Below are 144,179 nucleotides of genomic sequence, written 5' to 3' on the forward strand. Positions count from 1 at the left end.
TGTGTGAGCCTTAGAAAGAAATCTAACAAATCAAAATCCTTCTGAATGTTGTTTTCTTTCCTGCTGTTTTTCTCCGTGCATCTCAAATCAGTATATATTCTTCTCTTCAGTGCAAATAAACCATTTGCTGTTAATTCATCCGAATCCTTCACACAAGACTGATTACAGAAAAACAGATGCTATAGCCAGAACAAGAGAAAGGATAATGGGAGGATTTATAAATCCTTTAAGACTTCTTTCTACCTACCTGAGAGTATCACTTTAAAAGTAAATACACTCACAGTTTAAGTGGTTTAAGTTGATGTATGGATGTTTTTCACATCTCACGGTGATCCAGATTAAGAACAGTGTTGTTGCTTTCAGGACCCCGTGCAGTGTTGTATGTGTCATTCATCCTTTGAGCCTGTAAAATAGGGGAAAGCAACATTTCTATTTGGCATTTTTACATCATATAACACCTAAAACCTACTGTGACATGACAGGTCGCAGTTTGCTCTGGGTGCAAGGAACGTTCATACATTGTCCATTGGCACACATTGGCTGGCTGGTTCTAAAGATGTAGAAATTTCCCACAGAGCTGAGAGGATGTTGGACTTACGTTCGCCAGGTGGACAGAAACACAACTCGAGATGAATGATAATGTTGCCCCTTAATTACAGGATCTGTTGCAACTATTCACCAACAAATTTGCCATGTCAGTGTGAAGGAGATGTTACCGTCAACTTTGTGTTCTCAACTTGTTTCCGCCGCCAGAAAAAAATTAACTTGCATATTTTGAAATTTTGCAAACATGAGAATCTATTCCTTCCATTCATAATGTGGCCACAGCATAACACATAAACACATTTTCTCTCACACTCACACCTGCAGGCAATTCAAAACAAAATTCCAATTCTGCTCTAAACCTGCTTTTCAAAAGCCTCTGGACTAACTGGACTTTAATTCAAACCTCAAGTTATTACTCAACTGTGCTTCACTCTAATCAAACGTTTCAGGGCAAAAGCCTTGAAGAGCTGAAAAATTAGTCAGTCGACAGAAAATTAATTGTCAAAATTGTTCCATTATTTCAGTAATTTTTTCAAGCAAAAATGCAAAAAAAAAGTCAATAGTTCCAGCTTCTCGAATCTCTGCTTTTTTGTCATAAATGACAGTAAACTGAATATATGAGTTTTTGACAGTTGTTTGGACAAAACAGACACTGTCATGTCGGGCTCTGGGAAATTTTTCACTATTTTCTGACATTTTATAGATAAGGCAATTGATTGATTAATCGAGAAAATAATCTGCAGGATCATCAATAATAAAAATGATCCTTAGGTGGAGCCCTAAAGCCATGTAAGCAAAAACAGTGAATATGTTTTGACATTATTGCCCTGGTTGCAAAAAAAGTGTGTGTGTGTGTGTGTGTGTGTGTGTGTGTGTGTGTGTGTGTGTGTGTGTGTGTGTGTGTGTGTGTGTGTGTGTGTGTGTGTGTGTGTGTGTGTGTGTGTGTGTGTGTGTGTGTGTGTGTGTGTGTGTGTGTGTGTGTGTGTGTGTGTGTGTGTGTGTGTGTGTGTGTGTGTGTGTGTGTGTGTGTGTGTGTGTGTGTGTGTGTGTGTGTGTGTGTGTGTGTGTGTGTGTTGTGTGTGTGTGTGTGTGTGTGTGTGTGTGTGTGTGTGTGTGGGGTGGGTACAGAGGTGGGGGAAGGAGGGAGAATAGGATGGGTCCTTAGAAGTTATCCAAATGATCAAAGAGTGTTTGCCATGGTAGATATAAATTACGTGGAGCACGGGTCCTCTGCAGCCGTGTTTGTCACTCATCGTCTGCCTTTAATGAACAGCTCATTAGACGGCATCTATCTGACGACAGGGAGCAAATGATCCAAGGATGAGGAGCGGAATTTGTTGCATCTATTTCACTGAGGGTAGAGAGGCGGGGAGCATTCAAAGATGTGCCTTTAGTTTCGGCTGCATGATTGGAGTAAATATCATCATCTTCATTACAGCAGCCTTATAATCCTTTGCAGGAAAATGCTCCTAACCTAAATAAGACCCTGAAAAACCAAATGTAGTTGGCGAAGTAATATATTCTATAAGGCTGTCCTAATTTTGTGTTTGTACAAACCAGCGATATTTTCTTGTTTAAAAACATAATAAGCGGTCACATAGCAGAAAGTGCTGTATAATAATATGATAACTGTTCTCTCCCCTTCGCAGATCTGTGACAAGGAATGGCACTATTATGTGATCAACGTAGAATTTCCTGCAGTGACACTCTTTGTGGATGGTGTGACCTATGAACCCTACCTGGTGACGGATGACTGGCCGATCCACACCTCAAAGATTGATACGCAGCTGACTGTGGGTGCCTGCTGGCAAGGTCAGTGCATGCATGTTCATTGTCTAAAAAACATACAGTAGCTTTAATGTAATGCATGAGGCTGAAATAGGATGCAAGTGCAATTAACATGGTGTTGTTGGGATTGTTTACAGCTGTGATATCATCTGTTTCATATGCCGCAGCCTTTTCAGCCCCAGATTAGGGCATTTATTTATTAGCTGCACATAAAATTAGAAAATCAGTTCCTATGGGCAAAGTTACATCAGTACAGGAGAAAATCTTTATCACTTCATTATCTAAATGGTTTATGACTGCATATTGACAGTTACAACTCTTGTAGTATTGTAAATGCTTGTTGTAAAACCAAATAAATAACGAGGAAAAAAAACACAAAATAAGGGAATACAGGAAGATGAGGTTGTTATCTGTTCTTTACCAAGACACTTTTTTTCTTCTCCTTTCATTTGTCACCTGTATGTGCATGTGTTTCCTTTATCTGTTTTTAAATGTGTTCTCAGGAGAGGTTTTGTTTAAATATGAAAAAGTAGATTTCATTTATTTTTACAGAATAAAGTACATTTGTACCACTGAAACAGAGGCTGCAAAGCTTTTCAAGCAAAGCCTACTCAAGTATTTTGCTCAGAAACTGTGCGGTTCTCAAAAGGAAAAGATTACTTATACACACTTCAGAACATGTCTAGCATTTAGTGCACTGACTAAAGTGTGATGTAATTTTTGCAAAGTTGGACAATTAATGGAGTTTCAAGAGGCGAAATAATCAGTCCACAGTCTGCAGGTGCAGTGGTCAAAAAGCTGCAGTTCTTTTTATATGCCCGGAGGAGCAGCCTGAAAAGATGATGACATGTGGTAAACACAGAGAAAATGCATTAACTAAGAGGTACAACAAAAATAAAATTCAAATTACATTTGAAGCACAAAAAGAGAGAGCGAGGAAGCAGGAGACTGACTGTTAAGATAAATAAAGAGATTAAGATTTATACCCCAGGGCTGCTAGTTTTTCCTCTTTGAAATGGAAAAGCATGAGCGGAGTGGATATCAAACAGGAAATTCTGCGTGTCACCTCCAGAGGCAGGGAATGAGAGCGAGTGGTGATCACATTGGAATGACTAAGAGCTACCCCTGCTGCCATGTTTATGAGTTGAATAATTATACAAAAGTGCTTTACAGGAGAGCAGAAAGAGACGTAGTGATCCGTTCTGCAGCTTTCCTAAAAAACACTCATTACACTCGCCAGCATCATCCAAAGCTTCAATCCTGATGGTATTTCTGTTGCTGTTTAAATTTCTTTTCATCCCGTGCCTGATTGCATTTTTTTTTTTTCCTTTTTTGTCGTCATCATTTTCTTCCTTGGTTCATCCAGCCCTCTCTTCTCTTTCTGCCTCTTTCCATGAATCTCTGATTGTGAGAGAAAGCCCTGAAGGAAGGATTAGCTAGAGTGAATGGAGGACAACTTTGCCAGCTATTACATCCCAATGAAGCTCCTTTAAGCTTCACTAAGCCGCAACTGATAACTTTGCAGGCCATTAGTGAGCAAGATTGCCTTTCAGAGTCTCTCATTTCTCCATCCCCTTTTCCCCACAATCAACAACATAATGATGAGACATGTGAAACGAAAGGCGTTCACACTGTACTTTCACTGCCCTGAAAGAAAAACCAAGCCCTGTGTTGTCGCCATACAAGGTTAACAAGAAAATGGTTTGGTTGTTTGTTTGTTTTTTAAGCAGTCTTCTCTAGCAGCGAGGTGTTCTTGAGTTTGAATGGGAAATGTTGTGTTTGCCATCACATTTCATTTGCAGCAGAAAGGTGGGTGAGAACTTTCAAAGCAACCCCACTGTGTACAAATACTTAATCAAAGAAGAGGAAGCACGGGGAAGACATCAAAAAGAGCGTGGGGTGATTTTATGTCGGAAATGAATGCATCAATCAACATATGCCATCACATATTTTTAAGCCATTTGCAGCTGTTGTAGAAACACAATGTGCTACTTTTTTAGCATGCGTTTGGCAAACAGTGATCACATTTGAAATATTAGTACACTGCTGCAAGAATAAACAGTATTTTTTGTTATATTAATTCCCAGTCCCAGTAATGCCACTAAACCAGCCATGTACATTACAAGAGCCAAGAAACTGGGACACCTAAATGAAATGCAGCCATGTCTGCCATGAAGAAGTTTAAACAGGATCCAGTTGTGGGAGCACACAAGTCCTTGGGCCATTTTCTGAAAGATTCAATCCTTAAAATGTTTAAATAAAAACTTAAACACACTGATTTCATTAAAAAAGAAAAAAAGATCAGGACCTCACAATTGATGATATGCGTGTGTAAATGTATTTATGAGTAAGAAAATATTAAGGTGAAGGTCCAGCACTCTGTTGTGTGGATGTCTCAATGCTAACTTCTCCTTTTTTTTAATGCGCTAGATTCATTTAATGGATCTATAAAAACACGACACAGGGAAATCAAATATACAAGTTTGCATTTATTCCCTGATTCGCTCAATCAGAGACCTTGTCATGATTAAAACCTTTCAACAATGCATTTCTCAGAGAGATGATGGAGAGTAAATGTCAGAATCAATGATGTGTGGTTCTACATTTTCAGGGAGAAAGGGAGATGACGGCCATACAGTGCAGTGTGCCCTTGTGCACACCTACCATCATCTGAAAAACACAGAGCTAATGTCTGCTGCTGATGCATGGCCAAAAATAATGCAGAATAAGAATATAATATAATCGGCTTATAATATGGTTGACAGTCTTAGTTTGCGGTTTGTGATTCTGCCACGTACAAGTACACAATGTCACAGTGGACATAGAGGGAGACGTGTCTACAAAATGTAAATGCATCTCTGATGAATCCACTTCAAATATTTTTTTTTTGTTATCGTAATTAAAACCAAAAGTCTTTCTCATTCCATGTTAGTACGTATTTTAGTATGAGTCAGACATCAGACAGGAGGTGGGGGGAGCCCAAAAGAGAAATTGCCAGAGCCTCCCAACCACATGTATCTTTTTTTATCTGCAAAAAAAACACATTGCAGCAAATATCCTTGAAAGAAATGTAGACATTAAATTGTTCCTCATGGTTGCTACCAGAGGAGGCCACATCTCGTTATATGTATGTGATGTAGTGCTATATTGAAGTGCTATACTAAAATGCTACTTCAGCATTTTAACACTTGGTTACTGACAAAGCGACTGACTCGACGGTATGCTACCACATACTGCAATGTGATAATATCCTCCGGTTGTGATCTAGATGTCAAATATTCTCCATGAAGTAAAAGTCTGACCTTTTTGAACTCTTGTAGCAGATAAAAAGTTTTTCCTTGTCAGTGTGACGCAGCCTTGATTTGATGAGAGTCCTCTGTTAGTCACTTACTAACATTTGACCAGCTGTAAGTATGAATAACAAGTCAACACTATTTACAGTGGCAACTCTGCTGTCTTGCACTTCAACGACATAATAACACTATAATGTTGTTTAGATTTCTGCACAGCACCGGTATGCCAGCTTCATACATTTTAAAGGTTACAGCATAACATGCTGTATGTCCAGGTGGTTTTAGGACATGGACTACATCCTAACACTGTGCTCTCATTCATCACCATCATCATCATCAGCCTCAGTCTTTCCTGTATCTCACAGCTCAGGGAGATGAACACGGTGACAAAGTGGATTGATGCTCTGATAAAAAGAAGGTGACAGAAATATCTGTATATCTTTTTATAACACACATTTTAGGTCTCCTGCTGCACAGCTTGGTGAACTCGGTTGGTCAGAGTCTCTGTGACAGGACCTTGTATGATTCACACTGACAGAGCTGAGAGAGTAGATGCCTCCAGGCCCGTGCAGACAGACTGGTAGCTGCTGTTCACAATAACATCTGCCGTTGCTGTTTACAATTCCCAGAGCTTCACTGCACAGAATGGCTGTGCACCAGGCGAACCTCAAGTCTGCGTTCAGTGAGTCAGTAAACTCAAGTAGCAACATTACTGAGTTCACATTGAAGACATTATATTCAGTAGACAATGAAAGGGAAGACATAGAAGGGAATCAAAGATACAATATATATTATTATATATAGTATTTTTTAGTATTCCTCAAAGAATTGTACTGCATGGATTGTCTTTAGTGTAGTTTACTGTAGAATTTAGTTTCAACAGAAAAGGTTGAGTTATGTTGTAAAAGCACAAATAAAGTCTATCTAAAGAACCTGTGCATGTGTAATATCAAACACCAGACTGTTTGGCAGCAGCTCACTGTCACATATTTGTACTTGTATATGAATACAGTACGGAATATAACTATAGACTGAGATACATTCAGCTCTGGTGTTATTTGCATTGCTTTAAAAAGACTTGACCTGAATGTCACCTTGTGCTAGAATTTGTCAAAGTGTATAAGCCACAGCTGACCCACCCTTGAAAGACTCACATTGGGAGTAATTTGTGTTAAGTGGATTGGACCTTTATGATTTTTGCGGGAATGACACACTTCATCAGAAGTGGTGAAACTGCACCACGGGGCCGAGCTGACCTGTCCTGCAGGAAAATCTGGTGCTTTGTGTGAAAGAAGTGGCCTCTTAAGAAGATGTCAGGGCTTGAGTGAATTTGTGATGGAGCTGACGCCGCAGTCTGCAGTGCTGTGGATACTCGCACAAATGTAGAGGCTGTGCCAATGTGTTGGCCTGCACTACAGCTTCCATTTATATCGTATGAAAGGATGTATTACCCACTTGCTGTGGCAGTTGCAGAGCATGTCAGGTCAAGTACCATTACACCTGTCAAACTCATGTATCAAATTCAAATCCTGACAAGAAGAGTCAGAATATCTGCTGTTGTGGTCGGTGTTAGAAATAGAAATGTACATACGATATTTGCTATAATATTGCGCCTATTCTTAGGTAGCTTTTTGTCTTTATTCAACAAAATTACACAGTTGTTGCCACCTGCTCACACAGCATATTAATGTGGGGGTACAGCAGGCACACAGACAGCTAAATCCACAGATGTGACTATAAGCTATATAGCATAATGGTAAACTATAAGTGACATTTTTTTCTGCTTTTAGTTAAAAGTCACATGTATTTCAAAAAAGCGCTTTTTATTATCTGTACGAATCAGTTTAACATTCACACCCTAAAATATGTTCAATGAAAACTCTGAGTTTATCCATCTGTATATGAACCGTCTGTAGACAACTGTGAAAACACATGGTCATTATCAAGGCAATTAAATCACATTTATTTCATGTCAGACATAGTGTCACAATTGTTTCACACGCTTCTTTTCTTACCTCAGATCTAAACGTGGTGAAAAATAAATAGTAAATTCTTCATAGCTTGCTGGCCACTGGGTCTCGTAAGCCTTTCCTGAAGCAAATTCACGGGCTTTACTCATGGAACTATTCATAATACATGTTGTTGTCTCCTTATGCAATCTGTTTCTAACCCATTGTCTTTTTTCACCCCACTTATCTCCTCTTTTCTCTTCTCTTCTCCTCTTCTTGCCTTCCCTGTTAGGTGGTGAGGTAGCGACCCCGAGGTTCACCCAGTATTTCCATGGCAGCCTGTCAGGTCTGACAATCCGACCAGGCCGCATTGAAACCCAGAAGGTTATCTCCTGTTTGCAGGCCTGTAAAGAAGGCCTTGATATTAACTCCCTTGAAAGCCTAGCTAAGGACATCAAGGTGAGTGGAAAAAATGGAGCCAATACATACACGGACACACACACACACACACATACACACACACATACACACACACACTAAACACTTAGCCACTTACACACACAGCCTTAGTTTGGTAGTATTGTAACTGCTAACAACCTTAGTGATTCTGTAGAAGAAGAAATAAGACAGCATGTTTTATTCAGCGTTCATCTTTTAAGCCGTACAGGCTGATGGTTACATTGGTATATTTATTTCCTCATCAAGGCAAGTTAGAACATAAACAACATGAATCCAGATCTCTTTGTTTCCTTGAGGACAAATAGTGTTTGTGTGTGTGTCCAGTTCCATTTTAACCCTGCCCAGTCTGTGCTGGTGGTTGAAGGAGAGGATGTGGACAGCATCAACACAGCCATAACCAAGGTCTCCTACATCAACTCTCGCCAGTTCCCCACACCAGGCCTCCGACGGCTACACATCACCACCACAGTGCAGTGAGTACACATACTGTACATTTGGACGACACATTTTTAACTGTTATCCAGGGGAAAAATGCAATGTTGCATATTGCTTGTTTGTGCTTGTGGCTTGATTTGTAAATTTACTTTGACTTGGTGCAAGTTGTGTCTCTGTGGTTTTTCATTACACAGGCTGTACAGTGGTTAAGTAAATAGGATATTTGTGTTTGTGCAGACAATTCATCGCCTTTGTTTCATGCATTCATTGGGCAGTTGGGAAGTACAGGGATCTGTTTAATGTACAGAAGGATTGTACAATTAACGTGTCATGAGGGTCTGTGTTGTTTGATTTCTACCTCTGTGGTGTTTGTAACAGATGCTGTGAGCTATTTATGACTCACATCTTGGTAAAGGACTAAGGCGACACCTGTAGCAAGTATTAAAGTCTGAGGGGAGCTGTCTGCTTGTTGAATAAAGTGTGAGGTCTCTAAACTATCAGTAGAGCACGAATGGGAATTGTTGCATACATAATACATGAAACAAGTTGGTCAACTTACTGTAAGTCTATTTGACAGTCACATATGGTATAGAAACAGCCAGAGGAGTGGTGGTGAAAGCATGAAAGGAAAAGCTCTGTTAGATGTGTGGTGTCTGTCTTTTCTTTAAACCACAGGACACCCAGTGAGATAGCAGAGGATGGATCATTAGTGTAAAAACTATTAAACCACTAAACAGACCAACTGGCCATTAAGGACATTATACTTTCTGGTGATTGGAAAGAACATATTGCTAGTCTTCTTTCATTTGTTTTCTGTCTTTTTTTCTGTGTGTGTGTGTCTGTACATTCATCTCTGGATTTAATTTGATTTGCTTTGACTTGATTGAATTGACTTTGCCCACTTTGCCCAATAGCCGCAGGGTCCCAGGGACATTGATGTCAGTCGGTCTGTTTGTCCATCTTTTTCCCAGATATGTCTTTACAACTGCCTGTCTAAACTCTCACATAAATCTACACTATGCTCCACAAAAACATGTCTTGAAAATAACTATATTTCCTTGATGTTTGCTGTGGATTTTCATGGATTAATCCTAATCTTTTTGTCGCCCCGCTGACATTTTCTCTAATGCCACCATCAAGCCAACATTTCCATCTACACACAGGAAATCTAATAGATATGCAATAATAATCTAACTGACCAGATAAAATGCTTTTGCTGGTATAATTGGATTATTTATTTTCCTCTTGATGATGATATAACCAGATGTGAATTTGTATAATCAAACAACACCCACAGCCCCTTTAACATGGGAGTGAGAGAGAAATTAAATATTAAGATTAGTCTGTCCGAGCCATTATATTTGAATACTGCTGTATCTTGTTATGCAACAGTGTCTTTGATTGATTGCTAACTGCTGATTGATTTATGATTGAAAAATATACTAACTAATGAATTCTTTAATTTCTTACCTGCATAGTAAATGGCTAGTTTGTAAAAAACAAGCACTTTGATTTTTTAATTACAGTTACAGCTCAGTCTTTATCCGAATTTTCTCCTCGAAGCAATAAGCTGCTGCACACTTATTGTAAAGTGCTCGATTACTGTGACTGAGTGCGTGTGTGTGCGCGCGCACCTCTCTCTGCTTCTCCTCACACTTAAAGTAGCTTATTTACTCTTCCTCACTCTCCTCAAGTTTGCATGTGCTTAGTTGTATGCCTCACGCGAGCGCGCGCGCGTGTGTGTGTGTAGTGTACATGAGTGCTTGTTCTCATGTCTCGCAGCGTACACTTTAGTGTGTCCGCTCCCGTCTCCGCACGTATCCACCGCCTGTTCATCTTGTTGAGCAGCAAACACAGGCAGGTCAAATCAGCTTGGATTTGTGCTGGTCGATAAAGTGAAACGAGCTCAAGGAGCAGCGGCAGAAGCTGTCTAACTCTGAACACTTCACAGCTCCCCGCGAGATAAACACAGATAGATCCGCCTTTACTCTCCGTAGATATGTTCAATCCCCGGCCTGTGACTGAGAAAGAAACAATAATATGTAATCCTGTTGCAAACTTGATATTTTTTCATCTCAGTTATGTGATATTTAGCTTGTGAAAGAGTGTGTGATATTTAGATTAACCACAATATTAACTAAAGACTTTGAATTAGCATGTATGTGTGGAGTTTTGAACTGATCTATTGATGTCTCAGTTAGAGAAGGGTGATACACCAATCAGGATCAACATTTGAATAAGAGTCTGATGACATTTGGAGGGTCATTTGATCAATCAAATCCGCTGAAACCACACATACTGTGTCTAGCTGAGTTTCTGAGAGTTAAACTCTTAATGAATAAACCTAAAGATGTTGATTTAAGTTTGATTGTTATTTAGCCCTGGATATATTAAAGACCATGAATACCTATTTTCTCAATCAGCCCCTTAATATGATCGATGAGGTCCTACATGACAACATTTACCACCAAAGGTTTTGGTTATTTTACATGACATAAATGACTTTGTGTTTTTATCCTTGCTCTTCTTACTGCTCTTTAGTGGTCAGGTTCAGTTAGAAAAAGGTTATGTCACATATTTCCATGCACCAATCAGGATGGTCGGCGTTTGTTTCTAATGTTGCCAAGCAATTGTCAATCAAATCGGATCAAAGCACATCTGCACTGATGCAGCGGCTCAGCTCAGTTTTGTGTTAAACTCCAAACAAAAATTACCTAAGGATGTTAACAAACCTTAACCTGCTGCTGCTCATTTAGTCTTGAATATTTAATCCTGTAGAGGAAAATTCTGAGGGGCTTTAACACATGTTGTTATTAGATCTTATAATCTGTGGTTATAACCAAATTTATTCATCTAGAATATTAAAAATCTGTATTTCTCACAAACAAAAACTGTACTTTTTACATTTTATGCTCATTATTTGTGACAAGAAATTATACAAAAACATGAATACACCACTGCAACACTGATGCAATTAAATTAAAACAAATAAGCAATGAAGCAGTAACACTGGTACTGTCCCATCCTGTAACCTCTCTTCTTCTGTGTGTGTCAGGTGTTTCGGGGAGGACACGTGTCTTTCCATCCCAGACATCAAGGCAGTCGTTATGGTGCTGCCGCCCAGTGAACCGAGAATCACAATTACAGGATCTAATCGACTCGTCAGGCCTGCCAGTGACCTGCAGGGCCCGCTGGGTGTGGCACCCTTCAAAGAGCTTCACATCACCAGCACCGTAATGAAGGGGGACAGCTTCAGTGGATGTGAGTGGAGAGGCTGCACTGGGCTGTTAGGATGCTCTTATGTCATACCGGCTTTGTAGTAATGTTTCAATTAACATTACAGTAAATGTGTTACAGCTTTGTGTACTGCATATTTAGTTTTTTATCATTTTGAATTTATCTTGCACGTTTCCATGCACACAGTCCACAGGCCAGGTGTGATGGAGGTGATGCATAACCTGGACTACTGTGACATCCTGGTAATTGGAGAGGAACTGAATCCTGAGAGAGAGAGTCTGGAGATTCATCACAACGCTTTGTTGGGAAAACACCTGGATGCCACCAACTCCACCTCTGGAATTTCAATATATGGTAGGCAGAGCTGTCACATAATTGTAGGCTACATGTGGTGTGTGGCACTAATGCTCTGTGGTCGGCAGACATCATGATTTCCCACCTTAAATTCACTCAGTGGACTGCTGTCATGACATATGACACCAACATGCAGTTTGTATAACATTTTCTCTGTGTGTTACAAGGTGTGGACTCCATGGCCCACTATGAGCAGGCACTGAGACAGGTGCGCTACAAGAACTGGCGACCCGCCACCCTGAGTGATAGAAGGTTCAGACTCACCTGCTCTGAGCTTAACGGACGTTACACAAGCAACGAGTTCAATTTGGAGGTCAGTTTGTCATCTTTCATCCCTCATATTTCATCTTCCCACCCTCTCTTCTGGTCATGCACTGTTTAATCCTCTCCCTTGAATCCGCCATCCTTTTTTTTCTTACTTCTTCTTTAGCTTTTATTTCTAAAACTAGTGATCAATAACGATCGAGCGTTTTAATTCTCACCTAGATCATTGTTAATATCACCTTGGCTTTTTATTTTATTTAATCATTTTTGTGGTTGCACAAATGATCATCTACCTTCTTTTCTCTGAGGATAATGGCTCGTTGTCCCGCCCCTGCAGGTCAGTGTTCTTCACCACTCAGCGCCTGTGGAGCATGTCAATCATATGGCAGCCCAGTCCCAGTACATGAGACCTGTCCATCACCCACTCATGATACACACTTTCAACTCGCACATGTCAGGTACGCTACAAATGTGACTGAAATGCCAAAAATGTCTAAAACCAGGTGCAACTGTCTTTTCTGTTACATGCTGCTTCACACACATCATAAGTCCACATATGTAAACATGTAAACATATGCTCAGACCTGCTGTTCTTACTTTACGGACTTGGATCCACTTTCACTTGCAGTCTATGATTATAACAGAAATTTAGATTCATTCGCCTTCATTTTCTGGTTAAAATAAGCAGTTTGAACAAGATGATTAAATTGCAGATTTGTTTGCAACCTGTCAGATCAGAGATCACTCATGATGGTTCCTCTAATGGGCTCGCTGTTGATCTTAGCAATGAAATTTGAGAGTAAAATTGTATCATTACTGAAGAGAAAGATCACCAAGACAACAATATGTAAAACCACGGCTGTAAAATAAAACTTTATTCAAGGCTTAAACCTTTAAGTAAATGAAATTGAAAATAAGGCACAAGTAAAATTATTTTTTTTTAGCTTTTTCAGTTTCACTAGAAATGTTTTGCTTCTCTCCTTCTCCTCCAGGCACAGCACCTCCAGCAGCCACAGTAGTTATCGTGGTTTGTATTGCCGCCCTGGTTGTGATTGTGGTGATCGGCGTGTACAGGATCCACACCACACATCAGGAGGGGTCCAGAGAGGATGAGGACGAGGTGAAGGACCCTGAGGACTGGGACAACTCTGCTCTCACCATTACCGTCAACCCCATGGAGGTAACTCGTAACATGCTTAGATTTTTGGATGTTTTAGTCTTTTCTTGTGTTTTCTCCTGATTTATCTTAACTTACTTGAATTTGTTGAAAGAATGTAAAGTGGATTTTGGACTTTCACTAAAACACACTGTTCTGTAGAACATAAAAGGAGCTCAGGCGCTGGATGGAGGGGTAAAAGAAGAGAACCGGGAGGAGGAGGAAGACGAAGAGGATGAAGAACAGGTGGGAGGAATGACAAGTGCTGAGTCAGACAACAGTGATGAAGATGAGGAAGAAGAAGAGGAGAGAGAAGAGGTGAAGAAGAGGAAGCAGAGGGGAAAACTTGAGTGGGACAGTTCCTCCTTAACATACTGACCACACACATATAAACATATACATACATATACACAACACTCTGCAAGTTTGTCTCTCTCACTCCCTCTCACTCTCTATCAACCACACACACACACACACACACACACACACACACACACACACACACACACACACAAAACACACACATCGTGCAGACATTCCTTTATGCTCGCTACAGGTACATACACACACTCGAACAAAATCTCAGATAAAATTATTTGCAATCCGCTGCAGGAAGCAACACTTTAAATCAGCCCACGTTGTCATTGTTAATGAAACATCTCCCTCTGCTGGACAAAGTCAGAACTACAGAATCAGCCGCAGTCCCACAGTGCTGGAACAGTGTCTGTACTCACATTATTATTCACATCACAGTCAGTGAGGCAGAGCAAAATATATCAAACAAACACAGCTTTCTCATTATGTGTGCAGAATTAACCAGAGTTTTGCGGCTAATATTGAATCTCAAGAATGAAATCTTAAATATGGCGACACAAATATAAACACAAGGATGGTGTGAGCTTTTATTATTTAATATGTGCAATTATATGTGTCCTCAGATTACTTTTTTATTGTTTACTTTTTAAACAGGTTATCTGAAAGATGGTGAATTAATAACAAAATTAAAAGCGAGATGTATCCATATACATATCCATTAATAAATGTATCCATAAACCTTTTTAATATAATTCCTTCAGCCTATATAGTAGGTATAACATAGCTGTGTTGTCACTGAGTGTAAATCCTCTGTTCTCATCTTTAACTCAAACCAGACACCTTTCTGTCCTTAAAATCTGTGTGATCCGTTCTGAGTGTCTCTAAACACATCGCAGTGCTGTGGTTCTGTGGCCTGGAAAGAGAAACACATTCTCTCTCTCTGTTGCTCTCTCACATAAACGCTCCACATTTGTCCTGTTTAACGTACAATACAAAGCAGAATTATTAACTGTTAATATCTTTCACTTTCGGTTTCTTAGGAGGATTTTAAACTAAAATAATCTCTTATCTGTCATCTTAAAGCCAAGTGAAAAAGTTGATCGGGGTTAAACTGCTCATAGAAACAAAAAGGTTGATGGCGTTCAAAGCGTTTGCATCTTTGTCCTCTAACATATCTATCCAAACTGTGGCCTAATATAGCCTTTGCTGTTTAGGGTTAGATAACTTATCTTTCTTTTTTCAGCATATGAAATGATACAGAGATGTTACTATATGTTATTGAAATCCTGTTAGCCCTCTATGCAATATGGGCCCAGTAAAAAGTCCAGTACTCAGAAACTGGGATACTCCAGCAATTTAGTGTTGCAGAGGCTGAGATATCCTGACCTGACTTTTAGTGCCTAGTATGGTTCAATCTCCAAAAATGCCTGATCTTGCTCTACCCGTAATGCAACTCAATTGCATCTCTTCTTATAGAACCTGCTGAACATTTAAATTCATCTGTGGCACAAACCTGTAGTTCTTAAGTAGGACTAAGTGTAACATAGCAGCAATAGCTTACAATCTCTGTGCAGTGCAGACCTGCAGCAGAGCTGAGATGCTGTGGCTTCTTAATGTGACATGGCTCAGCACCTCTGCTAGTGCGTCCATCAGACTCAGGACAGTTTCCTGGGCACACCAAAACCACTGACGATGCCCTCACTATTTCCAACACATTACTGCGGTCTCTAAAAACTCTTCCCCCTCTCATTTCTCTCCACAGCATTCTTAGAAAACCACAGATCATGAGCCACGTTTCTGTCCTTTTGTCACTTGGTGTCGCTGATTTGCAGGTGTCACCCATTGTTACCATGGAAACATGGCTCTTAGTGGTGTTTAACATTTTGGGCTTTAAATAAGTCTTTATTTCTGTCTTTAATCAGTCTTTATTTTTGTGAAACATCTAAATTGCATTAATGTAATTTAATTTAAGGAAATTTTAGACTGACCTAACACTACAGATCAGTCTCAACACCTCCGGATTGTAACACAGGCTTTATGTTTAAAATAAAAAGTCTTATGTTGAAGCAACGATAACCCTGATTACATTATCTGGGTTATATTCTCTGACTTGACAAACCCCCTCCAGAGCCACAGAGGACATTATACCACTGTTTTCACTGAGTCGTACAGATCTTCATGTGTTAAAAATCCCACACAGAAACTTTGATAAACTTTGCTGGAGAAAATAAGCAAAGCAGAATAATTGTTTATTTTACTTCAAAACATGGAAACTTCACTAATATCAACTCCATCTTGTACCATCATTAAAACAGATGAAGAAAATCAGCTCAGACAAAATCCCAGTTCGATCTCACAAGTTTATCTTTATTCAAACAATCTAAAAGAAACTCCATATCCCTTTGACATTCGCTGCTCCACTCAGAGAAATCACCTCTCACCTGGTCCAGTATGGGTGACTATTCCTCCCTCTGAGCTCTCTAAATGATACGTCTCCTGTTCACCTTTCCCTCCCTCTGTTGGCCTTGAAGCACCTGTGATTGTGATGTCATCATTGTGAAACAACTGCCTTGTTTCCCTTGTCCCCCCTTTGTCATATTGTGCTTCTGAAAGATTAAAGAGAAAAAAGATTCTTTTACATATAAAAACAAACCCTGTAAAAATGTTCAAGACAGTTATTTTATACTGTATATCCGTTTCTTTTTCTTTTTGTAAACAAAATGGTTGGGATCTCTCTCTCTTTAGTGGTCATCCCACTGCTTTCTGTATATTGACCAATAAAGACTTGTTTTAGACTCTACACAGCTCTCTTTCTTGTTTCAACAGTAGACATCTGAAATGGCTGTGTGTTTACAAAAGGATTTATGGATTACATAATTAATAAGCTGTCATTGTAGATGTTGGCGAGCTGCCTGAATTCATTATATGTTGGAGCTGCCTGACTGACTTTTCATTTGTTTACATAATAACCTTAAGATAGACAGAGAGGGCTATGATTTCCATGTCATCTCTGCATTTGTTCACTGTGTTTGTATTTCTGGGTCAAAAAGCTGATATGTAATTGGTTTTCTTCTACAGGATATTAGAAATTCATAATTGAAGCCCCATTGTTTCGATACTTAATGTCACAGCAAAAGAGCAGATATAGAACAGCTGATATTTTCAGAGATTTTATTTGTCAATTCTAAACCATTTTACAAAAAAGGCCTCTGAAGAAAAACATTGTTGCAAAGGTCTATTAAGTCTAAGCTATTGGGGTTTTTTCTGACTTTTCTCAAGGTTTTGCTATTTTCTTGTGAAATTGGGAACGATGTCTGTCTCTTCATGCAGGCCTCTAAAAATCCCTCGAAGGTTCATAGCAAAGGGTTAATCGCTCACAACTTATAAATTATAGTATTACAATTAAATTTAAGAATTGAGGGGGATAATAGATCCTTTCTCACTAAATACTGATTTGTTTTAAAGCATCACAAGCAAAAAAGGTCTGAATCCACCATGTTAGGAAATCCATTCATTCACAGAACAGATAATGAATCATTTTAAGAGAAAAGAATAAAGAGTAGGTTAATATCAACTCATGCAATATTTATATTTCTTCATTGGCTTAGAGACATTGAATCTCAGGGGGTAAAATACACACTGACATGTTGCATTTAATGATGTAACATTTTGAAATTCCAGTCATAAAGAAAATAATTCATAACTGCTGCTTTGAGGGAAACAACAAAAGTGGTGATGTTACACAGAGAGAAAAATAATATTTATTCAAGATTCCTTGAAGGTAAGCTGTGACATTTGGGGAAACACTTATTTTTTGAATTGATATTAATGTCAGTTGCAGTTGATATGGGTCCATATCAACTGCAGCTGCTGCAGAGCATCACTGACCTCTGCTGGAGGAAGGATTAACATGAGCTTGATTGACAGTTCATTGAGAAATCAGTACAGCAAATGAAAAATAAATAAATGTAGAGAAAATAAGAAAAATATTATTTTTCCATCAAACCTTTGTAAACTGTCTGTGTTATAAAGAAATTATCTCCTTATAATATTTGATATTAATTTTTAGTAAGTAAGGTAGTAAGTGTTCACTAATGGTTACATTTTAAATTACTATATTTAATTCATTCAAACATGCTGCAGTAAACAATATTTTTCTACTAGAACTGGCACTTTATTATCTGGCCAGCAGCACATTACTGACATCACAAGTCCTGGATCTTTGGTCAATCCCACAAACCTTTTAACTGACTAGCCTTCATTTCAGTCTATTTGTTAAATGCCCAGAGTTTGTGCAGATGAAGTTCTGCTCACCATAGTGCTGACTATTCATTTCTACACTCAGCAGCTCCCTGAGGATGAAGAAACACAGTCGGCTAATTAGTGGCTCTAATGGACCTGATGCTACTAACTGCTATTGACTTTCTTTAGCTTTTCAGTCGACAATGTTGTTGTTCTTTTGTTTTAGAATCTCTTAATCGCCTATTATTATTTTCTTTCTTCTTGACTTCCTCCTTTTATCTAATAAACTTGAACTAAATCTGGAATTAAATATGAACACTCAGCACCTAAAATATATCTCTTACAGGTTGCCGTGAATTGAAAAACGAAATCAACTTTCAACTTTCAAATTTGAACCTCTTGCTAAAATGGTCTGAACTATGAACCCCACCATGATAAGACCAGACACCTCAAAGCCAGTGTAGAATTGCAAAAATCCAAATCCAAGCTCATCATCAAGTTCCCTGATATATCTTTTCAGGTGCTGGACCACCTCTACTTCCTTCCATGTCATCCCTGCAGGAAAATTTAATATAGCTGCCACTTTCTTTGGCATTGGTGTGAGGTCACTGTACATGTTGGTCAGTTTCCCAGAGTTGATATGCATCTGTGACTGTGTTCTCTCCCTCCAGCATTCAATGACAAACACTAGTTCCTCGTGAGATACTTTATCAGACTTCGGGCAGAGGGACAGCAATGAACTTCTCCCCACACTCATAGCTTTACTCATAGTAAAGTGAGGCAAAAAAGGCATGGTATAGTAGGGAATTGAAAGGTCATGGTATAGTGAGACATGAACATGTCATAGTATGGAAAGGCATAAAAAGTCATAAAAAGTGATTAAAACATTATTGTATAGTAAGGCATGAAAAGTTATAAAAATGTCATAGTAAAGTAATGCATAAAAAGGTCATAAAATCATCATAGTATAGTGAGGCATAGTATAGTAAGTAATGAAAAATCAAAAAAATGTCGCAGTATATTTAGGAATAAAAACGTCATAGTATAGTAAAGTAAAAAAAACTCATAACAATGTTATAATAAAGTGAGGCATAAAAATGTCATACTTAAGTAAGGCATATAAAGTCATAAAAACATCATAGTATAGTGAGGCATAAAAGGTCATAAAAATGTCATAGTATAATAAGGAATGAAAAGTCATAAAAACGTCATGGTACAGTAATGGATAAAAAGTCATAAAAACTTAGTAATATAGTATGAAATGTGTAACATTGTATGTGTCATATATATCAATTATAGCATGGAAAGGCATAAAACATCAAAAAAACATTATAGTATAAGGCATACAACGTGAAACACACGTCACAGTATAGTAAGGCATGAAAATTCACAGTATATTAAGGTATAAAACGTAAAGAAAAGTCATTATAAAGGAAGGCATGAAATTTTGTAGAATAGTGAGGCTTGAAACCTCAAAAATACTTTATAGTATAGTAAGGCATAGTTGTGGTATTGTAAGGTATAAAACGTCAAAAAACCATCATACTCTACGAAGGCATGAAAGGTCAAATTATAATGATGCATAAAACATAAAAAACATCATAGTATAGTAAGGCTTAATTTGTGAAAAGAACTGTCATAGTAAGGCAAAAAAGGTGAAAAAATGTCATAATATAGTAAGGCATGACATGTCATAGCATGGTAAGTCATAAAACGTCAAAAAAACATCATAGTTTATTAAGGCTTAAAATGTCAAATAAATGTCACAGTATATTAAGGCATGAAACGTCATAGCAGGGTAAGTCATAAAACATCAAAAAAAATCATAAAATAATGAGGCATAAAATGTGAAAAAACGTCATAGTATAGTAAGGCATAAAACGTCAAAAAAACATCATAGTTTATCAAGGCTTAAAATGTCGAAAAAACGTCATAGTATATTAAGGCATGAAACGTCATAGCATGGTAAGTCATAAAACATCAAAAAAACATCATAAAAATTATGAGGCATAAAATGTGAAAAAACGTCATAGTATAGTAAGGCATGAAGCGTCATAGCATGGTAATACATAAAACATCAAAAAACAACATAAAATAATGAGGCATAAAACGTCAAAAAAACATCATAGTTTATTAAGGCTTAAAATGTCAAATAAATGTCGTAGTATATTAAGGCATGAAACATCATAGCATGGTAAGTCATAAAACATCATAAAATAATGAGGCATAAAATGTGAAAAAACGTCATGAAATAATGAGGCATAAAATGTGAAAAAACGTCATAGTATAGTAAGGCATAAAACGTCAAAAAAACATCAAAGTTTATTAAGGCTTAAAATGTCGAATAAATGTCACAGTGTATTAAGGCATTAAACTTCATAGCATGGTAAGTCATAAAACATCAAAAAAACATCATAAAATAATGAGGCATAAAATGTGAAAAAACGTCATAGTATAGTGAGGCATAAAACGTCAAAAAAACATCATAATTTATTGAGGCTTAAAATGTCGAAAAAATGTCATAGTATATTAAGGAATGAAACGTAATAGTATGGTAAGTCATAAAACATAAAAAAAACATCATAAAATAATGAGGCATAAAATGTGAAAAAACGTCATAGTATAGTAAGGCATGAAGCGTCATAGCATGTTAATACATAAAACATCAAAAAACATCATGAAATCATGAGGCATAAAATGTGAAAGACGTCATAGTATAGTAAGGCATAAAACCTCAAAAAAACATCATAGTTTATTAAGGCTTAAAATGTCAAATAAATGTCACAGTATATAAAGACATGAAACGTCATAGAATATTAAGTCATAAAACGTCAAAAAAACATCATAGTTTATTAAGGCTTAAAATGTCGAATAAATGTCACAGTATATTAAGGCATGAAACGTCATAGCAGGGTAAGTCATAAAACATCAAAAAAACATCATAAAATAATGAGGCATAAAATGTGAAAAAACGTCATAGTATAGAAAGGCATAAAACGTCAAAAAAACATCATAGTTTATCCAGGCTTAAAATGTCGAAAAAACGTCATAGTATATTAAGGCATGAAACATCATAGCATGGAAAGTCATAAAACATCAAAAAACATCATGAAATAATGAGGCATAAAATATGAAAAAACGTCATAGTATAGTAAGGCATAAAACGTCAAAAAAACATCATAGTTTATTAACGCGTAAAATGTTGAATAAATGTCACAGTATATAAAGGCATGAAACGTCATAGAATATTAAGTCATAAAACATCAAAAAAACATCATAAAATAATGAGGCATAAAATATGAAAAAACGTCATAGTATAGTAAGGCATAAAACGTCAAAAAAACATCATAGTTTATTAACGCGTAAAATGTCAAATAAATGTCATAGTATAGTAAGGCATGAAACGTAATATCATGGTAAGTCATAAAACATCATAAAATAATGAGGCATAAAATGTGAAAAAACGTCATAGTATAGTAAGGCATAAAACGTCAAAAAAACATCATAGTTTATTAACGCGTAAAATGTCGAATAAATGTCACAGTATATAAAGGCATGAAACGTCATAGAATATTAAGTCATAAAACATCAAAAAAACATCATAAAATAATGAGGCATAAAATATGAAAAAACGTCATAGTATAGTAAGGGATAAAACGTCAAAAAAACATCATAATTTATTGAGGCTTAAAATGTTGAATAAATGTCACAGTATATAAAGGCATGAAACGTCATAGAATATTAAGTCATAAAACATCAAAAAACCTCATAAAATAATGAGGCATAAAATATGAAAAAACATCATAGTATAGTAAGGCATAAAACATCAAAAAAACATCATAATTTATTAAGGCTTAAAATGTCGAATAAATGTCACAGTATATAAAGGCATGAAACGTCATAGAATATTAAGTCATAAAACATCAAAAAAACATCATAAAGTAATGAGGCATAAAATATGAAAAAACGTCATAGTATAGTAAGGGATAAAATGTCAAAAAAACATCATAGTTTATTGAGGCTAAAAATGTCGAATAAATGTCACAGTATATTAAGGCATGAAACATCATAGCATGGTAAGTCATAAAACATCAAAAAACATCATAAAATAATGAGGCATATAATATGAAAAAACGTCATAGTATAGTAAGGGATAAAACGTCAAAAAAACATCATAGTATAGTAAGGCATAAAACGTCAAAAAAACATCATAGTTTATTAAGGCTTAAAATGTCGAAAAAATGTCACAGTATATTAAGGCATGAAACGTCAAAAAAACATCATAAAATAATGAGGCATAAAATATGAAAAAACGTCATAGTATAGTAAGGGATAAAACAGCAAAAAAACATCATAGTTTATTAAGGCTTAAAATGTCAAATAAATGTCAGTATATTAAGGCATGAAACGTCATAGCATGGTAAGTCATAAAACATCATAAAATAATGAGGCATAAAACGTCAAAAAAACATCATAGTTTATTAAGGCTTAAAATGTCAAATAAATGTCATAGTATATTAAGGCATGAAACGTCATAGCATGGTAAGTCATAAAACATCATAAAATAATGAGGCATAAAACGTCAAAAAAACATCATAGTATAGTAAGGCATAAAACGTCAAAAAAACATCATAGTTTATTAAGGCTTAAAATGTCAAATAAATGTCATAGTATATTAAGGCATGAAACGTCATAGCATGGTAAGTCATAAAACATCATAAAATAATGAGGCATAAAATGTGAAAACATGTCATAGTATAGTAAATCATAAAACGTCAAAAAAACATCATAGTATAGTAAGGCATAAAACGTCAAAAAAAACATCATAGTATAGTAAGGCATAAAATGTCAAAAAAACATCATAGTTTATTAAGGCTTAAAATATCGAATAAATGTCACAGTATATTAAGGCATGAAACGTCGTAGAATATTAAGTCATAAAACATCAAAAAAACATCATAAAATAATGAGGCATAAAATGTGAAAAAACGTCATAGTATAGTAAGGGATAAAACGTCAAAAAAACATCATAGTTTATTAAGGCTTAAAATGTCAAATAAATGTCATAGTATATTAAGGCATGAAACGTCATAGCATGGTAAGTCATAAAACATCATAAAATAATGAGGCATAAAATGTGAAAACACGTCATAGTATAGCAAGTCATAAAACGTCAAAAAAACATCATAGTATAGTAAGGCATAAAATGTCAAAAAAACATCATAGTTTATTAAGGCTTAAAATATCGAATAAATGTCACAGTATATTAAGGCATGAAACGTCATAGAATATTAAGTCATAAAACATCAAAAAAACATCATAAAATAATGAGGCATAAAATATGAAAAAACGTCATAATATAGTAAGGCATAAAACATCAAAAAAACATCATAATTTATTGAGGCTTAAAATGTGGAAAAAATGTCATAGTATATTAAGGCATGAAACGTAATAGCATGGTAAGTCATAAAACATCATAAAATAATGAGGCATAAAATGTGAAAAAACGTCATAGTATAGTAAGGTATAAAACGTCAAAAAAACATCATAGTATAGTAAGGCATAAAACGTCAAAAAACATCATAGTTTATTAAGGCTTAAAATGTCAAATAAATGTCATAGTATATTAAGGCATGAAACGTCATAGCATGGTAAGTCATAAAACATCATAAAATAATGAGGCATAAAATGTGAAAAAACGTCATAGTATAGTAAGGCATAAAACGTCAAAAAATCATCATAGTATAGTAAGGCATAAAACGTCAAAAAAACATCATAGTATAGTAAGGCATAAAACGTCAAAAAAACATCATAGTATAGTAAGGCATAAAACGTCAAAAAACATCATTGTTTATTAAGGCTTAAAATGTCGAATAAATGTCACAGTATTTTAATGCATGAAACGTCATAGAATAGTAAGTCATAGAACATCAAAAAGACATCATAAAATAATGAGGCTCAAAAAGTGAAAAAAACATCATAGTTTACTAAGGCATCAAACGTCATAGTATAGTAAGGCATATGACATCAAAAAAATATCATATTATATTAAGGCATATTACATCAAAAAAACGTCATAGTATAGTAAGGCAAAAAACGTGAAAAAAAAAACATCATAGTTTATTAAGGCATAAAATGTCTAAATAATATCATAGTATAGTAAGGCATGAAACGTCATAGCATGGTAAGTCATAAAACTTCATAAAATAATGAGGCATAAAATGTGAAAAAACGTCATAGTATAGTAAGGCATAAAACGTCAAAAAAACATCAAAATTTATTGAGGCTTAAAATGTCGAAAAAATGTCATAGTATAGTAAGGCATGAAACATAATAGTATGGTAAGTCATGAAACATAAAAAAAACATCTTAAAATAATGAGGCATAAAATGTGAAAAAACGTCATAGTATAGTAAGGCATGAAGCGTCATAGCATGTTAATACATAAAACATCAAAAAACATCATGAAATCATGAGGCATAAAATGTGAAAGACGTCATAGTATAGTAAGGCATACAACCTCAAAAAAACATCATAGTTTATTAAGGCTTAAAATGTCAAATAAATGTCATATTGTATTAAGGCATGAAACGTCATAGCATGGTAAGTCATAAAACATCATAAAATAATGAGGCATAAAATGTGAAAAAACGTCATAGTATAGTAAGGCATAAAACGTCAAAAAAACATCATAGTATAGTAAGGCATAAAACGTCAAAAAAACATCATAGTTTATTAAGGCTTAAAATGTCGAATAAATGTCACAGTATATAAAGGCATGAAACGTCATAGAATATTAAGTCATAAAACATCAAAAAAACATCATAAAGTAATGAGGCATAAAATATGAAAAAACGTCATAGTATAGTAAGGGATAAAACGTCAAAAAAACATCATAGTTTATTAAGGCTTAAAATGTCGAATAAATGTCACAGTATATTAAGGCATGAAACATCATAGCATGGTAAGTCATAAAACATCAAAAAACATCATAAAATAAAATGTCACAGTATATTAAGGCATGAAACGTCATAGCATGGTAAGTCATAAAACATCAAAAAAACATCATAAAATAATGAGGCATAAAATGTGAAAAAACGTCATAGTATAGTAAGGCATAAAACGTCAAAAAAACATAATAATTTATTGAGGCTTAAAATGTCGAAAAAATGTCATAGTATAGTAAGGCATGAAACGTAATATCATGGTAAGTCATAAAACATCATAAAATAATGAGGCATAAAATGTGAAAAAACGTCATAGTATAGTAAGGCATAAAACGTCAAAAAAACATCATAGTTTATTAAGGCTTAAAATGTTGAATAAATGTCACAGTATATAAAGGCATGAAACGTCATAGAATATTAAGTCATAAAACATCAAAAAAACATCATAAAGTAATGAGGCATAAAATATGAAAAAACGTCATAGTATAGTAAGGCATAAAACGTCAAAAAAACATCATAGTTTATTAAGGCTCAAAATGTCGAAAAAATGTCACAGTATATTAAGGCATGAAACGTCATAGAATAGTAAGTCATAAAACATAAAAAAAACATCATAAAATAATGAGGCATAAAATATGAAAAAAGGTCATAGTATAGTAAGGCATAAAATGTCAAAAAAACATCATAGTTTATTAAGGATTAAAATGTCGAATAAATGTCACAGTATATTAAGGCATGAAATGTCATAGCATGGTAAGTCATAAAACATCAAAAAAACATCATAAAATAATGAGGCATAAAATTTGAAAAAAACGTCATAGTATAGTAAGGGATAAAACATCAAAAAAACATCATAGTTTATTAAGGCTAAAAATGTCAAATAAATGTCATAGTATATTAAGGCATAAAACGTCATAGCATGGTAAGTCATAAAACATCATAAAATAATGAGGCATCAAACGTCAAAAAAACATCATAGTATAGTAAGGCATAAAACGTCAAAAAAAACATCATAGTATAGTAAGGCATAAAATGTCAAAAAAACATCATAGTTTATTAAGGCTTAAAATATCGAATAAATGTCACAGTATATAAAGGCATGAAACGTCATAGAATATTAAGTCATAAAACATCAAAAAAACATCATAAAGTAATGAGGCATAAAATATGAAAAAACGTCATAGTATAGTAAGGGATAAAACGTCAAAAAAACATCATAGTTTATTAAGGCTTAAAATGTCGAATAAATGTCACAGTATATTAAGGCATGAAACATCATAGCATGGTAAGTCATAAAACATCAAAAAACATCATAAAATAAAATGTCACAGTATATTAAGGCATGAAACGTCATAGCATGGTAAGTCATAAAACATCAAAAAAACATCATAAAATAATGAGGCATAAAATGTGAAAAAACGTCATAGTATAGTAAGGCATAAAACGTCAAAAAAACATAATAATTTATTGAGGCTTAAAATGTCGAAAAAATGTCATAGTATAGTAAGGCATGAAACGTAATATCATGGTAAGTCATAAAACATCATAAAATAATGAGGCATAAAATGTGAAAAAACGTCATAGTATAGTAAGGCATAAAACGTCAAAAAAACATCATAGTTTATTAAGGCTTAAAATGTTGAATAAATGTCACAGTATATAAAGGCATGAAACGTCATAGAATATTAAGTCATAAAACATCAAAAAAACATCATAAAGTAATGAGGCATAAAATATGAAAAAACGTCATAGTATAGTAAGGCATAAAACGTCAAAAAAACATCATAGTTTATTAAGGCTCAAAATGTCGAAAAAATGTCACAGTATATTAAGGCATGAAACGTCATAGAATAGTAAGTCATAAAACATAAAAAAAACATCATAAAATAATGAGGCATAAAATATGAAAAAAGGTCATAGTATAGTAAGGCATAAAATGTCAAAAAAACATCATAGTTTAATAAGGATTAAAATGTCGAATAAATGTCACAGTATATTAAGGCATGAAATGTCATAGCATGGTAAGTCATAAAACATCAAAAAAACATCATAAAATAATGAGGCATAAAATTTGAAAAAACGTCATAGTATAGTAAGGGATAAAACATCAAAAAAACATCATAGTTTATTAAGGCTAAAAATGTCAAATAAATGTCATAGTATATTAAGGCATAAAACGTCATAGCATGGTAAGTCATAAAACATCATAAAATAATGAGGCATCAAACGTCAAAAAAACATCAAAGTATAGTAAGGCATAAAACGTCAAAAAAACGTCATAGTTTATTAAGGCTTAAAATGTCAAATAAATGTCATAGTATATTAAGGCATGAAACGTCATAGCATGGTAAGTCATAAAACATCATAAAATAATGAGGCATAAAATGTGAAAACACGTCATAGTATAGTAAGTCATAAAACGTCAAAAAAACATCATAGTATAGTAAGGCATAAAACGTCAAAAAAAACATCATAGTATAGTAAGGCATAAAATGTCAAAAAAACATCATAGTTTATTAAGGCTTAAAATATCGAATAAATGTCACAGTATATTAAGGCATGAAACGTCATAGAATATTAAGTCATAAAACATCAAAAAAACATCATAAAGTAATGAGGCACAAAATATGAAAAAACGTCATAGTATAGTAAGGCATAAAACGTCAAAAAAACATCATAGTTTATTAAGGCTTAAAATGTCGAAAAAATGTCACAGTATATTAAGGCATGAAACGTCATAGAATAGTAAGTCATAAAACATAAAAAAAACATCATAAAATAATGAGGCATAAAATATGAAAAAACGTCATAGTATAGTAAGGCATAAAACATCAAAAAAACATCATAGTTTATTAAGGATTAAAATGTCGAATAAATGTCACAGTATATTAAGGCATGAAATGTCATAGCATGGTAAGTCATAAAACATCATAAAATAATGAGGCATCAAACGTCAAAAAAACATCATAGTATAGTAAGGCATAAAACGTCAAAAAAACATCATAGTTTATTAAGGCCTAAAATGTCAAATAAATGTCATAGTATATTAAGGCATGAAACGTCATAGAATAGTAAGTCATAAAACATCATAAAATAATGAGGCATAAAATGTGAAAACACGTCATAGTATAGTAAGTCATAAAACGTCAAAAAAACATCGTAGTATAGTAAGGCATAAAACGTCAAAAAAAACATCATAGTATAGTAAGGCATAAAATGTCAAAAAAACATCATAGTTTATTAAGGCTTAAAATATCGAATAAATGTCACAGTATATTAAGGCATGAAACGTCATAGAATATTAAGTCATAAAACATCAAAAAAACATCATAAAATAATGAGGCATAAAATATGAAAAAACGTCATAATATAGTAAGGCATAAAACATCAAAAAAACATCATAATTTATTAAGGCTTAAAATGTCGAAAAAATGTCACAGTATATTAAGGCATGAAACGTCATAGAATAGTAAGTCATAAAACATAAAAAAAACATCATAAAATAATGAGGCATAAAATATGAAAAAACGTCATAGTATAGTAAGGCATAAAACATCAAAAAAACATCATAGTTTATTAAGGATTAAAATGTCGAGTAAATGTCACAGTATATTAAGGCATGAAATGTCATAGCATGGTAAGTCATAAAACATCAAAAAAACATCATAAAATAATGAGGCATAAAATATGAAAAAACGTCATAGTATAGTAAGGCATAAAACATCAAAAAAACATCATAGTTTATTAAGGCTTAAAATGTCGAAAAAATGTCATAGTATAGTAAGGCATGAAATGTAATATCATGGTAAGTCATAAAACATCATAAAATAATGAGGCATCAAACGTCAAAAAAACATCATAGTTTATTAAGGCCTAAAATGTCAAATAAATGTCATAGTATATTAAGGCATGAAACGTCATAGCATGGTAAGTCATAAAACATCATAAAATAATGAGGCATAAAATGTGAAAACACGTCATAGTATAGTAAGTCATAAAACGTCAAAAAAACATCGTAGTATAGTAAGGCATAAAACGTCAAAAAAAACATCATAGTATAGTAAGGCATAAAATGTCAAAAAAACATCATAGTTTATTAAGGCTTAAAATATCGAATAAATGTCACAGTATATTAAGGCATGAAACGTCATAGAATATTAAGTCATAAAACATCAAAAAAACATCATAAAATAATGAGGCATAAAATATGAAAAAACGTCATAATATAGTAAGGCATAAAACATCAAAAAAACATCATAATTTATTAAGGCTTAAAATGTCAAATAAATGTCATAGTATATTAAGGCATGAAACGTCATAGCATGGTAAGTCATAAAACATCATAAAATAATGAGGCATAAAATGTGAAAAAACGTCATAGTATAGTAAGGCATAAAACGTCAAAAAATCATCATAGTATAGTAAGGCATAAAACGTCAAAAAAACATCATAGTATAGTAAGGCATAAAACATCAAAAAACATCATTGTTTATTAAGGCTTAAAATGTCGAATAAATGTCACAGTATTTTAAGGCATGAAACGTCATAGAATAGTAAGTCATAAAACATCAAAAAAACATCATAAAATAATGAGGCTCAAAAAGTGAAAAAAACATCATAGTTTACTAAGGCATCAAACGTCATAGTATAGTAAGGCATATGACATCAAAAAAATATCATATTATATTAAGGCATATTACATCAAAAAAACGTCATAGTATAGTAAGGCAAAAAATGTGAAAAAAAAACATCATAGTTTATTAAGGCATAAAATGTCTAAATAATATCATAGTATAGTAAGGCATGAAACGTCATAGCATGGTAAGTCATAAAACTTCATAAAATAATGAGGCATAAAATGTGAAAAAACGTCATAGTATAGCAAGGCATAAAACGTCAAAAAAACATCAAAATTTATTGAGGCTTAAAATGTCGAAAAAATGTCATAGTATATTAAGGCATGAAACGTCATAGCATAATGAGACATAAAATGTGAAAAAACGTCATAGTATAGTGAGGCAAAAGAAATGTGAAAAACGTCATATTATAGAAAGGCATAAAACATCATAGTATAATTAGACATAAACCGTGAAAAAAACATCATAGTATAGCATGGCATGAAATGTTACAGTACAGTAGGGCATGGAAGCTAAAAAAAAAATGCCATAGTATAGTAAGGCATAAAATTTCAAAAAAATGTCATCGTATAGTAAGGCATGAAAAGTTATAGTATGGTAAGGCATAAGACGTCATATTATAGAAAGGCCTAAAATGTCCATAAAATGTCGTAGTATAGTTTGACATAAAACTTGACGGAAACATCATTGTATAGTAAGGCATGAAACGTTATAGTATGGTAAGGCATAAGACGTCATATTATAGAAAGGCCTCAACCGTGAAAAAATCGTCATAGTATAGCAAGGCATAAAATGTCAAAAGGTTATAGTATAGTTAGTTATAAAACGTGAAAAAAAATGTCATAGTATAGTATAAGTATAGTAAGATTAAAAAAAAGTCATTATATTAACGCATAAAATAGTCATACTAGTATGGCATAAGAATTTCATAGTACAGCAAGGCAGAAAAACCTCATAGTATAGTAACACATAAAAAGTCATAGTATTGTAAAGCATAAAAATATTATCATTTAATAATTGTTTGTTTTTTAATTGATTAACACTGTCAGCTAAATGAGGAGTAAAATGTACAATATTTCCCTCTGAAATGTAAGAGAGATCAAAGATATTTACATTAACAGTGACATGAACTTTGCTATTAAGACCTTGTTTCCTTGTCATCCCTGTTTATTTTGTTGTTTCAACTCATCTCTTTCTGTGTTGGAACCACCTACACCCCTCCTCATGATTGTATTTGAGGGAGCTCTTTGTTGATTAATTATAGGAGTTCAGACGTTGTAGTGTGTGTGTGTGTGTGTAGGCTACAAATGACTAATTCTCAGAATAAGAATTCTGTGCCTCATTTTACATCATCACATCCACAACAACGTGACATTTTTCAGGATCTTAAGGCAAAGTGGGATTTTCTTCTTCCCTCAATGTATTTATTTATTCAACATTTCTATTGGTCTGGTACTGAAGAAGTGACAGCAGCTCAAGCCAGACCAGCCTCTGCAGTCCCAGATGGTCACAGTTATTACAGTTTTATCTGACAAGTGCATTGGCTCAAACGACCACATTGGCAGCTCATAATGTTTATTTCTCTCAGCACATTAGTTCAGTGAGTCACTTTTTATTTCAAAACTGATGACTGAGAGGTAAAATATTGAAGAACATCTCCCATGTTTATTTTGACATTTCTGTAAATCATTGGTTAATCAGAAAAACTTGGAAAATTATCATGTTTTTCATTGTCTTTATTCCCACTCTGAAGGCAAACTCACCTCCCTGTGTTATGTTGTGTTGTGGACCCTTTTCACACCTCAGCTTCCTGTCAAAGTTCCAGAATAGAAAGTGCAGCTTTGCTTCCTTCTGCGAGCATCAGAGTTAAATGTTTATAATGAAACAAATTGAGCAACAGTGTCTCTCTCTGTGTGTGTGTGTGTGTGTGTGTGTGTGTGTGTGTGTGTGTGTGTGTGCAGCATTTGGGCAGACACAGATACGCTACATGGTGTATTTTCCTTCACTGTTATGTTCAGATATTTTATTGTGTTTTGAAGTATTTTATACACGTGTCCTCACAGTGTAAATATTGTCTAAATATGCACATTGTATATAAAACACTGGTTCTTGTTAGTGGTGGAAACATAACTGACTACATTCTTCAACTACTGTAGACTTACCTGTACTTAACTTGAGTATTTCCATTTACTGCCACTTCAAATTTTTACTCCACTACATTTATCCGACACCTGTACTGCTGTTACTGTTTATTTACAGATTTTTCATATGAAACACCATATATTCTGAAAATGTAAAATGCATTCTTGTAGTGTATACCAGAAATGAAAAAAGTAGTTAATATTAGCTTTACCTCAATATTAAAGTTGTGTGTGTAAATGCGCCTTTGATAATAATCCAATAATACTATAATATATAATATTACAACAGTCTAAAATGGCTCATACATACTCAAAGTATAGAAGTAAAAAAAAATCTAATCATTTAGCAAATAATATAAACTGGACAAACCTGGAGCTTTTGCATAAGGGAACTTTTGAATACAGAACTTTAAGTACTTTGATTAAAGTGCTATTTTATGTTACGGTACTAGTAATTTACTAACTGAGGGATTTTCCACTAGTGCACCTGAAATTGAATAAGTTAAGAGAAAAAGCTGTGTGCTGCAGTTTTCCCTTGACAGGCTGTGTTGCAATACATGTTTGGCCGGGTTATAGAAAAAAAAAAAAAATCTGAGAAGTTGGGTATCTTCAAGCAGACATATTGTTTAAATATGACTTTAGACTGCACCGTCAGTAAGCTGGTGTTGGTTTATTGCCCACTGTTGTCACACTTAAAAACTCTGTCATAAATCACTTGGTGCTCTGTTGTGCAGCCTCATCAAAGTTTAGCTCCTGTGTTCTGCAACACACTTTCCTCTCGAGTATTCATGTCAGTGAGTGACTCGCTGTTTGTGACCAGACTGTGTTTCTTGTCCTGTTAAATTGTGAATGATTGATCTATGGTGTCATGATAGTGATGCAGGAGCATCATTACACCGTCTGTCGGCTATTGATTTTCCAAACACCCATCCCCTGTTTGTTTAGATATTGTGAGCCAGACCTGATGATGCCTTAGTGCAAGTCTGATCCCACATTGTGCAGCAGAAATATGAAGCCTGTAGCCACACCAGCTATCACTAATGCCTGCGCTCTCACTCTGTGGTGCCCTGCAGCTGCAGATCTTACTTTTAGACTCAGAGTTGAGCTGCATTCACAGCTGCAGGAGCTGATGAGCCGAGCATTAGCTGTTTACCTTCTGAAGTGGAAACTGCACACTTGACAATTGGGAGAACTTACGGCCAAATAGTTTATGGCCCAATTTTCCTTGCCAAGGCCTCCCTCGGCAGATTAAACGCTCCCTCAGACACAATTAAAGATGCTGAAAGTGTGTCAGCCCCAGTTGAACCATCAGGCTCTTTTGCATCTTACTGCAGCTCTCTCAGTTTTTTACGTTTCAGATGTATTTTTGGATGAATTTAATATGCTAATTTTAGTAAACATTCCTAGAAATCATCAGCTGTGATTTTTTGGGACACAGAATTACCCTAGAAAAGGTGAAGGGAAAGAAACACAAAGAATATTTTGGAGAGATTTTTCAAATTCACTTGGCTTTTATTCACATTTCATTTCTGTTGACATCTCAACTGCACTGCCAGTCCATACATTCTACTACTTCTCTGAAATGGTCCTTTTCTCCCCATCCTAACTGATGGAAACAGAGGTAAGACCACCACCATCACAAATAATAACAATAATAATTATAATAGTAATAATAATAATAATAATAATAATAATAATAATAATAATAATAAAAGCAGCATTGAAGAAACTAGTTTTGACTCTCTCCCTTTGTCACCAGCATCTTTGTATTACATTTACCTGAAAGTAACCATCACTGATCAGTCAAAAAAAAAACATAGAACCAGCTTGTGATAAATAAATATCATCACCATCACCACCACCATCATCATCATCATCATCATCATCATCATCATCATCCTACCATCATCAGAATCAGACTCCACACTCACAATTATATTAACAATAATAATAATAATAATAATAATGTTGGATACAAACTCAGAAGTAAAAAAAAAAGTGACTCAAGCCTTTTTTAGGAAAGAAAACATGGTAGGTGTGTGAATATGTGTGTGTGTGTGTGTGTGTGTGTGTGTGTGTGTGTGTGTGTGTGTGTGGTGTGTGTGTGTGTGTGTGTGGTTGGGCGTTGGTCATCTGCATCCTGTTCTGAGCCACTGCAGTAGCAGTAATGTTCCTTCGTCCTGCTCCAGCCTTTACAATAGATCCAGAGAGTCTAGATCTGCCCTGGTCCTGTTTCCTTGTTTGTGGTCATTAAGACAGTTGTGCAGAGAGCAGACAGATACTGTCTGGTACCAGTGAGCTACAGCAGGGTGCTACAAACAACAGCAGGTGAGGCTCCTCTTAGGTTACACTGCGGCAGGCCACGACCCACAGCTCCTACAGACACATTCATTCACTCCATGGCTTAGTATGAAATACTTTGGTCATGATTGACATCATAATACATGGTTTAGTGTCCTGCGAGGAATGTTTCTCAGTGCAACTTAACACTTGTTTAAACAGCGAGCGGTTTTGTCCCATTTGTTTCGGTGATAAAGCCCCTTTCAGACATGCAGCTCCGCGTGTAAAAGCCATGACCACGTTCTTAATAAGCTGGACCACGTGCCACTGCTGCATCACCTCCCACACAGTGCGAGTCTTAATTGAATACGCTCACATTAATGTAAAAAGGCTGCAGGAGCACAAAGTGTGCACATGAACAGATTAAAATATTTTCTCATTAAGCTTCTTACTATGTGCGCTGGGGACCCACAAGACAATTCTGGTTATTTCACATTAGACATTTGTGTTTTTCTTCTTCAGTGTGTTCTTCCGACGTGGTTTGAGGTTTGCAGGACTCATCTAAAAAAAAGCTGATACTTCCATCCAGCCAATCAGAATTAAGCAACATTTGTGTTAAAATCTTACAATTGATGGGTTGTTTGGTGGCTGTCAATCAAATCTGATCAAACCTCACCTGCACAGTCTTGATAAAGTAGATTAGTTGAGTTTCAAACTCTTAATAAATAACCTGGAAATAACGTGTTTTTTTCCACTCTGATTATTAACTTGTGAAAGGTACAGAGAAATATTTCAAGGTCTGAAGGTCTTTTTTCCATATTTTGTCAAGATTAATCTTATTTCAGATCAGATTATAAAAACTATTTTATTTCCCTTTGCAGCAGAGGGAAACAAACAGGTAAAAACCAAAAAAAAAGAATAAGCAGTTCCAGTATAAAACATGCCACACAATAAAATAAATCTCAGAAAATAAACTAATAAATGATTAAACTGATGTGTGGGATTTCAAGCTGACAATCCTTAAGACATTAATGGCAAAATGAATTTTAAAATCCATAATTTTCTTCCTTCATTATTCTTTAACTCCACTGTTCCTCCTCCAGCACCAGGTGCTGACAGGTGCTTTAACTGACAGACGTTACTTATTCCATGTCTGAAAAGGGCTTAACTATCACCGAATGTCTGCATAAAGCCAGGAGATAAGTTAAGTCTCTTGTGCTAAACTTTGCATACACCCTGCAGCCATGTTTTGATCTACTCTGTATGCAGTGTGAGCTTTTGGTCGGGCCTGAGTCATCACATAAAAAGGACATTAGAGCTAGAATCCTCTTAGACGTCTAAGACTCTGCAGCCTGTCACCTGTACCAGTGGAAACCATGAATACACACTATGGTATCCAAATCAATGATATGGTCACTGACTGTTCGTCAGAAAGGCCTCCAGGGATAGGATTAGTGTGCTTTCTCGGCGCAGTTTTTATTCTCATCACTAGGTGGCGGTCTTTGTTTTTACCACCGTCTCTTTCACCACTTAACCACACTGTGCCATCAGGGGATGGGCTTTCTTTCTGGATGAGTGAGACACTGATGGGATACCATCATCAATAATTTATTTCAAGTCCAAAACAAATGATAGAGCAGCTCGAAAATCCAAAAGAAGCTGGTGCTGTCCTGTCCTTTGTGTGAAAGCCTGGGCCTCCACTGTGAGTTCATCCACCATCTTTCATTCCATCCTCGTATAAATCCATCTTTTGTTGAGCCTCGGCACTCTCAGTGTGGACATTCTTCCATCCGTCACCCCCCTCTTTGCACCTTTTAATTCATGTCTTTCCTCCATCCAGCTGTAGACTCTCTGGTGGTCTGGTTTGTGTCCTTGTACTCTGCTGGTGTCAGTCACTGGTATTGGAGGTAATTTTTGAGGGACTGGGGCAGGGGGAGGCTCTCGATCTCCTGAAGCCGCTCCCGACCCAAAGCCAGGCGGGCCGCACGCCGGCACAGGTCCATCAGAGGAAGAGGCTCGGCTGGAAAGAGGGAAGGAGAGAAAGAAACACTTCAGAAAATGTCTAATATATAATTTAAAAGTGGGATTAATGAGCGCATGTGGTATGTTATGAATGGATTTGCCTTCATGTTTGTGTTTATACTGGCACCTCTGCCTTTTATATATGCATAATCCATCTTTATATTTGTTATGCATGAATAAAGGAGAGCCAGAAGTAGAGGGGCAGACAGAGTGATGATGCACACCTTTAAATATTCAAACCTCTTCCTCCTCCCCACACACACACACACCACCAATCACCTGTTTCTGATAGCTTATACAGACACATCACTTTGAACTCACTGAAACCAGGAAACCATCTGTCACTCTGACTTTCTATCCTGCTGAAAAGCTTCTTTTCATCAAACTGTTGGACTGAAAAAATATATATTACAATTTGCTCAAGAATTTTGGGGCTTTTGTGTGGAAGCTCAGTGCTTTTGAGGGTCACTTTTTCCTCCGTACTGTGAGCTCCTGCTCAGCCCCTTCACTGACCTTCATCTTCACATGAGGGTTAAGGAGGTAACAGATGCTGGAGGCTGCGGTCTGAGCTGCAGGACACACAGACCACAGAGAGGAGCAGGAGGAGGACAAAGAGGAGGAAAGACTAAGGTGCTTTAGCAGAAACCTGAGTCTGAAATGTCTTGGTGTTATTGTCTCTGCTGATCTTGTCCTAACTTCTATCTACAAAACTCCCAAAATATCAACCCAACCCAAAAACTATTTACTACATGCATTTGCATGGACAATATATTGGCTGATTTTTGCTTGGCAGGATGTATGGTTGGGTTTCCATTGGAAGTTTCATAATGTAGATGTATCTGACACTAAAAAGTTTCCTAGCAGCACTTTTCTTTTCTCTTATTGTTACACACGAGCAATGTAGAAAACATTCAGGCAGCAGCTTCTAAGTGCTAATTGTTTCTTCTTCCATTTAAAATGACAGACATCACCGCTGGCTGGATTATATTAGCTGTAGTTAAGTGATGTTAATTCTGTAATGGAACAGTTATCTGGTAAATGTGTCTGAAGATGGTTTGAGTGTTCTGTAGTTCAACGGGATCGACAGAGTGGTGAGTCCTTTCTAGAGAAATGATCTCACTGATCCCTTCAGGTCACTTTCAGCAGATTGTTTTATGTGGATCACATCAGTATTTTGACCTGATCTACTTAACAGCTCTGCAGTGGGACTTCCAGTACCTGCCTGAATAAAATAAATAAAATACAAGAGGTGTGAGAAGTAAGCATGCTACAGCTGTTATTTGAATGTGTCATATTTAATTAACATTTTTAATGAGCATTTTCTTTTGCAGCTCGTCTCATTTTAGCTAAACTCAGTTCAATTAAATGTTTTCGTAGCCCAACCCTATCAGCACATGTTGGCAGGCAGGTAGTTCATCCACCAGAGAGCACTGACATGTCTGTTTTTCCAACCTCTTTATATGCTCAGTGCATATCTTAGCCACAATTCTTGAGAAACCAATACCTCAAAATTGTTGTTTTAAACAGTCAAACAGGACATGTGGTGACGCTAATTCCCGATAAGGGTGACTGATGATGACCGACACTGGCCGTCACTGATTTCTTTGGCTCAGACAGGATCTGAGGAGTTCTTGTGAACTAGTTGGATAATAATAAGTCTTGGCTTCTCTGTATCTCAAAACTTATCAGAAGTAGAAAAGATGAGTCGGATTATTTGTTCAGTTCATGCTAATTCAGATTTCTGCCAGTGTTAGGAGCCTTGCTCCATAGCTTCCTCCACTTGGATTTGATAGCATCATCAGTTTCATTCAATAGTAATGACCACGTGTGATTGGTTTAATTACACAGCATTACCAAAGATGAACTCCATGATCCAACAACCAACCAACCCCTCCTAAAATTCTTCCACCTGAGGAAACACTCACACAGTCACATACTGTACTGCTTGCACGCACGGATTATTGCGCTGCACTGTACACACAACAGCCTTTGGACTAAGTGACCCCCACAACAACACAATGCCACCCAACCATCATCAGTGGAGGAAAATGCAGGGAAATGGAGAAATGGAGCAGAACAGCAACAATGGAAGCCACTCAGATGGAAAGAGGGGAGTCAGAAACAGTGGGAATTGAAGGAGGGGGGATGAAAAAGATTCAAATTCAAACAGTAAGAGAGATGCGAATTGTGAAAAAAAAAAACTGAAGAAAAGTTGAAGTGTAATTGTGTAAAGTTGCAGAAAAAAGAATGTCAGTAGACGTACCCTCTGCGAAAATGTCTTTATCTTGGAACCAGCTGTAATTAGTGGTACGCATCATAATTTCGAGGTGTGAAGTGCTTTGTGAGGATCCTGAGCAACATAAAATCAGTTTCTCCCTGCTGTTCTTGTCGAGTAAAAAACACATGCTGCCATCACCTGTTGTAATTCTGGACGTCCTCTACTACCTGCACCGCTGTGCGTGTGTTTGTTCAAGGTTAAACCAACAGGAGCAAACACAGCCCAACCCCACACACACACACACACACACACACACACACACACACACACACACACACACACACACACACACACACACACACACACACACACACACACGTCCACTTCATCTCTACGTGTGTGTCCTTGCGGTGTGACTGTCACATTAATGCTCATCCACGCTCGCCACAGAAAAAGCTCTTCACTTCTGCACAGTTACAACGGCACGACGGCAGTGTTGAGTTTTACTTTGACCTCTCTTTGACTCTCAATTACGCCGCCATTATGAGAGCTGCTCTCATCACATTAATATGAAATACTGTAGATGAATGCTTTTGAATGCTTACATTAGCATCAGGTACAGTCAGTGACTCACACAAGGTGAAGCATGTATATTAAGGCTGCAATTGATGATTACTTTCATTATATTTTTTTGACCGATTATTCGTGTAATCTATGTCAGAAAATAGTTAAAATGCAATTTCAAGTAATGCAACAAGTAATGTCCTCAAATTACTTGTTTTGTACATCCAACAGTCTCAAATTAAAGGGTATTTGATTTACAGCAACATTAAACTGAGAAAATCCTTTGATCTGAGTATCAATCTGAGCAGCTGGAACAAGCTTATGTTTGCCATTAATAAATGAATAAAAAAAATTTGGTTTGAAAAATGACACAACATGACAGCGCACATACCCACAGTGTTAACCAGCTATAATATGCATAATAAAAGATAATGACCAATAAAAAACTAATAAAGATAATTATACAGACACAATCCACAAACTGTGCTAAGACCAGTTGGATCATGAAATAAATTGTCATTTCCCTTTAAAGTTGCTTGAAACTTCAGTCGGAAAACTATGCATAGGACAGAGGACGACCAAAATGAATAATCTTCCGGAGACTGACCGATCAATTCATCAATTTATCATTTCAACCCTCATGTCTATCCACACATACAGAATGACTAATGAAGGTGGTTCACGGTGGTTCAGATTATTGTTAGACTTTAATGTAGTTACAGTGTGAAAGCTCGTAAACGGAGCAGCCTCTCGTTAACAGCTCTAAATATAGAGCCAACAGAAATAACCATGTGACGGTAAGGTGGCTTTATTGCCTCCCTGGCTGATGACCAGAGACCAACAAATTGTTTCTGACACCTGCTTTTCATTGCCCTCTTTGTTACAACAACAGAATATAAAGCTAAAACTGCTCTGGCAAAGAGTATTTGTATACTTGAAATCTTAATTATAGGTTGAATCAGAACTCAATTCGAGAGAAAGTCAGCGAAAACACAACATGGTGTCGAAAGACCATTAAATCTCTGTATGGCGACACACAAACGTATGTTTTTATAGGCACAAGCCTCATTTCCCTTCACAGACATTTGGCTCATTAGCTCCTCTGCGGAAAAATTGTTGTTTGTTCTGCTGAGTAACAGAGAAAAGCCACAATGTGAGTGAACTGAAACCACAGACTGGATATGAAAATGTCAATTTGAGGTTATTGTGGTCACAACTATTTTTGAATCCTAGCGAGTAAGTGTTTGTGTGTGTGGTGTGGATGATGCGTGCATGTGCCTTGTCAAGGGGAGCAATTTTGTACCAAATCCAATTAATTTGAGCACGCTCATAGGCTCTTTAGTGCCTAGTTATGTGGAGACAGTTTCCGCAGACAACACTGTGGTTGCTAAGAGGAGAGTGCAACTGTCAACTGTCAACTCTCTCTCTCTTCCTTTCTTTTTCTTTCTTTCTTTCTTTCTTTCTTTCTTTCTTTCTTTCTTTCTTTCTTTCTTTCTTTCTTTCTGTCTTCCCCTCTGGAGAAAACACCTGGGCAACTTCAAACAATACATGATATGAAATGATATGAATAATACGGCTGAAATAGTTAAAAACCATTAGTTTTACTGCAATGTCTCTGCAGACAAAATAGTCTTAATTAGCCTGTGGTACTGACAGAAAAAGGAAGAAATTAAAATACACTGAAAACTCCAGAAGTAATTTCTATGTCAGAGTGAAGTAAAGGAACCAGAGCAGCCCTGTTTCATCTGCCAGATAATATCGAGAATACCATATTCATAATGCATTATCAATACCTTCACAATGAATTCTAATGATTACCGAATGTATTATAATAGCCTCTATAAGCCATTATCATGCTGTGCATTTAGATATCTTATTGATGTCTTACATATGACAACAGCCACAAAGAGCCATTGAGCATCAAGTGTAAAGTAGCAGTGGGTTCGTCATAGAGATGCTCCTTTCACACACAAGTAGTCACTTGAGTTGTTGCTGATATATAACTAATTGATTTTAGCAGCATTAACTGCCTTCACACTTGAACCTCGGCACAACGGATTATAAGCATTTGTTAATTTGAACCTTGTACATTATGAATCATCTTACACCATCTTGTGTTACAGTGTGTTATGTGGGTATGTGCAGTATTATAGATCAAAGGTGTGGGCCTAGAGAAAAAAGTATAACCCAGGTCTGTGTTGATAATATTATTCTAGCTTCAGGTGATCCTGTAGCTGCTAGTTGTTATAAGTTGGAATCATCTCCACATTAATCATCGGCTGCCCTCCAGATTTATATAATGGCCTTTTATTGCATTATACAAGCAATTAACTGGCTTTAATGACTTCTATTGGAAATCCCAGTGCATTAACGATAGGATTTCATTCTTAATGACACATTTTCTGTCATGTTTTGTCCCATAAGCATCCCCTCAAGCTAATGAGGAGATTTACTGTGGATGATCAGCGCTTGGTCATTTACCTCTGCATCATTACACATTCTGTGCGTTAAGAGAATTACGCCTCAAAATGCTGCAGGACTGAACATCATCACTATGGGTACAAAGATCTACCTGTTCACAACAGACATATTAATTTCCATTACATTTGTACAGTCTTTAAAAAGATGAATAAGATGCTCCAACAATAGAGAGCGAACTTAATGTGTCATTTGAGATCACCGTGTCTTCAGATTATAGTGAAATCAATCTTATCAGGCAAAAATTGAATTTCTATTTGAGCTTTGGGTTGTCTAAATGATCTTAAAGTTTGAGTCAGATCTAAGTGACTGTTAACACTTCCATTAGAACAGAGTTTTCTCGGGTCAGATAAGATCTGTTCCTATAGCATTATCCTTCACTTATCTCCGTAGAGCTGAATTAAAATTTGTTAGTTAAATTGCAAAATGAATCCAGAACGGCCCCTGTGGGAATACTGGCCTATTACTGCATTAAAAAAAAAAAAAAAAAGAAGTTATTAACAAGACTTACGTGAAGTATGTTCTCTCTTTGTTGTTTCTGAGCTCTTGTTCAGGCAAATGTTGGCAGCACTCACTGGGAATCAAAACCAGCAACTAGTTGTTTTCTGCTGATTGATCTATTTACACAAAAGTGGCAAGCCTCTATAATTTCTTTGCAAGGGTTTACTGAAGAAGACAACCTGGCAATATGATTGACACCACGTGTGGAGTGATCTCAGCAAGTGAAGAACCGCTTCTCTGATGAGACATTTTATATGGATATGAATTGCGACCCCGGGTCTGCTGCGATGGGAACGAGAAGTAATAGGGGCACACAATGTGACACGACGCCTGTAATGAGATGCAGCGCACAGCCTGTGCAGAGCAGGATTTATTGTCTGTAGACAATGATAATGGGAGAGAAGGTGAAAATGGCAACGGCAGCATCACTTTTATGATGGATGTAAAAACTGACCTGAGGGGAGGGCCGGGAGCTAAATAAAGCCTGACAGATGATCAGTGAGCTTTAGAGCAAAACTCGAGTCAGAGAAAAAGAAGCAATGCTCAAAGTCGAAGCTCTTACTTTTTGTATTAGGAAATGATGAACTATGATGACACTGCAGCTATTGACCATTTTTCAAAAAGAGGATTAACTTGTTTTTTTTAGACACACTTGTGGAAACGGAGTCTACGACTAAATCCTCTGGGAGAGTGGTTCCCATTGCAGCGACTGATTGACATCTGAGAGACACCATTGCTAGCCTAGTAACGGTGATTGGACGCCCCCTCCCCTCACTTTTTTTCAACCACAAGCAACATGAGAAATGTTGAGCTGAAATCACAGATGGGACTAAGCTAAAAAGCAGGTTATCTACCTACATGTCCGACGGAACTGAAGTTGATATAACAAACTCTTGTTAGTGCCTATTCACAAAGATTACAGCCAGTCAGAAGCAAAACTTCATGCTGCTTGGAAAACATTAATGTAGGGGGCACCGTCACTGCAGGAAAATAAATAAAACTTCAATTACTTTGTTTTGGCAAATACAGTTTTGACCAAATAAGCAAAAGTTTAAATAAAAAATACAATGTGGTGGAATGTCTTAAACGGCATTGACTGGAAAGGCTGGAGATGACAAACGCACACGTTACATATAGAACAGATGGTTCAGGAAAACATGATCCTCTCCTCTTTCTCCCAAGTCTTCCTCCCTCCTTTTGCCACAGCTCCATCTCGTCTGTAACAATACACCTCTTTCCTCTTTCCTCCTGCAGCGCTCTTCCACCTGCAAAGAAGACACCCCCCTCCGTCTGCTTTCTCCTCTGCCCCTCGTTCACACTCTTTTCATCCTTTTACCTCTTTATACTCTCCAAGGTCAGGGTGTTTGATCTTTCCTGGCACATAAGAAACCATCGCTGTTGGGTGAAAAACCGCATTATCTCAAAATGTCAACAAGAGATAGAAAAACAGGTGTGTGTTTAGTTTGATGACAATGCGGTTTCTATCATTATCTGCGTGGTTTTGGAAGTGCTTCAAAGCCCGAGAGGTTAAAGAATTTAGAGGAGCATGTAATCCTTTAATCCTTTAATTAAAGTCCATATAATATGAAAATGAATAAAACTGTAATTACAAGGCTTTCACATGACAACAGCAGTCAAAATTGGGTCTAATGCACGATTCCAATTGATCACATCATGTGTATGCAGACATGCATACACATGATGTGATCAATCAGTTCAACTTTAAAATTACCCGTGGCTCAGTAATGTGACCTATGGCATATTTCTAACCGATGATGCGCTTCCTTTCTCCTAATCTAATGTAACACTTTCGGCCCAGTGCACCGTGTTTTCCCGTTACCGTGGAGAAAGAACAAACATTGACATAAAGGAAATCCACAAACCTGTCTTGTAAAGATGTTGACAGGTAGAAAAACAGACACAAAGAGCGCACGCTTATGCAAGGTCACGAACACAGGAAATCAAACTGACAAACAAACACACATATCCAAATCAAGAGCAATCAGAAAAAAAACTCAGTGTGTGAAGTAAACAAGAAAAAAATTCACTCTTGCTTGCTTGTTACGGATGTACAGAGGCTTTCAGCTCAGTCAAGGGCAAATAAGCCCAATACAGTTACAAATAGGGCTGGGTCTTTCACTTCACTACTCTCTGGTACCAATCAAATTTGTCTGTGTCACCAAATATTCAAAACCACCAAGTACCAAAAGCTGACTTTAAACGATTTGAGCTATTTAAATTTCAACAGTTTCTGATTGAAGTTACATTCTTGCCATTTTACACAATTTGTTTATGCAAACTTTTTCTTCCTCAGAATAAGGTCTGGCATTGATACTAAAACCTGCATGTATCAAACAATTTTAAATGCTGTCCAGCCGTAGTCGCATGGATTAAGTAACATTTGTCAGTCTTTAAGCCGAAAATATTGCTAGAGCTCACACGCTCATGAGAACAAACGTTGACAGCTGCATGGCAGATGTTAAAAAAAGAGATTTAGAGGTGAATCTCAAGATCTTCTGTTTTTGCCTGTGTAACCATCAGAGCAGTTCTGAGCTATAAAAACACAACCAGCTTACCCATCTTTAGCATGTGAGCTACTAATATCCGCCCGCTAGCTCACAAGAGTAAAGCAACATGAGTGAAAACCAATGTAAAAGCATATTCGCCAACTTATTTCTACAGCTCAGCAGATTGCTACAGATGTTTCATGCTTTTCTAGCAGTGAGGAGACAAGTTCATATCTGATTCAAAGCAGTGGAATCGGTAGATGAACTGAAGTAGACGTTTAAACATCTTTGACTTTTAGCATCTTCAGGTGGAAGCATGTCCCTGGCAGTTCATGGTTGCCAGTGCATGATATAAATAAAGATCAATATTGTGCAGAAGCTCCTTGCTCGCTCATAACACTGGCTGGAAATGTGCCGGCGGCACCAGCTTCAAACTTAGCCTAGGTCTAATGTCAAGTGCTTTACGAAGGGGGAGATGTTCGCATGATTAATTAAAACAAAGTGGCACCTAACAAACCAATTCCATTAGTTGTTACACCATTAACTGCTGTGTAGCTAACTGAACGAACTGACAAAGCTATTGTTAGCTTGCTAATACGTAACCTGTTTACAATGAAGAGTAAATATGGAATAGGCTCAACATATTTGACCTGACTATTGATAAAACATGTTTAATAATAATGTAAATAATTAAGATTTTAAATGACATTTAACAGAACTAACACAGCGTGCCTTAGCCTACGAAACATTATGCAGGTAACATTTAGCAAAACAAATCCAGAAATTTCTATGGATGAGAAGTTGTTTCAACACAACAAATGAAAAAAGGATTAGTTCTGAAAGCATGAAAGCAACTGGCATGATTTGAATAAATAAGTGGTAGATCAGAAATGCAAAGAAACACACTTTTTGCTCTAGCACCATGTCATTGTACAATGTGTTAAATATGAGGCCTGGGTATCAGACCTACTGACAGAGGGCAGCAGCGCGGTAGAAACAGCTTAATAATGTTCCAAATTACAATAAGGTTAATTCTAAACATAAACAGTCGCATTGAGAAAGTGAGTTTAAGTCGCTCCTCATGCCACAACAAAGCGAGAGACAGAAGATTTTCAAACCTCACACAAACCAAAAACAACACAACAAAGGACGGATTAGCAGGAGGTGTATCTTTACTCTCCCAGCGCAGAGGCGAGACGCTGAACTCTGCCAAACACCAACGTCCTTCACAAGCAAAAGGAAGTCGGCGTTATCCATAACTAATGTACCTCCGGTGGTGTCCTGTATCTTCTTCCCCAGCACATTGTGTAACACCACCAGGTTTTAGCACAATCACACTTAAAGACGCATTGAAGCAGCCGTTGGGTGGAAGCGAGGCAATAATGTTGTTAGAATCCTTGGAGGATTTGTTAGAAAAACCCTTTTGTACTAAAAAAGGATGCAGCCACAGTGTGGGAGGTCTAATGGCTACAAACATAGTTGTACTGTAAGTCCGTCCCACGCGGATTTAGGAGAGGAGAGCGTGGAAATCCTTCTTTCTGAAGTCATCCCTGAGCAAAGTTCATCATAAGATATTTGGCTAAAGCTAACTGTGGTGCTTATACTGTTTGTGCAGGTCTGGTGGTATGAGTCATATCTTACCGGCCACATTAGTGTCACACAGAAAGATGGGCACTGTGGGCAGAGCTGGCTAGTAGAGAGGAGTTGGTGGTAATGCAAGCCATGGTGCCGTTTCTTTTTAAAGCCCTGTTCTCTCTTTACCATCCTGCATTACTGTAAATCCACCGTTCACTGTCTCCTCTGGGATGAGAAGCAGAGAGATAAGAGAACCAGGGGGAGGAAAGATGTGAAGGAGAGGTAGAAAAATATAGAGTGGGGGAGGAGGAGGAGGAGGACTGAGGTGAGGAAGAGGAAAAAAAAAAGCACAGGAGACAAAGCAGAGAAAGACAGGAAGAGGTCATGAGATGAGAGAGGGGAGAATGGATACAAAGAGGAGAGAGGGTGATAAATAGAAAAGAGGAGAGTGCACAGCCGGCTCGTGTGACCCTCAGATATCCTTGACTGTTACAAACTGCAGGGAGGTGGACCTCACTCATAAAAGTGTCAATAATAGAGGAAATCTGTTGGTATAATTTACTAAGCACAGCCTTCAATTAATATTCCTGCTTACATGCAGTTTTGAAAATATGATAAATAATCCTTCATTCCTGTGGGTAATCTGCAGGGAAACTGCTGATGTTGATCCACTGTGGCATTTTGTTAATGTGAATTTGGAAAAAAGAACATACTGACATGAGTGAAGATAACAGAGAATAGTTAAATGGCAAACCTTCGTAAGATGAGGTGAAAAAGAAAATCTGAAATCAATATTTTATATAAACAATGGAAACAGATGTGAGGCAGCCTCATTAGAGAAGGTCACCTACTATGGGTGATTAGGAAAGCTTACTGTGTGTCTGTGTGTGTGTGCGTGGGCAGTGTGTGACATAAAAGTTAAAAACTGACACAGGGACGAAACAGAAGGGATCACAGAGTAAAGATCAAAACAGAGCAGTGTATAACACACAGAGGAAGGAGAGAGAAGTTAAAGGTGGCAGAGAGGAAAGACATGGTGAAACTTTGCTCCTGCTGCCGCAGCTTCAGTGGATTGGTTGTAAATGAAGGTGGGAAAACTGCACGTGCATTAACACGCACACAAGCATAAGCTCTCACACGTGCGCACGCGCAGCAGGCGGGCTCTCACCACCGACCTCAGCCTGACGGATACAGACTGAGATAAAAGCGGCTGATCCCTCACTGGCTTTACCTGTCAGGTCAGAGTGTGTTTATGTGGGTGCATGGATGCTCACTCACACACACTGAACCAGCAGAAAAAGAAGATCAGAGGACAAGAACAGAGAGGGAGGGGTACAAGAGGCTGGAGGGAAAGAGACAGAAAGGTGTGACTCAACACTGGAGTGAAATGCTTTAAATTACAAATCAGCTGATTTACCAGGAAGATGTAAAAGACCTTCACTGTAGAGCATAATACAGCAGTACGTTATGTGTCATTACCACTAATGCTCACCTCCACTTCCACCTGAAGTACAAGCACTGCAGCTGATTGCAAGTTTAAACCTGCAGTGAAGAAATTGCCCATAGTCATTCTGAGTAATGTCAGAAATCACAAAATGAGCTACTTCGATGAGAAGGTGGATACAAAGAGGTAAATTACAGCATTTCATCACAAGCTACAATGGCACTCAGTAAAGCGAATACCTCTCCCAAGGCCAAACCTTCTCTGTGAGATCCGGATTATTACCTGGATCTGCACCAAATTGTACAAAGTCACAGATGCCAACACCATTAATATGTCTGTTTTTTTTACATCAAGATCAGAAAGTGTCCTATGGTGCAATGTTAAGGAAAGTGATATAAAAAATGTAATGGTTCTTCCCTGACCTATGCCCCAGTACTCTACCACCACCAAGTTTGTGCAACTCAGCTCAGTACTTCCTACTGACAAATAAACAAACAAACTAGAATGGCACTCCGCCATACACCTCCGCCAAGGCCAAACAATCCTAAACGCCTTTTGTTCTCAAGTAGCTTTATTTAATCCTTACGCAAAACAGCTGTGTGGTTTTATTACCTGTTGTGTGAAATAATGACATCAGCATTGTAATTCACTCAGTTCTACAGCTGAGTTAATTGTTTTACTGCTATGTCGCAACCTTTATTGTTATTGTGTGATTTTATTACTTACGTGTTGAATGAAATACTGAAGTAAGCATTCCTAAATGCTGCTGGTGCCATATGCACTGATACTTAAAAACAACTCTGCATGTAATACTGATTCAGTATTTTCAATAAAGATTATCTCTATCTGCACTGGTATCTGGATCTGCACTAAATTGTAGAAAGTCATAGAACTCAACACCATAATTAGGATTTTATTCATCAAGATCTATGCATTATTTCCCTAAAACAAATCATACATAACCTCTTTGATGTAATCAATGTACTAAACACTTAAACATAGGCATCAGAACATGGACTTTTAAAAAAAAGAGCAGTCAAAATTGGTGTTGCAGAGGCTGAGATTGACTTCTCACAAGTATTCATCTGACATCCTAAGCTTGAGCATGAAGACGTTATACAGCTTCATGTGAAAGCTCATCTATGTGTAAAGTTGGTGCAGTGTCCCTTAAAACTTCTTTCAACTCCAAAAGACATGAAAAATAAATGACTTGAAATAGTTTCTAAATGGCGTACTGCATATGCAAACAGACACAACACACACCTTGTCATCTGCACTCGGATGCCAAAATGCTGACCATGACACCCAGCACATGCACAAACACACACATCCAGAGTCAGAGTAAACAATAATCTGTGAGGTGCACGGGCTTAGATTAAGGCTGCAGACGGACCAAACATGTGAGCCATGGTACTGAGCGAGAGAGAGAGAGAGAGAGAGAGAGAGAGAGAGAGAGAGAGACATAGACATAGACAGAGAGAGACAGAGACAGAGAAAGGGGGAGGAAGAGGGATACCAGTATATTCACAGAAACAGATCATGTGGAAGAGCCTTGATAGCTGCAGAATGTGACGAGCAGCTTTAAAAAAGCTAAACTGTTATGCTGTTATGACGGCTGTAAAACAATGACGATGGAAGTAAACAAGTAGCACGTGGCAGCTGCAGGTGACTGGAATTCAATAAATCAGAGGATAAGTGTGTTTATTCTGCATCTCTTCATTTGTACACTGTGTGGTATTATATAAAAAATGTTGTTCTGCTGTAATGTACCCAACCCTGCCGTGTAGAGAATGGCTATAGATGCACGCAGTAGAAGCATAACATACACTAGCAACAGTGTCTTTACACAGGTCACAAACATACATACAGTACATACATATACAGTATACACACAGGTCACATGAGCATGTAAGAGAGTTTAAGACGCAGCATCTAGTAATTAACACATAAATTGCTCCATGTAGTTATTAGTGTCGCTCATTCAAGCAATTAACTTATTGCCCCTGCATCATGAGACTCTTCTTAGTAACCAAGCATTGAATATCAGCATATCTATTGTAGTATCAGGATGTACTGGGAACATTTTCTCGTGTCACTGATTCAACTCTACAAGATCAAGTCTGCTGTAATGCAACACAATCATTTATACAGTCTCCCTAAGACTTTAGTCCCTCTGTAGTAAATAAACTCCACATTGCTCATCAAAAGCCACTCAACAGTGAGCGACTCCAGTTAAACAATGAGAGATGTTGACGAAAAAGCTCAAATAACTATAAAACAATGAAGGCTCAGAATTCAATCGCAGCCTTCCTGAAAGAGACAAAACTACTGGATAGGAATCATAAAGCGTTTGATAGTTTTATGTTTCTCGGGAACGCAAGGTCAGCAATAAAAACTATAGGAGGTGCTTAAGTTAAAGTGTTGATAAGAGGAAAGTGTTTCAGGTAAGCCATCAGATACGTGAGTGAAGAGGAAAAGTGCAGACAATAGGATTCAGGGATCTCTGATGTAGTGCTGCCATTACTGTGAAGGGATATTACAACCATCATCCTCTAGGAATAATCTGAAGTGGAGACTATCACAATGGAAAGCTGGAGCCCAGCTGGACGTGTTCGTGAGTGAATTTCTAAACCTCAGATACAAATTTGTTGAAACATTTCACAAAGCCCGAAGTCACAAACAATTTTTAGCATGACTTTGAAGCATAAGTACAATGACTTTGTCACCCAAAAATCCGCTCCAGTGTTTAAGACCAGTTCTGCAGTCACACACTGGAACACAGCAGGGATATGTTAGAAATGTTTTCTCATTGAAGTAATGCTTATGAAAACCTTTGCTCAATCACTTCTTGTGCAAACTACAGAAAGAAGAAAAAGAAGAAATAAGTCTAAAAATGATAGTATATCTGGGTATGATTCATCTCCAGTGGAACATATGATTATTAGTGAGGTGTTTAGATTCACTTCTTCCACTCAGCCCAGTCATATTATCTTTTTCTTCCACTCATGACTTCAGTAACTGATCATTCTATAGTAAGCATTCTAGACCACACTAAATGTCATGTTAATAAATCTTAAAAATCAAAGATGGTTCAGGCCGTCAGAGGCAGATCAATTTCCCCTCTCTTGCTCTTCTCTTTCCACCAGCCTTCAAAAAACTTAACATTTTGCTGGTCGGTCCCAGGCGGACCGGGAAGAGCTCCACTGGTAACACTGTGCTGGGCCGGGGGCGGGTTTTTGACCCCAGAGGAGGTGGAACCAGCACAGCTGCCAGCTCCATCACCGCTGGATATCACGTGACCGTGGTGGATGCACAAGGCTGGGGTTCGTCTGGGGAGTTTGTGCCCCAAGATGAGAAAATTGAACTAATGAGAGCACTGGATCTGTGTGGACCTGAGGGACCTCATGTTGTTCTGTTAGTGATCCCTCTGCTGGACTTCACTGAGCCTGAGAGGAGAGCAGTGGAGAGGAGGATGGAGATCTTGACCTCTGCGGTCTGGAGACACACATTGGTGTTGTTCACCCTAGGAGACTGGCTGAGGAGACAAGGGCGCAGCGTGCAGGAGCACATCCAATCAGGAGGCCCTGCCTTGCACTGGTTAATGGACAAGTGTCGCCATCGATACCACGTGCTGGATAATAAAACATTCGTCATTGCCCAGAACAAAAGACTAAAGCAGGAGGTGAATGGAAGAAAGAGGAAACAGGAAGGGACTTGGCAGAGGAAAGATCATATAGGGGCGGGAAGGAAGAACAGAGTGGGTGAGAAGGAAGGAGAGCAGCAGCAGGTGAGAGAACTGCTGAGTAAAGTGGAGGACATGTTGCAGGAGAACGGGGCATGGCACTTTTCCCTTCACATGTACCAAAGGCTGGAGGAGGAGTGGAGCCACAGAGAGCAGCAGCTGAGAGCTCGTCTGGAGGCAGAGATCGATATGGGAAGAGAGAGGAGAAAAGAAAAGACAACAGAGACGAAGATAAACATGGAACCAGAGGAGGAGCAGGGGTTAGAGACAGAGGAAGAAGAGCGGGAAGGTAGCCTGAGGAAAGAGCAAGAGAACAAAGAGGACTGTGTGGAGAGGAAGATAAATAGAGAGGAAGATAAAGAGCAGAGGGTGAAGATGGAGCTCCAGAGACAGAGCAGTGAGGAGGACGGGGAGGATGCAGGCTGTGACAGCGCAGGGGAGAAAGAGGAAGAGAGGAGAGTGATAATGGAGCGGGAGAAGGAAGAGAGCTGTGAAGTGAAAACTGGAGTGAGGGCCCCATGTTGGCCAAATGTAGGTCAAAGGTTAACCTTTAGTCCAGTCAGAAGACTTGCCTGAAGTAACAATGAACTCAGTCACTCATTTAGTCCAACGGGAGGGCTTGACTTTGAACCAGAGGTTCTGCAACATCTGCAGTCACCAGTGACACATTTAACCTTTCATGCAGTAACACTGAAAACACTTGTCATGTGATTACCCACCAGCAATAAACCTCAGAACAACTGTGGATACTGTGGAAGCTTCAGAGGCCAAACTTTCAATATTCTTGTGGACGTTACAGCTGTTTGCTGGTCCTCGGAGACCACTGCACTTACCCAGAGTTAAAGGGATAGTTTCACATTTTGGGACCTCATGTCTGCACTGTAAATATGAAGCTACAGTCAGTTAGCTCAGCTTAGCCTAAGAACACCAAGGATGGCTCTCTCTAAAGGAGATATATGGCAACCTCATGCTGATGGCAGGAAAGTGAATACGTGTATCTCCCAAAATGTGAAAAAAAATGTCTTTTTCACGTTTCACGTATGTCCTGTGCTGCCAACTTGTTTAAAACTCCTATTAGACAACATCTAATTATAAATAATATATGTACGCTGCATAGTAAATGAAATCCTTTTCTGTTAAATGCCTGGTTCGAATTGCTATTACTCTGCTCTGTGGTGAATCTATTGTTGGTTGCATGTTCAGCTCCCATGCAGGAGTGCTTAAATTGGATTGGTTTTGCCACTAAAATCATCAGGAATGTGAAACAGTGTGTGATCGAAGACCTCAGCTCTCTTCCTAATTATGAACAGTATGTTCCTAAACACTGGGGATGCTTGTGGAACGTGAGAATATAATATTCTCTCATACTCAAGTAATTAAAATCAAATTTTCTTTCTTAGGAAAAGGCAAATGTATAAAAAAATTTTAAAAAAAGAATACCGTAGTTGTACAAGAAAAGTTAGAAAATAAAATGTGATCAAGAAGAAGGGATGGTGCACATTGAGTATGTCATTATAATTCTTTTATATTTTTTTTGTGTTTTCAGTTTGTATAAATGAGGCAATCACTGACACTGCATGCAAGATTTTATGGCAGAGATGAGGGACATGTGCTCCACCACCCATTTCATTACATCTGAACAAATTGTCAGTTGGCCTCGGGGAGCTGCCGTCTCTCCTCGGCTGACACAGACAGTTAATCCTCATTTTTGGCTCACAGTTATGATGCCATGCAAGGTCAGTTGTGTTGTAACCAAAGAGGTCAGTATCAGCCCAGGACATCAGGCAGGGCCAGATTTCAAATGCACAATAATCAGATAAAAAAAATTGGAATATATTCAGTTCTTTCTAACTGTGCAGTAATTATAAATAGCTACCAAAATGTCCAGTTTCTTTTGGAGCAATGCAAAGTTTTCCAATGCTATTAATTTATAAGGTACAGCAGGGCATCAGAATGAAGAAAGTGTGCAGATATAGCATTTTTTTCTCAACACCTACTACTTGTAATTAGATATGGAAAGCCGCTGTGACACTAATTTGATTTGAGTAGTCTTCTGTGCGTCTCCACACACGAGCCTCTGAGAGATACAGTGTGTTTACAGGGCTTTATTCCAACCAAACCCTACAACAGATGCTTTCAGCTGTCAGGGCCTCTCGGGTTTAGACAGTGCAAGCTATCAGTGAATTTATTTGCAAATGTGTTTGGTTGGGATCAAAGCCTACATGCATGTCTCCGGATGGCACATGATTAAGACTGGTAGCAAAATGTTATGAAAAAAATCATTTATTATTCTACACCCTTAAACCCCTAAAATGTTAATTGCTCTGAAAACAAATTTTATCAGTCTGCTTCTCTCTATGAGCGATGAGTTCCACATGAACACACAGTTATCTGCCAGTGTCAGCACAGTTTTGGTTATTTTACATGAAAGATTTCTGTATTAGTGCTCTGTGTGTACATTTTTCACCAGTTTGAAGAGATGGAGCAGATTAACTGAGTGTTTTGACAGTGAAAGAAAAACTCCATGATTTTATATATCACGGGGAGCTGCCTGAAATCGGATAAATTGCATGAAGTGATATCGCTTTGGTGGTGGTTGTGTTGCCTTGTGGGTAATGTAGGCATCAGGGTTTGGCAAAAAAAGGAGACTATTTGGAATAAAAAAGATGATATCTCTGGATCTGATTTTGCTGCAATAACTTTTGACTTTTTTTTTCTTCAGAGAACTGTCCATGAGTCTGACAATGTTATACAAGTACAATGCTAAATCCGTGAAGAATTCTTTATGGATAATACCCAACTTTGCTATTTAGTCATCAATAATACGTTTTAAAGAAATATCTATGTTTCAGGGACTTTAACATTTCTGTGATTTCAAAGAGTTGGATTTCTTCTATGAGCTAACCAGCTAACCAGTCGACCTTTTGTCTATAGATTTGACTCTACAGATGAAATTTTAAAGAGCTGACAAGAACTGACGGCAGTGCAGTAAACATGCTTCCCTCTTCTTCAAGGTCTTTGTATTGACACGTCTGACATAACTATGAATCTGCTGGAACTTGATATCCTATTATCATTTTTATTGCGGTTCATTGGGCAAGATGAAATCTTAGAAAATGGTCAGGTAACACTGTAGCGTCTCTATTATTATCAGTTTTATATCAGCGGTTAAACACCTGTCCGATCTTATGACACACACTGGGTACAAGCTGTTTTATGTACTTCACAGTATGGGTAGATGTCATCCACAGGGTTATATGAGGGCTAGTTGGGTGAAATTTTTATGGGCAATCTGTCTTATACACACTTTACACACTGTAAAATGTGTATTGTGAGATAGTAGAAATACTGTTATTAAACAGAGGGAATACCCGTGTTGCATTGCAATGGCTTTTCCCTTCACACAGCGAGTTAATAGTAATAGAGAACTCACCAAACACTGTATGACATGGAGCTAAAAACATCAACTTGGATTCAGCGGCACCTTTTATCTATCTGGCAATGCAACAGCTGCTTGGGGGAAGCACTTGTCATGGCTACTGCTGTTGCTATGAGACAACTGACGATCCATTTGATTTGCAGTATTCTTTGGCTAAAAGCTGAAATATTTTTAACTTTCACCGCTGAGTGTCTTCTGAGTGCAAGAAATGCTCTCTGCTCAGATAGCAGCAGCAGCGGGACGCACATAAGCATGTCTTTCCCTTTCAGAGCACAAGATAAAGACTTTTCTAACTTTAGGTAACCTAGCAACACATTTACCCACAAGTTTGCATATGTCTGTACAACATCAACTGTCAATGGAAAATCACAAGCTTCAGGTGAGTTAGTGGCTGGTGTTCAGCTCACAATGATTACGTTAAGATCAGAAAACACTGAATTCTAGTTCACTCACACTTTTCCAGAACAGGGTCTCACAGTTTTTTTCAGGTGATCATATGAAAATGTGGTTGTTTTTATGTTGCAGGCCTGTTTCCGAGCATGAGGCGTAGTCACAAGACACGTAACACAGTTATTGTGAAACTTGACTGCGTGACCCAGTGACCTAGTAAACCACATCTGTGGCCCACCAACTTAAACTTTAACTAGGTGCGAGGACAGCCCTTATTTTTTTCTGAGTTCACATGAAACATCAACAGTTAAAAGACTTACTGATCACACGATATCAGCGGGGTAAAGGAGGAAAATCGTGTTGGACGGTGAGATCAGTTTTAGGTTCTTCAGTGTGCGTTGCAGAACACAGGAGACAGAGCTATAGACCAATCATAGCAACCATCTAGTCTATTTTACTGCTGAAACATTATGCAAAAACAAGACTTCATTCACTGTAATGAAGATTCAACCTGGAATACAAATCTCTGACAACAGTCTCAACTTTAACTTTTTGACTTTTAAGTTTATTTTGTTCTGAGTAACTTCAGCAGTCGGACTGTACGACAGAGGACGGGGCAGCAGTGTGGGGTAGGACTACACTGCTGCACTAGCAACCAACAGAGCGAGCTACAGTAGTTGCCTGGGCACAGAGCCCAGAGGAGAGTGAGGGGACAAAGGGGCGATGTGAATTAAACAGAGAGATTGAGATAAAGCGGCGGCTAACTTGAGGCAGTGAGTGGCTGTTAAAACAGAGGACGCACAGTGGCAGGGAGGGACATTGAGGGCAGCGGAGGGAGCGAAAGGACACAGTGGTCAGAGATAACAACAGATAAAAGACGTGTTTAGATGCTTGAGAAACCGTGAACACATGAGAGGGAAGCTGTAGGAAACACAGGTGGGGCTGGATTCTAGAGAGAGATAGACCACTCAAGGGACTGGCGCCGGCTAGTAAAACAATATCCTCAAAGAAATGATTCACATTACTTATATTACCCCCTTTCGCCCTGCACACTCAGCTGTGTGGGAAGATGAGAGCCTCGTGTATCAAATAAAAATGTTAGGCCAATGTAAAGTTTTGAGGTTATGAGATCATGAAAGCACAAATAAAAGTAGAGATGAATAAATTTAGACAAATTCAGTGTTGACTATTATAGTAAGATATAAGGAGAACATGTAGGATTATTTATTTATGGTACAAGGCCCTAGTATTACTTGTTCATGACTATATTTAAGAGTACAGTCCTTGCTGTCAAAGATGAGAGATGAGTTGATATTTAGGCGAGGTAGATGAACATCTCTCAAAAGCCACTTCCCCAAATGCACCTTCATTTTTCTGAGTCAGCATCATTCAGGAATAGAAATCAGAGTCACTTTTCTGGAAGAGACACTCCGCCAATTTGCCTGTTCAAGACCCAGCAGGATTTCCACAACACTCCCAGGCAAAGCACAAAACACATTGTGAGGTTATTGCTGTAGGTATGACATTTTCACAAAGCCACTGAGGCAACGCGCTCCCTCTACTGTTTCACTGCAAGATACAGTAGGAAAAAGTCACGCAGCAAATAAAAGGTGCAGGCTCCCCTTTCAGTGGATTCCTGCGATGCTTTATTCAGTCTTAGGTCAGACAGGACATGTACATTAAAAAGACTCAGACTGAAATGTGTGAGTGCAATTTGATTTCTGGGATGTTAAACAAAATGGCAAACCTGGTCAGTGTAAAATCCATCATTTAGGCAGCCATGGTATGAATCCCTAAATGATCCTACAGTCACATCACAGGAACAGACACAACAGAAAGCAGTCTTAGAGGTGTGCGACGGGCAAGAGATGACCAGGGTTAAGGTCAAGGAGAAAAAAGTTGCCGTCTGCTGTTCAACACTCCCTTAACACCTTTAGAAATTATCACAGATTTAATGTATTTCAGAACATTTCAGATCAAGAATAAAATGGATTTTATCTATCACATATTTCCATGTAACAAGATTAAATGAGTAATAAGGGAGTTCATCAGAAGTCAGGAAGTTAGAAAGTTTGTCACCTCAAAACACAATTACACAATATCACACATCACATATTGTGAAAGCTTTGGGAAAACTGTAGGTCACGTCTTGCCTTGAAAAGAATGTCTTCATCGGTTTTCTTGCCTCATTTTGTTTTGAAAGAGGACGGACATGAGAGAACAGGCCGTCGCTTCTGCTCATAAAAGAGAAATGTGACAGAGGCCAGATTCAGCCCTGCACAGCTACTTTGGGTCGCTGGTCTCCAAAGTTACAATGTGCAAAACAGTTGATGGGAGTTTTCTCACTGAAATCGACACTAATTGCAGACATCAGTAGAGAGTAGTCTTGTGTGCACAATGCTTGTTCAATGAGCTTTCAAAGACAAAAAAGAAAAGAAACAAGTGGAAAATGTTGGGCAGCTGCACACTGAGCCACAGACGGTTTGCTTTTAATCACGTTTCTTGATTAACTTTATATTACAAGCAGAATAGTGAAGGTAACAATGCACACAGCCTGGTTAATTAGGTTTACAATGATTCATCACAGGTCATTAATTTCTGGGAATAAAAAAGAAAAAAAACATCAGTCTGACAACTGTTGTGTGTATTGTGTGGCCAGGTAGTGGTTTACAGATTAGGGTGTGTTTACAAGCACTTAAGAAATCAGGTGACAGTCAACTTTCTGCTGCAAACCTGATTTCATAAAGTTTATGTAACTGATTTAGGGAACTGAGAAAATGGATTTTTCCAGCCCCAGTTTCTTGGCCATGTATACACATAACCGGGTTTCTAATCAGCTTTTTTATGTTTCCATGGTAAAAACTTAAAAACTTGTTTTGACCACAGTGCAGCAGGTTGAAAGAAGAGCATCTTCTTTTCACTATAAGATTAAAAATAAGTAGCTAATGCTTTCAAAATAAGATCAGGTAATGACCTACAACATGTATAAGCAGATATACACTAACCAGGTCATTACAGTGCGAATGTATCTGATTACCTGTGTAATCTGATTTGTCTGGTGTCTCGTGTGCACGTAAATACACTGAATGACTGACAGGGAAAATATGAAAAAGTGAGTGAGTAATGCCACTTATTAGGCAGAGAAAGATGAGAGTGATGACACGACTTTGAGCAACACACTCCACCCTCCAGTAAAGCTGCTTGATGGCACACACTGCCCATGTGTGAAGGTGGGGAAAAAGGGAGTTTCTGGAAAAGACTAAGCCTGATCTGTCAACTTTCCATGATTAGCAATGTTGAGTTTAGGGGGTTTTCAAGGACATAAACAAAATCCATTACATCATGTGTCTGCTCTCTGTTTCGAGGGACAGGATTCCTGAGCGCTAATGCAAACCCCTTCACCTGACTGAAGTCATGACATCATCCTCACAAGATGTGCAAACAGGAAACGTTAAAAGAAGTGTTGTCATGGAAACGGTGCAACGTGTCTTCAGTGGGAACAGATGGATGCAATTCAGAGCGGGTTCACAGACAGACTTTAGTTCCCCTTCGTGTGTCGCAAGAGAAGCAACAGTCAGAAAACGGCAGACAGACAGATAGTGACGGACGGCAGGCTCTCAGTGCCGCCAGGTAACGGAACTACTGGCTTGCAGTGAAAATAACACAGTGTTCACAGTGAGAGCACACACTAGAGCCAGAAAAATAAGTGAAGTGAATGAAGTAGAAGTTGAATAAATCGGGTGATTTTCATTCACTTGGGAGAAGAAGGCCACAGAGACAAAGAGAGAGAGCCGGGAGACCTTTAAATAGAACTGAATCCATCAGAGGACACAAAGGAATCCAGCCTGTCAGCCAATTGGTAATGTCAGGAGGCCAAATTGAAGTGTTGATTAGAGGCCGATGTTACAGCTTCCTGAACAAAGAGCGAAGGAGAAGAAGACGGGGGAGGATTATCTTGCTTTCATTCATTACTGTTCTCATTCATTACAGAGATGGACAGTGATTGGATCGCCCCGGTCATAATACTGGACCTGTGTGCGCTGGTGGCCGATTTAATAAATGAAAACAATGGCGCTCTGAGTCAGTGTTCCCCAAACACAGAAGCAAAAACATTTTCCTCTTCAAATTAATTTTATTCCGCAGTGAAAAACGTCACACGCCACCATGTTTTTTTTTTTCAGTGCATATAAAACAGGTAAAGGTGATAGCTTTTTTTTTCCTCTTCTATGTTTGTAACAACCTTCATCCAAAGAGGGCACTTATGTCTGGGAAAAGCATGGCTCACACTCATAGTCTAGTCTGTGGCGGCGCTAAACGTGGGATTTATGGGTTTGTAAAAAGCGACTGCTTTCAAAACTGATTCAGCTGCGCGGCTTTCCTTCCTCGCATAAATTTCTTTGAATCTAAAGTGGCTGGTGCTGTGATGCGTAACAGACTGTGAAGCAAAACGGATCCATCAAAAAAGGTTTTTACTGATGTGTTCAGTGTATTTTTGGAAATTAATTGCATTAAAATGATTCTCAAACAGACTGGCAGAGGTAATGTCCCAATACAGTAAATGCAATATTTCTCCACCAGCACTTATGTATGACACACAGACACATCCGAACACTGGGTGGAACAGATTAGAGGAAATGGATCGGTCCTGACAGAGAGGCGGGGTAAATGGGACGATAATCAGGTGTGAAATCACTCTGGGTTTCTTTCTGCAGTAGTTCACTCTGTCCCTCATTTTCTCTGTCTCTCCCAAGGCACAGGGCCATTACTGCTTTACACAAAACTAACACAACTAATAGCAGAGCTTTTAACACTCATACTGTACAGGCAGAACGGTAGGGAATTGTTAAACTGTCAGGTCTCTCAGGTATGTGACTACCCCCGAGAAAGCACCAGAATTCAGGATTTTATGCTTTCTCTCTGTCTTCGTCTCCCACAGAGGCCTTTCAGTCCATTTTTATCCATTCATACTCTTAACCTGAGCGGATCAGTCATTTCCTCTAAATCTCTACTTGTTTATCCCACACTATCCTCCATCTCCATCCATCCCTCCTTTTCTCCTGTCTTTGTAGCAATGTTTTCATACTATTATGTTAATACAAATAATAAATAGAGAGGATAAATGGAAATTATGCAATTACTGCTTACATCAACTGAAAAAATTATGCAATGTAGAAATACTTCAGTTTTTGCCCTGCAGGCCTGTTTCTCAAGTTTTCATGTTTTTTTTTTTACTCAACAATAAATAATTTGGGGTAAAAATATTCACTTGACAGTTGGTAACTAAGCTAGCAGGCCTGGCACTATACAGCCTGGCAAGAAAGCAAACAGTAGATTTGGTGTTGCACATGGACTCCTTGGAGAGTTATAGCAGGTTTGGCATGGAGAAACAAATGCATATACTATACACAAAAGCCTATCTAATGAGCTCTGTGGTTGCAAAGGAATATATGAATGTTGTCTAAAGTTAAAATGTTTATTGCATCATATTTCACACTGAATATTGTTGGAGAAAGATGAGCTTAAAAATCATCTGCTGTAACATAACACAATTATTGTTCTAGAAACCTATGTTACTGTGCTTATTTAAAGTTCCTCTTCAGACATGTTTTAAACTAAAACTACGATTAATATTTTGTTTAACATAGTTTTCCCACGTTAAAAGTGAAAAGAAATGGAAAACTGGGGTCGGAAGCACATCTACGCTTATTTCCTCATTGAGAAACCTGGATCAGGCCTTGTGCCCTGCCCACCACCACTGCTCACGTCAGGCTGAAAGTTGAAAGAGCAGAACCTTCAAGATGGTTAGCATTAGAGGAAACATGGAAGAGATTCATCCACGAGTTTGAGTGTAGGTCAGACCGAGGCTCAGATGAGGTGTCTGTTGTGACTGAAATCGGCGACTAGCCGACATATAGGAATGGTTAGCGTATTGTTAGCATCTTTAATTGGTTTATTATGTTTGTCAGCTCGCAACTGGCTGTGGCTGACACAATGTTAGTGGTTGTGCTAATGCAAACTCTCGCCCTCCGTAATGACAAGGTTTTGGGTGTATTTTGCCCGCCCCCCCCAGTACCCACAAGTTGACAGGATTGGTTCCTTAGGTATGTGATGTATGAATCCCTGGTACTGACTATATTTTATTAAAAAAAAAACATAATTCAAACATTTTAACAAGGTTAAAAACTTGATTTTCATCAGAAAGAATAACAGAGACCAGAATCTTGCATATGAGCTTATGTGTGCAGTAGAATGAGACACTGGTTAGTCTGCATTCAATATAAAGAGCAGCAATGTTTAAGAGACAATTTAGCATTTTCAGTTGAAGATGAACTACTGAACCACAAACACAAAAATAGAGATAATGTAATGCACTTGTTCTGAGATTTGAGTAACTCCAATGGAGAGTGAAATAGCTATTATAACTAACTGCATCAAAAGTATGTAAAAGACAAACACATGAAAACAAAAATATTTCATTACACCGAGTAATGTACAAAACAACTACATGAGAATATTAGTGGAACACATCACTGAGCACTTTCCTAAGAATGTGTGCAATGAGCAAGTCAGTACAAGAACCCTGGTTAACTGCTCATCAAACTTGAGGCTGCTTATTCCATAACTCATCCCTGACCCCTCCCTTTACATTGGAGAAAGGTTGCCGAGTTCATTAGTAGTGAGGGAAGAGGGACCAAATAACACATTTCTAAATATATTGTCTTTGTGTTGTACAAAAGCCTCCAGCACCGAGCTTTTAATATCTGTGAGGTGCTCAGGTGAAGGTGTTGGCAGTCAGGTTGCTATAGAGACAGCAAATCATTATTGTTACAATGCCACTGGTTTCCTGTGCCTGATGTAAATTAAATCAGGAGTGAATCAAGAAATAAATCATCCTGGTTTAAAAAGTGGTTTTCAGAGATTAATATAAAAAATGTTTTCATTAATTTGTTATTGACATTATGCCCTGCAGTAAATTAAAGAAGATTAATGCCAGACACCTGTGTTAGTGCTCATTAGTGAGAGCAGGTGCACATGCAGCTCTGGCCTCAGGGTGCTCATGGATCAATAAAAGGCCATTAATGTGATGGAATCAAAGAGTAGAAAACAGATAAAACAATAGAAGCAGAAAAAAAAAGAGTGATAACAAAAAAGGCAGTAGCGTCCAGCCACGAAATCACTGGCAATAAACAGCAGATTCCCAAAGTATTTCTAACCTTCCTTTAGGGAAGTGGTTTAGTTCATCCAAGAGCAAAATCAATCCCAAACCATGTCTCTTCAAACTTCACTTAATCACAATCTGGGAATCAGTCTGAGGTTTGGGAGCTGAAGCAGGTCAGTGTTGCACCTGTAATACACACTCAGGGCTGAGGATGATCAATTAAAGTGAAATGTCAACTCTGGCTGAGGCACCACTTAACGGCAGGTCTGGCAGAATAAGAACCGCTTGTCCTGGCAAGGTCATCAGCTATTTCTATTTAAGGAGACTTTCAGGAGAGGGTACTCCAAACTTTCTCCAAAGCCTTTGAATTAAAGATCGGCGTCAAAATAATCCTCTGACATTAAGATAGTAATAATCCACCCCCTCCATTCATACTGTTAACATTTTACTCATTGTAGTGCGTTGCAGGAATTACACTCTATTAGTGTGTGAATGTGTATCTAAAACAATAAATCATATTCCAGCACTCTAACCTTCACCAGTCAGTCCATGTTTTGCTCTGCAGCCCATCATGAGCACCCAGTTTCTCCCCTGCCTCACTCCTCTCTGAGCAGCCCCCTCCTCCTTCAGTCCTCCATCACCTATCACTTCAGGTGATCTCCCACAGCAGCGACACCAGTCGCTTCACACGATTTTCAATTTGTCCCTCGCTCACTCTTTACACCTCGTCTTTCTTTTATTTGTCTTTTTTCATCCCGTCTCTGTCACTCTTCATCCTGGCTGCCACTCTGTGATCACGATCTCATGTCTCACTGCTACCTCTGACTCATTGTCCGTATATTTTGGTTGAATCATCTTTTCACAGTCTCTCCATTGTGGTCGCTTTTTCTCTTTGCTCACTATTGTTCCTTTATTCAACCCCACTTTTTGCAGTAGACATCTTTCTGATTTTCTGAAACCTCTTACACTAGACAGCGTATGAAAAGCACTCTCTTGACTTTTCAGGCTTTCTGTTTCACATGATACTCTGTCTTTCTCCTCTCGCGTGTCACCAACTTCTCCAATCGTCTCCTACTCTTTCCTTTCTGTCTTGTTTTATTTCTTAAGCTCTTTTTTGCCTCTTTTCCCCTCTTCTCTGTTCGTCTCTGCTGTTAAATATTTGATTTTGAGTGCACTGACATGACACCACTGTTGCCGGCTGGAGCTGAGGGTGTTTAGATCTCAAAGCAGAGGATGATGAAGGAAACATGCGGCACTTTCGAAACATACATCTGAGAAGTCTTTTCTGTGACACATAATGTTGTAGTGCAGGTTCGGAACAGCCAGTCACAGACATTTTTTTTTAACACTGTGTCAAGAGCAATGCTGTAGAAAACGGTTGCAAAGAAAGAGGCTTCCATCCAACAAGGACATTAAATTTGAGGGGAATATTTGTTGATGTAAATTCAACTCAGACATTTTACTGAAGCTGTTAAATAACTGCAGAGGCACCGTAAAATAGCCACTATAAACATTAGCACAATTAGCATCTGTAAAGTGCTTGGTGTGGTTTATAGTGCAGGTGCAAACATCAAGTGCTCTCTCGATTTAGGGGAAGAAATAAATTGGCTGGAGTTTGTGTTTTTCAAAATCATCAATGCAACCTGAACTCAAATGAATTAGACGTGTGTGTTCAAGGCATTCAAGATCAGGGCTGGGTAATATAAGAAAATCACACAGTACATATCTGTCTTTGTGTGCGTGGGCTCTCATGAGGAGCTGCTTGTCTAAATGCGCAACACTTCAAGGGAATGAACATGAAAGAGTAAGAAAGCAGCCCAAAGAGAGGCGAGCATGCACATGTGACAGTGAAAAGCCGAGGGAGACAAATCAGAGAAGCATAAAAAAGCAGAGTGCAAGCCATTACGCCTGAGGCTAGCAGCTAAGTTAAGCTAAAGGACTACCCCACTGACCCACATATCAAACAGCCAGCAGTTAGTGTGAAACTCTAGCTTGCTAACTGCCAGGCTGCCACTACAAAGCTGAGTCACAGCGTCCAGCAGGAAGATTTATAATTCAAACACTGACCAACCTGTAATGGAACAAAGTGAAACTCAACAGCAAAAACCAAGCAGAACTGAACTGGAACTAACCTTGAGGACAAAACCGCTATTAAAGGATCAGTTTGACCAAATTAAAACATCTTTTTTCTCACCACAAGTGGCGTCTAAACATACACGTTTAGATATTATGCGCTGCGGTACAGGAATTTCATAAACTGAAAAATTACTTTGAAAATCTCAACAGCAAAGCATTTTCCCAGAAACAGTAATACAGGATAATTTACTGACTTCCCTGTAGACAGTTTTATTTGGAACTATTTCTTCTGTAGAAAGCAGTAACAGAGTTGTTTCTGGAAGGACATGTTGCTGTGGAGTTTTCCTAATGTCATTTTTCAGTGCTTTGAGCAGCACAAATTTAATTTTTTCACCTTCGTTGTAGCACAGTGGCGGCAGAGGTCTGAGAGATGAATATCTCAAAGCCTCCGCAGATAAAACCAAAAATATTTACATGACTTAACATGTCAATGGGGCAACTGAGCAAATGTTTGCTTGAGATTTATCCCCAAATTCCCATTGAGAAGAAAAACTACACTAATCATTATAGAAATTGTAGAAAAGATGAATATTTGTAATGCATTGGTAAGCTGATATATCGGGTCAGCAAGAGCAACAAACCCAGAAAGAACTAACCTCAGATATTTCAATATCAGATAACTCCAAAAACCCAACAATGAAGACATTAACTTTACCAAACTTTTATTCTGACACGTCGGTAAGAAGAAAGTATGCTAATGCAAAATAATGTCTGCAGTAATAAAATGGACCACTGGTCAGGGCATTCTCAAACATATCCTATTTTTGATAGTATTCATGGTCATTATTCTCTGAAATATCCATTCAATGCATCTACTTTTGTCATTATCTTTCTATATAGTAGGTTTCATCAATAGTGCCATTCCTGCCCTGGGTTCAAACTCCCTACTTCTGTTTGGCTGTAAACAAATACCAGCTGCTTTTCTGTTGTCTTAACACAACACTGAAATCTTAATGATAACAACATAACTTGTTGTGACAGCATGTTACCAGACCTTACCTGTACAGGTACAATTGTATATGTTCTAGAGGGAAAGATTCTATACTGAAGTGAACTAAAGCATAGTGCCTCCGGGTGCCATGGCTTTCACGTAAACAAGCTGGTCATGAATGGATGTCAGTGTTCTGTAGTTTTGGTGAATGGGTGGGTGCATGCAGCAGCGGCGGCAGCAGCAGCAGCAGCTGGTTTAGGTCTGACCTGGAGTGTGTAAGCTCATGTGACGCAGACTAAACAGTAGGGAAGAGGGAGGGAGGTCAGAGGCTGGCTTACAGGAGAAAAAACAAAAAAGTGGGTCACTTCTCGTTGACAGAACTGCTGGAATGTGACGCCCGAACGAGCTGGTAGTTGTGATTTTAAGTACGGAGTATGAATTAATCCCTGCCTGTGAAAACTCAGTGTTAGTATTTGTGTCTGCATGTCACGTTGCATATGTCACGTTTCTGTCGGCACACTTGGAAGTCCGGCGACTTTATGTGTGTTAGTCATTTTTCACACAGCGCAGTTAAAACATAAAAGCCATAGGGGATGGTGCGGGGATGTGGGTGTGCTGCAGTGCAGTTTTGAAACTTTTTTTTTTTGTTGTTGTTGAAAATATGACAATTTCCCTTCATAAGTCAACTCAGGAAGCTGATCAGCTGAGTGTCAGTGTCACGCTGCCTCATTCACATCGTCCCACACAACTGTGAAACTCTGCTAGCTCTCTACTTTCAGTCCTTATTGTTCAAACACTCCCTCTTACCGCCTTTGTATTCTGGCTCCATCCCTCTCCTCATAAAACTTCAGTATGTTCACTGCCACTTTTAGATCTTACCCTGCTTCTACTTATTCTCACTGCTGCAACTCTCTCTGCCTGTTTTTCTTCCATTCTGTCACTCTGTCATCCCTCTTACTTGTCTTCCCCCTCTTTTCAACCCAACTTCCCTCTTCCACATTGTTTTCTCCTCTCTTTGCTGCTTTAACCGTCTCTGAGACAGCATTGATTGGTCCTGTCATCTGGTCAGCTGAACTGTCAGGGGCTGAAACTGATTTGTTCTGGTGAATCATTTCACAGCTGTTGGATAAAGAACATTTAATGTAACCTTTTCAGCAACTGGGAAAAACAGTGCTGACATTTGCTTCACCACCAGAGTTTAGAAAAAAACTACTTTGTAATCCTTCAACTCATGTTAAAACCAGCCCCCTAAATTGGATTTATAAGGTTTTCACATGATAACAGTGATATGTGGCCAACAGAGAGTTGTAATGATTCAGAAAAAGGTCTGAAATTAAGTTCTGGGTGGCTTGTATAGTAGCTGATAAGGAAGGCAACATTAAACTGCCAGATTGTGCAGTGGAGTTTGGTGTGATGTGCGCTCGAGTACAAAGAGACGAGAGAGGAAGAGAAAGTGAAAGAGACGAAGTGGCACACATCAGGGCTGAAGCTAGGACAGCTCCCATTGTAGCAAATCAAAGCACCGCTAATTGGTACAATTACAGAGACAGGACATGAGAGAATACAGAGCTGAGTGTGTGTGTGTGTGTGTGTGTGTGTGTGTGTGTGTGTGTGTTTGAGAGAGAGAGAGAGAGAGAGAGAGAGAGAGAGAGAGAGAGAGAATATGCACATATATACATTAGACAGAAGCAGATGAGACCGTGCTTCCAGATATCAAAATAAATTTGTTACACGTGTAACAACAACTAAGTGAGCTATCCTCTATCTGGCGAACAGGGATCTGTTCACTCCAAGATGGAAGAGGAGAAATTCTTTGAAGTCACAGCACTGGAAGGATGAATAATTTACATCACATTTACAGTGTAATGCAGTCTGAACCTCGCTCAGCATTTATTTGCATTAGTGCTTATTACACCTACTTATCTGACCCTGATTGCTTTGGGTTATCTTCCCAAAACTACCACGGGGCTGGAGTGCTGTTGGCTTTATGTCTCACTGGTGTGTGCTGTGTTAACTGCAGGAATGGGAGCGATGATCTAAGGTGGAGCAAAGTGATGATCAACTGCCCGTTGTGCAGCGAGGCCTGAGCCCGGAGTGATGAGAAAAACAAACAGTTTGTGGCGAGGAGAAGCCGCGCCTATAAATCTCTTTTTAATACCCTGCAGTCGTGTTGTTTCCCCTCACAACAATAATTCACAAACAATCCAATAGTCGCTTCTCATAGGAAAGGCATATTACATAAAATCATTACCGAACTACCCCGAGGATTTTTCACGACCAGACACACACACGCTCACAAACACACAGAACAGATTTACACATTATACTTATTGAGGCTCACACACATTTCACAAATGATACACTAAGCAATTACTGTGGGAGGGAGAGAAAAAAGGCAGCAAAAGACAGCTATATGATACGACGTCTGTAAACCAGCTGACCGCATATATCTGATTTACCACTCATACCCATTCACACACTCACAGGCAGGCAGCAATTATGACTTCATTCCCACTATCCCGAGTCATCTGCGGGGCAGACAAGCCGATTCAATTCAAAACTGATATTGAAAGAAGCCGCCACACAGACTGTAATCATACCCTGTTTGCCTACTCTGCAACACAGAGAACACGCTCCAGGCTGTTTACCTCACCTCTGAATGAAATCTTGAGATATTACTCTCACCGCAGTCATTGTGTCAGACTCAGAGCAACGACTGGAGCACTAATAACCCCAAAAGACCTCTCAGTTATGAATGTGCTTATGTGTAAATGGAATGAGAAAGCAAAAGCATTGTTTTAGATTTGGTGGTCCATGTGGATTTCCCCTACAAGAGGCCTGCTTCCAAATAAAGCCTTTGTCTCCATCTGCTTGCACACACATACACACATGATTTTATTTATTCTGTTTATGAGTTTTGGAAAGCTTAGTTGCATAATAAAGTGTGCTTAGACGGTAATTTCTAACAGGAGACAACAGTTTTAAAGTCTCATAAGATCACTGTTTAAGACTGCAACATTGCGCGGTGAAATCAGTTCATTCAGGTGAAGTAAGTGAAAAAGTGTGAATTTACTCTGGTGGACCAACAGCAGCCCGTCTCGACAGCGCTGACCTTTGACGGGGAACAGAAAGCCAGAGGATTCCAAAAGAGAGGAAGCTATCGTGGCTTATTAGCTGAGTTTAACCTTCCACTTTTTTATTTATAGTAGAGTGTAATATAGAGTATAAACTGTTCCACAGCAGAAGAGCTGTTTGTGGGCAGTAGGTTAGATAGGAAATGATGATTAAAAATATGTTTTTAAGTAAACTATGTAAAGTTACTGCGATTGGCAGGTGCTGGAAAGTTTCTGGTTTGCAAATGTGTTAGCGGTTAGCTCAGCAGCAACAGGAAATCACCTAGCAGCCTTGCAATTAATCCCTATGACATCAAACCCCAAGGACCAAATAGACACGCAGATTAACGTCACTGTGCCACTTTCTTGTGCGACCAGGTTTGGTATTTTGATCATTTTTTTTATTTTTCTTGCTGCCTCTGTGTCTGTCTGTTTCTCATACATACACAGATATCCCTGGTTGCTTCCTTTTCTCCACACACTCCATCGTTTCCCCTTCAGATACACCTATTAGGATGAGCCTTTCAACCTTCACTCTCCCCCCTGCATTAAGCTTTGCACATTTTCAACCATCAAACCTCATTTCACAGCATGAAGTCTATATGCTTGTAGAAACGGGGGCATTGAGGAGACTCAATATTCTCCATATTCTCCTAGGTGGCCCATCACTCACCGTGAAATCCAGCGCATGGCTCTATAAATGGAAAATGGCTGAAGTGAGGTGCTTTCAACAGCCCAAGTATGTACTTTGAACTAAGCCTGAGTGTAGAGATCACCAAACATCTCACATGCAGGCAGGCAGAGGTTAAGAAATTCAAGTTTTAAAATGCAGCCAAGTGTTTTTTTGGTTTTCATTCTGATTCATTTTGTAGCTGACCTGGGATGAGGCACATGACCTCCTCTTATGGTTAAAAAAAACAGGTTCTTAATGTCACGCTGACTCATGAGAGCTGAGAACTTTATAAGAACTTTTAAGGAACAAAAGATAAGTTTGAGGCGATTTGGTAAAGGGAGAAATCAGACGCAACAAACAGAGAGAGATGGGTTTCCTCTCAGTTTTCTGCCGGATAACAGACAAAAACACACCCTGTTGTGATATCAAATAACACCCATGGGGTTCTGCAAACAGAGGGGGAGGGAGATGGCCCGAGTCAGATCATAAGCCATGTTTTCATAACACACACTTTCCCTTCCTGGCAGGTGTGTGTCCATGTGTGTAGGTGTCCGTGATGTGTGTCTAAGATATCTTCTAACAAGCTCTTCAAAGAGTCACTGTTTAGACAGAGAGGGGAGGAGAAGCCTGTCTCTTCTCTCACAACGCACTCACGTAACCAGACAGTGGGAGTATCGGAACATAATCCAGAGTCTCCTGAGAACAAGGCAAGCCATATTCAAATACCTAAACCCAAAGCATGCAGAATAATATCCAAACTGCTCTCTCTGAACTCCTCTCCCTCTCATATCCACTGTAATGCACAGCTGGTTTACGTAGACACAACAACCTCTGGATACAGTTCCATAGCGAGACGTAATGTTCAATGTCTGACTATGTAGTGCCGAACAAACTGAACAGAACAGAAAACCTGTAATTGAAACAGCTCAAATTACAGTGTTGATACCTGTAACGGCCATATGAGAAAATAATTACCTCAGGTGCCTTGCTCAAGAACTCCCCAGTAATAACAGTAAAATCAGACTCAGTAATGAGTCCTGTAGCTCCAAAGTATTAGTGTTATAATCAACTTCCCTTTACAAATGAACTAAGAAGAAAAGTCTCAATGGCTTCACAATGACGAAGGACTTTTTTCCACATCTTTGCTGTTCGGCTTGAAAGAACACAACGGCAAAGAGAATATTTCCATAAATAACTGGCCACACGCTAAAAGATGTCAACACCCAGTGAGCAGTTTAACTCCCACATCAACTTTGCAGTTCATGCTATTTTGATCACTACCTTCAATATCGGAAAACACGAGGATGTTCTGTTGTCACACTAACTTTCACTCATTCTGCTGTCAAAGAGAGGGCGTCAAATACACAATCTCCAAGTTTACAGAATTGCGTAACAAATTTCTAATCTTACCACAACTTTGGACGTGTGGTGACATGTCACAATAAGACTGGACTACCACAGTTGGTTTCCTGGTCTGGTATTATCTCCTCCACCTAACTGTGGCTCTGACATGTTGGAAATCATTCAGCAGATATGATTAATTTTTTGTTATACTAAGAAAATCTTGGCTTTTCCTCAACATAAAATTAAAGAAATATCAGTTTTGAGTACTCTCCTTCTGTGCTTAACCATGCCTGTATCTTGTTAGTGTAGTAAATGTTACTTACGATCCAAGCCGTTGATGTACTTCATGGATATCTCACAATGTCCCCACACAGCGCTGACAATGGGATACAGCTTCTTGCCTTTCAGCCCTCTAAACGCCACTCCAAGATACTGTCCGTCCACCATGAAGCTCAGAGTTCCTTCGTCCATGTCCAGAATCACTAGCAGAGAGTCCGGCAGTGTGAATGACTCCTCCGGCTCCAGGAAACAAGGGTAAGATGGCAGCGAGCTGTGGGCCCGGTTCTTACTGTCATGGTAGAGCCGGTTACGTCCCAGATCCCAGCCCCAGGACTCACAGTCCGACCCCACCAACGCCGTGTACCCAACAGAATGTAACGGAGCCTCTGAGGTTGCCACCCCAACTACAGCGTGGGTGCCTCGTTGCCGGGCGGGCCAGTGGATCTTCCACACATGGAGACCCCTGGTGTATCCAACCCGCCCCCGGATGCAGTCCGTGCTCTGAGCGACCGGGTGGCGGTGAAATGTCAACTTATCTTCCTCTTTGATGAAGATGTTGAGCGAGCGGTCGTCAGGGTTCCATGCGTGACGGAGCTGGGTCTCGGGTCCAGCGCACGGCATGTCCAGTAGGAGATCCAGCCTGGGGGGTTTGGAGAAATCTGGGCCCCTAAGCTCTGGGTGCTGCCGGCGATGAGCCAAGGGCCGGTAGGACGGGGAGCCACCGCTTTCCCCGCGACCGTCTACCGATTTAATGCTGCCAGAAATCTTCTGGCCCATGGCTGCGATGGAAGGGTTGTCAGAAGGAAAAGGGGGAGGAAGTGGGGAGGGTGGTGATAGTGCAGGTGTGTGCTGCGCTGCGTGAAGCTTGACGTTACCTCATCAATGCGGTGGAGCTGAGAGAAAGTTCCTAATTGGAGAGTGGTGGTGGGAGATGAAGGAGGAGGTGATGAATGGAAGATGTCTGCGATCTGGTTTCATGCCACAAATGTCCTCAGAAAGACAGAGCGGGTGCCACTCCTGTAGAGAGAAGGTCCAGAGAAAAGAACAAATAAGTATTAACCCCTCTAATTGTTTGTTTTCAGCAAAATACAGTCTCAGGAATAAACTTGAAAAAGAACAAGGGAGAGATGATGACTGAAAGAGAAAGAAAGAAGTTAGCGAGAGAGGAGACTGATGGCAAGTGTTGGCAAAACTCCTTGTTTCACAGATTTTGTGGGGCTTTGCTTTGATGGGAGTAAACAATTAACAGGATGATACAGACACACACACACACACTAGCACAAATAGACACACACACACACATTTCCTCTGACTCATCCTGCATCCTCCCAACAAGCTCATGCGCCTATACCAACACTTGCACGCAGCCCTCCGAACATTCCCCAGTTGTGAAACGTTGCCCAGATTTGAAGCTGGCGCTCCCTCATTTAGCTAATGTAATTTTAATGAGTGTTGCCTGAGTTTGCACAAATATAAACACAACAGGAGGAAAACAAAAACATCAGGTAATTATTTATCTCCAGTCATTTGTGTGACAGAGTTGAAAAAGTCAGCTTGACTTGACCTTATCATCACACTTTATAAACAGATAACATGTGTTAGTATGACTAACAGTAGCAGACAGTTTCTGTTCTGCCACCTACAAAACTGCTCATGTTGATTCACAAGAACCTGACTTCTAGTAAGCAACTACCGTGGTTAATATTGTGGTTTAATTTTGAGAATGTTATTTCCATTATGTCATTTTCAGTGTAACACCTTTAGCACTCACTCAGGAACCTAAGTTTTAGTTTCGTTTTTGGTCGGTTTCTGTGTGATTTGTTTCCAGTTTTGGTTTCTTGAGTTATAGGGGGCAGTGTGTTGAAAACAACAGATGAAAATGTAAGTTCATGTTCAAACAAATGTCTTTTAATATTTCTTTCATCTCCTTTAGTTTACACATACACAACGAAAATTATATTTGGCAAAAATACTAATTTTGCCTATTTTTTTTTCAAGTTTCATAATTTCAAAAATACAATTTCATTAAATTTGCTCTCATAATCTAATATTTACTGTTATTTTACTTAACACCATATGAAGCTACATAATCATATAAAAAGATCATTTCACACAGACAGTTCTGAGAGGGTTTAAATGACGTAGTTATCTCTTCCAGGAACAGCAGCTGGTGCTTCCTGTTCACGGGAAAAGAGTCAGTCACACTGCGGGCAGATAGGGAAGTGGATGACGAAACTCTCTACATGTCTCATTTATCTGCTGCCTTTCCCGCCGCAAGCCACAAAACTTTATTTTTATGCATCTTCACTGAACTGACGCTTCTTCTGGTAAGACTGTCTAACACCTTGATTAGAGTGATGCACAGCTTATTTATGTGTCAACACTGCACTTCCTACATGTAAAAAAGAAAGAAAAAAAAAAGTCAAACAGATGGTTGTTTACACCTCTTGTCTCTATTTACACATGAACCAGTTACTTAAGCCTGGAAAGCCAATAATATTGAGCTGTAAAGACACTTCAAAAAATGCATCTTAAACAGAGGCCACTGTTTGTCCTTCTCTAAAATGTAAAGTTAATATAGAAATATGTACAGTGTTTTTATTTTTAAACAGATACTGACGACACAAGCACAAATATTCCCACCAAACCGGTCAGCCACCACACCACAAAGTGAGGTCATGGTGTAATTTTGTGTAAAATTTCTGTGCCCTGCAACACAAACACACACACACCTCTGTCTCATTTTGACTGTTCACATTTTCTCCATTATCCCTCTCTTTTTCGTTCGCCGTGAATGAGGTCATGGCAGCTGGCAGCCAATGTGTGCCACCACTCAGTTCACTCCTCAGCATGAGAGGGTTCAGTGCTCGGACACACACACACACACGCACACACACACAGACACACACACAGAGACAGCTGTCTCAGTGTGTGTCATCACGGCTGGCAGGTGGGTTAAGGGTGGACCCTGCATGGAAGATTCCAGAGTCATCACTGCCAAACTTCAGCCAAAGAAAACACTATTTAACACTGTACAAACTCAGTGTGTGTGTGTGTGTGTGTGTGTGTGTGTGTGTGTGTGTGTGTGTGTGTGTGTGTGTCTCTCAGCTGGCACAGTCTAGCACTGCATGAGGACGACAATCTGGCATTACACAGGCTGCCATCAAGGAGGCACTTGACCTCTGACCCCGTGTCGCTACGGTCACCGTTGCGTAGTAACCTCTCAGGAGGCTGGTGGTGGGCTGGCGCCGCGTTTGCTTCTGTGAATAGCGGCAACATGCTTTCACCATCTGTTGTTTACTCTCCCTCCCTCCACCTCCCCCTCCCTCCATCTCTCTGTTCTTCTGCAGCCAACTCAGTGAGGACCGACTGCACTTGTTCCCCCTCCCTTCATCTGCACTTTCAGCTGGGTTAGACAGGTATGGAGACACATATGCAAAGACGCACACTTAAATAAATACAAAATGCAGACGTTGCTATGATTTAGAGCTGCAACTAATGTTTATTTTCATTAGTAATCAATCTGAATATTATTTTCTTGATTAACTGATTAATCATTTGGTTTAGAGAATGTAAGAAAATCACAATTTTTCCCAATGACATTTCACATTCTTCAGATCACTTCATTTATGCAACCACCAGCCTTTGTATCACACAAGATAAAGGAAAGCAGGAATTCCTCAAATTTTAAAAGCTGAAAAGGGGGAATGTTTGTAATTATCCGGTTACCATAAAAGAATAATTGTTTCAGCTGTACTGCGAATTTCAAACAAGTTACATTAAAATAGAAACTATTCTAGAAGCCTTATCAAAAAGTCCAAGAGCATGAGATAAGAAGGCAGACAGAGGACAGACGGACAGCAGCGTGCACCTGGTGTGTGGGCTGGATTCATCTGGCTTCTCATGCTGAACTACTAACAAGCTCCAGTCACTAAAAAGCTTGTAAGGGCTTGTGTGCATGTGTGTGTGTGTGTGTGTGTGTGTAACATTGTACAAGAGGAGGACACAGTGCGTGTGCGTGTGTGTGTCTGCCCTCAGACTGTGTTTCATTTTAAACTCTCCAACGAGCTCTGACTGGGCAGACAGGCTTTGAAGTCACACACAAACACAGACACAAACACAGGGGTAGGAAACTGCAGAGGAACCTCTCACTCATACTGCACCACCCTCAGAGAACAGACCAGAGATGTCTGTGGGCTTTTCCACAAGAATCCAGTCAAGTTCCTCAAAGGACCCAAAGCACTAAATGTCTAAATATGAACTTCTGAGTAACAGAAGTTAGTCAAGTTTTCCACCTATTGTCGAATACAGTAGTATTTACTGTATATGTGTGATCGCTTGTTTGTGTCTGAGAGGGTCGATCAAGGACAACCAGAGACCCACAAGGCCCCAGAGAGTCAGGACTAATAGCTACACAGTCATTCAGCCTTCCTGTTTCTGTGTTCATGCATGAATGTCTGGTCTGGTCTGAGTGCGTGCTCATCTTTCATCCCAGATCAGCTGGTCTGCAAGTTATCATCCCAGCCACCTGCAGACACAGTGTCAGCAGCAGAGACAGCTGTTGTCTTGTACCAATAATAATGTATGTGGAGACAATAGGCTTTGTTTAGTCGGTCAAATGTTGATGTAAAAGTTAAATGCTGTCAAAGATATTTCAAAGGAATAGTTAAGACATATTATTCACTTCCTGGCCAAGAGTAAGATAAGAAGATCGATAGCACACTCATATCTGTCTGTTTTAAAAAAGGTTCCAGCTAGCAGTTCCTTAGCTTAGCATAAAGACTGGAAACAAAATCTGCCTACCAGCACCTCTAAAGCTTATTATTTAACATGTTATATCTCATTTGTATAATCCAAACAAGAACTGAAATACAAAATGTTGTTTTAAGGTGGATGATTTCTTGGCCGGACTAGCTTTTTCTTGTTACTGTAAGGTTGCCAGGCAACCAACAGAGACCCTCAGGAAGCCCTGGCAAGAAAAGCTTTTTTTTCACTTTGATTTTTGTACGTGTTAAACAAATGAGAAAAAACATGTTAATTAGTGAACTTTAGTTGGATATTGCCAGGCTATATGTGTTTCCTTCATTGTCTGGTCTTTATGCAAGACTGATATCGTTCTTCTCATCTAACTCAAGAAAGCTAATAAGTATATTTACCAAAATGTCAAACTATTGCTGTAAAATATTTAAATTCCTCTGAGAACAAAAAGTTTATGACCTGCAACAAAGCTGATCTCAGTTTCAGCCACACTTCATGATTTGCCCCCAAAAAATCTGAGACACAAGGAACAGTTATTTGCAAAGACACTATGAACTATGAAATATTTAATAAGCTGCAACTAAAACATTTTACGTGTCTGTTTTGGCTATCACATAAGAGATTCAGCAGCTTACTCCTGAAATATTGAGCAATCTGTCTTTTTCTTGGGGAATGACTATGGGTCTGCATTAAAATATGTCAGCAGTGTGCAAAATTAAATTTTTGCCTCACCTGTCAAGAGTCGCTGAACTCGAATAATTCCAGTCGTTGTGAATTCTGATGTAAGTGCAGAGTTAGGCACTTGTGTTCATTTAAAAATTGCTCACTGGCTGATATGTTGGTCAAGCTTGAAATTCAACATGAAAAGTCATGGAACTCTAATGACAAGGAAATACATTTGAAGTTTGAGAACAGGCAAATGCCAAACTAATTGCATGTGTCTCATTATAACTGACAGATTAAAGTTTTGCTCATCTGTGTTTTGTTTTGTTTTTTGCCTTTTTGCAACCCCAGTAAATCCCCACCATTGCATAACTGATTTCAAACAACTCTGACCTTATTTGAACCTTAGCTGTCATGATAAATTACAGCAGCTTGGCTTCATTCCTATGACATCTGAAAAAATGAATCACAAAGTGGCCACTTCTTCCACTTTCCACTTTTGGGGGGGGGGGGGGGGGGGGGGGGGGGCATTTGGGCACCACAGTGTATAAAAACAGAGCTGACATGCAATCACAATCACGCACACCAACAAACACACATACACACATTTATGTTATATCTCTTCATAGCAGGCAGCTGTAGCCACTAGATTAAACAAACTACCATCCTCTCTACATTGCTGACATTCATTCCTACTGAGGGAATCCCTGGGTAGCTGAGGATGCCAGAGTTAGACATAAACTGTACCGTCTGGCTCCTAAGAGGATGTCAAAATACAGACAGAGACTCCAAACTTATCTTGCAGCTGATGAGAAGAAGTGGTGCTCTCATATGGACATCTCTGGACTTATTAGGCAGTTGTGTAAGGAGACATCACCACTCTGTCATCACCGTCTCTCTTTGTAGGTTTGACTGTTTCCTCATACATCTTTCTCCTCCGTCTTCACCAGCTTTCTATCCTTCTTCTCCCTCATTTTTCCTCTACTTTCTTTCCTATTCCCCTATCCATTTGTCTCTGTCCCCGTCTCTCTGCACATCTCTCTGCCTTACTGTACCAGTGAATCCACGGAGACTACAGCAGAGCTGACATTCTATCAATTGGTCTCTCAGGCCTGCCATCAAATGCCACACCAAATGCCCCAGCGTCTACCATGCGGCAATCAATGCGAGCTCAGCATGCAGGAAGAGCAAAGTCTGCAAAACACGGAACACGAGCAAATTCACACGCAGCTGCATCCTAGTAAACGTGCTCACTGACGTCCCCAACCCCCCCCCCCCCCCCCCCCGCGCTCACAGAGATGACATTGACTGTGTACTTGTGGAAGAAATGACCTTTATACACAGGTTGATGGTTGCCTTTGGTGAGATTTCCCTGATGCACCACTTTCATGTACTCAGTCTGAACTCTTTACAAAATAACTCCAGTCATCACCCCCCCCCCCCCCCCCCCCCCCCCCCCCCCCCCCCCCCCCCTCCTCCTCTAATGAATCATGTTCCTTCCTCCACATCTTCTGTCTGCCCCTCAATTCCAGTGTAAAATTCCCTCTTTGAACTTTTCTCCTTGGTCATCTGTAGGAACGGAAACTTGATAGTTGCCTAAAAAATGAAATGCACTATATTTAGACAGATTGAAAATCACAAGGTATACGCATGCACACTCGCACGGTGTCTGCTCCTAAGTTCTTATATTTCTGTCATGCCTGCTGTGACACCTTAAAATCCATGGTGCCCTCAGGGAAGACCATTAGTGCTGCAGTGATTGAGCACAGCCTAACGGAAAACCTATTAATCTCACACATACATGGATACACACACACACACACACACAGACACATATAGAAGGCCTTGGCAGTGCCATCCATAAAGCTCTCTGGAGTTGCAGTAGATTTAGGTGGCAGATTCACAACCCCAGCAGTAATGAAACTGAATCGAAGCTTGCCGGAATATGATGCACTGCTGCATCATTCATTTAACATCCAACCCGTTTTCACAAGAGTGTGATGAAACGTTTCACACGATTCAAACGCAACTCATGATTTTTTTTTCTTAAAACTCCAGCTTTATGTAAGGACGTCTGAAATTCAGACAAAATTTTTGAGGATGGTTTAAGAGTGGGCGGTTGAGGAATTTACAGATGTGAAACTACTGGTCTTTGCCAGTAAGTTAACTGATTGTTTATTTATCAAGAAATTAGACTAAATGTATTGCAAAATTTAACACCAATCTACTCAATATTTGTTGAGCTATTTCCATCTGGTGCGAAAGCGGTGGACCAACCAACAGACGGACGCTGCCAGAAATGCTAAACCTTAAAGAGCATTTGCTGCTTTTCTCTGTTTTGTGTAATTGTAAATTGAACATATTCGGGGTGTGGGGGAAAAAAAAGCAATTTGAAGACATCACTTTGCATTTTTCTCCATTGTCTTACATTTTATTGACTAAGCAATTCATCAATTAGTCAAGCAATAATCAAGAGATCACACACACACACACACACACACACACACACACACACACACACACACACACACACACACACACACACACACACACACACACACACACACACACACACACACACACATTCATGTTTTATGATTGGAGCACTTGTCTCTCTCACCACAGGATTCTCCAAAATTGCTCTTTGCAAAGTGGAACATAGGGTGCTGTGCCAGGACATTGGACAGGGAAAAGTACATCCACACAAGCATGCACACACAAACAGCATGATATCGAGAAACCTCCCTCGTGTTCTCAAATTACAACCAAAGAAAGGGAGAAAATGAAGAAAAAGGAAGGAAGGAAATTAGAAAGAGCGCCTAAATAGAGCAATTACTTAAATAAAGGGACTAACTATAAAAAGGCAGCGGCTGTGGTGGAGGAGGGCTGTGTGGATTTGAGTGAAATAAAGAGAGCGAGAGGGAACACAAACAATGGAAGAGATGGAGAGAGAGAGAGAAACAGAGGTCAGCAGCTGACAAAACAAAAGGATAAAGTCAGAAAGGAGAGCTGCTATCTCTCTATCCCAGGATGGACCACACAAACACACCCTCCCCACCCCAATCCATAGACTAAACACAACACAGTGAGAAAAGCTACTGCAGGCAGCGCGGCGCGAGACGTCAGCTTAGGGGTGTTTGTAACATATAGACAAACAGTGTGTTTAAAAATAGAAAGCCGGATCTATCCTATTATTGTATGTGAGCGGGGGAAATCCTAGGGTAGCTTATCCCAGAACTCTCTCTCTCTATATCTACCGAACAAAAGCAGACACACACACACACACACACACAAACACACACAAACACACACAAACACACACAGGGGTATCCCAGCTGGCCAGCTGGGGCTTCGAGACCATTAGGAAAATTAAAGGTGACAGAAGATGGGCAAGAGGAGGGAGAGAGGGAGGGAAGAGGAGAGGCCGAGTGCACAGTAGCATCCACAGGAGAGGAGTGTGTGTCGTAAAAAGGTTAACAGCAGCAGCAGTGTTTGGGCTGATCTTGTCTAATGTAAACAGAATAAAAAACTAATCATACTCAAAGCTACTTTAACCAACATGTGTTGTATAGGACTGTATAAACTGTCAGAAAGCACACTGTATCACATACAGCTCTGTTTCTTCCACAAGTACACACACCAACACACACACACACACACACTCCTGAAATAGCAACAATCCCTTTCAGATGAGACATATTTCGGCAATGACACACTACACCTTGTAGACTACACAACAGATCAAGCTGCTTACAGTGAATCTCCAGTGACTCTTCTTGTCTCGCTGCGTGAAGCTGATCAGCCTGAGTCCATGTTCAAATCCAGACGGCAGCCAAAACACAGCTGAACTCCTCCAACCAGCCGCCGGCAGCGAGAGAGCCCGAGGAAAGGGACAGGAGGACAGGAGGAAGAGAAAACCAGCAGCCCGCAAGTCAGTCTGAGACAGAAAGAGAGAGACTCCCTCTTTCCTCAGAGGGCTACCCACCTCTCCCTCCTCCTTACTCCTCCCTTGTTCCCTCCCTCTTTTCCCTCCCTGGAGCTTATCTGTCCTGAGGCTAACACTTCTTCCTCGCCCCCCCCCCTCCACCTTCCCCCAACACACTCCAACTCTAATGTGTGTTTCCAAGACAGTGTTGTCACAGCCGCTGACAACTACAGCTCCGAACAGACTTTCAGCTCCACTCCCGTTTCAGTTCCCCTTCAGTCTTTCCGAGAGATCCAGGGCGAACTGAGAGAGAGAGAGAGAGAGAGAGAGAGAGAGAGAGAGAGAGAGAGAGAGAGAGAGAGAGAGAGAGAGAGAGAGAGAGAGAGAGAGAGAGAGAGAGAGGGGAAGAGAAAGAGAAAGAGACATGAAGGGCTGAAAGCCGATCCCCTCTGATCTCATCAAGCAAAGTTACCAACAGCAACCAGACCGGCAGGCAGCTGAGAGAAACACCCGGTTCCTGACTCCCTCTTACTTACAAAGAGCTCACACCGAGCCAACCAAACCAAGCTCCCCCCTCCCCCCTCTGTTAAGAGAGACACACACAGACACACAGACACACACACATACACACACACACCTACACGTGCCGCTTATGCTGCACGAGTGGAGCATGTGGCATCAAGGTGCGAAAGGCCTCTCATGTCCTTTGTGTGCCAGGGGTGTTTGTAAGGTTAAAGTTGAAAAATAGAAACACCACAGAGGCTACAGATGCAGTAAAATGTAGAAACTCTCAAAAGATGAAATACTGATAGTGAGAAATGGCTCTTTCCACAATGTTAGATTATTGTCGCAGAGAACAAAGCGTCCCTTTTACCCCACTTTGTATTTCTGCAATTAACACATGACATCCACAACTGTCTGGGCGATGACCTGCACTGTTTTGTGCTGCTCTCTGTTCTTTCCTGTCGTCATATAGTATATCTGCCCACATCTGCACATTACTGCATAACTTGGCTCTGAGGTGATGTGATGACTAAGTTCATTTATCAGCCTTTTCCTGCAGCTACATCATTCACAAAGAAAGGGGAAGTAAGGAGAGCATTTGGAATAACAAATGCTTTCTTTCTCTCTTTCACTACAGTCATACAATACCATACAGACACATACACAAACAGCGGCAGACGTAAGTGTTTGCATTCACACAGGACTGAGGCTCAGCCAGCTCACTTCCTGTATGGACTTCCTTTTCCCAGGACTGCTGCAACAACCAGGGAACCAAACTCTCTACAACACCCTCCCCTCCCACGTTATCAGTACGTTATCATTCTCAGACGTCTACAATTAACAAAGAGGATGCATTTACTTAGGAGCTGGTGCAGTCAGAGGACACGCTGTCTCGCCCATCTAACACACACACACACACACACACACACACACACACACACACACACACACACACACAGTAAGCATATCTTGCCGTTAAATATGAAGCTAAAAAATGTAGATGCTTACACCCAATAAAACGGCAAACTGTCGTTTTTATGCGTCAGTTTTTATATGAACTTAACAGATGACATATATTGATATGTTTGATGGCAAGGTAGGTGGATTTGGTTATTTGAAAGAGCCAGGCTAGCTGTTTACAGTCTTTGTGCTAAGTTAAGCTAACAGTCTACTGGCTGTAGCCCTATATTCATAACAGACATAAGAGGAAACTGAAAATGAGAGGCCACATCTCAAGGGGTTTATCCTCAAATTAAAATTTGAAATAAAAGAAATTTGGCTTAGATTTTCTCATTGAGCTCAGTGCAAGAAAGAAAACAGGCGTGTTTCCAAAAATTTTGAACTTTTACTTCAAATTTAAATTTATTTGTGCACTGTGCAACTTGCTTAGTTAAGTAAAACACGCAAGTCAGCAAAAACGTTCACATACACACAAAGTGTGTACACGTCCAAGCCGGTCAATTGGCCTCATTCAGACTAAGAGTTGGAAAAGGGGAAATGTGCAGATCTGTACAAACACACACTGGCAGCTATGGATCACCTGAGGCAGATGTATGTTAGACACATAACATGACTCATTATTCTAGACAGCAGCCGCTGCAGGTCAACGGTTTTGAATGTAAGCAGTCACTGTAGGCTTAACATAATACACACAGGTAGGGAGGAGGGAGGGGTTTGAACTCTGGCAAAGAATCTGAGGCTCCGTTTCCACGAAAGTCATGCTGCTGTGAGGCTAAATTCAGGTTTTATGGTTTGGGAAAATATTTCACCGACGATTTTCCCTTTGAATGAAGGATTTACTCAAAAAGAGATGCCTTATTTGTCATTTTAGGCAGTTGTGTGCACATGAAATAAGTTTAAATTCTTGGTTGTTTACACTTGCATAATTGCTGTAATCCAATCACTTTTATTTTGTAATCCTGCTTGCTGCCGAAATCCATCAGTTCTTCCACCAAGGCCAATTAAATGTTGTTCCTCCCAAGAAGAAGAAGAGGATTATATGAGTCTGGATTTGTAATATGACCAAAGGAGGTGACCAGGCGACGCTGCACTGATCAGCAAAGGATCAGCTTTTAAGACATGTTGAAGTTCCGGGTATACGGCGAGTATCTTCTGCTTCATCTAATTATTTTTCTGCTACTAATTTACAGTTTAATTTGCATGTAGAACACAAACCCACAAACTCAGCCCCCTAATTCTGATGGATTAGAGGCTTTTCTGGGTTTTAGTTTTGGGAGGCTTTGCTTCAAACCAGTGATCACCGAAATAGATTGTGTTGTCCAGCTTCACAGGTTTCCCATACTGTGTGTAAAATCCTGATAAGGTGACATAAGGTGTTAAAGATAGTCCTCAGTGTATTTGATTGTTTTGATGCTTTGTTTATCTGTGATGTGCTTGATTATAAATCTCAGATTTAATTACTAAATTGCTTTGAGTTTGATAGTCTTGTTGTAGCTTACAGTTTGCCTTTCTACTTGTGTACACAGAGAAGTGCAGAGGTCAGGGTGTATTCATGTTTATATGTAGAACATATGTTTTTATGCATTTTCTGCACCTGAGTGTCAGTTTCCATTTATGTCACTATGTGAATTGTCAGTACGCTGCTGCACAAATCCACTAAAACTAATTAATGTACAGTTTTCGGTTTTTCTACAGTCTAATAAAAAGGGCTTCAGACTCACCTCTATCATCCTGAACAACAACCCAAAGATACAGTTTGACATTAAAGCTTCAAACAGAGGATTGCATCTGCGGTACATCCCCCATCTTCTCAGCTGGACTCTGCCATAAATTGCCCCCTGATTTTCTACCTCAAGGCACATTCACACTTAACGGACCCCATGGGGTCTGGGGACACGTGTGTGTGTGAGAGTGTATGTGTGTGAGCGTGAGTTAATCTGCAGGACAATGGGGGCCCTGTCCTCACCCCACACACACAGAATTAGGGCTAGGGGCCTCACAGCTGAGCAGCTTACTGACAATAGAAACTGGAGGCGTGTGCGTGTGCCTGCGCGTGTGCGTTCGTGTACGTGCGTGTGCTCGTGTGCGTGCGTGCGTGTGCATGAGTGTGTGTTTGTGCGTGTGTGCACTGCCTCCTGCCAACACACGTGTCAAACACAAAGCCATCCAACAGTCCACATGGCCCAGGGGAGAAGGATCGACAGAGAGGGATGGATAGATGGATGGACAGCAGGGAACAGAAGTGCAGAAGAAAGGAAAAGGGAGGAACAGGGGTCTTGAACGCGCAGCCTCAGGGTGAAGGGTGAGGACCGTTAGAGGGAGAGAAAGAGGAGAAGAGGGGGGAAAAAAGGAAACAGTAGATGGTAGAATTACCGTGTACAGATGGCGGAGAGAAAGAGCATCAGGAGCGGTCTGGTGGAGGTAACAGTGAAAGAGGTATGGTTGAGGACACACTGGCTTGTTTTGTGTTCAAACAATCAGCTGTTCTTTTTACATGTGGACCAAAATACGCTCAAACATTTATATTCCTGTACCTGTGAGGACTTTTCCATTGATTGCAGCCGTTCCATAATTATCCATACTGACGTAGAACTGGATTTCACTTCAAATTTATAGAAACAGTTATTTTTGGGAAACACACTTAGGAGAACAGTTCCATTTGTGGTTTTATGGAGGCGTTTGTCCCAGACTGTTTATTGCAGCCTGATTCTTGTTGTCATCGACATCAGAGACTCGAAGTCATTGCAGCCGACCAAGAAATAGTGAAGCACATAAACCTCCCTTAAAACCACAGTATGTCATTTTACAGGTTTTGCACAGTAGAGATATGGAATAATGTGTTAACTGATGAGCTTCCTGACTTCATGTTTAGTGCACAGACATGAGAGTGCCTCATCCAGCAGATTTCACAAAACATCAAATTGCTCCTAAGCCTAAATCTTAATTACAAACTAACATCAATCATGAAGTAATCTTCTGCGTAATTCTCAGCAACTCAAACGGCCATTGATTTGGTGTTTTGCACTCAGAGTAAATAGATTCCAGTGTAACAAAACGAATAAAATAAAATAAATAAAAATAGCTCTTTTCATATTTGAATTCAAGCACTTCTATCTGGTCTCAAAGACAATGCTGATGTTCCCGCTCGTTTTTCTTCAGTCACTTTCCTTGCCTTCCTCCTACTGATTGAACCAGTTTCCTACTCTCTTGAATCTGCTGCTGATTTACTGTAGGTGCAGCAACTTTATTTCCTCAGTGGCTGAAAATGTTCACACAAACTTCCAAGATCATTTCAAAATGGAAATCTTCAGACTTAATAATAAATAAATAAAGTGGCATGTGAACCCTATTGTCACCCATTTCCTCATTTCAATCAATCTTACTGTTGAACTAACCTGATGATCAAACCCAGATCTAAGGAGACATGAGTGGCAAAATGTCCTCTTCGTTCTCTGCCTGTGGGGATGCTCATAAGACGACGAGAGCACCAACACAAAAGAACGGTTCGCTGAAACACCTCTTTCCCTCTCACACACACTGATACAGATGCTGGCCGTCCGAGTACAGCATTCAGCCTGGCTGCACAAATCAATGATGGTAAATGGAGGCAGCGGGAGGGACAGACAGAGATCTGTACCTTCCACCCCCCCCCCCCTCTCTCTGTCTCTCCCTCTCTCCATTAAAGCACAACCTTTCCATGTCTCGTTTCATTATAGGAAAGCTTAGTGAGTCACTGTCTCACTTTGTACAGAACACATGCGCTATTCAATGACACTGTCACTGCGTATCATGTCCCTCTCTCATATACAGCTCTCTGTTTCTTCATTAACGTGACGTTCACTCTTATTCAGTTCTTGTTGCTTGTTTCACACGGTTTTGCCACATTTCCACCATTATTTTATTTTATTTTTTATTTATTTTTTAAATCACTTTTGTAGGATTGTTTTGTATTTCAATGCCTGAAGAATCGATTGTGTCAGCAACTCAAAAATACTTCACATGACAATAAGAGGCTCACATGACAATCATGTCAGCATTTCCTGCTTACGCTGGGTCAGGATTTTCACATGTATTTACGTCAGTCTAGTGAGAATTTTCAACAATATCTTCCTTCAGGGCTTCAACACTGGCCTTCAGCTGAATTTATGTCTCTCCCTCACTTATAGATGCCTGATGGCCTCTTCTTCACCGTCCTCCTGTGTCTCCTCTCTGCCGCCCTCCTCCTCTCCCTTCCTCCCTCCAGCCCTTCATCCTCTCTCCTCCCTTTCCTTTTCCCTCTTCTTTCCCCAATGTTCCCTCTATCTCTGCTCTTTCATCCGTCAATCCAGCACCTCCCTTGCCACTCCCCTCCTCCTACCATTTTTCTTTCCACAGCTAATCCTCCTCTTTTTTCCCCCCTCTTTTTTTTTTTTTACTCTCCCTTTTTCCTCCTTTATGTGTCCTCCCTCCACCCTTTTCTCCAGCATCTGCTGGCCTGCGTCTGTCACTGATGACCCCTTGTTGCCACGTGCCAAATCCTCCTCTCAGGGTCCCACAGAGACCCTAAATCATTAACACACACACATACATACACACACATGGACTCGCACTGACTCGCACACACAGATCAGCTTGTGATAGGTGGCTGTCTCCCTCCCACAGAGAGTGAGAAAAGCACACAAATTCAACCTCTGATTGCAGACTCTCATTACATCGCTGTATCATTTGTCAATTAAATGTCTTATAAAGGCCAAATCCTTCAAATAAATGGGCCTGGACAACATGTGCAGAGAATCTCAGCAGATATAATATTGTCACTCTAACGTGGCCGATTACATTACAGCTACAGACACACCAGCGCCGACACTGGCGTCTGGGTTTGGGGTTAGCGCTGTGCTAAAACACACTAGTTTAAAGACTCAACACCTAATGAAAAGGTTTGTGTTGTTTAGCAAATTAATGGATCACATTACATCAGTAAATTTAGTTTGTGCTCAGGCTGCAACAATAAGAACCTTACTTCCATCTTGCAATATACAGCAGCTCACCACAGGGATGGAAAAAACATGTGTCCACAACATCAAATCGCTTCTCGCACACTGCCGTCCCTCCAACACATGCTGTTTTACAGACTTTTCACTTGTTTTTTTTGAATGGCTCACAGCTTTCAAGACTACTTTTTATAGTCAACATAATACACAAGTATGAACATGTCATACTGTGTGAAATCGGCTCATTTTTCACCTCCTGTCAAGGTCTGACCACTGTGAAGGTGCTACAGGAAATAGTATCCTACAAATCATACTGACACACGTCCAGCATCGCCTCCTCACACTGGTCAAGGGCCGACACATCTGCTAGTCTCGGTGTCGTCTGCGCCTCCTGCAGGTAGGCGTGAGATGTGTTTAACTGCACATGGTTAGCGCGATTGTGCAAAATATTTGCACTAGTCATTTTTGTACTGAATCAACCATTGTTTCCAAATCATGAGTCACGGCTCCAAAACAAGAAACCAGGTCATAGTCATGCAGACAGACGATCAGATAGAAAAATACAGACAGAGACAGAGGTAATTGGTGGAGACATAGATAAATTATCTCTATCCACACACACACACACACACACAGACAAACATAAAGGAACAAGCTGCTGGACAGCACACAGAAGACGAGCAGGCTTGAGGGTATATCCTTCATTACCTCACATAAAATCGCAGAACTGATTTACTTTTATCTCGTGTCAAATATTGTTACATATCGTCATGGAAGATATGGACCAACACTGAAAAGACAGGAAATCCCTTCAGTAATGCGAGTTAAATCATCGCTGTTCCACTAAGATCATTATACATCCATTCATTTATTCATCTGAACTATTGCCACAATGGCTGATGGGTTCAGAAAGTGCCCAGCTGTCATATTTTGAAATTTTTTAATTATGTTTAGGGCTGAAATCCTCCCGACATCCGGCTCACGGTGCACTTTACCCAGAATTCACTCTACATGGACATGTGTTTATCAAGCATGGGGCTGTGCAGGCCAGGGTGAAAGGTGAAAGGCCACTTAAATACATACACTAAAGGGTTGACAGTCACCAATAAATCAGACTCCCAGACAGAGAGTTATCAGGGCTGCACTCAGCAAATTCACACACACACACACACACCCAACATGTTTAGTTTCCTAACTGCCTTTTCCTTCATCTTTGTGTCGTGTGATCAGAACCTGCTCAGCGGTAGGTCCAAAGATCTGCAGCATTTAAAGATCCTATCAACCCGAGTTTCATATTTTCCATTTACGCATGTCACGCTGAGCAAAGAGATCCCTTTAGAAAATGTGATGTTGGCCTTGTCACGTAGGGTGACATGCGCTCTGTTATGTTGTCATACTGTGTGACAGCGGCGCTGCCATGTCACAGAAAGGGCTCGTTCTTGTCCCAACTTTGACGTGTGTGTTGTTTTCATGCCCCCACCCCACCCCTGCCTCCATTCTGAATATTTTTGTGTTTATGTGCAACTTACAAACAGAGCCATGACAAAGTCTTAACAAAACATCATTTGTACCTACAATTCAAGGCTGGACACCTGCAGCATCTCTCATCCTGTAAAAACTGGACTGAACAGCTCAAGACGAAAAACCCAAAACTATTGTTCATGGCCATGTCGTATTCAAATAAACAAAAAAGATTTGATTGTCAAGTTACGAACAGAACTTGCACAGCTGGCATCTCATTGAGTTTATATGAGGTTTAAAGTTTACAGTGATTTTTCTTCACAGCAGAGAAAATACAAACCTACCAATGACTGATTTCTTATTAAACAAACAAACAACTTCTTATAAACAGTTTGTAAAGTTTACATTTACATTCAGTGTTTCTCACCAAAACACACTGAGTATCTCTGCAACGACAAACATCTTAAATTAATTTCCCTTCTCAGGAAAAAACATCTGCAAAGCTGATTTAAAAAAAAAAAAAACTTTCACCTGCATTGCTTACATTCATGTTTACTAGCTAGCAGTATTTTTCTTCCCTGCTGAGGTTCTACGTTTCTTACTGCCACCAACCATCAGTCCGTGGAAACAGCATAAAACTGGCCATGTTCACACACAATAAACAAACAAAACAGGGATCCACTTAAACTCCACAGGGTACCTTTAAGGTTTCGACAACTGATGCTTTATATGAAGCGGATTGTATATATTCATTTTTGAACAAAACTTACAATTAATTACAATTACAATTTGTATTGTACCTTTGTAATCAAAACATTCATGTATTAAAAAATAAATAAATAAAAAAAGACCCATGTATAGGTGTTGCTGTAAATGTAAATGCAAAAAGTACAGACAGAGGCAAAAGCAGTTTGTCAAAATGAAAGACGTGACAAAAAGTTATCCAGGGAAATTTCCAACTGCTAGTTTCAGTCAGAAATGAGATGAGTTATTTGGAAAAGAACAAGGGCTTAATAAATGAACACACACACACACACACACACACACACACACACACAGAGTATAGACCGGAGTGACAGCAGACACACAGACAGACCTTGTATGACAGCAGGACTCAGCAGCAGGTGGAGTGACGCACAGGAGATGACGGAGTCAAGGGTTCAGACTAGAGCCGAGTGTTATGCAGCAGCATTCTGGTCAACACAGCAGCACAGCCAGCAGTTTCTCAGCCGACAGCAACTCAGCAGCTTATAGCAGCTCCATTTCCTCCACAGACTGGTAGGGAGCACCAGGCTGCTACAGTAATCTACTTTAATTTGGGATTAGCAGCTCTCTGCAGGTGTCACTCTGTCTGTCCATCGCTGCCTTGACCTCTCCTTCACTATGTAACTCATTCACGGTTTCCTGCTCTTTCGTATTTTTTTCATATATTAAAAAGTAGCAAATTGGAGGAGCTGCAGATTCTGATGAGAATTCAAAGTTTTCTTTTAATCCTTAATTTTACACATGGGAGTCTCGTTTAAGATGAGTCTTGGCCACAAGTGAGTCATTAAGGAAGTTGTATTCTTTCGCTGTTCACAAAACTATAGGGTTCTCTTACGGCCTATATAACAGTTCTAATCATTTTGGTTTCGTTTCCAGGAAATCAAGTGTTCTCAGCATCGGTGGCTATGGAGACGAAGCTATTCAGAGGCACAGAATAGAGTTGTCGCAAAATCAAAAACACTTTATTGTTTTAAGTGGCGACAAAAAAAACTGCACCATAGTTGCTGAATTCAACTAAGATTCACCCATAATCCCAGAGTAAACTTAGTTAAACTGCTGAATTTACTGTCAGGTGTCTTTAAAGTGCAAACCTTTCCCTCGCTCTGGGCTGTTGGGTATGATAACATTTCAGTCATGCAGGGTATAAAAGGGGGGGTGGGGTGACAATGTTGGGTCATCTATTGTTAGAGACAGCTCAGTAGAGCAGCAGACATGTACAGCAGACAGTCTAGATTACATTCCCAAATAAGTGGTTTTGATAAGCAGGTTAAACTGGGGACTATTGTCTAAAACCTTGTGCCACTGCTGATGGTTGTAATACCTCATGCACTTTACTGTAAAAAAAAAAAAAAAAAAAAAGAAAGAAAAAGAGCTGTTTCTACATGTATACACTTGAATCACACTGTGACTCTAAATGGGGCTTTTTGCATTTTTTTTTTGTTGAAATGTTCCACAACCAAAACTGGCATAACTTAATAACATCCACATCTGGGCAAACAAAACTAACAACTCAAAGTCGTTAATGTGCAGATATGAGATCTGTCCATTAAACATGCTTTACACATCTTCTTCTAAGTGAGAATTTTCCACAATGTCACACTTCTACCTTAGTGTGCTCAGTCTTACTCAGACTTCACTTCACTGGAGCGCTAAAACATGATTAATTCTGCAAAGTTTTAGTAGTTGAGTCATATCTTTTTTGGTCATTTTTCAAAGAGAAAATTCCAAATATTTGCCAGTTCAAACCTCTCAAATGTGAGGATTTGCTGCTTCTCTTTGTTTTATATCATTATAACTTTAATATCATCATTGTTGGCTGTGAGAACTTGTTACGCTTTTTACAATTTTCTTACATTTTAATCATTAGAGGGATCCGATAGCATTTTATGAAATCTGAATCCTTTCAATCCCCACTAATTGTTGTTTAGAGAGTAGAATTTATTTTAGGGAAATGAAGACATCTGTAAAAATTCACTTTTATTTCACTCAGGGCAGTAACAACACAAATTTCAACTGTGTAAGAAAAGACATAACTCGATATTTAAGAATCTAGCTTCTTCTAATCACCTTAATAACACAACTGGTAACTTTAATTGTAATTTAGGGGCCAAATACCAGACAACCATGACACTGGCACTAATATAAACTATGGTATTTAACTATCAAACTTAAACCATGGAGGTTTTACTGTGCTGAAGCATTGTAGGGCTTTCACCACATATTTTATCAGCGCTATGTGACATTCATTAACCCTTTTTACCAACTTGGAACTGGATCCAACACGGAAACCGACTGTCAGAACCCCATCGCTGGTTGAAGTTCTACTCGAGTGTGTGTAAATGTGAAAATACTGTACATGTCACAGTTCTTTACACAGCTCATTGGAATCTGAATCAGGTTACTGTGAACATGTAACCGACTCTCTTGCAAAATAAAAAAATGTTGACACTAGCAGTGACGTTAAGAACATCAGACAAACAATCGAACAATACAAGTTTCACTACGCAAAGTGATGCATTTCAGTTCTGTGCTGGAAAGTCAAATGAAGCCAGACCATGCTGTAATGAGAGGAGAACCGTTACAAAGAGGAGAACTGAGTAAAGCTCAACGCAGAGCCCCATAGAGTTACACTGCTTTCCTGAGGGGAAAGGTCAAACTGATGAATATCCCCTTCTGAAAACAAAAAGGCCTCGGCTCATTATACGTCAACCCCACTGAAAACACCCTAGATGATCTAATGTTGCCATGACAACTACAGAAGTACCAAGGCAGCACTCACACACACAGTGAGGGACAGACAGGCGTGCAGGCGACAGATTTAAGTAGGATGTAGGCCTACACTGAGGATGTCTCCACTGTCACCATGAGAATAGGGGAGGAGAATATGGAGAGCCAAATATAGGATCAGAATAATGAGCTTCTTATCAGTTGCTCTATCGTTTTCCATATTTCCTCTGCTTTCCTCATCGCTCCATCTCCCTGTCATTTTCCCTCTCCTCCTTCCTCCATGACAAGGCCAAATATTTCCCCAGGGGCCCTCTCCTGTATAAAAGCCATAAATTACACCAGGAATGTTCGATTATGTGACAGTGGCGAGCTTTTCCAAAAAAATAAATAAATATTTAAAAAAAAGAAATAAGGTACTGGAAGAATCCTGGAGAATCTCCTCACCTCAAAGACGAATATTTTTGGTGTTAACAATTGCAGGAGCTTGTAGCAGCTTGTCTGGAGTCAGCCTCTTTAGTTTAAGTTTTAAGTTGATAAGAAGGTGTGTTAAACACACCCTCAATCATACATCATACAAAAACCTGCCCACAGAACAATAGATACAGTCCTAGGCCACAAGTAACCTTTATAATCTTTATTATTATTTTCACACTTAATGGTGAAATATGTCCATCACAACTTCCCAAAACCCAAGGTCATTTCCTTAAAATCCAAAACCCAAAGTTATTCACTTTACTTTTACAGCTTACTATTGACTTTACTTTATCATTTAAAATAGAGAAAAACATTTGAGAAACTGAAACCAACAAATATTTGATGTTCCTGCTTGAAAAAACAATTTCATTTTCATTTTCTGTCAATCCACTAACAGGTTACTTGTTTCTGCTCTAACCCACGGTCTTGCTATCTCTATTTCAATGTCTCTCTTTCTTTCTCTCTCTCTCACACACACACACACACACACACACACACACACACACACACACACACACACACACACACACACACACACACACACACACACACACACACACACACACACACACACACACACACACGTTGTGGGTCGGACGCTCAGACTCTCCAGTTTCACAGCCACCTCCTGTTTCTTTGACTAATTCAAGGCGATCGGTCAGATTTCTTACAGATGCAGATGAACCAGCTAAGAGTCTGAAGCCCTGAGTTAAACCGACGCCTTTCTTATCACGCGGCAAACCAACATGTTTCTACAAACTGTCTGCATCTGTTATTTGAACACAAACACCTGTTGGTTTCCCACCAAAGGGCCATGGAGAGGAAGATGACAAACAGCTGGCTCACACATGCCTGTCTCTCTGAATGCCAGTCTGTCTTCATCTTTCAGTACTTGTCTCATATCCTGCATCTGCCCACTGATCTGCAAACAGCCTCATCTGTCTGTCGAAACTGGCTGATTCCAGTTTTCATTGTATAGAAACATCTGTTCTGATATCTTCCTCTCCCTCACATATACACACACACACACACACACACTCCTATGTCTGACCCAGATCCTTGCTTAATGAAAAACAAAAAATGACTGAATAAATAAATTATAAGTGGGGGATGTTCTCTCTGTTGTGTGAACCTGATGCCCTTTCCATCTCTTGCCATGGCTTTTTACTCACATAGCCTACATGCAAACATTCCCACACACACACACACAGCTTCACTGAGTGCTTATCATCTCTTGTAAACAATCCCAAGTGGCAGTGTATTTTTTCTCCCACTTTATCTTTGCACTGTTCTCACACACACACACACACACACACACACACACACACACACACACACACACACACACACACAGTCTGCGTTTCAGGCAGAATCATTTTAGTAGTAAAGCACAACCGGATGACATAGTGCTCCTGCTGTGAGTGTTCTCTCGGAGCTCCATACTCATTTTGAAATCGAGTTTGGTCTGTGCTCAAAGGCTGCCGGGTGCGTGGCTGGGTGCAAATACCACATTGGAGGTCTTTCATCTACGACAGAAGGTGAATGAAGATTAGATGATGCTGAAAATAGCCCTGATGGTGAGATCCAAAACAAAGCCAACACAAGCTCCGGCTGTGCTCAAAGTCACAGCTAATAATACAGGAGGAAGAGGATCGTTTAGAACCAATTCTAGCACCATTTTTACAGCAACAAAAACAACAGACAAGGAAATTGTATGTTCATTCCCTAAACCAAACAAAGAGATGTCATGGAGAGAGATTCCTCTTCTTTAGAAAGAGGTGAGGAGATAAATGGAGATGAATATGTGCCGGCTGGTTAGATCAAAAATGTTCATCTACTAATCTACTGCAAACCGTTAAATTAAGTTTGTGTCAATGAAATGCATTTCAAACACTACATTCTGAATTCTACATGTTGGCCACATTGCTACATAGCCAACGTTAGCATTAACAGATGTTTACTTACCAGTCTTGCAAGAGCTTCAGTCATTGCTGTATGTACAATACAAGAGTTTATAATACGTCGTCTGAGCAGCGCTACTTCCTCAGGTCAGACTGGACGCTGCAGCAACTCGATATCGCGAAGTGACGAGATGAGCCGACCGGGCTGGGGCTAGCTCGTTATCATGCTCATTTCAGTTGAAGAAAAGAAGTGATGAAACAAAATTAGTTACTTTCCACCACTGGAGAATGCTCTTGGCGAGTAAAGGATGTTTAAGTAAATATCTATTAATGCTAACGTTGGCTATGCAGCAAAAGCAAAACTTACAAATAGCTCCTGAAATTGTAATAATGACTGTATTTAAGAGACCCATTTCAAAAAATATGATGTTAAAATGAATATCAGATGATGCCCTCAGAACTGTGGAGCATTTTAGTGTCTTTTATCTCAATGTTTTGTTTTTTTTTAGCTTTAACTTTACTGATTTGGTTTCCTCTCACTGATCTCTTTAGCTGCAGTGGGCAGCTGATTTTAGCAAAAAGCTTGAAAACCAAATGGTAGACAAAGTTAGCGACTGACTATTGAGCACAGTGTAAGTTTAGCAGCTAAAGATATTTTTGGCAGAGACGAAAAACAGAGCTAAAATATGGAGGGACTATTGGACTTATATTCGCCTGGATGACACAAATATGACTACACGTATCTGCTGGATGTATAAATAAGCAACTTTTTACTGACAAATCGTAACATCTTAAAAAGGTGATGATTCATCAATGATAATATATCAATCATAGCCCCAAATAATTTCAGGATCAATGACTCAGTGGATGTAATGCCATTATAAATCACACCATACATCTTATAATGATCCTTCCAGATAAGTGCAGGCATCATTGTCTGCAGTTACGCTTAGTATGAACAGAAAACTGGGATAAGTAATATATTTATTTCTAAAGTATTATTGGGGCATTGTGTATGAAAATAAATCTCTGCGTCTTGATAGATCTTTGTGTGTATAGGGAGCTTAGCTACGAGGACGGATATCTTTCCAAGTCACATGAAACTGATTAATCTTAGTGAGTCACAGTTAGTCCATGTAGTTTATGTGGAGAGAATATAAACTGCACATAGCCCACAGGTAACAAGCGAAATTAACCACACACACTGTCCACATGAATCACATGATGTTTTGATGGGAGTCCTGCACACACAGCGGCAATCAAAGCCCTCTGCGGGACTTGTTTTCCCACTATATTTCCATTTCCTTTCAATTGCTCTGCTGGCTTAATTTGTTCTGTGTGACAGAAAGCGAGGGAGAGAGAGAGAAAGAGAGAGATGGGGCGTGGATATTTGACAAGTACAGGTTGACATATCCATTATAACTACTACTTTTCCCTCTCTAGGTTCACAAATATCCAACAACTCAGGCTTAAAAATGGACAAAAGAGGCAAAGGCTCTCCATCACATTTGAAATAACAAAACTAAATGTGAAACTCAGAGAAAGCACTCAAAAACACTTTAAAAAGGCATTCAGACTGGCTGCAGGAGGATCGGGTTACTCATTTCAACCCTGAGTTAATACACAGCACACATAAATAATCATAAATATGTATAAATAAATACATTATGTCTACCACCTTTTCCTGCATTCCTCTGGGAGCTAAACACATACACATAAATATTCATAAACACACAGCTGCTGGATGACATTATAAGCCCATCCATTGAGTGACTGTGTGGAGTTGGCTGATGATCAGTGATTGCTATTATGTGATTACTTATTGCTAACCAAACTGTGGCCTGTCGTAAGTGGCGCTGACACACGTGTTTGTGTGTGTTTGAGTGTCTGCCCGTGTTCATAATCATACCAGTGTGTGTGTGTCACCGTCTGTGCGGCAGCAGCATGCCTACACAGTATGTGGTGGTGGTCTGGTTTCCGCTCAGAGGACTGTGAAGTGGCGAGATGAAGGCTCCCGCATGGTGGCGGTGAGACGAGACTGAACGCCTGACGGGACCACGGGGCTAAAACGGCTGGATGACGAAATTTTTCTCTCCCTCTCTCTTTTCTTCTCCCAGTTCCAACTCAATCAGGTGACTGAGAACATTCACAGTTTTTAGTTACCTCCAGTTTCATCAGAAGCTACTGTCCATGTTTCCTTCTACTGAGCTGAACAGAAGTCACACTCACATTTTGGACCTGACCCTCACTTACATGTGTAGATAGCAACACTTACATCACATGAAATTCAAATTCACCTTTAAGGCTGCCACATGTAGAATTATTCAAATTTTCTTTCAAACCCTTTATATGATTTTGATGGCATTCGTTTTACTGCAGAAAACACAACATACAGAGCATCCTCTGGTTGGACCCATGGAGGAGGAAGAGTAAATTGCTGAAGCTAATTCTTTGCTACAATCACTAGGGTCGCCAATTTTTCAAATGCTAAACATTGATATAACATCTAAAACTAATTGCATCTAATTAAAGTACACACATGGGTGAAAAAGTAAAGGGAAAACCTGGATAAATGAGTGGAGAACCAGAACAAATGCAGATGTTTCCACACAGGCCACACTGAACCGTTTGATGAATCGTTTCCCTCCTCAATCTACTCTCAATACCTCGTAACGACAAAGTGAAAACAGAATTTTAGTATTTGTTTTCGGGAATCTATTAAAAAGGAAAAACTGAAATATCGCGTAAACATCAGTATTCAGATCCTTTCCTGTTACGCTTAAAATTTACCTCAGGTGCCTCCATTTCTCTTGATCATCTTTGAGATGTTTCTACACATTGACTGTGGTAACTGCACTTGATTGGACATGATTTAGAGAGGTGCACACCTGTCTATATGACATCTCACAGCTGACAATGCACATCAGAGCAATGAGCTGACACTTAAAGCCGGTTTGTCTTTTGGCTTGTCACCCATCAGTCCATTTATGATATCCAGAATGTGAGGCTAACCAGCTGTTGAGTTTGCTCTGACTCACTGTAATGAATGCTAATGTGAATAGTAGCCTGAGGGACCATTTTAAACTCTTGATCTCAGTTCAGCTACAGTATGCGAGCCTTCTGAATTCATAAAACTCTGCAAACACCTGACTGTAGCAATGAATCATTCATATTATCGTGCTATTTTCTATTCTGGGACTAAACATGTTGCGTTTAAATTCACCACCCTCACTTCTCACTTGTACTGAGACATCACCATCTGCAGTGACACACTCCACTGTACTCCCTCTCTTCTCCTCTCTTATCTTCCTCATATGCTGTGTAGGTCTATCATCCTTCTCCCACATTGCCTTACACATCCCTCCTCTCTTCTCACCCATCACCCCCAGCCCTCATCAGCCTCCCCATCTGATATGACTCATTACAACACAAGCCTCCTTCAAAATGTAAACCGTCTTTCTTCTCACCTTTCCGTCTCTCTCTCATTTGCTTCCTTCTCACATTTTTTTTTTTTAACTTCTTTCTCTCACAGGCACTTCCCTACTTCCGCTTTCCTCTCTCAGGCCTCTCACTTCCTCCTCGCCCCCTCCCTTTTACTATCCACCATATCAGTCTCATCTTTTCTTCTTTTCCCCAGTCTCACTCCCTTTCTTCTTCCTTTTCTCACTGCTTCTGCCTCCATCTCTCATTTAAATCTGAGTAAGTTTTTGTTTCTGCATGGTTCTGTTAATGCACCCATTCCTTCCAAAGCTTTCTCCAGCAAGACTCCCCCTTCCTGTCCCTGTTTGTTTCAATGGCGCCCATCCATCCATCCATCCAGTCACACTTCTGTTCATCCCTGCCTTGAGTTAACATGACATCAACAAAAGAATACACCCCAGCGTCAAGACTGCCACACACACACACACACACACACACACACACACACACACACACACACACACACACACACACACACACACACACACACACACACACACACAGTCCCCGTTGACTAATCTGCTAGGCTCAAGTCCATCATTAGCTCACTATTAAACAATAGGGAGCAGAAAGAACCAGCTGCAAGCCACAACCAGCTGTGCTATTATTATCTCCCTGCTGAGTGTGTGTGCGTGTGTGTGTGTGCATGCACCAGTTTTTCAGAATACTTACACCTTTGTTTAAGCCTATATTAACTTTACCCAAATTGGGAGCTTTTCATCATTTTCTGGCCTTCCTGCCTCATTTTAAGTGTGTGTGTGTGTGACGAGTGTTTGGAGGCCTATCTCCATAATTAGGGCAGACCAGCCACGCATGGGTCTCCCCTGACACTTCCCCTCCAAGATCTAAATATTCATGAGACTCTAAACGCTTTCATGAGCTCTGTAATTATGGCCAGAAAAAAGAGAGACAAAGAGAGAACATGGGAGAGAGTGGGAGGCAGAGAAGGAAATGCCCTCACACTTTTCAAACATGGGCTGTCCCATAGTATTAGCAGATTATATCAACACCGTCATGCAGTTCTGTCATCCTAGCCAAAGAGGCTAGAGATGATTAGTCATATGACTTGAGAGTTGCTAAATTTGATATGGAGAGTTCACATCAAGCATTATTCAAGGAAACAAGCTAGTGTACAAATTTTGTGAACTTAAATGCTGCTATATGATGGTACGCTGTTTATAGGTGTGTGGATAAATGGACCTGTAGTGCTGCAGTAGCAATTCTCCTCAACAGCTGTGTACAGACGTTTCAACAGCCACAGTCAAAGTCAATAATCAGTTATGGCAGTACTTGACTTAAAAAAAAAAAAACAGATTGCCTCAGTTTATTCCCATTTGGCCTGAAGTATCTGTCAGGTACAGCGGGGCAAAAAAACTAAAATGTACTGAGGCTGACATGAGGAGTCGACCTTAAAGTGACGGATCCAATTTGGCTTGTGCAGGTATGTTCGGTAAAAGCTTTTCCTCGGATGATTTAGTGAGTGATTCGCAAAAAAAACTAAAACACCAAGTCATCATCCAGTCAGACGCAGCTAACTCATCTGGTTTTCATCCTACATCTATATTCAAAACAAAATGACGTGGCCATGATGGGTGCTACTGCTAATGGTCTTGATATGCTTCAAACAAACTAGTTTGTATGACGCGTCGCTCAACTATGTTTAAAAGGCAGAAGTGTTTATAGCTGTTGATGTTTTCTGTGTCCCTGTGTTAATCTATTGTTACATGAGTATTTGCATATCAAAATATCCCTCTCCTTCTTTCACTTTTTTGATTACTCATACTGCATTCAGGGGCTGCCCATCATATACAATGGCACTTGAGCGTTAACTTGTGGGTAACCAGCAGAGCAGTATCATAGTTACGAAGTGTGTGTTTGGTTTACATCTGCATAAAGACAAGAAAAAAAAGGAGAAACAGCGACTCTGATTCTGTCTTACAAAATTTGCTGACAAGGATCTATAACACGCAATCATTTTCACAGATTTTGTTGCTTTTTGACAGAGCCAGGCGACTGTATATCCATGTTTCCAGTGTTTATGCTATGTTACTTACTTAAAATATAATACTTACTAAATTTTATTGTCATATCATATTTCATTATTATATAATAACTAAGTGTTTTTGGTTGGGTTTCCCACAAGCGTTGCAGCAATGGGTTCATTCCTTTTAAAGCCTGAAGACAAATCTAATATCACATCTAATATTAGTGCGAATATGATGTGTAGTAACCAGGCCTTAGAGTGCTGTCTGGTCTATTTCTGGCTTTATAAGTAAGTATATGGAGAAGCCAGCAAGGATTCTTGTTACACAAAAACACTGAGGGATGATGATATGTGAGAACAATTCTGGGCTTTCAAAGAGTCTGTGGCAGGAAATTCTTTTGTTTCCCCTTTAAAACAGAAAATCATGTAACTTTCATCCAGACACTTCTACTCAAGAGTACATCAGAGTAGTGAATGCACTCGGTTAATTTTAATTCCATCGCATTTTCCTCACCGCTATGTGAAGTTTCTCGCTCTAGCCGAGACGATCACATGCCTGCTTTACATTCCAGGAAGAGCCAATTGATTTTATTCGACTGGAAAAGCCATCAGATAGTCTCAGTGAAGCCAAGAATTCACAGGCAGACCGCAGCACGAGGCAGCTGATTCAGAGCCGATTGTCCCAGCACTGACACATGATGACGCTGCATGATGACACACGCACAGTAACGAGAAAAGCAACATTTCAATATTGGGGAAACACACACACAAACACACAGACACTGAATCACCACAAAATGACAAATGAGCAAGAGCAGGGCACCTCAGATTCTTCCACCATTTATATGTAAATGAGAGCACCCCTAACTCCCCTCCATGCAGCCCTCTTTACTATCCTGGAACCAAAAAATACAGCAAACTTGGGATCAGATCAGACAAGACCTGAGATGAGAAGATTGAGAACGACGGGATGCCAAATTATACGTGACAGGACAGGGCACGATGAGGTGAAATGAGCTAAGATGACAGGGTTCACGGGGAGCGGACATTAGCTGGAACTAAGGTCTGTTTGGCACATCACTAATGATTTCATGTTCCCTGTTGTGTCCCTTAGGGCTCCAACTCTGCTGTTGGTTTGTCAGATTGTATTCTCCCCGAGGGGGACTTTGATTCACTACTCACAGCTGCAGTCTTTCCTACACAAATTGACACGTATCAACCAGGATGACAACAAGATGACAAGCAGCATCAGCCTCGCCCCGATAAACTGATGAGCAATCTAAAACACCAGGACAACCACCAGGGAGGTCACAGATAGTGACTGGTTTTTGACAACATGTGTCTGCATTCATGTCACTCAGTGTATTGTCAGGCACCAGGAGGAGATCTGGCCATATTACAGTAAACTGCACTCATTACTTGAGTTTTCCTGTCATTGTGATGGTCTGTGTGAGTCATCAGTGCATCAGCAGGCACAGAAGACTAAACACAAAAGGTGTGTAAACAGACACACAGGCTGCACACTGCACTTAGACACCAAGCAGTCATGGGAAGGAGGAACACAGCGTCTTCATGTTTGTTTCCCTCTGCAGCAGTTGATGTCATTGACTTTAGAGCTCAGCAGTGCTGTTTTCCCTGAGTGACATCTGTGTATTTGTGCATATGTTTGTGTTTCAGAGTGTGTTTGTGCGCTTTTTTGGTGAGCTCAGCAGTCTAACACTGACTTAACAAAAGGCTGCTGAATATAAATCTATTCCCACTTCATCTGCCAGCATCAGATGCATACATTTACATGGCTGACCGAAAGATATACTGATAGACTGTAAGATATACTGGGCACAGCAGTTCAGCTGAACAGGCAAAAACGTGACACCTGTCCACAGGCAAACATACAATTCAACATATATGGAACATTAAGTTTCTAATAATAAATATGCAATGAATTAACAGTTTAAACTAGGGTTTTCTTTTTTCCTATACAGTGGTAACAAATTACATATCTATCTATCTATCTATCTATCCAGAAAACTTACTAGTAAATTATGCGGAAATTATAAAAAAAACATTACAGCAAGTTGAAAAGTTAAGAAGATAACTAATTTGTTTCAGGGACATGAATGTCTGAACCAAATTTCATGGAAATCTATTTAGTAGCTGTTTGGATATTTCAGTGCAGACCAAAATGGTGGACAGAACGAACAACTGACTGACTGACTGACATTCTCATCCCTGGAGCCACAGCTTAAGCATGGCTTAAAATGAGAAACATTCACTGTTCCAGCTTCTCAAATGTGAGAATCTGATGCTTGTTGTTTTCTTACATGACAGTAAAATGAATATCTTGAAGATCCATGTCCCTTTCAGCTCTGCAAAGTTGTGATGGGATATATTTCCGTGTTTTCTGTCATTTTACATGCAAAAATTATGAATGTTAATTTACAATGAATCATAAGGATATCTGTGAGTTGCATCCCTCAGATACATGCTGCCAGGCTGATATTTAATGATTTCAAGGTACCAATTTAACACTTTGCTCATGTTTGCCAGGATGTGACTCTCATCATTAGAAACACAGCACTCTATTTTCTGCCTTGATTTAGTCAAATTTGAGGCTTCATGTGTTCACAACTTTGAGCCTGCTTCCTGTAAGAGCCTGCTTCCTGTGGTACTCTGCTGTGGCACATAACAAACACAGTGGGGGAGACGGGTAAATAAAGTAATTACAAATAATGATGGCTGATGGGAAAAGCTCATACTGACTACAAAATGTTGTCCTGTCACCAAAAATTCCCTCGTGCGTCACTAAAGGATAAGCACGGCAACCAGTGACTGAATATAAAGAAGGGGGGCGCGTGTCCACTTCCTCCCACTCCCAAAAATGAAGCCAAAATAAACTGCGTATGAGCGCTGCCATCTTGTCAATCATGACATCACTTCCCCTTTCAAGGCATCAACTAACGAATTAAAAGCAAACGTATCACAAAAGCGAACACATGAACATACCTGAAATGACAGAAGCCATCTTTGGGAAAAATTTCTAAGATGTCTTCTTTGATTTTGCCCACGTCCCATTCCCTAACATGGAGGGGGCGGGGTTTATGACCCATACTGCAGCCATTCCCACTTTTGGGGAACTGTCATGTCGTCCATCTTTATAAACAGTCATTGGCGGTGACGCACTGGGAAGTGAGCAGAATGTCGATGAGCTTGATGTCTGGCAGCAAGCAGGAAATGGATCTAAAATTTGATTAAAAATTATTTTCTGTGACAAAGATGTTGATTAATTGATGCGCAGTAACACTGGGTCAACTCCTTGGCTAGTGTTGCCTTTGTGAATTGCCTGAAAGAGTCTCCCATCTCTGCTTCACTGCATTTAAATTAGTACTCTGACATCACTGGCACCCTTCTGTACAGGGATTACACCAACATGCTTCAGACAGAACTTCCACTATCTCAATTTAAGGGTTTTTACCACTCCATACATAATGCCAGGCAGTATCTGTTCAGTTTAAGCAGCAGTGACAGGGTGTGATAAGACACAGCTAAGTTAAAAACCCTTATCTGGCCTACGAGCTGAATCCCATCTCCCTCTCTGCTCACACTGACTCATAACGCCACTTATTAGTCCCTCTGGAGGGATGAACGGGAGAAGGGGAGATTTTCAAAAAAAGGGAGAGAAAAAGCAGGAAGTAAAGACAGTACGAAAACAGATTAGGAGGGAGAAGGAGGAGAGAGAAAAATGCGAAGAATGCGCACTGACACTAAAGAAGGCAGCATTTTCAGTGGAAGACCACAGAGTGTTTTTAATTGCTTCAAGGGTCATTGGAAGTGTATTCACAGTAAGCATTTGAACTACTAATTTCAAGTTAAAGCATATCTGAAAACTGAGATGGAGGGAAAGAAGAACTGACAGAGCAAGGGTGAGGACAGGAGACAAAAAGAGCAGCAGTGAAAAAGCAGTGAAAGACACATGGAAAAGATAGATGCCATGTAAATAAGAGGGAGAGAATGGGACATGGTGATGTAAGAACAGAGGATGAAAGGGAAGAAAGAAAAAGAGACACAGGTGTTGAGGAGGGGAGATGCTGGTGAGCAGCCTGATCTCCCATAGTGCCAGATAAATGACCCCCTGTCAACATTACAATGCTCCATCCTGTCCCCCTTCTCCATCTCTCTATCCCTCCATCTCTCTCCGCAACGACCGAACGACTGACCGACCGACTGACGCCCCCCCCCCCTTTATTCACGACAGGTCATCCATCAACCAGCAGACTCCACCCACACACTTTTTTGCATTTTACTTGTTAGTAAACCAAATGAAGTGATGCTTCACCTGGCACTTGTGAGGAGGGAGTGAGTACCAAGCTCCTTTTTCCACTGTTCTCTCCATTTATTTTTTTGTTTTCACCCCACTTCTTCATGTCACCTTTCCTCATCCTGTCCATTCCCCAGATCTTTCCCTGTCTTACTCATCCTTACTCATTCCCTGCTCTCTCTTTCCCTTCTCCCCTGCATCTCTATCTACTCCCCTCCCTGCTCATACCATCTGCTCTCCATTTTCCGTGTCCTTGTCACTTTACCCATCTTAGCTGAGTAAATGTCAAGGTGTAGCCACAGAGAGAAGTGATCACTCACAGGCTGTTGTGAGGAAAAGGTGCTGTTACTTCACAAAAACGTAATCCAGTTCAGCATTTATATACACCTGCTGGTATATGAGAATAACACCTCCTGTGGCTTTTCTATTACAATCTTAAGTCTTCTACAATGAGCCAGTGTTTCTTAGAAAATGATCATTTAAAAAAATAGTAAGTTTCAAACTTACTTTCTGCTGTAGCTGATAGTGTTTTGATAGTGAGTATTTGATAGTGCAGTTGGTTTAACTCAGTTGCCTGGGGGTCAAAACTTGTTTCCAAACTCTATAACAATTACATTGATTAGAAAATTAGTCTGGGAACAATTTTGATCATCACATGTGATACTTTGGGGCTTTTAAGTTATATCCAATTATAAACTGAATATTTTTGCATTTTGGTTAAAACTGTCAGTTGTTATCTGATCTTTCCTCTTTAATTGTGAAATATTAGATAGTTTTGTCTCTTTAATGTCTCCAAATCAAAACAACCTGAGTAAAAAACATCAGTTTTTTGTTGAGATACTCACAACTTATATGCCACCATATACAATCAGTTGAGAAACAGGTTTTGCTTATTCCTAAAATGTTGAATGCATTGTATGACCACACACACACACACACACACACACACACACACACACACACACACTATTTATGCAATACAGAGATTCAGTCAATCTTTCCATCCTATTACTATGTGATGTTAAATGACAGATATGATGACATCAGTATAACCACAGAAGTAACCATGAGAAAATGCAGACACACACATACACACACTGCACATGAATTCATACACATTCAGGTGTGTGAACACGTTTTCCTGAGGTTTTCTGATGTAAACTGTGGGAACTTTATCAGGTTACCATGACATGGCAAGAGACTGCGAAGAAAAAGTGATTTTGGGAAGAGAAGCCGTGAAATTGAGCTCCATGTGATCAAAGTCAACGGTGTGAAATGTAGTAAAGATACTTTGAGAGGGAAAACACAGGACTCCGCTCGCCTCGCTACAACTACACATCACCCAGTGCTCCAGATCCAGTTCATCCGGTGTAAACAGAGAAACACTCACCGAACAGAAACTCAACTCGCCCCCGAACGACGCTTCTCTCTGAGGGTTTCAGAAGAACCGAGGCCTGTCCTCTTCTCCGCTGATGACAACGTTATTCCAGCGATGTTACATGTGTTTCAACCATTTAGCGACGGGTCCTTTGTTGCACTAAACAGCAGCTCGACAAAACCAGGCAGCCAAGCGCCCGATGCTGAGTGTCCATTTACTCCGCACAACGAACGCTGATTGGTCGCTTCCACCATAACACTGCGTTCTGCTCTGACGCTATTGGCTGATATTTTGATGGTGCGTTCCAGTGCTGCTCGTACGTTCCGAGATACCTATTTCCAGAAGGGTACAGGATAACACTACTACCTATCTTATTACAACTACTACAGCTATTATTAATATTACTAGTACTAATAATAGTATAATAACAATGATAATATTCATGACAAAACATGAAAAAAACTCACTTTGCTTCTACCAAAACTTGTAACTTCCTTCAGGGTTTCCATTTTAGCTTCCATTTAAAATTTAAGTTGCTGCATTTAAACTTCTTATCCGTATTCTGCTTCTGTCATGATTCAATTATTTCAAATGTTTCAGTGGGAAATTTTCAGCAGCAGTTACCAGAAAACCTTTCTAATTATGTTCTAGGTGTTGCTGCTATCTTGGCCTGTGCAGTCCTGTGAAAGACATGTTTTTGATCACTGAGAAGCACTTTTCAGATTAGACAATATATACAATAGATAAATATGTCATTGTTATAGTTATGTTATATATATTATTTATCATTATTATAATTCGTACTCTAAATCTTAGCCGTTCTAGTTTGTTTTACCACCGTGTAAGTTATTACCATCGCTCCCGACAGCACTTGAATGCATCGATATCCCCATGCTTTATTTGTCTGATCTTGTGTACATCTCAGATTGTGGTTTCCAGCAGACTTTTCATCACTAAACAATTCAACTGGCTGTTAAGTGAAGGCCAGTTGATGTACATAACCGCAAAATCAATAAACTGATCTGCTGTAAAATCTGAAATTCAGGCTATTTTGTTTAAGTAAAAGAGAGCCGGGCTGATTGATTTGAATCGAGTTGTAATCGGGGCAATGTGTGAGCTGTTTGTGCTGAACAACCCTCATAGCCGCACTACAAAATCAATACAAACTAATGTCTTATGGCCATTTTTTTTATGTAAGTCACTGCAATGCAACCACAACATGTATGATGATGGATTATTCCAATTTCAATCTACCCACACTCATTGATTAATTCTGCTGCAGGCATTACACGTCCATTACAGAGCGCTAATCAGGAATCGATGCCTTTATTGGCCTCTAATATGTCAGCATGGAAATGATCATGAAGACATGTGCAAGGTGGGAACTGTGTGTGTTTGTGTCTGTGTGTGCCTGTGTGTGCCGGGTTGAAGAAAAAGCCCCTCTCGGTTTCATAAAAGACTTATTAGACAGATTGCAATTTTAAATGGTATTTCTAATTGCATTTTAGGGAGGTTGGGGAGAAAACTAAACTCAGTGAATTCAATAAATTCAACCTGTGCACTGGTCAATTCTATCAGGAGCTATTTGGCTCCTCCTGCTGGTAAGAGTAGGTAATTACAATTCATGGACTTCTCCCTCGAACTCTTCATACTTTAATTTCTATACTTTCTTAAACATTTTAACATAATAACACTGAAGCACATCTCCCAACATTTCATTCATTGCCTGTAATTTATCAAATAGAAAGTTGCGCCATCACACTATGCATTTACCTTTATTTTAGATTTGTATACAGTATTTTTTTTTTACTCATTTGTACCTTACTATGTGGTATATATTTTATATATATGTATTTATTTTACTCTGTATTCTGAGCATCTTTAGCATAAACGTTTTATGGATAAAGTTCTTTCTTATCTTAGAAAGATTTGCACTAGAACAAAAGAAAGTGTCCTCTGCCAACTGAAAAGAAGATTATGATTGTGCTTAGTGTATCAGTCAAATGTAGTGGTTTTTCATCATGATGATGACAATGATCCTTACATCTGAACAAGAGTAACATCTTCTTAACTTTAGGGGCTTCAAACTGTAAATACTTCTACAACAGAACATATTAATTAATTAATAAATAAATAAATAAAGGCTCATATAAATATAGTTACAAATGTATTTTTATTTACTTTTGTGTTTAAAAACAAACAAAACAAACAAAAACACATCAACAACTGAGCTGGCAAAAAAACGGTAGTTCAGGTGTCATTCAACCCTGCTTGAGACTGCATCCAGTCCCAGCATACAGGCTAAAGAGACTGAATTGCATACAGACACTGAGAGGTAAAAAAAACATAAATGAAATGTTTGCACTGTTTGTCCAGTTGTCTGTTCATGTCACATTTTGGTAATTTGACCTCAAGTATTACTGCAACGAAGCCAAAGACATAGAAACTATTAGTGTTTTGAAGGAAAACATGGACGTTAAAATGAGTCGGCAAATTTTTTTTTTCAAGCATGGACAGCAACTAAAGGCTAGCAACATGTCAATGAAGACAGAAAATCAATAACTATTACAAGTTACAGCACCCCACTTTGCCTCTGAAATGATACTGCAACAAGGGGGAACAATGAGAGCGCTGAAGAACATCATGGGTGAATGAGCAAGATTTCCTGTAATTGGTGAAAAAGGACTATATTTTTTTAAAACATGGAAATTGTGTGAACTTCATCATTTCCGTATGAAGAATGAGTTCGCACTGAGAAAGCAACTGGGTCAAATTGGTGAGAAGACTGGAGAAGTTTTAAACATAATTTAGAAGGATGTTCTGATAATTAACAACATAAAAGTATTGAGTGAAAACCTGATAAGGTGCTTGTATACAATTTGCTTTTTGAAGTGATAGCTTAAAAAGGATACATTTACTGTCTTTTATACAACAACTCTCTTCAGTAAAAGGTTAGATTAGCAAATTCTGGATCACTCAAATTAAGTCTTTAACCATCCCAAATTACCGTGGTACTTTGCCCAGATTCCAGTTCTTCAATTCTCACATAATAACACTTCCATGTAGATATTCAAAACATGTTGCTAAGAGAGCAAAGAACAATCTGACAGACAGTAAGGAACAATGTAAACATCATGAACGATGGAAACATCCCAACTTTGCAAAATGGAACACTTTTTATAAACACTGTAAAATGACTAACCAACGCTCCAGCACAAATGCTTGCATGAAAGTATTTGTACTACACTTTTTGATAGCTTTCATGTACGCACAAATGTCCGCATGACAGCTTACAGCAACATACAAATGCAGAAAAAAATACTTAACAAAAATAAGTCAAGCAATTTCAATACTCATGTCAATAGTCCATGTCAAAACAATGTTAAATTGCACAAAAATGAAAACAATCATTTGTAAATGCATACTAGAGCATAATCATACACAGGCCTAAGAAAAAAAATGATATGCATATACAGTATCTATATTATATAAACACATTTGGACATCCTTCACAACTACTGAGAACTCTAAACTGTACAATATATCTGCTATATGAACAGTTGCGCAAAATACCATTTTGATATACAGTAATACTTTTTTTCTTTTACAATGTACAAGTTTATACTGTCCACACAATAAAATGCAAAGCACAAGCCCTAAAAGGCCACAAAAGTGCATGTTATCCGGTCAGATGGAAGCCACTGGAAGGAAGGAATGGCATGAGAGTGGTAATGAAAGCTCCCAGTATCATACAGGAGCTTTTCTACACCCACAATGTCTTGCAAGATTAATAGTTAGAGGAGGGAAATCTGGAGTAGATATTTATTATACATGCAGGCACACATGACCGCAGATGCACAAACACACACATCCTTAAACATAGACCATCATGGTGAAAGTGACTCACATGTTAGACTCACACACATACACACTCACACAAAGAGGTTATGGGGTGATGATGAAACTTCATCAACAGTCTCCCACTCCAACATTTCCCCACACCGTCACATTATATTCAAGCAGCGGAACTCCAATGGTAGATACTAAGTCTTGGTACCTTTTGGACAGTCGCACACTTCACATCTCAGAAAGGACACATTAGTAATCATGTTTTCACACAAGGTTTTTTAAAACCTAAGCAGTGACTGGCTGAAGGAAGAAGCTGGCCTAGTATATGATCTCTGCTCAGTTCTAACAAACTGTCAACGCCGTGGGCCAACTTCAGCCTTAGCATGTCACCACCAGGCACTGAGCTATGGAGGAATCAAACACTGAATGAAGGTCAGCTTTTCAACCTACTCTTTATAAACACTAGTTAAGTGTCTGACGCATGTGTTTTCAGTGACAGGCCATCACAAGCTCTTCATTGTGTTTTTGGCCAGTGAGTGCACTGCCATGCATGCATGAGGGGGGGAAGGTCGGCTGCAGTGCTCAGAGGGGAATGCTTGAAGCCACACTTTCTGTAGTGCGAAGATGGGTGGATTTGGGTGACTTGACACCAGTGATCTTTTGCTTCAAAAGCAAACCTCCTTCTGACATTCCCTAACTGCCAGTCAACCCAATCGTACAGTAGTTTCACAGCACTTAAGCAAGTGCAGACAAATGGGGCCAAGTAGAGATTCTTGGATTACTGAAATCGACCTACGTTTAGTCATCATCTTTCCTGTCAAGTTCAGTTGTCCAAGTTCAGTTGTAACTCCAAGCATTCCCCCTTCACAATATCATCTCTACGAGAGATGAGAAGGATGCAAACTAAAACCCATTCTGTTAAGGCCACTGAAATGTGCTTAAAATCTTTTCCTTCAGAGGTACCTTCTGTTTCCTGCGTCTTTCCTGTCAGTGCCTCCTCTCTTGTCCCACCCATATTACCTCTTCTGTGACATATAGCGCCCTCTATCTTTCCCAGCAGCTTGATAAAGGGAACTGGAGGTGGTGATGCTGATAACAATTTCCTCCTTCCTTTTTCTTCATGTGTTTTCCATTTGTCCTTTCCTGGTCCGCTAGACTATCTTGAGTTTTCCTTTGGTCTTCATTTTGACATCTCATCCGCACTTGCCAAAGGGCATCCGTCTCAGTCATTTGCTGTCTCCCTCTCTAAACAGGAAGGAGACAATCCTGGTGGGCTAACGGCCAAGCAGGTAGACCACCACTTCATAGGTGCACATCATGATGGCGGTGTTGGGGATCTGTCTGACAAGGTGGGTGGTGAGGCCGCGGTACAGCGCCCGGTATCCCTCCTCCCTGGGTACCGTGAGCAGAGTTTGGAAGAAGGAACGATACTTGCTGCCCTCTTCTCGTAGCCGTGTGCGGATCACTTCTGCAATTTAAGAGTGGAGGAAGAAAACTGTGTTAGATACACTACTGGTCATTACTTGCTTTTGTCACACTTCGCCAATGAGTGCTATGTCTCGCTAAAGATATTTTTTTGTATCTGCTGCTGTCAAGTAAACTATTGATGCAAATGATCCATCTTTGAGTATACAAACTATCCCTCGCCTAATCCTAAACTGAATAATCTGCTAGACACACTGAGTTCTTAAATGTCCCAGAATTACTTCAGATAAATAGAAGGTATCTGAACTGCTGCATTCAGCTGTGGGCTTTGCATGTAGGTGGACAATGATAGTGATATTTATAGCACAAAGTGGACTGTGATATTTTTCCAGTAACAAAAAGTGAGTCACTACCTTACTCAAAATGCAACATGTCTTGATGGTACAATGTATTCTGGTCTCTTCATCTTACAAACAGCAGAAAAATTAGATACTCTTCCTTTTCTGTGATGGATTTTGTTCCCTTATAATTGTAAAGCTCCAGTACAAATTAATTAGGAAAAATAATACCCCATTTTGGATCTCAATACTCGAACATGGTTCATATTTGACAATATTTTCCATATGCCATATGATATGTGTCCTGAAAGATTATGTATTGATTATGTAAAAATCACTTTCAAGTTCATATGACAGCAAACTAACAGCATCCTTTAAAAGGACAAGTCAGGCAATATTTTTCCAAGAGATTTGTTGACAAAAAGAAAAACATGGAATATTATTAGCCTTATCCTTTGAAAAGAAAAAAAAGCTAAGCTGAGTGAAACAGAAGAGTACCATGAGGGTAGGCGAGGGAGGTGGCACAGGTCTTGGAGGTGGCTGCTGCGAGCATCATGCCCACAAAGTCTGAGGCATCTTTGACAGACTCGTCCTCTTCGTCCATGCTGGCATGGGCTTTGGATTCCAGCAGTTTGCGTTTGATGCTCTCATAGATGACAAAATGGATAACAGTCTCAGAGATGCCAGCGTACGAGGCTGACATGCCCCTGTAGAAACCTCGCAGGCCGTCCATCTGGTACACCCGCCGCACACACTCGAACGCATTCATTCGCCGCTCCCCCCGGTTTCTGTAATCATAAAGAGACTTTTCGTTTAATGACAACGTCATTTCATTCTCATTATTGTATTTTTGATATAGGAAATTTAAAGAGTCATACAACCCATTCCACTGCAGCTTTGGGACTTATGACATTAAGGTTTGTGGTTCCTCACCTGGCATCCAGCTGCAGACGAGTCTTAATCAGCCAGATGGGATTGGTTGCTGTGATGGCGGTGAACCCTGGGAAATTCAGAGGAGGTCAGAGGTTCAGACAGAAGCAGAGACACTTGGAAGAACACAATCTAAATAAGTATACTAAATATTCTATACTGTGCAAGGACAATGAGAAAGCACTTCACTAAACAGGATCAACTGGCTTCAGTTATTAACTTTTCAGTCAGCTGTTTCATTCATTAACTCGGACTAAATTTGAATCAATTTAATAAAAATAAAAAAAATCACTGATTGCATAAGAGACAACAATGCACACATCACATATTGATCCTCTTCATGTGAAATGTTACTCAGGTGCATGTAAACAAACAGCTCTCTTCCTGAACTAAAGTATCTTAACTTACAACAGTGCACAAAGGCAGCAGCTTTAAGCTTTATTTTTTCCATCATAAAAAATATCTAACTGCAACCACTGGGAGATGAGGCCAAGCAGCAAATTCATTTTAGGCCTTTGAGTGTGGCAGATTGTTATTCTACTGGAGTTCATTCATTTCTTTTAAATGCTAATGAGAGCTCTTGTGGTTCTATGAACATCAGTTCACTATCATAACATCAGCTCATCTTAAAGAGCTTACAGAGGTTGTCTGTTCTGATCATTACATTCTCAAGGTGCTTTGAAATACACATGACTATCAGCATTTTTACAAACAGATCTGCTATTACACAACTTCCAAGTCAAACACAGTGGGTCTGACTCATAGTTTGGACATTGCTCTAAATTTTAAGCAATATGAATGCATCAACTTATTAGTCAATGAATGCATATCCTTGTGTTTATTCTATAACATTCAACAAACCAGTGGCTAACTGGTTAGACACTACAGACAGGCTGTTGGCCTGATACGGGCCCAACAAGCCCTACTATGACAGCAGAGAGAAACAAGATGGTGTCTGGATGAGATTCTTCAATTATTCAGCAGGACTTAAGTGGAAAGTCTCTGACGTGGAATTTAGTGCAGCCTAATGGTGGCGGGTCACCTTGTTGTATATGTCCCTCTGACTTCACAGCCAATCTCAATGTTAGCTTATTTCCAAACAGGGGGTCAGTCAATAATTAGGTCCCTAAATTGCATTAGGAATGCCCTTGTTTGCAGGTAGATAAGAGTGTGTGCATGTGCTTGTTCGAGTTGCTTACAAGGGATGATACTTTGAACATAGTTTTGTTAGGTAGGAACAGCAGGCAATATACAGTGATGTAAAGTTTGATATGTAGGGTGTAAAGCTAGTTAATGAGCACTTTGTATCATTATGAAATAACACAAAGTCTCTGAAAGTTTCTGATGCAGATGATGTACGATAGAGAAACAAAACATGGCCATTTGCAGAAAAGAGCTAGACGAGGGCAAGTCTATAGAGGCCTGAGTTACATCTAGAGTATCAATGCAACAGAGCCCTACGTTAAGGCAACTGCGTGAAGAAGAGAGGATGACACAGGTCTGTTGAAGAGAAGAAGAGAAGAAAAAAAGAGGCAGAAGAAAAAAAGAGGGAAGTAGAAGGAAGTAGAAGGAAGTAGCGTCTATGGTGTGTACTCACGAGGGAGGGGCAAAGCTCCTCCAGCTCCTCCCCGCTGCAGCTAGTAGCCTGCAGATATGGGGGGCTCAGATGGCGGGGGTCTCCCACCCAATCACGCAGGGGTGAAAGCTTTACAGTAAAGCCCTAAAATAGACACAGGCTTTTCTGTACCACAGTCGCACACAAGCAGCAGTCACATCCACCCCCAACCCCACCAACCACCCACCCCAACCCCAACCCCACTGGTACTGTACAGGTAGATGGAGAAGAGATGGGAGGTGAAGGACTGACCCCCCCCTCCCATCTTTCACCAAAACCTAATCTCAACTCTAAGCCCCATGCCCTCTAATTTAATATTATTCGTTGTAATAAAATGGTTTTACATATCTTTTACTTTCACTTTATAACAATTTATCCCCTCCCTTTACTCCTTTTATCAACTGGAATAAAGAAAACGTTGACTGAACAGAAGCCAACCCAATCCAAACCTCCAGCTCCATCTCACCGAAGCGAGGTGACACACAAGTACAAACACAAAGGCAGAAAATAAAATTGAAGATGTATTCTTCATTATCATTGTGCCATTATCAGTTTATACTCTACATATCAGAGAAAGAACGAAATCAAATGCTTAATAAAATAAGGTAGAAAATAAAGAGAGGTAGGTGGAAATGCTAACCTTGTCGTTGTGTGTAACAGACTGTAAGAGGAGGATGATGGTGATGTCAGGAGCAAAGAGACCATATTACGAGTATGTGAAGTCATATTGGACAGTGAAGTGAAACAATGAGGTGGAACAATGAATTTAACTCAGTTCGCCCCAAATATATCTCTGGGCAAAACCTGATTCTGGAAAAACTGGGATAAATTTAAAAATAACATTAAGATGTCCTTGTACGTGGACAAAAAAGTGTCTCTAGAGAGTCAGCCTGTTTCTACAAAAACACATCAGATGACTGCTACAGCAGTTATATAACACGTCCTCTTCAATGTCACAGAAATTGCCACTGGAATTAAAAAGGAAAAATACTTTACTTTTGAAGTATTTTTCAGTTACAGAATGTTTGTGTGTAGAGAGCCTCAAGTCTTAACATTTATTGTAAAATTATGTTCATAATTATGTAAATTAGTACTGTTTAATGTAGTAATCATTTTATTGTTAGAGTTAAACTGTTTTTGTAATTGTTTTTGTTGTTTTTTTGTTCACTGTGTCCCAAATTTATGTCAGTATATAAACCTTACAAGGAAAGTAGGATGGTCACAATATTCTATGACATGAGACAAAGCAACATATATTTCAGGTAAAGTAAATGAACCTCATTTTTGTTTCCCTGCTTAGTAATTTTGATAAGCCATTAAGTAGATAAATGTGCAACTATCAAAGGCTAGGACACACATCCCTGAGTTGAACCTCAGAGTGAAAACCTGCATTTTCATATGGTCATGCTGCTGCATGGTGTGCATTATGATCCTTCTATGGTACATAATGCCTGTGCAGTCTCACCACAGAAGATTGACCTACATTCAGAGACGGCAAATATGCTTTAGATTAACGGCTGGAAAGGAAAATAAGTAGCGGCCTAACCTCCTTTCCCCAAGGAGAAAGGAAGCCAACAATTCATAGCAGGGAGACAGTGTCTCCTCAAAGTTACTTTACAAAACTGGAAACAATTCTCCAGCATCTGGGTAAAACGTAGCTGTCCAGTCACTAAGGCTTCCGTTAACTCTGCTAATTCTCAGTGCTGACAAGCTTGAGGAGAGTATGGAAAATCTGTGCATATGAAGGACAATGGGACATTTGTATAGATCTATGACACAGATGTTTGCCCAAGATAACATAAGCGAGTTGTCTAGCACTTGTGGCTTATGGGCTAAGGTCATATTACAATATGTCCTTGCTTGTATGTATGCGACTGCCACGTTGATGAAGAAATGTGTGGAACAATAGAAAAAACACTATTCTCTAAGCTTAATGTATGAAGACTTTTTTGGGATCCACTGTGTTAAGTTTCCATCAATTACATAACAAATCTGTGCTTTCACTGCATCTTGGTATCAAGTAATAATTAGTGCTTTTTAAACTGGCAGCCCCAGCCTTTATAACGGTATGCGCTTAACCAGGTGACCTACTGGTGCACCCCAAACCCATTTGAAAAGAGGACGTTATGTTGAAATCATTAGATGATGGAAAGATACTAATTCTCCGTGAAAAGAAATGACTGAGGCACTAATGGTGTTGATGGATGATGACAAAAAAAAAAAAAAAAAGCACAGCATTTACAAGCTTTTGTGGTAGTGACAAGGTTAGCATTTCTTTTGTGCTGAAAAACATAAAATCCAAGTATGTGTCATTACTTTACCTTTACTATGTTGATGGAACAAGACAACAGGCTAAGGGGAAAGGGGGAGGTGTGTGTCAAGACTAAGCAATAATAAAACCGTATGAGAAGAACCTAAAACTACAAACCAGCAGCAAACACACTGCCATAAGCAATGGTATTATCATTACAAATGAATAACCATCATGAACTTTCTAATATTCATAAAAAAATCACCATGGTTTTCATCATACCAGTGTAAAGAAATGGGGTGCTACCTGACGTGTCCGCCCGAGTGCCAGGGGCCCCGGTTGACCTTTGGGGACCGTGCTCTCTCCTCTATACACACAGAGCAAAGAAGGGGGCCCAGACCACACTGTTTAAGTAACAACTGGGATGTTAAACCATTTACAGAGTCCTCTGGAGAGGCCTCAAAATGAAAGAATAAAAAAGAGGAAAGAAGGGCGAGGAGGATAAAAAAAATAAATAATGGAAGACATGGGGGACAACAGGGCTAGGAGAAGTGGAAAGCACAACCTAAACTTTGAGGACCATGTGGTTTTCTTCTTTTCGCTAAGCAGCTAGAAATATATACAGCTTAGTCATGGGAGATATGCCAGCAGTGGCACATTGTAGCCTGAAACTGCCTTGGTGCTGTGTCTGGATTTAGTGCTGATATAAGGTTTTGTCACTTCAACCGTATGTGGGCTGTCAAGGCCACCATGAAGAGACAAGATACTGTGTTATCTTAGTGGACTGGTGTATTTAGAGAAAGGACATGCTCAGAAAAAAGCTTGTGAGAATAGGTGGTAAGGATGTAAAATGTTATTGTGTGACTGGCATGGTAATTTTTCTTTACTTCCAGATGTAAGTAAGATGGGACATTAACTCTTTACTTTGAAATAATTTGACAGTAAAAGGTAAATTGTTTCCAACATGGATAAATTCATCTTTCATGGGTTGGTTTCACAGTGAACAAAGTGAGGCTACTGTCACCACAATCAAGGTCAAGGTCGGTTTGATCCTGAGAGTCTTAAATTGTGCTTTCTATTAAACACCCTCATGTTTATATTTAATATTTCTATACATGAAAGAGCTACGTAATTCCTACTTATAACAGATAGTATTAGTTAGCTTTTGCATGCTTTAGGTATTCACAAGCTTTTAAATTTGTGAAGATCCCCCCATCCCACACATGTATATGGAAAGGGGAGAGGGGGTGGTGATGATGTGAAACTTCAGGGGTACTACAAATTGTGAAAAAAAAATGATGAGAAGATAAAGATAAATTAAATTTGTCTCATGACGACAAACGGAATAATTCTTTAACATGTTTTTTTCTTTAAATAAAACCCATCTGTGATCTACACTGCCCAGGCAGACTGACAGACAGACAAACAGGCAGATTTAACAGACAGCGACAGACGGACAGACAGAAGGGAGGAGGAGAGGGAGCCATCATTACCTGCCATCCCAGCAGACACCATGTGCACCTGGGTAGAGTCTGGCTCAAGGACTCCATTTAGCTTCTCCTTAGCTGTTGAGTAGGCCGCAAAGTAGATTGCTCTGTGACGAAAACAATAAGACATAGGTAAGAAATTAAAAACACTGGAAGTTAACTACAGAATAACTACTACTAACCAGTGAGGGAACACTGGGAGAAAACAATGATTTTCCTTATTAGCTTCTTCAGTTTGAACACATGTACCTGTACCACTCATCAAGATGACCGTGTGAACCATTTGCAACTAAAAGTTAATGTTGAGCATATAGGAATTTAATTGTACTATATAAGATCACTTACTGGAACCATTAGTAACATACGCAGAGAAATTGTCTAATTGCATGGTTTATATGAAGAATATCATCAAATATGAAAACATTATTTCAACTGCCTGAAACAAAATACTGCCTGAATGCCTGAGGGCATGCCATAGAAGAGCGCTAAGCCAGCTAATATTCAACATAAAAGCAAGCCATGTATAAGAGTTTATCTGTGCTTATGTGTGTGTGTGTGTCTCAATCTCATGGCATGCTTTAGTAGCAGATTTATCTCGCATGATTCTAGTTGCTTCTCACTAAATAAAATTACAGGATTTAGTCAACATTTCTGCTGAGTGGAATTAAACCCAGTGAACTCTCCTCCCTGCTCTCCATCTGAATTGAGAGCATTCACGCACAACATCATCATGTTGCTCTGTAGATGAATTATGTGAGTGGGTCTGAATGTGTATGTGCATCTCTCCTACGTAATGACTGATGCTGCTGGTGCAAGCTGTTACATATGCATGTCTTATGTGTGTGTGTTGCTAATGAACGCCAGCAGCACGCCCAGTGAACCGTGCTCTCATTAGCATCAGAAGATGTTTTTAGCTTTCCAGCGTCAGAGTGCTGTTTCCTAATTATAACAGGAGAGAATAACTCTGTAGCCCAGCACCCCACACCTCCCCTCACAGATAGATAAAGTAATAAATCAGTTATTTCATTCCGTAATATTGCATCTGAAGCTCAAGCTTTAGACTGTGATTAAATGGAGTGGAAATTTTTCAAGTTGCCATACATCTTCAAAACTGGAATTTTCCACTGGCAGGCATTGATGGATGCATGTTGATCAATAACTCATAGCAATCTGGCATTTGTTTAGCGTATCTTCCTTGAAGAATCCTTAGATTTAACTGCCTGCAGTCAATTGAAGACTGAATTGATTAATCTGGCTGCTCTGAATAATGAGTGAAGATTTAGTATTGCTCATGGCTTGGAAAAACTTAAATGAAGGAGTTTTTACCAATTACCATAAGTCTCAAATTTTTCATTTCGTTTTTTCCTGTGAAGTGTGATAAAACTTCAGTGAAGCACTGTGGCAATCAGGTACAAATACACAGATTGTATGTAATGATGTATTGTATCTGCAGTGAGACAGTCTGGAACTGCAGAAAAATAACCGGAAAACATTAGGATTAAAACTGCTACATAAAACGGCAGGAAAGCACGTATGAAGCCGATGAGTTCATCAGGCTCGGGCTTATGTAACAATGTCATCCTATAGCACAGTTTGCTATAGCTGTCATGACCAGGAAAGAAGCTGCCTCTCCCTCAGCTGGACAACTAGCCCACAGGGCACACACACACACACTGTCACACACACACACACTGTCACACACACACACACACACGCTCACACACACACACGCTCACACACACACACACACACACACACACACACACACACACACACACACACACACACACACACACACACACAGTCTGAGTCAGACAGCATATATAGCAAAGGACCCAGAGTTCTGAATTAATATAGGCAAAGACTGACAAACATGGCAGGAGAGATAGAGACAGAGTATTAGAGCAGAGGAGAGGATGACTCAGAGACTGAGACAGACACTACAATGAACCAACTGGAAGAGGATGACAATGTGATGCAGAAGTAGCTAGGGAGAACTAGACAGGTCAGGGAGGGGGATTAGACACAAACACAACTGCCTCAATATAGGAACCCCATTGTTATGCTAATACACAACAACAGTCACATGACAGCCGGCTGCCGCCTGCAGTTGCTGCTGTTTCATTCAGACTCTGATTGACTGACTCCAGGCTGTTATGCAACCCTAACCAGCTAAGCTAAGCAAGAGAACCTGCTCATTTCCGCTGGGATTTGCAGGACAGATTTTCATTGCATTTCCGTGAGTTTTAACTCCATTCATTTGTGTATTTGTGACCTGCTATTATTACTGTCAATATAAGCTCTAAGTGAGCCGGAAACTTGTAAAACATCTAGCAGGAGCAAATATATTCCTGTGTGCCCAGGTTTTATGTGATGTGTGAAGTGAATGATGCAGAAATGCCTTTATCATCTGATAACAGTCAAGCACGTCAAGCTAGAGCTGAGAAACGTGTAACAATCCGACAGTTTTTTATGAACATCAGAGGTTTAGTGACTCTCTTGTGTTGGTTATCAGATATGCATGTGTAGGTTATTTACTTTCCTCTTTCTTTAGTTTTTTTTCCATACATTTTTGTGGAATTGCTTAAGACGACCTGGGCATGAAGGCTAAAGTAAGAGGCCAGGTGAAACATCCAGAACACTGTAGACAATACTGTACATACCTGGAAGGTGCCACACCTACAAGGTTGGGTCCTAGTCCTCTGAAGAGTGAACGAGGTCCTTCTCTCTCTAGAATTAACCTGCAAAGACACAAAACATTTCATTAAACATTTCAGTTTCACATTTCAGTTTTATTGGTCATTCCATCATTGTAAAGAGAAAGAATACAGTACATTTAATATCCATGTAATAAACTTTAAATTAATTTATATCATTGGGCGAATAAGCATGTGACTGGCTGGAGCATTGAGTAGAGAGATGTCTTGGCTGTGTATAGAGGTGTTGTCGTGTGTTTAACTTTTACTTCATAGCCTTTTAATCCAAAATTTTCAATGAGTAGTGTTATTTTTAATGTTTGGCAATTACATTTCATATAAACAGGATGCATTCTGAAGTTACACATGCAACAGATCTTTGTCTCAACCCTGTATGTAAAAAAAATCCCTCACATGCTTTATGGTCACAGAAAAAGAGCCACTGGAAATAGAAAGTCCTTCAAAAAGCAGGTCAAACCATAGAGACAACATTTCATTTGGCACAACTTCTTATTGTGGCTAAATTTATATCCGATGTGGGCGCCCTTAGCAGATAGACCAGTAAATTATAACTTGTTTGGCATTCTGCCAAGACTTGACACTTAATACAGCCTGACATTATACACAGGGTCACTATCAACACACTGGAGGACCAAAAAAAAAATGAAATGACAGGTGTCCCAGATCTGTTGGTGTTTATAGTCAACAGTTCACGTGTTCATTTTCTATTGGCACCTGACTTCAAAGACTGTTCCTTCGTTTAACCCAGTAACCTGATTCAGAATAAGCTCACCTTCATCTGGTGCACCTTTTCACATTCACTGATACAAACTACATTCAAAGAAAACAATCAAGTGCTCTTAGAAAGAAATAAGAGACCCAGAACACAAGAAAATGGTCCTTTGGGCCAGATAACAAAATGGTCCTTTGGAGGAGATTAAATTCTTATGATAGTGGCTAGACTAGAACTGTCCCATACCATTAAAAACAAGACAAAGCCCCAGTCTATCTGGGCTATGTAGCTGCATTTTGTTCAGCTTGTGGGTTGCTGAGTTTTGCCTTTGCCAAGCTCTGTTAATAGTTAAATATTTCACCTCAGTAATGGTTTACAGTGTGTGGTATCTCCTCAAGAATACAGAGTAATTTACGATACTTATTCAACACACAGCTTAGAGTGGCAGTGTTCTCCACAGTCACAAAACTCAAATCATTAGTTTACATACCCTGCTCTAAAATGGAACTAGGCCAGCGCCACACTGCATGTTGAGCCACTTTCCTTGCCATACTGCTCTTCCCTCTTCTGCCCTTTTCCACTCTGTATTATGTAGTAGTGGTGCGCACTTTCTGCTCTTGGCTCAAGGACAACACAAGAAGTTGGTTTACTTACAGTATAAGACCAATGCTGAGCTCAAAACAATGCCCAGATTAACTGCAATCTCTCTAAAACGGGCATCAGTCCAGTGTTATTAAACACAATCCTGAAGAAAGTGTTGATAACAAAGCCTTGCTGAGGCAGGGAAGCTGAAAAGAAATCATTCCCACTTATTGCAACAGCCTGTGAGAACAAATCAATTTTTTTTCAGCCAAACAAATGCAAGAAAAAACACTTACGTGACAAGTAAGCGTTTCTATCAAACTGTGAAAGTGCGAAATTAGCATGTGTCCTATACATCTGAATCTCATGTAATTCCATGTTCAAAAGCAACATCTTTCCTGTGATATGGAGCAAAACATGAGATAAGTAGTTTGTAAAAGACACTTAATTTGCAAAATAATTAATGCAAGCATCTGGCAGTGGAAAATTCCACACACAGCAGCTTTTGCATTATGCAGCATGTTTAACAGTGAGTGACATGCTCTGTGACAGACAAGAGTAGAGCCCTGTAGCTATGTTGAATATTTATTTAAACGCTGCTAATTCTTCAGTATTCAACATTCATTACAAGTATCCAGGCACACTTGTTTTTACTAGGCTCAAAATAAACCTAACCAGTGTCAGATTCCCCTACGCTCTCACTTCCCATCTTTCCATTGTGTTTAACTAGAAGAGTAATGACACGACATATCATGTTGCAAAAAAACGGGAACAATTCATAGTGTATTTTTTATACTGATTTCCTAGTAGTTGTCTAGAGAAAGCACCCAAAACAGCCACAGAGCTTAACGGACAAAATGAGGTTTAAAATCATCTATTTTGTGTCTGGATACCACTGATAGGAATACACTTGAGGCTTAGACTTGGCACTGCTCAAGTGTCTTGGTGGTAGATTCTGCGGTTAACCAAAAAGTTTCCCAAAATAAACTTCCCCAGCAATCCAAAGAAAAAACTCCCTTGGGCAGGTTAAGCATTTCTGAAAACAAAATTTTGTAGTTTGCGATGCCATGTTGACCAGCCTCGCACTGGTTCAGATTCAGAATATACTCCAAATGGCTTTGATATGAAATAGATACTGTACTGTACATTGTCTGCTGTTTTCTTATCAATTATTAAACAATTTCAATTGTTACGGAGTTATGGTGATGTACTCCATCTCAGACTGAGGCAAATAATTATGCTCTAAAAGCATTTGTTCGTAGGAAATACTTTAAAATGTAAACTCACATTGAGATTACAGTGATACAGCACATACAGACAAACTTGTTACATTATCACTGCAGATACCACAGATATGAACATTTGCAGCAAGAACAAACACAGACTGCTTGCGTCACAACTCTCTGATTGACTAACAAAACCAGGAATTTCATTTGTTTCTTTCAGACCTTGTTCCCCCTGCTAATTGACTGTGTTACACAACTCATGGTAACTCCAAATTTTCTTGCAGGCAGACACATTTTCAAATCAATCAGTGCCTTTGCCTCAATTTGTGCTGCACATTTGTATATGTTTGCCTCCGTTTGCATGTAATCATAACAATGTATGCAGTCAGGCTAAAATACGTCTGGTTTGTACCAACCCATGAGCTGTCCATAACCATATCTCCCTAATTTACAAAGAAACATTTTGAAAAACAATCAAAAGTAGTTTGGAAATTACAGTATAAATAGTCACTGTTCTTCTCAGACAGCTGGATGTAATTTCCAACATATCACTCAACTAACACTAAGACCAGGATAAGACAATGCTGAACCTATGTCATAATACCAATACCAATACAAATCCAACAGAATATTCATTTCACAACATTAATTGACAATTTGATATGCATTTCCCAGGTCTATGCATTTGTTACAAAAAAAAAAAAAAGTTAAGATTTGGTTGAAAAAAGTATTCTACACCCATATCATGTAATAAATCAAAACTAACAAGATACATTTTTGAAAGTATGCCTAATGAAGAAAAAATGTTAACATGTAGTGTCATACTCCTTACTTGAGACAGTGCAGAGGCCCCGGCGGAGCGACGCGGGCCACACTGGCTCCGTTGACGGTGCTGAGCTGGACTTCAGAGATGTAGAGAGTGATGGAGGAGGACTGCAGCCTGGTCTTCACCACTTCCAGAGGACAAGTCAAAATAGCGCCCACTGTACCACCACATCTACAAAGGGAACAGGAACGAATGAATTGAGAAGGAAAGGGTGCAGAAACAAAGACAATGATGGAAGAAAAGCACACAATGAGGTAAAACATGGTGAGACAAACAAATCAACAACAAAATAAACATATTTAATGCTCTGCATTAGCATTGGTCATAGGGGGGAAGGGATGGATATGATATGCATGTGTTTTACTATTCTAGGCTATTTTTTGCTCACTTCATTCAATATGTAAAGGACCAACTATAATATTATTGTTTTGATATTTGGTCCAAGTCACATCTATATTTTGCCCCTTTCCTGTGCTGGTCTTCTTTATTAAACCATCATCTAATACTAGTCTCCACAATCACTGGTAACACAATCTGTTATTCCTTTTAGCGCTAAAATTATCTAGGAGCAGGCAGACATCTATACACCATGACTTGGTGTTGTGATACTGCGATGTGGAAGTTATCAAGACTATTATTATTTGACTGGTTTCAGTTCAGAGGAAACTAATTCTGGCTTAGTGTAACTATAACCACTTTGCTGACACTTTGCTATCTGAGAAGACAAGAATGAGGTGTCATGAAAATTAAGACTGTTGTTTAGCTGAACACACACACACACACACACACACACACACACACACACACACACGTGCACACCATAAATAAAGAGTGAGTAATAATGAGTGTTTACAAATGAACCAAAGAAACTCGTGATCATGTTGCTAGGACTTTGACCTCTAATCTAACTGAAGCCATCAGCAGCATGTAAACAAACTAAAGCTGATCTAATTCCAATCAGTTTCACCCTGAATATCTTAATTATCATAATGCACCAATTTCAGGCATATATTTTTGTATTATCTATCTGTTTTATATGGTATAAATTAGTACAAAATTTTTATAAGCCGTAGGCCAGTAGACGTCATCTCAAAACAATGTTCTGTCCCTGTGCCACACGTGCACATTGGTTGATCCCCTCTGCTTTCACCAACAGCTCAGTGCTTTCCACAATAGGGCTAGCATGGACAAAGCTTCAGAGTTAAACCACCACAAAGCTGCTGTGACAAATTATACAAATTCTCTGTAGGTCAGATAAAGTGAATACTAGTTGTATTTGAAGAGTGGTGTATTCTGATATCCTCGCTGCAGCGAATTCCTCTTGCTGCACTCTCTTTAGAGTAGCACCAGCTATATTTACCTTTCAAAAGACCGACCCACATTCATGCTCACAGGCAGCGGTGACCCTTGGCCTACTTTCAGGGCTATGCTGGCTGCTGCATGTATGTTCTCAGTGGTTGTGAGAGGAATCACTGTGCTATTGCTCTCAGCTCAGGTTTTTAGGGAAAGCAAATCAGATTCTGTTTACACAAGACTGCAACACACAGTGAGTTGTTTTCAGATTTTCTGAGAGATAAAAGTAGAGTTGTGGTGTGATGAAATTACCATATTTGAATGTCAATGGTTTGGTGCAGAGATGAAAGAAGAGGTGACAGAAGCAGAAAAACTGAGGACGGTGGATTAAACACAAGACAGATAATCTGCATCAATAAACTAAATTTTACACCTGTGTTTACATTTTCTTTGATGTACAAGCTGTTAGGCCTGTTAACAGAGCTGAGAACGAGAAGTTTTGCTTAGCTATTATATGGCATGCAGGTTTCATCTACAGTAGTCTTACTGTATTGTCCTCACTTTCTCGCCTTATTTGGTGGTTTACAAATGATCAATAGAAAATTATCCACAGGAATTGCGAAACAGGCAGAACACTAACATTCTTGTAGAGTTATGAAACTTTGAAAAATCTTCAGAATATCATTCTTGGGAACAAATACTATCAGATGGATGTTTGCAAGGTAATGCTTATCTGCTGTGAATGTGAGTAATTAACATGATAATGTGTGGGAACACCCTAATAGCCCTAAAAAAATGAAGTTATACGAGTTGGGATTTCAACAGTTATTAATATCCATCAATAAAGAAACACAAGATATAGAAGTTAATCACACTGTTGACTCTATAAACGCAGACCTGTAACTGGCCTTTCGTTTCATTCATGTAATTAATTTCTCAGGTTGCTAAAATGTTAAATCTCTGGATAAAATAAGTAGCTCTCCTGTGGCTGCAGGGGAACTTTGTCAAGAGAGAGAGAGAGAGAGAGAGCCAGGAAATTAATCTAACTTTCCTTCAAAATAAAGGTACAAAATATTAGAAGAAATTAGTAATTAAGGTTGTAAAAAGACTAAAATCTCAGTTGAAATACAAAGTGTTTGAATGCACAGAATGCACATTTAAGCTCAAACACGCAATCTCTTTCATATTTCATAATACAAATGGACATATTTTGAAGTGTTGACAGGAAGTGCAGTAACCGACGGTTTTGACACTGACGTGCACGCGCTGCTTAGAAAAATGGTCCTTGTTAGCTAAATAGCTAGGTTAACCAGACAATGAGTCTTATATTTCAAAGCTGTCTGCAATTTTTTAAAACAACCTCAATTCATACATTAAATTCGCTGTCTGACTTACCCTCCAGCGAACAAATGAACCAGTGTGTCCCTTTGGCTCATTATTTAGCATGCTCTGCCAAGCAGCACACCTCGGGGCTGCGGCAGAGGGCCAAACACGGGCTTGGGTCCCGTCCCTTCCCGTTGTTTTCTACCTCCGAGAGGATGCGCACGTCGATGGGCCAACGACGTCGATGATGAACCAGCGGTGGGGCGAGTCTCCGGTGATTCAGACTGCAGTGGGCCGACAAACCCCCCTATGTCTCTCTCAGCGTGCTCAGGTTCCCCTCTGACACAGATATCTTCGACTAAACCAGCGGAGAGCTTCGACTTCACCAGGCTAGCTACTAGCAGAAGAATATCTCAGCTCTAACAAACGGTTTTATGGCTCATCCAGGGATTTCCCTTGGTTTTCTCCTCTGCTTTCATCGCTGCAGCAAGAGGGAAGGAGGCAGAGCTCATAGTATTTACTGTACAATCATAGGCTGGGCAACACACCACACTATTGGTCAGCCTGGCGCGTGACGTCACGTCGTCTCCGCCCTGATCATGCTCTGTTCACATGTTCAAATTGAATGAATCAGAGCTGCGTTGCTCTTGGTGCAACCTGAAGAAGAAACATCCTTGCTTCCTTACATTAGTGTGACACAGTTTGGTCTTTAAGTATCAGAAAAATGACTCGTTATTCTGTTGTTTTGTTTTGTCATTGAAATCCCGAGACACAAAAAACAAAACAAGTACAGTCATACAAGCAGCATTCAAGACACACTTAAAGCTTAAGGTCGGTTGTTCATTCACATTAAGTGAAAAGTGTAGGAGTCATAGCCATATCATTGTCCCATTGCACTGATTAAATACTAGTCTTCAGCAACCAGAAATTTTCCTACAGACCTACCACTAATGATACTAAACTAACCATACTTTTAATATTTCTACATAGATTTATTAAGACATTGTTGGCAATCGTACATACCTGCCAGATCACCCTCTATGGGTATGAAAACACAGAAAGCTGAAGATGTTCATCTTCACATTCTTAACACACTTAAAGTTGGAAGTCAACTTTAACCTCAGTCATTGTTTCAAATTCCAGTGTAGGCCGGGCATCAAATATGTTGCGTTAATCATTCAAAACTGTAAGGAGACCTCTGACAAAAAGTACTGTCTTATGTGAAGTATTAGGGGTATGTTGAAAAAGATACAAGTGTCACATGGACATCCAGCATCTGCCCTAACTCAGCCATTCCAGCTGCTGCTCCTCAGCAGCATTCAGCCACTGTGTGGCATGTTCAAGTGCACTTTGAAAGCATTTAGCAGGGCATGGAAGAAGGAATTGGATTTTATTTCCCCTTTCAGATGGTCTTTTTTTCTGAAAGCTGCTACACAATCAGCTGACCACACTCAGAATAGTAAGTTGGTGATTCAATAATGCAGCTGAAGGAATCCACACAATTTTGTAATTGGGAGCACTGTATGACAAGTTGGAGTCATGTGCATGCTTTCACTTTTTACATTTGTAAAGTCAAAACCAATCACATCTTGCCCTGCATTAGGGAGGTTATGTAGGTCTCATGACACAAAGATTTTGAATGGATGCTGAAGGAGTGACCTGGTATCAGATGAGAGGGAATGGCATGCCCCTTTCTATTAAATAATGTTAAAGTGAAATGAATGGGGTGCCCTTTGAGAAAGATATTAAAAGAAAATATTGGTGTAAAAAAACCTTCTCCTTTGTTTATTGTGCAAATGGAATTTCCCCTTGAAAAAGTCTTTCTCTCATTATAAGCCTTGCTCTCAAAAAAGTCTGAAAGGTATTTGCCATTCATTTACATTTACTATTTAATTTTTTCTCTCCATATTATCATCCATCATTTTATTTGTTTGGAGAGAAGATGAAAAAAAGAAATCTTCAAAAGAAAATTCAAAATCTTGCCATACTCTTCAGGGAAAATGCTGCCTGATATTTCCAGACTTAAATTGCAAGTGAGAAACTGTTTTATCAGCAGGACGTTTGTAGGACTAGCTGTTATGTTTTTTCAGTTGTTGTTATTACATGCTATACAATGAAAAACAGTCATTTGTGAACTAGAAACAGGAACAAATCAGTTTTTTCAGCACCTTCATTTCATAACCAGGTTTTTTTTTTACATGGTCTAATCTGGATTACTTGTATGTAATAAATTTGTGGATTAAAAACGTTATGATCAGCCTCGTGTTTTCTGTCTTTGCGGCAGGACCACGTACTGTATCTTTAAATCAATACGGTCAGCACACGGTGAAAGTCCAGAACATCAAAAATAAACACTGATGGATAGACAAACACATGCTAATACTCAGAATGGTCCTGAGTGAAATTCTATGAAATTCCAATGCAGTTATTATTGGTATTTTAGAGGACATGGCTATAGGATATGAAATAAGTCAATACCACCCTTAATAGTCACAAAATGGCCTCAGTTGATGGACAGTAACTAAACAATGTTATACAGACAGTGTGCATTTCTCAAAATACTCAAGAGTATATTAAAATGAAACAATCCCTGTCAATTCTGCAGAAAATGACACAGTATTTCCAGAACACTACCTCATACTGATTGGTGTTGAAGAGCTTTAGGGTTAAGTACCCAGTCTTTTATCAAAAAATGTAAAATGCCTTTACCCAGATGGCACCTACTAGGACGTTGAATCAAGTTAGTGTCCTTCTCACAGGGACAAGAGTGCATTGGAAAATGAGCAAAACTAAATTACAGCCCTGCCCTCATGAGGACTCCTGCTGACAGTTTAAAGGATCACGAGATTGGACCTACATCAACTGAATTATACTGTTATTGAAAGCAAAACGCTGAGAATAAATTATGCAATCTGTGCAATCTGTCTGTCTGTATGTGTCTGTCTCTCTGTCTCTTTCTTGGCGTCTCACTCTCCCTGTTTCTCTCTGTTATGGTCAAGATGAATTATGTAGGAATAGTGTGCTTGTCTGATAGAGAGGGAAATACAGTACAACATATTCTAAAGAAGATATGTGCAATATATACTGTATATACTTACTGTAGACTGAGACAGTCAATACAGATGAAGCATGCTGCACCAGAAGCTAAGTCAGGTCATTCTCAGGCATCATGATAAGGAGAAACGCCTGGAATTGAACCTCCACCGTATAAAGTTAATGAACTGCTCAAACACCCAAAATGTGTGGCGTGTAAATGAACTGCGTATGCATTTGTGTGTCTGTCCATGTTAAAGTCCACTAACACATGTCTCATGATATCCTGAGAGGTAGTGTCTCATGATTTGCGTTGGACTTTGACCAAACAGATAGGTGGGGTAGCAAGTGAGAGACATGATCTGAGGTGTGTGTGTGTGTGTGTGTGTGTGTGTGTGTCTGTGTGTCTGTGTGTGTGTGTGTATTCTGTATGTGTGCTGATCACACTCACCATGAGTGAATGCCTTCTTTATCAGTGTTTGGGTTCAAAGGGAATGAAAAGGAAGAGGTTACCCTCTGTAAGGTAGGTCAATATGACAAAAATAGATATTGTTTAACTAATGGTTAAAAATTAGATGTAAAGGTTACTATTTTAGGTTATACTAAAGGGGCATTTTTGAATTTCTCACGAGGTACATTTTAAACCTCGCCAAAGTATTGTGATCTTAATTGTTTCTGCATAAGGCAGAATTAAATTGGAATATTATTTTTGTATATGTAGTGAAAAAATACTTATTTTTGTTCCAGAAGGGACAGAGCAAACTATGAGGATGGGCTGACCAAAACAGAGCCACATCTATTTGATCTAGGTCAAGTGAACTTTTCAAAATGTTTGCTTTTTCAGACTTTGATGTTACTGCTTGTTTTTCGGAAGCTAATGCTAAAAAGAGAAATTCTTAAAAAGTCATTGACCTGGCTCATTGAAATATGTTTCCAATCCATGAACAAGGTGCAAATCACTCAGTATGTGAACAAGAAGCAAGCGTTTGAGAAATCTTATACTTACATATCATCATTTCTGTACAGTACAAAACAGTATATATGATAGCAACCCAGAATCAGCCATACAGTAAAACATCAATGATATCATCACCTCTGCTCGCACATGAGCACTTCAATATCAGCGTGCCTCCAGGAATCAAACCAGGTCAGGTGGAACTCTGGTTCACTTCATGCAATCTGTAAAGTCTGATTGCTGTTTTTTTTTTTTTTACCAGTGACCCTCTTTTCACCCATTCATTGCTCTCTATATAAGCTTGCCTGGCCAAAGAACATATAACCAGAAACACAAGCCTGGCAAGTGATCACATGTTTAACCCAGTGCTGGATAATGGATGAAGTATTCAGTTCAATTACCAAAGTGAATGTGGCAATACTACATTATGAAAAATATTCCATTATAAGAAGTCCTGCATTCAAAATGTTCCTTAAGTGAAAGTATTTAAGTACCATCAGCATACTGTACTTAAAGCATTAAAGTAAAAGTAGACATTATGAGGTAGACTAGCCTCCGGTAGTGTTATATTATCATAGAAAAATTATTCTAACAAATTCATTAACATGTAAAGAGTATTTTAACATGACAGGTTGAGGTAATTTTACATATTCTACCTAAATTAATATAATTTACTATTGAGCAGTGCATCACATTTTACATATAGTACAAATCTCTGTAGCCTACTTAGACACAATAGGTCTACTTGAGTTATATTGACTCTCTCTCTCTCTCTCTCTCTCTCTCTCTCGCTACTTCTGTGACTTAACTCAGAGCTTCTCAAAGATTACCATATAGGTAAACAGACTGGACCCACAGAAACCTAGAGTCTGTTGCACACAGAAACTGTCACTGGTGTATTCTGTCATTGTGTTAATATCTGATGACTGTAAATAATCAAATGAAATCTTCACCTTTTTTCAAAGGATTCGGACCATTGTTTTGCATCCCTGAAACGACATGGATCCCACCTGTGGGACAACAGTACTAACTGTTCTCTATACGGACCAGGAAACACTCAGAGGGTTGACTAAATGCTGTCACCTAGCGGCTTTATTTCAACATGACTCACTACGGATGTTTTCTCGCTGGTGGATAATGGTCGCTTACTTGGTAAAATAAACCCAACGTAGGCAGTGAAAAGAAACTGAAACAGTTTAGCCTCAGTTTTACGCGAACTGACGTGATTTCACCATTTGTTGTTATTTGTACTGTGCGCTGCGTTCAAGCCCCCTTGTAAACTGCTGTTGTAAACGGGTGGAGGCGATATTTGTGTCATTGCTCATAAACATCAAATATGTTAAAGAGTATTTAAACATTTACACAGGACAGTTATTTTTTTGGTAGTTGCTTTGTTTTAGTTTACTTTATGCCCTAACTGCTAACTGATGATCAACTGAAGTCAGTTGACAAAACTAATAAAATACACCACTTTTTTTTCCAGCATTTACAGGATTCCTATGTTTACCGATCTCCTTAACATACACGTTGCAACAAGAAAAATTCCCAGTTATTCTCTCAAGCATACTAGTCGTCTTTGCCAAATTTGATAACTGATTAGTGAGTGGCATAAGTCCATTATTCCATTATTACTAATGACTATGAAGGTAGCATCGTGTCACATGACCAGTACACAGCTGAGGGATGCTGAGGTAGGCTTGCCCGTTGCTAGCCAGTTAGCCACGTTAGCTGTGTCTAGTAATCCTGGCAGAAACAGTCGTTTCTTTTCGCCTTTCCAGAAAAAATCACCCGAGGGAGATATACCACCAGCCATGGAGAGGATACAGCGCATGTGGTCGTGTTTTGTATCCTCTCGTATCGTCGGCTTTTGGTTAGATTTCAATGTCAGTTTGTAGCTAGGGCTGTTTAGTTAGCTCAGCTAGCTTGTGTCTGGTGAACACAGGGCCAAGGCCAAGGCCAAGCAAGAAAAGGGAGGCCGTCGGGTGAGTAAATATACACTAACATCTGTTTTTCATCTCGTTTGTAAGCTTTTCTGAAAGCAAACATCACAGAACAGCTTGTTGGTTGGCAGCTGTTCAGCTACTTAACGTGGTTTTCTTGTATAAAGATAAATGTAGCCATTGTCGTCGGTTGATCATTAACGACACTACAGCTACATCAATCATGTACATGTCAACCAAAATTAGCGGTGAAAGTTTAACTGGTTATCGTCTAATAAAAGTAGAAAATGTATGTTATCAGACTAACAATGTAAGGGTTTATTTTCTTGATGTGTAATGTGGTGATAAATAGTACTAAGCTACCAGAGTTTAAAAATGCATTAAGATCGCAATGACATTAGTTTGGCTTATTTTTGCTTGATCGCTGGGGATTTGAAGACACAAATTTGTTTGTGCTAGCAAGTTTTTCAAGATTATATTGATGACAGTGTCAGTCGTGGAGGGCAGGTTGTAGGGACTGGTAGGGGTACACATTCTGTTCCTGTCAAGCCCACCTGAAAACCCGAAGCCCTCCATGGTCTCAAGGTGTACCCAAAATTTCACCTTAAAACAAATGTCACTGCGCAGCGATGTGCTGTATTCTGTATTTACTTGCTAACACAGGTTTTTGAAGCCATATCAACCTTATTTACTGAAACGTAACAGACAATGCAAATTGTTGTTGGCTTCAATTCAAAAGTCCTGAATGTCTAGTGCAAGTGTTTTTCCACATTTCCCTGTAATGCAGCAGGGCATATTTGGCATGTTGGAAGCTGGGGCATCTTGATTTCAACAATTTTCTGCAAGGCTCAAACATAATTTGGCTTCACAACATGTCCTTGTACTGAAGGACCCATGTGGTAAACAGAGAATTTTAAGGATTTTGTGTCCTGCTCCAGGACTTTTTGGAGGTTGTGTGTCTTGTTTATTTCCATCACACAATTTTTTCAGCTTTTCTGTGTCCTGTGGCTGGAACTTACTGTCAAACATGGCAACACTGAGACGTTTAAAGAATCTTATGAGATGCCCAAACAATGTGACATCATGTTGTACTTATGTAGTTGTTCCAAATCACCCATACTTTGTCTCCTGTTTATCTCCACTTCTTTCTCCACCAGGCATTTGTTCTGTAGGTGGACAGGAGAGGAGAGGAGTAGCACACCAGGTTTTGGATCAGAACTTCTTTTAGAGTTGCCTCTACCAGCATCATCATCACTTTCACCATCAGCTGAACCATGTCTTCATCAGGATGCTGCCACCTACCCGGCTCCCTTTGTGATTACTCTGGGAACGCTGAATCTGATGCCTCCAAGGATTCGGAGGAGTCTGATTCTACCACGCAGGCCCAGTACATTGCCAAGGTTACCGCGAAAGATGGCCGCCCACTCTCCACTGTTGTCAAAGCGGTGAGCTTGCAGAGGTAAGTGAGGGAGGGGAGGCAGTGAATATACTGTTATTTCATTGTACTTTCGTTAATCATCACATTGTTGCCTTCATTGCTTTGTTGTTTTTCTGCACAGTGATGTGGGCATGTGTCGTATTTGTCATGAGGGGGCTGGAGGAGAGACACTGCTCTCACCCTGTGACTGCACTGGCACACTGGGTAAAGTGCACAAGAGCTGCTTGGAGAAGTGGCTGTCCTCCTCCAACACCAGCTACTGTGAACTCTGTCACACAGAGTTTACTATTGAACGGCGACCACAACCACTCACACAGGTTAGAGGGCTATTACTATGAGGATGTTTATCTTTTTTGTTTGTACAAAAAAAGGTGAAAATTAACAACACTAATTTGTCTAAAGCAAGGGAGACTATTATCTCTTTCGCTTTGTACTGATATTTTCAGTATTTCTTTTTAAGTGTCTTTAACATTCATTGTAGGTCATGCAGAGTGCAGCTAACAAGCAACATGCTCAGGATATAAGATGATTTGTTATAAGAGCTCCTTATTCATAACACTTGTTTTCAATAGCATCAGTGCATTCACGTTAGTTATACAGGAAAGTCGGACCTTATTAATGTTCTTTGACTTGGCAGAAATTTGTTGTAATTGTCATTGCAAAATAGAATAGGCCAAGCAATTAAATTAACACTGGCTAAGGTCATACTGTGGAAAGCTACTTTTCGGTTGGACCAATGAATTTGTCGCTTTGCCCTTGCTCAGTGGCTGAAGGACCCTGGCCCTCGGAGTGAGAAGCGCACGCTGCTTTGCGACATGGCCTGCTTCCTTCTCATCACACCCCTGGCAGCCATCTCCGGCTGGCTGTGTCTGAGGGGAGCCCAGGACCACCTGCAACTGAAGAGCAGACTTGAGGCTGTTGGCCTCATTGCCCTCACCATTGCCCTCTTCACCATCTACATCCTCTGGACACTGGTAACCAATGCATGACTAAGATATTTGCGAAATGTAACTGAGGAAAACAGACATGTTTCTGGACTTGTGTTCATATGCTGGCAGAGAGCGAATGTCTTTCTCTCAGGCATTTTCACACCCACAAATTAGTCCCAGTGTTTTGTGTGCTTTGTTTTTTTCCCCCCACGTAGATGTGGAAAAACAGTCACGAACAGATTTATATTCTGCCCTTGCTTATTGTAGAAATTGCTGTTACTGCTGTCTGGGTCAGTATGATTGAGAATAGTAAGAACGAGCCTGCTTTTACTCTGCACTTTTTTTAACTGAACTATTCTGGATCATAATCTTTAAAAATAGGATACACTGTCAATCTGAGCCCTTCTTCAGAAACCTAACCATTTAATCTTAAGCAAAAGAATAATAAAAAATGACAAACTGTGAAAGATTAGCCTTTCTGCTTGCAGCTTGTGAGCAGCTGTCGTACCATATAATTCCTGCCCTACATCCATACTACTCTGTCTCAAATATCTCGGTGTCAGTTTTGTTGACGTCTGTCTTTTCCTCCTTTGTCACCCCCTGTCTTCTCCCCTCCCACTCTTCTTCTGTTCAACCTCAGGTGTCATTTCGGTATCACTGTCAGTTGTACTCGGAGTGGAGGAGGACCAATCAGAAAGTGCGTCTGCTCATGCCTGACATGAAAGGGGCACACACCACCCAACGTTCAGTGCCGACCAAGTCGACCAAGAAAATGACTGATGAAACCATCGTATGAGTGCAGCGCAGTGGCAAGAGGAATATTTAAAAATAACGCCCACTGAAGCACTCTCTAAAAACAAAGTTAATCATATTAATGAACTTTTGCACTTCATATGGACCATTCTGCGAGGGGAGAGCTACTTTCTCCTTCTGTTTTCTTTTATTGAAGCACTTGATGTAAACTACTACGGTATTGACCCCACCACAAAAGTGGTTTTGCGAAGAACTCATTCCGGAGTCATAGTTGATGTTGAAACACAGTTGTCATCGGACAGCCAGTGCTGGGACGTGAACGACTGAACACTTGGATAATGGACTAACCAGCCCGACTGTATGTCCGTGACACAAGCTTATGAAATACTAAGACACAAGCTAATGTAGCAGGATATAACTGAATCAGCATGCTACTACAGTATAATATGAAACATATTCACACTACCTATAATTCCCCCATGCCCCTTCACAATGTATTTAGCTGTTTTTGAACAATGGGCAGCCAATAGCCCAGCGGAGGATAATAATCTAAAAACATGACTGACAAAGTCTACAGTGGCCAGAAAAAGTAAGTGAACACTTTGAAATTATCTTTATTTATGTATACATTTGTCTTAAAATATGGGCAGATCCTCATCTAAGTTAGAGTTATTTATTTTAATTCTCTTGTCCATACTGAATACATCATTAAAGTATTCACAGTGTAGGTCGAAAAACTGCATGTGAACCTCTATCCTAATGGTATTAACAAAAGCTAACTAAAGTCAGGAGTTGTCAAAGCTAGAGTCTGCTAAATGAAACCAGATTGGAGTTGTGGGTTGGACTTCACACCCTTTGAGTTTGCTTTTCACAGGAAACATCTGCTGATGTGAAACAAGTGAAGACTTGCAATCAAGAATTCGGGATTTGCATAAAGCTGAAAGTGTTAGAAAGTCATCTCAAAGAGTTTAAATGACGATTTTGTTCTGTGGCTACCCACCCTAGAAGTAGGCACTCGGCTACTCCAAAAGCACAATGCAGAAGCTCAGTAATTTTACAAAGAACCTCAGACTAACAGCTAAAGGCTTAAAGGAAACATCGGAGCTGATTAACATCTTTGTTCATGAGTCTACCACACGCAGATCATGATGCATGCTGTTCTGCCATGGACGCCACGGAGGAAGCCACTGCTCTCCAAAAAAACATCACTGCACCCCCAAAATTTGCCAAAGAGCAGTTTGACCCTCCACAATGCTACTGGGAAAATGTTATATTTTGGACTGATTTAGTCCAACATAACATGTTGGACTAAACTAAGGAAGAAGGAAGTACGGTGGAGGGACCATCATGATTTGGGGCTTTGCTGCCTCTGGGCTGGGGCAGCTTGCCATCATCAAAGAGAAAATGAGTTTATCTAGGAATCTAACAGGATAATGTCAGGGTGGCTGTCCGCCTGCTGAAGATCAGTAGAAGTTGGGTGATGCAGCAGGACAATGATCATAAACATCAAAGTTAATCAACTACAAAATGCTTTTGAACAAAGAAAATCCACCTGTTGGAGAGGCTCAGTCAGAGCCCAGACCTGAACCCAGTAGAGATGCTGTGGAATGACTCAGAGAGCTGCTCACACCAGACATCCGGAGAGTATGTCTGAGCTGAAGCAGTTCTGTTAGAAGAATCGTCCAAGATTCCTCCTGAACATTGTGCAGGTCTGATCAGCAGCGACTGGAAGAGCTTGTTTGAGGTTATTGCTGACACAGAAGTTTCGTTATTTAACCCAAGGGCTCACTCACTTTTTTCCATCAGCGCTGTGAATTTTTAATGGGTGTGTTCCTTAAAGATGAAAAACATTATAATTATTTGTGTGATATTAGCTTAGGGACACTATGTGTACTATACTTGTGACTGAGGTGAAGAGCAGATCATGTTTTATGACCAATTGATGCAGAAAACCAGGTCATTCCAAAGGGTTCACATGCTTTTTCTTGCCACTGTATCTGTGAATGTTCTTTCTCGACAAGTAGAGAGTGACATTCGCTCATACCAACGTTCTTGTCTATAATCTGAACCCTTTCAAAGTTTCCAGGTAAAGCTTTATCATCGCTGTCTGAACGGTGACACTCCAATCATTTTGCTGTTTAGACAGCAGCTGAGGCATCACACATCTATCACACTTGTCACTGGGTCAGTGAAGATTGTAGTATATGGGAGAACACAAACTGCATCCGTTAAACGGCAGCGCAGTAACATATAAGAAAATAGTATTGACGGTGTGGAAAAGTGTTTACATTCCAATTGGATGACATTTCTACTATTGTCATAAAGTGCATTAGCAAACTGCCCTGCTCCACTTGTAAATGCACCATTCATAAATTGAACTGCCTAGCAATGACCAGTAGTAATGTCCTACATCACAAGAGATGCAATTTTAAATAGAAGAGAAACAGTGTTCTGAATAGTGAGATTACAGACTGACTTTTGTCCTGTATTACACACAGCAATGTATCAGAGCAGGCTGGTACTCAGTAAAGGTGCAAAAGAGAAATGTGTTTGAGATGTCAATCAATGTATGCAGCATATGGTAAACAAAGTATTTTGTGTTATTGTAGTCTTCCTGCTGCATCTCCTGGAAAGTTGGGTTATTGTGCAATAAAACAAGAGGGACTCCTGGACTCAGTCAGTGTGAACTGTGGTTTGCCTGCTAGTTTGAGGTATTTCTGTTTCTTGTGAGCTTCATCTAGTATTTGGAAATACATCAAATGATTGACTTGTGGAATATGACGAAGTATATTTGCTCAAGTACTGTACAATTTGGAGCTTTTGTATTTGTACTTCAGTGTATCCATTTCATGCTTCTTTTTACTTCTACTCTGCTACATTTCAGATGCAAATACTGTACTCTTTACTCTGCTACATTTAACAGCTATATTTACTGATTACTTTACAATTAAGATTTTTCATACATAATATTGAATACCCTTATAAAATATGATATACTGTTAAAGATTAAACAAGTGGTCCCCAACCGTCCAAGCTTGTTAACCCTTAGAAAAAATGCTATCTAGTTGGGGTCCCTTGTCTCATCTTAGATATCTGTCAGTTACGCCAGAGTGATTTCCTCTCTAAACTTCTCAGATGGGTCAAGGCTCAAACAGGTCAATAATAATAATAGTAGACAGTAGCAGCATGCACAACTCAAAAGTACTCAAACAATGTATCAGGTTGTTGCTTTCTAAACAGAACAAACAGAGTGCCATTACTCAGATAAATAATCTTATTGTTGAAAGTGGGGCCCACTTTTTATCTGTGAGTGTAGGTATTCTATTCTATGTTCAGTAATAATAATTTATTATCCAATATATCACAAAAAAAGATGAGAGCAAACTCCCAAAAAAGGAATATATATTTGCATATTAGAGCTTTATTCTTTATTCTTTATTCTAGTCTCATGGCCCCACAGATTCACTTTGTGACCCTTTGGAGGGGGTCAGACCCAGAGGTTGGGAACCACCAGACTAAACTACCTAACTGTATTTAGGGATACTGAAATACTGAGGGATATTGAGATAAAACTAGCTCCACCTTGACCTGCCACAACAGTAAAATGTCACTTCTGCACATCAACAATCTAATAATGCAATACATAAAAACGTATTAATGGTGTTCCAGGGGTAAGGTAACTGCATAGGGGCAGAATGTAAACCTTTGTATATGCAGCTAAAACGAAAAAGACTACAGAAACATAATATTGTAAAATTTAATTTCATGGCATTAATATAATGTATGTGAGCAGACAAGCTATCAAAATCAAAACAAACAAAAGAATATATTTTACACAAAATGAAATAAGCGTCAGTAGCGTCACAACCACTTTTGAGATGATGACTGAACGAGCAGGAGGGGAGCCCAAAAACAGGACTGCTGGTACAACTGCAACAGGCAGGATTCAAACCCAGGCCTCCAGCATGTGGCAATAACAATCTACCAGGGAGATGTCTAGGTCTCAAACAAAGCTATTCTGCTACACTGTCATGGGTTACTGTGGTAGCTTCTTACGAGGTACCACCAGTCCTGTTTTTGCACTAGGATGTAGCAGACTGTACCTGGGTCAGATTACAATTTGAAATCAATTCAAACACCTCTTTCTGGGATTGATCATTTGTGGCATAACAGAACCGACTCCATTGATTTAAAAAGTGCAGATTCAGACAATATTGCAACCCAGGCGGATGGAAGCATACCAACACTGTGGATTTCAACTAATAATCGACCCAGGTGAGGAGGGACGGTTGCCATGGGTTACAGGTTCTGACAGCACTGCAGTTTGCTCCCCCTCTGGCCGTCCGTGGTTGGTGGCACGCTGATGTCCACCACATTGTTTCCCGGGGACTCGTCGTGGGCAGACCGCTCAGCAATCTGTTTCTGTGAGACGATGCGATAGATTTCTGTTTTTGAAAAAGTGGAATAAAAACAGATCAGCCATTTTTCTTGTTTTGGGTGAGCTGGCAAAAATGATCTCACAGGATTACCTTTCTAATCACATTAAGTACCTAAAACTGAAACAATCTGGTTGATGTGGGGCAGCGGCACCTTACCGCTATCCAGATAAACATAGAAATACCCACAATAATGCTAAAAACCAGTGATGAAGACAAGTCAGATCAAAAGACAAATAAAAAAGAACTTGCTCGAGTTAAGAGGAATTCACACAAGTTCAAGAGTTAAGTTTCCACAAATGTACACATTTTCCCAGAAAGAAATTTCAAGCAACTACCGTCCTTCAATGTTGCTAGTTTTTGAAAAGACTTTAACATTACGCTCTCAGTTCTCACATCAGAGAAGGTTTAGTGCCTCATAAGGTCGAACCTTTAGCAACACTGTTTCTCCTTAGAAGCACATAGTCATTGTATGTTATTACACCAATAACTATGGGAATTAGCTCTGGTGTCACACCTCTGGTCATAAGCATACCTGTAAGGATATTCTTGAAGGCTTCTTCAACGTTTGTTGAGTCCAAGGCTGAAGTTTCTATGAATGACAGATTGTTCTTCTCTGTGGGATGAGAGAGAAAAAACAAGAGTATACTACATTCATAAACAACCAGCAAATTAAGTTAATATCACACATCAGCAAGAAGAGAAGACATTACAAATTATTTTCTTGCTACCATTAAAGAAACAAAGACAACGCCATTAAGCGCTCTGTGATGTTCTCTTCTAATTTACAACAACGACAGACAATGGAACGGTGAGATAGTAATGGACGTAACAAAACACTTTGCTGGTTGTTATAGCAGCACAGGCAACTGACTGGATAGGTAGGAATACATATCAAATATCTGTAAAAAAAAACAATGGAGATACAAATGTTCCCCCACTGTCCAGTTTAGCCTTCCTGTGTCTCCTCCAGTACCTGCGAAGGCCCGGGCCTCATCTGTGGGCACGGCCCTGAGGTGGCGCAGGTCGCTCTTGTTGCCAACCAGCATGATGACGATGTTGTTGTCAGCGTGGTCCCTCAGCTCTTTCAGCCAGCGCTCCACGTTCTCGTAGGTCAGGTGTTTGGCGATGTCGTACACTAAGAGTGCCCCCACCGCCCCTCTGTAGTATCTGTGACAAGACCGGGGAAGTAGCTTTGGTTCAAACACATTTTACTTGTGAGAGCAGGTCATGTCACAGCAGGAACAACAGCAGGTGTTACTAAAAACATTTTACTCAAGTGTCCCAGTCAGTGCGACAGTGAGCCAGCATGCACAATACAGCTATATGGATACAGCAGTGCTTTTCCAGCTGTGGCGTGTTAAAACGTCTTAAAACGGCAGAAATCTTGAGGGTGTCAGCCAGTCCATTAAAGGTCTTTTTCTCCAGTTGAGTGTTCAATTTAAAAGCTCCTGTGATTAGACATCATACATCTTTTCACACTGACTAATCCAGAGTAGAGAATAGTTAGAACAAACTGCATCTGTCTACGTTTTCATGTTAACAAATATGTTCCCTGTGTCTTATTCAGCCCATTTATATTTTAAACACCATCATGAGATAATCACTTGAAAGTTGGATCATCTTTGACTTTCAGAAACCATTCTTACCACCATCCATTTAGTAGATTAGCGACACATATTTATATTTTTCATATTGGCAGTTTGTAAGATTCAACTATGTATATATAAATATATTAAATGGTTTTCCTGGGGTTTTATGTCCAACTCAAGAAGATTTAAAGCAATAGCTAACGCCTTCTTGATCAGTGCACATGGTATTTATTGATGAAAAGTGCAGTTTAGGCTGTTGTAGAACATAGCCAACAATCAGCCACATTTTAAGTTGGCCTACACTAAAGGATAGAGTGTGAATTGTGACTGCACGGCTGATGTATTTCCCCACAGCGACGAGTGTTAGGTGACAGGCAGAACTATCTGCACCGCACAGAAATGGACTCACGCAGAGGTGATGGCTCTGTAGCGCTCCTGTCCTGCTGTATCCCAGATCTGAGCCTTTATCGTCTTCCCGTCCACCTGAATGCTCCGTGTGGCGAACTCTACCCCGATAGTGCTCTTGCTCTCAAGGTTGAACTCATTTCGTGTGAATCGAGAGAGCAGGTTGCTCTTCCCTACGCCCGAGTCCCCAATTAACACGACTGTGGAGAGAAAGAAAAGGGGAGATAAAAGATGAGACAAGTGTGTGTATATGTAATGTGTGATGGGACGAGTTGGGGATGGGCTACATATATTAATAGATCCAAGAAATTAAGAAATGTTGATGTTGCATAAAGCAGTGCCTCTAAACTTTGGTTCAGAACAGGACAGAACCCAGGGGCTTCGTGTGTGTGTGTGTGTGTGTGTGTGTGTGTGTGTGTGTGTGTGTGTGTGTGTGTGTGTGTGTGTGTGTGTGTGAAACGATTTATTATTTATGGGATATGAAAAACACATATTTGTACTGTAAAGTAGGAGTGTAACAAATTAGACACAAGGCTCGAGTCCTTAGTGTTACTCAATAGAGCCTGTGAATGTGCCTTTTCCATTTTAAATTCATCTATCTATTAACTTCATGTAAAGAACTTCAACTTCAGCACCATTTATCTATAACACAACAGCAAGGCCTCGCAGTGTATCGAAAATAATGTGTGACATGCTGACTAAAAAAAGGCAACCACATCTCTGCACTGCTGCTCTGCTTCAAAAAACGATCATTCGTTTGTGCTGTAATGAACTAAAAGATAAAATGATCTGTGTGTCTCCACTCAGGTTTTGCCTGAGGGCCCTCACTGATAATGAACTTAATTAGCAGCCATTCTTTTGGGTGAAGTGTTCTGCATATCCAGTTTGTTTCGGTGAGAACTCGCACAGAACAAATGCGTAGATCATCTAAAAAAACATCTATTAGTAGCCAACTACCCATGAAAAGCTACACTTATTTAACTTACACCATCACCCAAACAAGAATTAATGCCTTGAAGTGCCTTAGGGATTATCCACTAAACAGACAGGCGCTTTAGTCTGTGATGATTCTCTGCAGAACCACAGAAAGATAAATAATGGAGTACAGGGAAAGTTTTTTTTTTTTTCCAGAGAGCAAAATATGTGCAGCTGAATAAATTTGATGAAACGGTTTTGCTTCTTATGCTGCATCTTTAATAGACTGTATAAGCTTGGCTTTTCACAAATGAAGAGGTAAGCCTGGCCTGAGGCTGGTGTTATTCAGTAAATGAACTGCTGAAAGCGCTCAGGTAGGGAAGATGTGACCTGATGTGAAATTTGTTCACCCACCCTCATTTAAAACTTTCTTTATACCCCCGAGATTCAAAATGTATCTACAAGTAAGAGCAATAGGAATGTTTTTTGTGTATTTCTTTATATTTATTGTTGTGAGACAACAGCTGGAAGTGCCATAAGTTAACTACAAAGTCAGTGTGGAGAACCAGCTGTCTGAATAGCTACTGTTTAGCATCCATAGTATGACAACATGCGTTGATTATTAGGCCCTCTATTGCTCAGGCATGGTCTTAAGCTGTGGCAAATGAGTCACTGGAGGAAAGTGATTGATTAGGCTCTTGGACCGGGGCTGGGCTGGTGTCAGGACCGAGGCTGAGGTGTCTGCTGCTCCAGCAAAGCAGCAGGAGGTGGAGCCTTTTTGTTTTCTCTCTCCCAAAAGGAAACAGAGCCGAACTTTGTCCCTGTCGACATCGCGCTGGTCCGGGCTGCAGGAAGCTGATAACAGGCTTCATCAAAACCTGAATCGACAGTTTCAGGCCGCCTTGCCCTTCCTGTTTCGGCCGGGTACACAGACGATGGCTCGGGCAGAGAGAGTCAGAGAGGGAGGGAGAGAAAGAGAGAGAGAGAGAGTCAGAGAGGGAGGGAGAGAGAGAGAGAGAGCCCTCGCCTCCGGCAGATGCCCTATTCATCCCACAGAGGATACTTTGTTACATCTAAATGGCCTTTTAGCTTATACAGGCCCAGGATGTTAATGTGCCACAGGAGCTGATATCACGATCAAAGGAAGGCATTCTGGATCCGACCGAGCACCACAGATAAACATGGACCTGAGTCTGGTACCGCTTGAATCTCAGTGACAATCTACCAGGCCCAGTTGTTGATTGTCATAATAACACTAAAATACACAAAGTTATGAGTTGCTGCATTGTCAGTGTCAATACGAGCTGGCAGAGTACAATCCTCCACTGAGGATGAAGCTTATTGATCAGTAGAGGTAGACGCTAATAGGCCTTTAATCAGCCACATGAGGAGGAATGAGAAGAAAACATCAAATGTTTCTCAATAAATAAGGAAACGGTTGACTCTTACCACCAACAGCTGCTGCTCTAGTTGATGAAAGTTTAATAAAAAGGCTGAGCACGGATAGGGTGTTGCATCCTATACCTATAAATATAGCTGCAGGCGTTGTAATGTTACAATGACAGCATTATGTTGTAATAACGCCAACCGATTATCATCCGGGCAGTTCCTGACAAAAACATTAGTCTGGTTCCTTAGAAAATGCAAACATCTGCTCAGCGAAAATGACACAATAGGAAATTTATAGGCATTTATAAAGCATATCTTCTGACGGTCTGAGTCTGTGTAAAGGGGGAATGCAGTCATCTTTTTTTTTTTTTTTTTTACCTTTGAACAAGAAATCGTATTCATCGTCTCGGTTCCCCATTCTAGACGAGGCCGCTCCAACGCTTGTCTCCGGAAGAGGATGTGAGAAAAGTGCGGGTATGAATTATCGTTATATGCCAGAAAAATAAGGTAAAGGTTTGTGCTGAGACTCTGCGCCAGTGTTGGCTGTCAAGGCGAGCTGGCCGCAGAAAGGGAGAGCTCTCAACTCTGCAGAGGGAGGGGAGGAGTCCCTGCAGCGCGCATACCTTCCCCAGGGGGGCGCTCTTTACTGGCATGCCGGCAGATAGCTACCATTCAGCTGGGGCCCACAGTCTCACACACAGTCCTGTAATTCTCAATGGAAAGGATAAGGTCAGGCCACAAAGGTTCCGTTCGCATTTACATGTAAAATGTTAGCATCACCAAAATGTTAAATGGTTGACGTGCAAATATGTGTGAAATCATGACTGAAAGAATATTAACAATTAAAGTGTTATTTTACATACAGTGGTGTTTTACCAGAGAAAATATTTTAGAGTTAACTAATAATAAAACAGAACAAATATACATGCTGTTTATATGATAGATTAAAAAAATAGAAGAAAGAAAATAGCAAGTTCTATGAATTGTGTTGGGGTTT

The 144,179-nt window shown here is 39.5% G+C and overlaps 5 protein-coding genes across 7 annotated transcripts in view; 2 read left to right on the forward strand and 3 right to left on the reverse strand.

Moving 5' to 3' along the window:
- The window catches only part of clstn2a (calsyntenin 2a), a 142,315-nt gene extending 125,719 nt beyond the window's left edge, over nt 1-16,596 (forward strand). The window contains exons 10-18 of the mRNA XM_056391168.1: nt 2,196-2,358; nt 7,869-8,035; nt 8,360-8,508; nt 11,526-11,731; nt 11,894-12,061; nt 12,229-12,374; nt 12,663-12,783; nt 13,318-13,505; nt 13,644-16,596. Of these exons, the coding sequence (XP_056247143.1) occupies nt 2,196-2,358; nt 7,869-8,035; nt 8,360-8,508; nt 11,526-11,731; nt 11,894-12,061; nt 12,229-12,374; nt 12,663-12,783; nt 13,318-13,505; nt 13,644-13,859 (1,524 nt within the window). The 3' untranslated portion in view covers nt 13,860-16,596. The remainder of the gene's footprint in view (nt 1-2,195; nt 2,359-7,868; nt 8,036-8,359; nt 8,509-11,525; nt 11,732-11,893; nt 12,062-12,228; nt 12,375-12,662; nt 12,784-13,317; nt 13,506-13,643) is intronic.
- Nucleotides 16,597-33,252: 16,656 nt separating this feature from the next.
- LOC130179316 (SPRY domain-containing SOCS box protein 4-like) lies at nt 33,253-105,047 on the reverse strand. Of its 2 annotated transcripts, XM_056392216.1 has the most exons (4): nt 104,836-105,047; nt 79,734-80,207; nt 70,603-71,575; nt 33,253-36,063 (listed from the first exon to the last, which is right to left on the reverse strand). In XM_056392216.1, the coding sequence occupies exons 3-4, from the start codon at nt 71,333-71,335 to the stop codon at nt 35,936-35,938; spliced, it is 861 nt and encodes a 286-aa protein (XP_056248191.1). In that variant the 5' UTR covers nt 71,336-71,575; nt 79,734-80,207; nt 104,836-105,047; the 3' UTR covers nt 33,253-35,935. The 2 variants fall into 2 exon arrangements, with proteins under 2 accessions (XP_056248191.1, XP_056248192.1); XM_056392217.1 differs by lacking the exon at nt 79,734-80,207.
- Nucleotides 105,048-109,421: 4,374 nt separating this feature from the next.
- On the reverse strand, nt 109,422-125,914 carry slc25a36a (solute carrier family 25 member 36a). Its single transcript, XM_056391746.1, has 7 exons — nt 125,470-125,914; nt 122,788-122,952; nt 119,382-119,459; nt 116,725-116,825; nt 111,369-111,435; nt 110,934-111,223; nt 109,422-110,140 (listed from the first exon to the last, which is right to left on the reverse strand). The coding sequence occupies exons 1-7, from the start codon at nt 125,508-125,510 to the stop codon at nt 109,947-109,949; spliced, it is 936 nt and encodes a 311-aa protein (XP_056247721.1). The 5' UTR covers nt 125,511-125,914; the 3' UTR covers nt 109,422-109,946.
- Nucleotides 125,915-131,059: 5,145 nt separating this feature from the next.
- LOC130178770 (E3 ubiquitin-protein ligase MARCHF2-like) lies at nt 131,060-137,117 on the forward strand. Of its 2 annotated transcripts, XR_008829197.1 has the most exons (6): nt 131,060-131,367; nt 132,483-132,784; nt 132,885-133,080; nt 133,528-133,737; nt 134,333-135,034; nt 135,320-137,117. XR_008829197.1 is itself a non-coding variant. In XM_056391228.1 (5 exons), the coding sequence occupies exons 2-5, from the start codon at nt 132,600-132,602 to the stop codon at nt 134,486-134,488; spliced, it is 747 nt and encodes a 248-aa protein (XP_056247203.1). In that variant the 5' UTR covers nt 131,060-131,367; nt 132,483-132,599; the 3' UTR covers nt 134,489-137,117. The 2 variants fall into 2 exon arrangements, 1 of the variants encoding a protein (XP_056247203.1); XM_056391228.1 differs by having other exon boundaries at nt 134,333-137,117.
- A 1,071-nt stretch (nt 137,118-138,188) lies between these two features.
- On the reverse strand, nt 138,189-143,772 carry LOC130178771 (ras-related protein Rab-11B-like). The gene is made up of 5 exons (XM_056391229.1): nt 143,561-143,772; nt 140,883-141,078; nt 139,858-140,051; nt 139,417-139,497; nt 138,189-138,890 (listed from the first exon to the last, which is right to left on the reverse strand). The coding sequence occupies exons 1-5, from the start codon at nt 143,598-143,600 to the stop codon at nt 138,745-138,747; spliced, it is 657 nt and encodes a 218-aa protein (XP_056247204.1). The 5' UTR covers nt 143,601-143,772; the 3' UTR covers nt 138,189-138,744.
- Nucleotides 143,773-144,179: the final 407 nt, after the last annotated feature.

The sequence above is a fragment of the Seriola aureovittata genome, chromosome 12 (assembly GCF_021018895.1).
Source record: "Seriola aureovittata isolate HTS-2021-v1 ecotype China chromosome 12, ASM2101889v1, whole genome shotgun sequence".
NCBI lineage: Eukaryota > Metazoa > Chordata > Actinopteri > Carangiformes > Carangidae > Seriola > Seriola aureovittata.

Bases quoted from the DNA above. Each gene is read 5' to 3' on its own strand.
- LOC130179316 (XM_056392217.1), bottom strand. From the start codon at position 71,335: ATGGGCCAGAAGATTTCTGGCAGCATTAAATCGGTAGACGGTCGCGGG. The intron at 36,064-70,602 runs GTAAGTAACATT...CCCTCTTTCCAG, and splicing joins GTACATCAACGGCTTGGATC to CCGAGCCTCTTCCTCTGATG.
- slc25a36a (XM_056391746.1), bottom strand. From the start codon at position 125,510: ATGAGCCAAAGGGACACACTGGTTCATTTGTTCGCTGGAGG. The intron at 111,436-116,724 runs GTAATGATGGCT...TGAATTTCCCAG, and splicing joins GGTGTCTGCTGGGATGGCAG to GGTTCACCGCCATCACAGCA. The intron at 110,141-110,933 runs GTACTCTTCTGT...CTTAAATTGCAG, and splicing joins CTCCCTCGCCTACCCTCATG to AAGTGATCCGCACACGGCTA.
- LOC130178770 (XM_056391228.1), top strand. From the start codon at position 132,600: ATGTCTTCATCAGGATGCTGCCACCTACCCGGCTCCCTTTGTGATTAC. The intron at 132,785-132,884 runs GTAAGTGAGGGA...TTTTCTGCACAG, and splicing joins AAAGCGGTGAGCTTGCAGAG to TGATGTGGGCATGTGTCGTA. The intron at 133,738-134,332 runs GTAACCAATGCA...GTTCAACCTCAG, and splicing joins TCTACATCCTCTGGACACTG to GTGTCATTTCGGTATCACTG.
- LOC130178771 (XM_056391229.1), bottom strand. From the start codon at position 143,600: ATGGGGAACCGAGACGATGAATACGATTTCTTGTTCAAAG. The intron at 141,079-143,560 runs GTAAAAAAAAAA...TTCTCTCCACAG, and splicing joins ATACGATTTCTTGTTCAAAG to TCGTGTTAATTGGGGACTCG. The intron at 140,052-140,882 runs GTGAGTCCATTT...GTCTTGTCACAG, and splicing joins TACAGAGCCATCACCTCTGC to ATACTACAGAGGGGCGGTGG.